This window comes from Neopsephotus bourkii, unplaced genomic scaffold (assembly GCF_033783945.1).
Source record: "Neopsephotus bourkii isolate Nb327-2 ecotype Australia unplaced genomic scaffold, CSIRO-AGI_Nbou_v1 NB_272, whole genome shotgun sequence".
Classification (NCBI taxonomy): Eukaryota; Metazoa; Chordata; class Aves; order Psittaciformes; family Psittacidae; genus Neopsephotus; species Neopsephotus bourkii.
In genome coordinates, this window is record NW_026900781.1 from 1,404,152 (window position 1) to 1,519,389 (window position 115,238).

The following is a 115,238-nucleotide window of genomic DNA, read 5'->3' on the forward strand; positions in this document are numbered from 1 at the left end:
AATTTATTAGTCTTCTTTTGCAAACGTGTTTTAAAGGATTTATCTCTCCAGCTGCTAGCAGTTGAGAATAAACCATGGTTCTAGACTCAGAAATTCAATATCAGAGCAGTACTTCTTACAATACCTTCAGAGCCCAGTCAAAGAGACCTGAGAAAATGTCAGAATGTAAGAGTTCATGTACCAAAAAAAAGAGAATCTTCTGAGCCAGTGTTTCCATTTTCTGTCTCAGTTACTTGCCTGGATCTACGAATTTGCTCTTGCCTTCAATGTTTTTCATTATTTTCATCAGAGTAAAAAAAAGATGCTATGGAAAGATGAGTTGTATTTGAGGGAAGAAAATGAACAGGAAAGGGAAACAAAGCGTACAAAATGAATTTTTATTAAATGAAAGAAAATCTGTTTTGTGGGTCAAATATGAAATAGAATATACAAAAACTTTACAACAGATCTCTTGCCAAAGAAATTAAATCCTACCTAGACTGAAGTAGCACTCGTTCTTTCCAAGACAACACAAATGGGTGAACATGTTTTTTTATGGCAATACAGGATCATACAGTATGCTGTGCTAAATTTCTGGTTACAGAGAAGAAAAGTTAAAAATCTAAATGATGTCCCTAAAGAACCCAACTATTCCACAAAGTAACTTAAAAACATGAGTTTTGATCATTATGTATTCTCCTTGAAGCATGACAGATGGGGTGAAGTGCAGAGTTCACGAAGCTTGCATATCACATTACCTGTTTCTATACAAATATAAATCGTTCTTTTTTTTTATTTATTTTTATTTTAAAAATCCTTTATACTTGATAGCATTTATTTGTGGAAAAGGATGACCAGTTCATCAGGTTCCTGCTGAACTATCCAGACAATTTCAACTCCTTTATCTCCTCCTTCCTTTTTATTTTTGAAGACCATTACCCATAAACTGCAGACTGTAATATCCTTGAAAAGCTGTTGTATGTTTAATCACGAATCTTTGTATCACTGTCCTGTATATGAAGGTTCTGCAGAGCTCCTAACATGTCTTTGGCATAGCACACCAAGTCCCATTCAATACTTTTTTTTGTTTAAAAAAGTATATTTTCCTTTAATAAAACACCTTAAAAACATCTATTTCTGATTTTGTAAAATAATGTGTCACCTCTTGTGCTGCTTTGCAAAATATACATACACATTTTGGAAAAACACTGAGTACTGACGTAAGAGACTCATCTGAAGTCCGATCCATTTATGAGAAGTAAAATAGAATTACAGATTCCATCTTCTGCATGAATATCACATGAAGTCATTCAATTCAGCTTCGAGTGCTGCTGCCATTTCATCTGCTTCAGAACTGCTTCCTTCCTCATCTTCATTGCTGGATTCTTTACTGGATTCACTGGCAGCATCATCTTCTTCCAGTTTGCGCTTGTGACCCCTGGAATGGTAGACAGAGATGACATCCATGAACTGAGGTATCTCGTTGTATGACATGAAAAAAAATATGGTGTTAAAGGACTCAACTTTTTTTCAGGTCAAGATAAAAAGTACAGCACTTGCTTTTAAATGAACAAACAGTAGCTAGTTCACACAAATGTTTTTTTTACATTGCTCTTATTTACTGTCAGCTGTAGGTGCAAAGAACAAAGTACTGTTAATTTTGTTTCTTCCATTCTTCTGAAGAAAGACTGAAAACAAAGTTTGAGGCTGAAAATAATGAGTTGATTTATTTTCCTCTTGCATCCCAAAAGAACAAAGAAATCCATCGTGTGAACAAGAGATTATCAAAATACAATTCTGAAATATTCAAGTTCCTGCTCTTTTACAAAAATAAAACCAAAATGATTAACCAAATCTCACTACACCAGCTTTTATAATTTCATGTTTCCAAACACAGGGGTCTCATTCTTCCCATTTTATGTCTCTTTGGATTAGTACTGCCAGGCTGCACAACACATTTCTTAGCATCTCCAGAGTATTAACCAGTTTCAACAGGAAGCTGATGTGCACCATACCCTGCTGAAAGAATCATGCTCCTGGTTGTGAAAGATCTCCAAGGAAAATCTAACGCTTCAACTGGGACATAGCCATAAGGAAAAGAATCTGGATTTGTGGAATGCTAAAATCTCTTTTCCTTGCCAAAAGGGAATTTTATATCAGACATGTACTTCCGAGACAAAAATAAAGTTGAGACTCTGCATTGCACAGAATCCATAATGAGTTGTAGAAACACCTTCAAAATCTTTCCCTGATCATTTGATCAAGTTTCAAGCAGAAAAACACATGCAAAGGGGGTATCTCTTAAGTAACTGTTCTTTTCATTGGTAGGTGGGGTTTCATTAAGAAGAGGATACATCTATTTGCTACCATGAAAAATTAATGAACTGATCTTTTATCTTGTAGCAAAAAGCAGTAACTTAACAATGGTCCATTTAACTTCTGAGAGTGAAGACAAGTAGCACATAGTAAGAAAGACCTCTGCTATAAATACTGACTTGAACTAAGTATATCCAAAAGAAGTAAGTAAAAAGTCAAACTTGAGAGCTTGTAAGCAACACTGAAATACAAAGCTGTTTTTACTTATACAAACAGTGCCATTTCCCCAGAAATATTAATTGACTGCTTGATTTGTTGGCTGGTTCAGTGACACCTGACCCTCTTCTATCTCAGCTTTTCAGGGAGATGGACAAGGTGGGGTGCAAAGTCAGGACTGGAGTCTGAATCAAAATGGAAAGCAAGCAGTACTGTATTCCATGGTTTTCCTTTCTGCTGCACCAGTGGGACAAAAAGATACACTGCTGCTGCTGCTTAGTGCTTCCTCACAATATGTTAGGTGGGGTTTTGTGTTCGGCATAGGGCGGTAGATGTAATACTCCAGGAGGTAAGGCTGAAGCCCTGGGATTCAGTCTGGGGTCTAAATCCCTAACAAGGAATAAAGGGATGAGATGAAAGCATTTCATGAGTATTTTGCTATTGGAACTCAAATGTGGCCTGCTGAGGGAGTTACAGGGCACTAAATGCAGCCTAATAAACAATCAAAAGCAGTTTCTCAGGCGTAAGGCTGATTCCCAAGCAGCCTACATTAGCATGCAATTCGGGGAAGGAAACACTCAAGACTAAAAATGCCCAGTTGGAAGAAATCTTGGCACACTTCCATTAAAAGCTATACACATGCATGATGTTTCACTTCATTATGATTTCAGCCTTCAGAGATATAGCACTATTTTAGGCATTAACGAGGCTATTAGCTAGAGAAAAGCTAATTGGGAATTAAAGAAAGTTAAAAGAGCCTTACTCAGCAAAAGAAAAGTTGTGCATATTTAACAAGTAGTAGCTAAGTAGTATACATGTACTGCTGAGAAATAAAGACAAGGAGGGCATCTACAGCACAATGCTCACAGCTGAAAACATTTGTATTCCTCAGTTTGTAACATTGCATCTATTGAAACTGATGTATCTACCACCTGAAAAAATAAAATTGACAGTCTGACAGTTATAATTTACACATATGAATCACATACAACTGCAGATAATGATTAAATAACATAGCAGGACAAGCAGGTTTTTAGAACCAGTCCAGGTACCATGACCTTGCTGGGACCTAACTCAACAGCAAAGATCCCATTGAAAAAAGGTCTGTGGAGGAACAGTGCCTCACTGCTAGCTGATAATTTCTTAAATGTAAGGAACAGTTTCATTTACAAGATACCGAATCAAAGACCAGAAAATTACTAATTTAAGCAACAAAGCAGCTTTTAAATCTACTCAACAGCAACTAGATTTCAGTGGGAACAATCAACAAGAAAAATACAGGGACCTGAAATAGTCAGTATAACTAGTTAATTAAAGAACGGAGTTCCAGTCTACAAAAAAACTTTCCAGAAAACTTTAAGGGACAGTCCTGACGTATTTTCATCCTTCATTCAATTGTATTAAACAGTGCCTTTGGAAATGCAAAAGACTGAATGTCACCTATTTTGTCAGTTCTTGTTCTTTCATCAAGGCTAGAATGACAGCTCTATTCAATCTAGCTATGAAAACTTCCTCACTCATGAGGAAGAAAAAACCCATCAAAACCAAAAAGGAAAACACAGCTAACTATTAGTCCTCTGCTAGAAGAAACAAAAAGTCTCTTGGGAATGTGAATATTGTTCTTATTAAGATATAAACACCTTTCACTATTTGTGTACTGTAAGCTGCAACTGCGTAGCTATTCCAAAAACATTTCAACGAGTATTACAAAATCTGATGGAAAGCTAACTCTGACAGAAGTATGGAGAAAAACATTAACATAGTGCTGCACTTTTTCTTTGGAAATTCAGAAAAGAGAGATAACATTTCACTAATAATTTCTATCTTCAGGGAAAAGCAGTATAGACCCATGACAGCCTATCTATTAACAGCCAATTTGAAATGTGTATTTTCCTCATTATTTTGTGCCTGCTCTTTTGTCATTTCCACTTTGAGAGTCATAGTGCATAACACTTTTGAGTGTAAAAGGTAAGCACATACAGGATTCTACCTTAATATTTACAGAAAATGACTCAGCAGTATGTTGCAGGCTTCCATTGGCCTGACTTGCATTTTTTAAAAGGAATTTTGCTTGACTGCTATTAAAACCCGAACACATGGGTAACAACTGAATATCTTTAACCTCACAAATGAACGATTAAACTTGGCAAAAGACTGAATTTAGAACTTCAAGTATCTGACAACTCTGAGAAAAAACTTGTACAATTCAGGTTTGCCTCTGCATTAATATTCTTCCTTTGTAATACCCAACACTGGGAGGCCTACCAGTTCATGTGATGGAGAAATCTTTTAAAAATATAACTGCATTTAAAAAAAACATGTATTTACATGAATTATTAAGATATTTGAGTAAACTACATGTCGAATTCAACATGATAGTAAAAAAAACCCACTTGCAGTTCTACATGTATAAAAGTTAACTTTTAGGAAAATTTAATCTACAGAATGTTAATGTGAAATATACTTAGAGGTATTCCAAATAAAGAGACAGGAAGAGAAGACATTACAAACTTGCAGTAGACCACAGTGTATACATCTGAAAAATAGCACAGGAAAAACTGAGAATAAAATCTGTTTAGCTCTTGATCTGTCACAAAAATATAATTGCAAATATACCTAAAGGTCAAATGAAAACTTCATTTTCATAATTTGAATCCAAATCTAGTTCACTGAAAGAGCCATAGGCAACAAATCAGTTTAAAAGAAGTCCAGTATTAGTTGCTTCTATTATCTTAAGGCCTTGATTTATAGTTAGCTGAAAATAAATGATGTTGGAAACTCCATTTTTTTTCTATTAACTGAAAAGCAGATTGTCTCTGGTCTGTTTTGCATCCCAATGGCACCCTTCTAAGAAATACAGTACTACATTAAAATAGAAACATCTAATAAGCAAAGGGCAACATAACCTTTGTTTTAAATAAAGCAAACCTAAATCTTTTCCAAACTTTGATTTTAACTTGAAAAACAAAACTATAGCAATTTGGTAAATAAATGTTCATGCATACTTTAAACTCCACATACCCACAATCCCCATCCCTATTCCGTTAAGGAGTAACTCCAAAATTATTGCAAACTGACCTGATTTTTTTTCAATAGCTCCTAAAATTGGTACAGTAATGAAGTAGAGTCTGCAGACTAAATGTGTTTAGTCTTTTATAAGAAATCAGCTTACATCATAAATCAGGACTTAAATTTCGTACCAAATACAGTCAAGTTACTCTCTAATGAGAATACTCAAATAGCAGCCGCAAGCACTTTGGAAGGCAATGGTTTGAAAAGGGCATTTTGAAACAGCTTGCTGCCTTCCAACAGCATTACAACCCTATGAGAATCCCTACACAGCCCCAGGCACACCTCTGAAGTCTGACATGGAGGGTCTGTCCCAATTTCCACACACACCTGGCCCACAGCTTTCTGTAAATTCCTTCCATAGTGGAGAAAGGCTGATTTTGAGTTTGGTAATGCAACAAGAATTTGACTCCCTTGCACTGTAATCTGACTGAGAACAATTTATTTAGATGAACTAGTTCTGTGGAAATATGCTTCAGTTATTATGAATTAGGGCCAGTAAACCAGGAAAACTACTCCTCAACCAGTTTTAAAGATGCCAGCCCAGTACTTGGTTAACAAGGTTAAAGGATGTGAGACCTGCGAACACACAGACTTAAATCAGTGTTGTGAGCATTAATACATTACATAGGGCCGACAAAATGATTCAATTTTCAGGGAGATGTTCCAAGTTATGCAGTTTCTTAGCACAGGCTACATGACAACATCTTTCATGTACGTTTGATACAACAGTGAGCAATTGTCCATAGCAAGCTTGTAAATCTCAGGTGTCTACCCTCTGGCAATTTGTCTCAAACATCTGTGCAGTAACATTGAATTTTCTGTCCTCTCTAGCCCTGGCATAGCACACTGCCAAGCACACAGCCTTAAGAGCAATACACTGTAGCCCCATATTGGCGAGCTGGAGTCTGAATTTTTGCTTTACACTCATGCTATGACAAACAGGACAATATTTAGTGTAGCAGGAACAAATGCCAGACACCTCACATACTTCCTCAAGAACTCATCCAAGGTTGTCTGCGGGATTACAGGATGATCCAGAAATCGAACATGCAGAAAAATGCAAAGAGAACGTTCATTGCACAGCCATGGCGTGCAGAAAGAGACCCTGCAGTTGGATGAGCAGCATGCTTTTAATGCTCTTCACAAAAACCTCCCTGCAGAAATCTACCAACTTCAACTGACAGCTCCAAAATGTATTTTAACTAACACAATGCTAAAGTGAGAGCTAATTAAATTCTGTACAGCTTCAGTGCCTTTTGCCTTAAGAGGTAGCAAACCTGCAGAGTATTCTGATGGCGAGAAACTATTCTGGCAACTTGTAAGACTATTTTGACAACAGCTTTGTAGTTCTCTGAAGTAAGCACTCAACGTATACCTAAACTGAAAGAAAGTTTTTAAAGTCAGGAGGAATATAAATTTTAAAATAAATTCAGAAATCACTCTATTGTGTCAAAAGTGGTAGTTTGTAGATTTTGCTAAAATCATCCATTTTGCAAGTCTGTGTTTTCCTGGCATTTAGACCAACAGGGAAGTTTAGCAACAAACAAAACAACCCACCCCAACTCACTGAAAATGGTTATTTCATAACAATTAAACATTAGCTTGGGATATTTAAAAAAGTGTAGCAATAAAGCTTTAAAACAAAAGCCTGCACACTGAACTAATTTTTTTCTGCATTAAACTAATTAGGTACAGAGAACAAATAAACTGGATAATGTAAAACTGAAAAGTTGAATCTACAATTAAGTTCATATAATTAAATCACAGATAAACAAACTATGCCTCTAAACTATTACTTGTTATTTTTTTAAGTTGCTTAAAAATAATCCCTGTAGGTGTTATAAGAAGACATTTACAACATGCAACATTGACTATTTCTTCAAAAGGCAAATGCGACAGTTGCAGTTTTAGATCATGTAACAAATACTCTTGTCATTGACTTGTAGAAGACAGCAGAAAATTAAACATCCTTTTCACTATGTAGAATGCCAGACCGTTACCTGGCACACGCATAATGGAAAACGCACAGAGGCATATCATCTCTTAATCCTATTGTAAACAAACAGAGACACCAGATCTACCTGAACAATCTCACTCCCTTTCTAGATGACTGCATTTGAATAACCTCCCAACATGGGAGCAAGCCAATATTCAGACAAAAAAATACATGTCCATCAACATACCAGTATGTTTAAAGCTATACCAAGCCTTTGTTGTTTGAACTGAGTTCTCTCTCCAGCTTCTTCTAGTTTACAAATATTACCCATTCTGCCAGTAGATGTCAGATGGTATAGATTTATAGTTCTGTAGAGATTCTGGGTAGCTCTGGGAGGCCATAATAAGAGATATCAAGGATCAGCAGTGAGCAAAGGAAGCTTCAAGACTTCCTTCTCCAGTGCCTAATGGCTACAGTAAAGCTATTCTATCTGGATTTGGTTTGAAAAAAGCCTTTTGAAAATGGTATCAGTCACGTTAATTTCTGTTATAGGAAGCACTGCAGGAGATATTCTCAACGATGAAGAATAATGTTCTCACTAGACATCTAAATACAAGCTATTGCTTTAAAAATGAAGAAACGCGACAATAAAATTAATGTGCGAAGCTGGCAAAAAAGTAAGATAGGCAATTTAGAAAACTATAAATTACATCAAAATAAGGAGTTGGAAAAGAAACAGCATCTGATTTCTCTGAGGAAAGTCAAACCACCTTCATTTTTCTCTCAGGTGGCAGTACCCCAGTGCCACTATAGTAGAGTACAGCTATGGTTTAAAGACCCAGTGCTGCAAAGTAATGTTTGGAATTCACCTACTCTGCCACCCTGGTCAGATTCGCCACCATCACTCAAACACTGAGAACATTCAAGATGCGTCATTGGGCATCTGAATGACTAAAGATGCAATTTAGCTCTTAACATGCTGACTGTGCTAAGCAAGGCGGCTGGAAGTAGGAATTTATATTCCCTTACTTATGTGATGACTTTTAAATTAGATAGAGATTATCTTAATATGTATGTTAATAAATATGTCATGGGGTACACTAAATTACTTTGAAAGCTAAGATGATTTTGTTGAAGCTTTTAACTCTGATTTTTACTAACTCTTCTATTAGTCATTGTTTTCAATGAATTTTTGAGATTAAAATTCAAATAGCTAAACCCAACATCCTTCTAGGATATTCATTCACTGAATAATGGCTTTCCTCACAAGAATGTTAACTAAGAACATCTCTGCTTCATCATAAAATATCAGAAATAACACAAAATACATTACCAGCTCTGTATGGATAACACTCTGTCTCCACAGAAGCACGAGACCTAAAATTCCTTTAAAATGTTGCTCTTCAAGCAGGTAAAATATGCATATTCTTTCCATGCAGGTATATTCTTTCATGAAATATACTATCTCACTCCTGCCACAAAAAAAAGTCCGTCATCCTCCTCACATTCCCAGACAAGGCCAGGTTGGATGGGCCTTTGAGCAACCTAGTATACTAGAAAGCGTCCTTGACCACAGCAAGGGGTTGGAACTAGGTTACCTCTAAGGTCCTTTCCAATCCAAACCATTCTAGGAGTCTATGATTTAACTGGATACTCACTTGGTTTATTGGCTCTGCTGCCTGCCTAACCATGTGGTAAACCAGTTAAATCCTCTAGCAAAGCAAGCTGCCCACTGTCTTTCTAGTCCTCTTTTAATGAGTACTACCTTATGCAGGTGTGGGGGCATCATAGCTATTGTGAGGGCGTGGGTGATACTGTGCTACTGTTAGGAACATGTAGTGGTACCAGCCATGGGCTCATATAAAGTATGACTCTCAAGTTACCCAGATATTTGGATTCACACAAGAGATACGTGTGAAAAGGTGTTTCTCAGGGCCCCAGATGACTACTGAGAGTCTTGGTGCTTCAACCATTTAACAAAAATTAAGACTGAAACAAATTGTTCTCTTTCTAGTTGCTGAGAATGAGATAGCCACAGTGGTGCAGGGACAGGAGCAAGGTCTGACATGCGAGGTAGGCGCCTGACTGGAAGAAACACCAGGCACTTCCTCCTGCATGACTTCTGGAATAAAATCACTTTGCAGGCTTTCTCCACAGCTGAACTGTCTGATGCAGGGACTTAGATATATCCCCTGCTCTTTTCTAGCTTGCACAACCAGGTTACCCTTGTTGGAAGGGATAGTGCATGTGTGCAGAAGAAAGCCTGGCCCCACACCATGACTTTGCAGGCAGCCTAGTCCCCTAAGCTCAGGCATGGTTTACCCACCCTTGTTAATACCTTAAACACTGAAAACCTTCTTGTCAGACTTCCAGGTATTACTATTCCAGACACAGCAGTCTGAAGTGAACAGCAACATCAGCTGAGAGATGTGTCTCTTATATTTCTGTTGATTGTGCCTGCAAGCTCTACAGGTCCTCTGCCTAGTAGGAATATATTTTGTACAAGCATTTAACATGATCTGGTTTGTGTGATGGATTATATCACTGTAACTGGCAAAATAAATACTGTAATATATTCAATTTAGTTTTCCAGTAAGTACTTCCAGGGATAGCTAAAGGCACACTTGAGCCACAGTAGTAGTCTGAGAAACAGCATAATGAGGCTCTGAATCAGAGGTGTTCCCTTCAGAGAACAGGGACCCCTTCTGCACACCATGGTGACAAAATGCTTGAGACACAACACAAAGGATACTTTTGCTGCTGCAGCATCTACTGTGGGGTGAGGAAATGAAAACATCCATATTCTGCTTTTCCCATGCTTGGCTGATAACAATACTGGGCCAAATCTCCACAATCAGGTTGATACAACAGACTTCTCAAGGAAGTCCAAGTTTTCTACAAAACCTCATTTTGTTTTTCCCTAGTGGGAAAAACCCACTAGGAGCTCTAACAATTAATAAAATATTCACAAATGGGAAGATCTACCCATTTTAATTCCTGTTACACCTCCCCCCACCATTAAGATGTAGCGCTGCTCCTCTTCTAATAGCATCTTAGCACATGCTTCAAGTAGGCCATTTAGTTGTTGATATACACTGCTGTTTAGCTGCCATTACAGACTTACAAGGGTCAAGATTAATGCACATTAGCTATTATGTGAAATATAAATACTTTCAGAATTCATTAGGAAAACTAGTGTTGTAATATATCGGCTATTTTTCCTTATCAGAACAAAACTGCCTTACAGCATTCCTGTTAACATCCTAGGTCTCAGTAGTGGCACTGAATGAAGGATTAAACCTTCGCTAACAGTTGCTAATGTAGTTCTTGATTTTCTTACTCTCAAGAGATATTTAGATATCCATATATCTTATTAAGGAAAAGCATGAATTGTTTAGTAGTTATAAATTGCACTGAAGCATTCAGCCTGACTAAAGGAAAAAATGCTGCCTAAATTACCTGAGGGCCAACCCTAGGCTATTCAGTCTTTATGGCAGCTTTCCCACTGCTATGTAAACTGAAGCACCATGTTACTAGTTTTCCTCACCCTGAACTTCTACTTTATATCTTCCTTACTTGTCTCTATTCCTTCAAAGACACAGATGGAACCAAATCAACATGGACTACTGCAATGGGGTAGCAGTGGTAATAAGTTCTTAAATATTTGTCCAGTGCTGGGGGAACTGTATCATTTATGTGAGTGGGAGCAGGATACTGGAACCTGAACCCTTTAATCAGTCCTTTGGAGAAACAGGAATAACTCCAAAACAGTCTGATGCTTAGAGTTTCTTATCTCCAGATCTCATCAGAGGAAGGAACTGTCCTCTGTGTGTGGCACAGGTGCTCTGAACTCAGAGTGAAATGCTTTTCCTACTCCTCCTCTTGTGAGTGAACACTAAAACTTAGGTTTTCAAAATCCACTTGGGTTTCTAGGTTGCCCCCTCTCACTCTGGCAATCACAAAAGCCAAGCTGGAGCTGCTGATTCTACAAGGTGGCCCTTAAGGAGATCAAATCAAGAACTTCCAACTTGTTTCCTATCCTAGTTTCCTTCAGTCTTAATTTCTCAAAACTTAAATTGTACTCTTGGCACTTTTTGGATCTAGGTAATACCTAATATAATGTTTCATACCTAAATATAATGTTTCACACAAAAAACACCTCTCTCTGCTGGGCTACAGAGCCAGATAACTGCCCTTTGTAAGCTGTTCTGAAAACACTGCACTCCTATCAGTGAGTTGTTTTGAACAGTCCCACAGCCAACAATCTCAAGGCATTACATATGTTTGGGTTAGGCTGGGATCTTGTTAGCACTGGTTCTCCTCCTTTTTCATCTCAGGTACTTCTGTTTTAGACTCCTAGGACTTGCCCAGGGCTCTTCTGGCTCCCCTGTAGCTCATGCATACTCTCATCCAACTCTGACCTCAGCACTACTTTTACAGTTCACTTAACAGTGATACACTAATTAAAGCAAACAAAACACTTGTTCTTGATTCCAAGACAAACTCATCTTTATTGCAGAAGCACAAGAAACCCAGAGCTAAATAGGAAGACAAACAGGTTCAGCTAATTTCTTCCTCTCACTAGTACAGATCACTCCTTAGGCTTAAAGTTGGGGTCCTTGAAGGGTGCTGAGATCCTCCGTGCTGTACACGGATTCTTTTCCAAACTGAAGTGTTGTTTTTCAAGGCTTTGCACTTTCTTCTTCAGCTGGTCTCACAATTAAACAAGAATTCTCTTCTAGAAAGCACATCTCTTTTCTCTTTTTTTCCCTCTGATTATGTGAGTGCCACTCATTACTTCGTAGCCTTACTCTTTCACAAATTACAATAATACTTGGTTTCTATAGTCTGCTCCTACAAAATCCAGTTGTTGTAGACTGGTGCTTCTGCAGATTTATTATAGCAAATTATTTTCCCTCAGGCTCTACTTACTCCGTTGGCCTGGGGTGGAAGCTATTAGTTAACGGCTCTGAAGTGATAAAAGACAGCGACTGCAGAAAGACTTCAACTTCAAACATATCGACACATTACTGAGAAATCTGTTTCATTACTTCACCCAGAACTCTAACATATACACAGATTCACTAAATCATTACAGAATTAGAAAAGAGGAATGTAAGAATAACAGCAATTCCTGTATATATCTTAGCATTTACTGACACATTTCAGGGGATAAGGAAAACAAGGTAAATAATGACTGTTGTCCTACATTAAAGTTCCAAACTTTTTCTCCTGTATAATCTAGAAAAAAAGTAGCATCCAGTTCATTTTGCAGATACCAGCATGTCCTATGGAAAGTGCAAGTGAAGCCTACTTAGTGTTAAAGTACATAGAGAAAATAAAGATTTTATATACTTAAATAAAAGACTTTCCTAATTCTTGTAACACACAGACATTTAATTGCCTCTCTAACCTTCACCCAAAGTATGAGAACTGTTAGAACTTAAGCATCATGTAGACTTACATGGTTAAGACACATAGTACTGATGCAGAAAAACTCATTAAGAGAACATGGTATTGACAACTTAGTTAATTTTTAATGAATGAGCTTTCAATGAGCTTTCAAATCTGTTACTGAAAACAGTGTAAGAGAAGTTTATGTTATTTTCCCCTTTTTCAAAGACATTTCTCTTCCTGATCTCAACTGCATAATCACTATGTTCATTGATAGGTATAATTTCGATATCATGTGCAATTCCAGTTACATTAACTGCACACACAGACACACCTGGACTGGATAATATTGCATCTAAATAGCTTCTAGGTATTTTCACATCAAGCAGTGAAAGAAGCTGAAGGCAGATGCTCACTCTAATCAGACTGTATTTCAAAGCATTTTCAAACTTCCCATCTGATGTGGTCTAACACAGACACAGGTATTGTAAACTACCACACTGTGAGAAAAGCCGTCTTAGGCAGTTTACATCCCTTATAACAATTTGCAATGATTTGAATCCTCCATACTGTGGAGGGATATGTGAAGATACCACAGAATCATGTTAAAATACCTCACACAAGTTCAAAGTACCACTGTTCAGCTATTTAGTGAATAATGAAAACAGAAAAGTATTTCTAGAACTATAACAACTTGTTATTCTTAATGTAAAATTTATTAGATTTAGCTGATAGTTAAAAGTGCAGATTACCTCACTTATACCACAAAATGCTAAAGAAACTTGGGAAAAAAGCAACATAATTTCCATATGGAGAGTGACTTTGGAAAGAAAAAACCCAAACCGAATAAAACACCCCTCCCCCTCCAAAATAACCCTAATGTTCCATAGATATGAATGTTACTGAGAAACGATTTAGTCAAGTTGTTTAGGAACATGTACAAGAGAGCCACCACCCCAGGAGAAACCAACAAATCCCAGTAAGCTTCCTTGAACTTCAGCTATGGCACCTGCCATGTAAGATTCATAAAAACCCCAAACCCTCACATATTAGTGATAATACTTAGGTTTACAAGGACCTTACAACAACAGTCAGCAGCACACTCGCATGTGCTCCACTTTGCTACTCCATCAAGCAGACCACAAGCAGCCTCTGGAGAGCAAGTAAGCATTCAGCCTGCATGCTACAGAACAGCCAGCTCTCTTAGAAGAAGTGCCATTGATCATTTATGATGTAGGAATAGCTCAGCTACACTAAAGTGTAGCTCCCTTAAGCGACAGCTGCCTTTAAGTTAACCTGGGCTCTGGGGCAGTCTGGAGTATAATGAAGTCAGCTGCTTTCTACATTAATGCTGCACCAAGGTTTGCTTGGTTGGGCCACAGGACACTGAGACTGTACAGCTCACTTCCTAAAAGCCTCTATGAGGATAAGAACCTCTATTTTAGAAGGAAAAAAAAAGAAAAAAAGAAAAGGGAGGGGTGCAAAAAAAGCTGCAATGGAAACTTAGCATCTTGACACTTCCAGCAAACAGGCACAAGCTGTGCACTTATTCCTTGTAGGAAACAGAAACACAAGACCATTTCAGTCTCGTGATGTGAATGTGAACAGGCACCTTGGTTATTTTAGCTCTATTTAATACTCTAAATGTGTGAAAGTTTATGCTCTTGCTGTTCTCTCCTGTGACATTTTTTTCCTTATGCAGTTAATGATCTGAGGCTTTCCAAAATACATGTTCCTCTAATAAACACATATTGTATTAGGCCTTTGCAATAACTCATCAGTTAGCAGCTCAAAGTATTTCAGAATCTATAAGCAACAGCTATGAAGTGAACAGTGTCCTTCTGTGATTTCTTCTGAAGCAGACTTTGCATCTATCGTTTGTGCTACATTTATCAATGACACACATGTACCCAGACTCTTAGAACAAGGACCTTCCTCTTCAACAATGGAGTAAGTGTACGCTTGCTTCCCTACAGGTTTATGTATCTGAACATACAACAGACTTAAGTTAGACCCTTTTTTTCTTTACTAATCTTCCAGTGATTTTGAGAGCTTTGATTTTGCTGTAAATGGGGATGAAACCAGTTGAATATTTCATTATCCCTCTGTGCAGTGAAATCTCATTCTCCTTTGCACATTAGTGATCGACACAGAAAAGATATTTCATCAAGGAGAAAGAAAAATTCAGGATACATCTCTGACAAACAGACTGAAGAAACAGACACCCATAGAATTTCATGCAAAAGTACAGCAAGAAGAGATATAGAGATACAGATACATATAAAAATAAAAAAATGTTCCTCCATTTTGACTACTGTAGTAACTGGAAAATTGGAATTTCAGAGAATTATATTATTTTTGAAAAGTTTTACTAAAGATTTTTCCATGTATTTCTGATACAAAAGTCCAATTTAAATACATCTTTGTTGAACTTGAGGTTTCAAAATCAGAAGTTTGAGTGCCAGGCGTTAAAGATCAGCTCTGGAGTAATCTGTATTTCATGCAATAATTTTCACTGTGAAGCAGTAACTTATCCCAGAAGAATATGATGAAGATTGTTACTTCCCCTAAATTTCTACCTACAACAACCAATTTGTCAGAATCTTTAGTGTCTTGCAAAACTGACTTTGTTACTGCAAAGTGTGGATGGCAACTGCAGCTGCTTTTTATCTACTCAATTATACTGAAGTACTTTCAAAGCTAGCCTAGTACTTTAAATACTGCATGTTTTCCATGCCTTTATTCTGGGATTACTATTTTGCATGTAACATAACAGCAAGGCTAAAAAGAGTATTTATTTATTTTTAAAAACAAAAGAGGAATTGAGAAAATTACCATGCCATTCTAAGGTTTGTATGACTCTTAAGAACTAGTTCACTGTGTGCTTACATCCTTCTCACTGCAGCACAGTGACATGTTAGAGGCTAGTCATGCACACGCATCCTTTACACTATTCCTCAGGTAACACAACTTCTGGGTATACTTAACAGAGTTTCCTGCTTTCCGTAGGATTAAAAGTGCACTTTATGTGAAGGAGAAAATAAATGTACAAATATGAGTAGCATCTAGCTCTGCATGAGTTAGAGCTTTACATCTGTGATGTTGTCTTCCTATTTTCATTTATAAACATTGTATTTCTTCCTTGAAAACTGCGGTTGGAAAACCTGAGATACTTTAAGGAAAAAAAAAAGAGAATCTTTTGAATTGATGTGTAGTTCTCCATATTGGTTCCTCTCTAGTAACCAGTGCTCTTTTTGCTACTTTGCTTTTGAAGATTAGTGAATTCTACACATTTCTCCCATTTGTCAAACACATGCTAAGTACCTCCATCTGAAACATGATTTATAATATTTCATAGGCACAAATTTGCAATAGGAAAAGGTAATCTTCCCTAACTATTTTGTAAGTGTCCTGGGTTTAGTAGCAGTCATAAACCCAAGACAATAAGGAAACCATGAAGAACTTCTTACAGTTTTTTATTTCCCTCACAGAATCTTACTATAAATTTATAATACAAGCTATAAAGAAACCTAAGGTTAATGGCTGTCAACACTGTTATTTAATTTCTTAATTTGCCACATATAAGAAAAATATCACCATCAAGAATCATGCTAGAAGAAAACTAATGTAATGCATGCTTCCCAAATGAAATTGCAATCACAAATCTTGCTTAATCTTGCAACACAACTTTCTTAAATCTATTCATCAATTTCTTCTTAAGCATAGGAAGACTCACGTAGAATATAGATTATCTTAGAGAAAAGCATACAAAAATGTATTAATAAGAACATACAATTCCCTACAAAATTCACTGATGGGGCTTCAGAGCAAAACTTCAGAGCTGCCCATGTTGAGCAGCACAGATCCTTCCATTAGACCCAGGTTTATCCCTCAGAACTCATACCTGGGTTTTGGGAAGAGTTTCCCAATTTTCCACCCCTTTCAAAAATCTTATAAATACTTCTCATGTAATTGAAACAGATGACAATTTTCTGAAGCCTAAGGAAATACAGAAGATGACAAATCATAGAATCACATAATAGTTTGGGTTGGAAGGAACTTTAAAGGTCACCCTGTCCAACCCCCCTGCAATGAGCAGGGACATCTTCAACTACGTCAGGTTGCTCAGAGCTCCAGCCAGCCCGGCCTTAAATGTCTCCAGGGACAATGGATCTACCACCTCCCTGGGCAACCCCTTCCAGTATTTTGCCAGCCTCACTGTAAAAAATTTTTTCCTCACATCCAGCCTGAATCTCCCCTTGTCCTTTCATGGATGACCCTGAAGGGAGAAAATAAGTGATCAAGAACAACTGGGAGTATAAAAGCCTCAGCCAGCCCATGGGATTTTTTTGTTTTTAGGAAGACGCTATGGCATTTTCATCCTAGAACAGTGGCTTCAGATAATAGAAAGTCCGACCCCTTACAAGGCTTTAAAATACTACTAGCAAGACTGACAAAGAATATCTAAGATGGGCACTACTGTATCTGAACTCTCAAGACATTAAGAGAATCATTCAGAAACTTCTCTTCCTCCAGCTTGGGAGTCACTGAAAGGCATATTTAATAGAAGATGCAGTCATCCCATTATCCCCAAAAAGGGCCACATCATTCACAGAATGGGTTCACCACAGCAGGAAGAAACTCCAGTGATGCCTTTGCCATGCAAGGTATGTGGTGCTTTACACCCAAAGTACACGATTTTGATTTACAAGATCGTATTTTCCTCTCTTTTGTTTGCAAGATTCTATTTTGCTGTGTTTTCCTTGATAAGCAGTATGGATGTCATAGGCATTACACTCTACTATTCACCTTAAAAATAATACTTGTGCCTTCAGCTTCTGGAAATAGAGCATCAGCTTAAAGCTCATATATATTATTTTAAGAACAGTGAAGAAGGTGAAATCATATGAGGAGCTTTATGAACACAGGAGTTGGTAAGGATCTGAGGGGTTGTTTTTAGCATTAAAATTCTAGCAATGCAAAAAGTCTGCAGAAGGTGACATCAAATATCAAAATTTAGTTGGTAAAGAAAAAGTTTCAAGGCTTGCAAGTGTTTGTGTCTCTGTTGTTGACCTCTTTTGGAACATGAGCCTTTTTACTGAGGAGAACATGCCATTTCCCCTCCTTTCTTCCATAATTTAATACAGTATGTCAATAGCACCTAGAGAAAAGTATTTTTATTTGGAACAGCTTTTAATTAACTGGCTGCTATTGATCAAATATTTTTACAGAAAACTATCCCTCTAAAGAACATATTTGACTGCGATACTCCTTAGATTTATAGCTAAACAAAGGGACAGTCAGACTCTTGTGTACTGAGGGCCACTTCCCTCCCCTTCCTTTCAACAATATATACAAAGATCAGAATCACAGGATAAGCTGGGCTATCTCTGGCAATAGAAAAGTAATACAGGTATTAAAAGGTGCAGTGGGGGCACAGTACAAGAGATATCAAGCAATATTTAGATCCAGTGACAGAAGCCAGGGCACTGCAAGACCTTAGATTTCTGTACTGCAGCTCCAGAGAATGTTCTCTGATGGGTGAAAACAACAGTGGAATAAAGGGAAAAAATCCAACCTCAAAACCAAACCCTTCACACAGATAGCGCTCTGGAAACACCTTACGTGTACTCCATGGAGCCACCTCAGTTCTTGGGGGTTTACTAGCTATCCAAAAAATGGCTGTCCAGCTGTAAGTTGTGCTGCTTGGAGGAGTTAGACCTGAGTTTATACTGCACTACCTCAGCTTCAGCTGAGGTGTGGTATGGATCTCAATGTGTACAAATTCCTGAAGGTATATAGTAGTGAAGATGGAGCCAGGCTCTTTTCAGTGGTGCCCAGTGACTGGACAAGAGGCAACAAGCACAAGCTGAAACACAGGATGTGCCATCCTAACCTCAGGAAACACTTTCTTGCTGTGATGGTGACTAAGCAGGTTATCCAGAGAGGTAATTGAGGCCTCATCCTTAGAGATGCAGCACTATTGCAGCACTACTACCTTGCCCCTCTACCCCTTTGGAGAACTCCTGTCTTACATATAAGTATTTGACGCTTCTCAGTCATGAAACATCAGAAACTTTATGATCAAGTGAAGGGCCTGATGCTGAATAAATGCTAGGTTAGACCTGCAGAGATACAGAATCATTTCAACTCCCCTGTTATGGGAGATGTTTGCAGTGCTGAGGACCTTGACACCCAGCCAGCAGATTTTGAGGAGACAATACTCGCTTCTGGTATTCCCTTGCCCTTGCCTGTTCTCCCTGTCCTCCACCAAAAGGACAAATGTTTTGGAAATATTCAGAGTCTTTTGCAAAAAAGCATGCTGGCCCTGCCTGCACCACAAGAGCACAAAGATGAGCAGATAGCTAGATGACTTACTATAACAATATCTACTTTCTCCATCATTTTCATCCTGTACTGCCTCAAATCCTCTACCCCTCAAAACCATCCATTACATACTTCGCAGATGTGGATATGCCATTTGTAATCAATCATTGCACAGTCTCTAGCGTTTTACAGGCATGCATCAGTTCTCACAGAAAAAAAGGACCACAGCTGAACAGACCTGGGCTATACATTATAAAGACAAGACATTAACAGATCTTTGCAAACATACTTAAAATCTTATTCCCTTCTCACCTGACAACTCATGATATCAGAAGACCATGAAAAAAAACCCAGAAAACACAAATGGCTTCCAGTGGGTGGAAAAGATTAGAGAGTCTTATCTGTCCTCATTCTGAATTTGGGAGGGGAGGGTCCTTGCAAAGTTCTGCAAAGGAAAAAGTTATCTCAGGAGCTACTCAAGATTCCCAAAACAAAATCCTATAGAATCCAAGAAGCTTGCTTTCCAAGTGAAACATTCTCTTTGTTCATTTGGAGTTCTCCAGCAAATATCTAAGTCTTTTGCCTACATTTCTGTGAATAAAGCACAATTTCAAGTGAGAACACACAACCACTGAAAACACTGAGATTATGGTAATTCATGACTATGACTCTACAAAGTGAATAAATGAATCAGTAGAAATCAAGCTTTCTGTTTTTCTCAATGCAGCAGCAGCTCACGTACCTAGAGCTGAAAATAGTACAAACTGCCTGATAGCTTCTTCCCTGAGTATGTATGACAACATGTTTGCACACATTACAGACAATTAATTATTTTTGTCCAAAATTAAACTCCAAAATAAAAGCGTAACTATAGGAACATGCCATGTTATAGTAGTCTTTTTTTTTTTCATCTCGAGACAAAGTTTGGCTGGTTTCTGATACAAATGATGTCTGGGAACAAGAAGAGTGCATGACACTTATTTGAATGAATGAGCAAAGTACTGATTCTCAATTTCTTTGCCATCTCAGATTCATGTCCATCTTCATGCTTTACCCAAATTTTAGGATCTTCTGCCAGTTCAAAAGTACAGAAAACCACTATACGTCTACTTTTTGTGACAGATACTCCTTATCTAGAGCAATGCTATCATCTGATTAGAAGCCCATCTATGTACAGACAACAGGAATTTGATTTCTATTTCTGCTGAGTACATCAAAATTCTGGTGCTTGCTTTCCTAGGTAAGCATCTTAAGGAAGAACCTGGTTTATGGGAAAGCTATCTTTTAATTATTGCAGCTTTTTACCTTTAAGTCTTTCTGACAGCTGTAAATACAATTCATACACGCAGCCAAGAGAAGGCACTCTAATATAAGTATTTTTTCAGCATAATTGGATGATAGTAGATTCTTCCAGAAAACATTATAGGAGTAAAGCCAACTGTAAAATTGCAGAGAAAACTTCTCAGGGGAATAAAAAAAAAAGTTTAAAAAATTAACACCCCCCCCCCCCAAATGTAAACCGCAACCACTTCTTTCCCAACTTACTGATATTCAGGTTCATTTTCTCAAGTATTTTTCTTACCATTTTCTCGACATCCACATGCACACTGTGTACCAACAAGACTAATCAGCAGCTGGAAACACAATTGTAATTTAACCTGCAACTTAACTGAAGTCATAGTAGGTACATTTTTAGTAACAGCTTGAAAATCTAGGCCATTAAATTCATTTACAAGCTTGAAGATATGAATGTCTCATCTACTTGATTGAGTGCTTTTATAAAAAACTAAGCCATACATTCGTTTGGTTATGTAGCTGATTTTGCCATTCATCGGTGCCACTCCTGTGGTTTAAGCAATTTACCACTTGAAAGTTTAAAATAAAACGGTGTAATGCAATGTCCCAACATTTAAACAATCAAGAAGAAATAATACAAAATCACGGTCACTGTCTAGATACAAGAGACTATCAAAAGTGATAAAAAAAAGGAATGCAACCCTGAAAGTATACAAAAAATTTAACAATTTTCCAGATGACTTATTTACAGTTGCCCTGTTGACACTGTATGTACCGTGAAAATACATTTGGCATTCATGCACATGATCCATACAGTGTATTAAAGACAGAAACAGAGTTTTACTTCAGATGAGCTCTAAGCTTATCCTGTAAATTGAAGGTGTATTAGTGGCTGGAGCACAGGAGGCAAGCTTAGATTGACCTCTAGACCCCTCTGGGATGCACACCAAAGCACTGCTTCGAAGGCACCCTCCTGAAGTTGGCTAAAACCCTAACATGGACACAACCTCTAAGTACTCTCTGCTTGTCTGATGATATCTCGGTACCTACTACATACAGAGACCGCTTCTTATAGAATCACAAAATGACCATGTTGAAAGGGACCTTAAAGCCCATCCAGTTCCAACCCCCTGCCACAGGCAGGGACACCTTCCACCAGACCAGGTTGCTCCAAGCCCCGTCCAACCTGACCTTGACCACTGCCAGGGATGGGGCAGCCACAGCTTCTCTGGGCAGCCTGTGCCAGGGCCTCACCACTCTCACAGGGAAGAACATCCTCAGATCTCATCTCAATCTCCCCTCTGTAAGCTTAAAGCCATTCCCCCTTGTCCTGTCCCTACCTGCCCTTCTCAAAAGCCCCTCTCCAGCTTTCTTGTCAGCCCTTTTAGGCCCTGGAAGCTGCTTTAAGGTCTCCCCAGAGCCTTCTCCACACTGAACAAGCCCAACTCTCTCAGCCTTTCTTCACAGGAGAGGTGCTTCAGCCCTCAGAGCGTCTTTGTGGTCCTTCTCTGGACTCACTTAAACAGGTTTTTCATTTCTCACAACTTCTTTCAAACATTTATGACCTCGTGCTATATTTTCTTCTGTGAATTATTTTTGAAGAAATCTGGAAGAAATAATACATGCGTTTGTTTCATACCTTGTCTAATTTAATTTCCTGAACAGCTATAGTTCCAACTATATTTTTAGACTTGTCCACATGAATTTTTCTACCTGAAATAATAAAGCTTAATTCCTTCAAATTAGGAATAGAATAAAATCTTTTTTACCACAGCAGCAGCAGCAAACTGAACACAAAAGCTAAAAGTGAAGGACACACAAACCAGCTCTGAAGGTTTAAGATATAATAGAAAGATAACTTCTCCTTAAAACCCAAGTAAATTGGTATGGCGTTATCTCAAATATCCCCCTGGGGAACAGCTCCCTCAATCAGATAGCATATAATAGCAAATGAAGAGGAAAAATATTTTTCACTGAGATGATAATTTTGAGGGCTTTTTAGTTGTATTAGATCAGTGCATTAAGTCTTCCTAAAAAGAAATGTTGAGTGCCAACCTTCCTTTCTAATGCTGTTACGCTCTTGTGGCAGATCTCCCAGACACCCTTTCATTAATTATGGAAATTAATTACTTTAGGGTCATTCACCCCCTCCCTTCTTTTTTAAATAGAAATGTAATATTCCTGAAACAATCAATTCAGTCAGGCATGACTGATTATTTTTTTTATACTATCAAATATAGCACGTTGAAAATAGCACCACACAATATTTATGTTCCTTGGACCACATTCTACGTACTAATAACTTCCAGCATCTTTCTGTCCACCTTTGGGTTTACAGTGGTGTACAAACCCACTCATCTGCAACTTCACTTGCTACTGGCACACCAATGACACCGATAAAACTAACACATACCCATTTTTCAACCCCAAAAGAAAAGACAAGTTAACAAGCTAGCTACAAGACATAATTGAAAGGCAGTAAATGAGTAGAATATTTTTGCTAGTTTGCAAATATTATTATTTCAAATATTGTGTACAGAAAAGCTACATGAGTCAGTGTTAAAGTTAAAAAATTCTTCCCTGTGAGGGTGGTGAGGCCCTGGCACAGGTTGCCCCGAGACGCTGCGGCGGCCCCATCCCTGGCAGTGTTCAAGGCCAGCCTGAATGGGGTTTGGAGCAACCTGGTCTGGTGGAAAGTGTCCCTGTCCACGGCAGGGGGTTGGAACTGCCTGAGCTTTAAGGTCCCTTCCAACCCAACCCATTCTGTGACTTCTCTAAATCTTCAGACATTCAGCAAAGTAGCTTTGAAATAGCATGTAGCATCAACACCTTAAACCTTTATCAAAAGGGTATTTTCAAAGTAATTTGTGTATGCATCTATTTTGGCCGAGTTCAGAAAACTTCTGAATATGCTAATGTATATTTTTCAAATAGAAAAATAATGTGAATGTAAAGCCATAAAGTGTGTGCGCGCGTCTATAAACCAGGCATAGAAATACATGTTTAGGTCCCTAAGCCACCTGAAATGTAGACATAAAGAGAGAATCCCTCACTGACTTATCAGATCTGTGTGTTCCTTGTAGTCCTTCAAAAGAAAGCAGTACTTCTGCCCAGGTAAGAAAAAGGCTCCAGAACAAAAGCAGACTTCAAGCAGAAGTGAACAATACTCTAAAAATAGCCAGCAGCTGAATACTGTCTGACAAGGAGGGAGGGCACAGAGACGTAAGAAGTTAGTGGGATCTTTCATACCATTAACCCTTTTCACTGAGTGAGACAAACCTTGTTGAAGTCCAGGAATGAGATTCAATGGAAGAATAACCTACCAGTATATACAGAAGCTTTACAATAGAGATTTCTACAGGGAAGGAATCACTTAAGAGCTTGGACAGTATTTCACTTCAATCAAATTTACTTTTCATGAAACAAAAGCTACTCAAAAGGAAAGAAAACAGGGTGAGATTTACCTTACTATGTGCAGACACTCAAAATCGGTAAAACTAAGTATCTCCCCAAATTATTTTTCTCCGCAGAGAGAGGAGGCACAGAATGACTGGTTCAGATGTATGTAAGTTTGGAGAGGTCAGATTTACCAGGAAATGTGAGACACACACAAAAGATAAAAAGCTGAGAGTCAACTTTAGCAGTATATTTAAAACAAAACTATCAAAAGAAATAAAGTTCTTGCTACTTAAAGAATGTGGTTAAATGTTGATTGGATGCATTCAAGTTGCCTAAAGCAACCCCAATGAACCTTTGAAAAAGGTCACTAAGATCCTAACTGAATCAAAGATTAGACCTGAAGGACTCCTGTGTTTTAGGATATGTCTTTACCTTTAGAATCCTAAGTATTCTGAATTACAGTACTTTTAGCTTTTACAGCAGGAAATACTTGGTATAAAATACTTTATTAATCACATAAAATGCAAATAAGGATAGGCTAACATGTGTGTAACAAACTGCTGGGAGAAACACCCATACCTGGAACTTTGTATATTTGAACAATTTTCAAGAGGGTCTGAAGTTGCACCCTTGAAAATAAAGAACCTGCCACCTGAGATCCAGCACTCCAAAAATTGAGGGCTGCCAAGCCACAAACAGGTTTTCTTTCCAATATTGAAAAGCTAGTGTGTTCCCTCCTTTATCCCCCCACCTTAAATGGCTGAATTTTTTTACTTAGTTTTTCCAAAAGCAATGCAGTGGGAAGCACAGAGCAAGTCTGAGAGTATTTTAGCTCTAGAAATTTGTCTGGCAAAGCTACAAGCCAGTAAAATGGAGTTATGCAAGAGGGAAGTGTCAGGCAAATTAATGCTACCAATCCTACCTATCAAAATGTTTACCTGAAGACCATATGTGCAAAGACAAACGCCTTCTATCATAAATTATCACCTGTCAAAGCCTCTGTTCCACCAAGTTTCATTTTTAGCCCTTTTAAGCTAAGCAAGTCCAGAAGGACTTTGAATTTAAGAGGCTTGTAAGTGCTACAGCAGTGCGATTTCTAGTTGATACAACAGCAGAAAGGTTGGGTTGGATAAATAGTTCAGATATTTGCCCTACCTGAAAAAAGAAATCTTTACCAGGCTGCAGTTTAATAACTATGCAGTAACTCTTTGCTGCTTACCTCTTCTAAAAATATATTCTAGTTGTGTGAAGACAACTGCACTAACATTAGCAGCTAGTTGTATATCCGTAACTATTTCATTACAATCCTAAATAAAGGTAATTAGAAATATTCTGAGAATATACTCTAACACATTAGTCAAACAGTGTAAGTGGGGAGAAGAGGGAAATAGATACAGTATAGATATGTCAGTATCAAGCTTTCTTTATGAGAAAATGTATACGTAAACTCAAAAGTATTTCTGTGCTACGAAAGAACCCCATCATATTAGTGATCAAACATTTCCTGTGTGGGTTTTTTTTATTTTTCTTCTTTCATGTAATCTATAAATAATTGAACCGTTTAAGTAGGAAAGGACCTTAAGATCATCTAGTTCCAACACCCCTGCCATGGGCAGGGATTCCTCACACTAAACCATGTCACCCAAGGCTCTGTCCAGCCCGGCCTTGAACACTGCCAGGGATGGAACATTCACCACTTTCCTGGGCAATCTGTTTCAGGTGCTTCACCACCCTCACAGTAAAGAACTTCTTCCATATATGCAACCTCAATCTCTCCTACTTAAGTTTTAACCCATTAGTCCTTGTGCTATCACCACAGTCCCTGATGAAGAGAAATGTCTTCTGGCACTGGTTGTTTTGTTTCCATTGATTCAACCCCCTGGAACCAGGATTTAAATTTTCTAGCTGTCAAATAGTGAGTTGTTGCTTCAACCGAAGATAGAACATTTGCTACTAGAAACATCTGAAAAATGCAAACAACCAAACTCAAGAAAAGTCATTTTTAGAGGGAAAAATTTATTTCATTAAAATGGCTTCAAAAAGCTGTTATTGCCTCGGTATCATTTTTTTTTTCCACATGTAGAAATTTTGGATAACAAGAGCTTTCAAGTAAAAACATTCCTAAATGGAAACTTCTCCTTAATGTTTACAGTGGACACTCATTCAATAATTGTATTTAACTAGAGAAGCAAATTATGCTTTGCATGCCCAGAGCCCTCTTCCTTCTTAGAGTCTTCATTGAAATCACTTCCAAACAGAAGTAACATTAAAATCCTGCAGAACAGCCGGCTCATATGAAAACAGCAAGATCTGCTGCCAACAGAAGTGCTTGTCTTTGGAAGCTGATCCTGGATTTCAGTCTGGAGTGTTGCACCATTGCTTCTGGAAAAAAACTAAGTGAAGCTGCAGTAGTTTTTTTAATTGCTCATGTGTACTCTAAGAAAAGAGGCTGTTTACTTCCAAACCATTAGAAATGCAAGGGAAGTCAGTCACTTAAATTTACTTCTTACCTTGTTGCAACTATGAGAACATTATATTAGGAAAGAATTGTACCACCAGGAAACAGATTAAAAAATTTCCATTTTGAAAGTTGAATTCGGTCGACAGCACGGGGAAAAGGAAGTTGGTGGAAGTTTCAGTTCTTAATGTCACAAAATACACTCTTGAATAGCCACTTAGAACTCTTCACAAGAGCACTGTACAGACTTGAAACATGCTAGATAGTTCAGGTGTTGACCTACCCATATCAGCTAAGTTTTAAGCCCAAGAAACCTTGTGGTGACCTTGCAAAAATCTGAATCAGAATTCTCTCTTCTACAGAAGAAGGATTAACCACATTCTCTTATTACCTGAAGCATGCTTTCTTCTCCCAGACATTGAATTTATAATGTTGGATTAGACTGAATTTATAAGAAATCAGATTACTCGTAGTAATAATTACAGAGCCAAATGTTAGCTGCTCTATGGAACAAACTTAAACTTTTCCCAACAACTTCCAAAGTGTAACAATCTATAAAATTAGAGCCACTGCATTACCTATAATGAGTTTTCTTTGCTTGCTCCACTATAAGAACAGGAATTTCCAGGGGCTGCATCAAAAGAAGCGTGACCAGCAGGTAAAAGGAAGTGATCCTGCCCCTTTACGCTGCTCTTGTGAGACCCCAGTTGGAGTACTGAGCACAGTTTTGGTGTTCTCAACACAAAATGGACATGGAACTGTTGGAACAAGTCCAGAGAAGGGCCACGAGAATAATCAGGGGACTTGAGCACCTCCCATATGAAGACAGACTGAGAAAGTTGGGGCTGTTCAGCCTGGAGAAGAGAAGGCTGCATGGAGACCTCATAGCAGCCTTCCAGTATCTGAAGGGAGGCTATAAGGATGCTGGGGATGGACTCTTCATTAGGGAGTGTAGTGATAGGACAAGAGGTAGTGGGTTTAAACTTAAACAGAGAAAGATTAAATTTGATGTAAGGACAAGTCTTTTACTGTGAGGGTGGTGAGACGCTGGAATGAGTCACCCAAAGAAACGGTAAATGCTCCATCTCTGTCAGTGTCCAAGACCAGGTTGGACAGAGTCTTGGGTGACAGGACCTACGGTGAGGTATCCCTGCCTATGGCAGTGAGGTCGGAACTACATGATCTTCAGATCCTTTCCAATCCAAACCATATTCAATGCTAAGTAAGCTCTGTAGATGCAGCAAGTGATCCAGCAGGCATGAAAAGATGACTTTAAAACACCAATACTTCTAAGCGTAGATCTTCAGCTTTTCTATATTGTAAAGATCAAAGCAACAGTATACTTGCATCATTTAGAGGGGAATTCTGGAATAAAAAAAATAGAGGAGCACCATTCTTGGACAAAATGCTTGAATTTCTACAATTATTTTGGTAGCCATATTTGAGATATGCTGTTGGCTGTTAAGGGTACCTTCAACAAGACTTTGAACATATACCAGTATCCTGGTTTCAGCTGTGATAGTTAATTTTTTTCCTAGCAGCTGGCTGAGTGCTGTGTCCTGGCTTTAGTCCGAGAACAATGCTAATAATGCTGATAACACACTGATGTTTTAGTGTTGCTCAGTAGCACTTACCCTGACTGATCAAGGACTTTTCAGTCTCTCATGCTCTCCCAGTGAGGCCAGGAGGGACCAGAGACAGGACACCTGACCCAAACTAGCCAAAAGGGTATTCAATACCACAGCACATCATGCCCAGTATATAAACTTGTGGGGGAGTCACCTGGAAGGGACCCGCTGCTTGGGTTGGGCTGGGTATTGGTCAGTGGGTGGTGAGCAATTGTACTGTGCATCACTGTTAGGTGTTCTTCTCTCCACACCTCCCCCTTACTTCACTCTTCATTATTATTATTATAATTAGTATTATTATTATTATATTATTAATCTGTTCTTATCTCAACCCATAGGTTTTACCTTTATTTTCATTCTCCTCCCCATCCCACTATGTGTGTTTGCAGGGAGCCGGGGGAAACACAACTAGTGGGGGTGGTGACAGCGAAGCAAGTGGCTGCATGGTACTTACTTGCCAGCTTCCATTAAACCATGACAGCCAGTTAGTTCCTTAATATGTTTGAATAGGTTGTCACTGAAATTGCTTTTGAAAAAATTCGAGATCAGTATGAATAACAAATGTAAGGCTGACAGCATGGGAATCACTGAGCTGTAAAAACTTAGGTCCCGAGATTCTCAAATCAGAGCACCTCTATACTGGGAACTGGAAGAAGGCTATAGTGACAGTGAATATACTGTTTCAATTAGGATAAAAGGTGTCAGCAACAAAATTTTGCACAGGAGTTTGCAGCAGTCTTTTCTAGCAGTGAGAAAGAAAGCAAAACTATAATTTCTGTCTTCTAGCAGAGTGCCTGTTGAAAGGAAGTGCTATTATATTTGAAAGAAGAGAAAACACTTAAAAGAATTGAAATATCACTGCTCCTTTTAAAAGTCTAGTAAAAATGGCTACAGAAAAGACAATGGAGACATTTCTGAGATTCTGAGCTCAGTTTTCCTTGATATGAACTAGCAAGCCTTTTCTATACATTGCTGAAGTTTTACCTTATACCATGAATCCTGTAATACAGCTGTACTTTAAATTAAACCAATATTCTTATTTTTAAAACAATATAGAATAGCCAGAAAAAAACCTGAAGAACTCAAAGGACAGCTTTACTATGCAGACTCTTTCTGATCAGACAGCCAAAAATGAGTAAATTAACGTGCTTTAGTTCAGAGCTCAAGGATCTATTACTGTACAGTTTCAAAAACTGGAGGCTCTCTGAAAGACTTCAGATCAACACTACTATGCAGTAAAGTAACTTACAGTGCTTCTTTCTTGAATTTAGTAAGATACATATATCAGAAACTCACAGTGGGAATGTGCAAAAGTAGAAGGTATTTCAGACGTTCCGAAATTAATCTGAACTCCAAGCATTAAGATACCTTTTGTAATTTACCCATTTGTTCTTAAAACTGTGATTTCTCCATCAGTGAAAAATACAATCTTCTCAGGACTGATGCAGAAATTATCAGTAAGAAATTTTGCCACACAAAACATTTTACTGATCTATACTTTTGCGAAGGAAACTTGAATCCTGCAAGCAAAAGTTTTTACTAATAGGCATCACTTCTAGTTATTAGATTTCTTCTCACCAGTAATTCAGAGAATACTTCCTTCTTAAACTGAAAGACATGTTTTAACACAAGTACTGAAATTTCCATTCCAAAGGAAAGAAATTCTCAGCAGGGCAACCATTAGGCCTTACATCAGATTTACACAAGTTGAAATTATGAAGACCAGAACTAAACACTAAAAGCACTGGCTTTGGCACTGTGAATTGAGAGCCTTCAGAAATAAACTTACTTAAAAATAGCCCCACAAACAACAAAGTGCACTGGGAACCTGAACAAAACCCATGAAAATCAAATGAAAAATCCATACAGGTCCCCAGTGAATACATGATCAAACCTGTCTGATGTATGTGAAGTCTAACTGCTTAACAATAAATACAGACAGAACTGTCTGTTTTTGAGCATATTTCAAATAACCACCATTCTTTTCAGCGGTAACTTTTTGGGACTAAAAAGTATCCACTTGAAGACTTCATTAAACACTGCATCAACCTGTTTCATGTTTGTCACTTTCCTTCCTAGCATTGCTTACCAGAAACCTAGTCTCTGTAGACCTCATTTTTGCTGAGCCGTAACAACAGAGTACTGGATCATATTTAGACTGCCTTTCTCTTGTTCATATTTGTTTTCTGGAAACTTCAATAACTAAAATATAGACATAAAGGTGATCATAACAAGTTACAAAATAATTTAAACAGGTGGTCCAGGGTGGATTTATGTACTGAATAGCTGGGACTGGCCTTTAGAATACAAAGCCTCTGCTTAATGTGGCAAGAGGTAATGGTATTCATGTTAATTTGTGAGTTCAGGTTATATGACAGAGCAGAAATAACTGAAAACTATTAAATATATCTTCACCTGTGTTATGCTCCTAGCACTTCAAGAATCCAATTTTCAGAACAGATACTTCAGGTCCTGTTGGGATGCATATGCTTGTATGGCACTTAGCTTTTAGAAATGTGACCCACAGAGACTAGTTAGTATTTGTGTTGGAGTGGACTAAATTCCTGGAGATTTTAAGCCTGCTCTTTGGTGACTGTTTTTACATTGAGCTTTGGTACAGTATCTGTTTAGCACATATAACACTGACTGACCAGGAAAACATAAATTTAAAACTTCAAACTTGGAATTAAGGTGACAGGTAGAGGCTCCTTTCTATCAAGAAGAATTTCCTGCCTAGCAGACACTGGGTCAGCACCTTAACCAGGACTTTTTGAGTATTTTTCAGCACCCCGTTCAGCTTCAACCCTGGATGCAACTTAACAGACTGACAGGGAAACTCTTATGAGGCAGAAAGGCCAAAACCAGAAAGTTACTTCAGATGCTGCTCAAAGCCTTTATTCTAGCAGTAACACTATTACTTCTACATGGCTTCTGAGTGCGCAAGTACTCCCAAACTTATTTAGGAACTTTCCTATACAGAACAAAAATTTATTACAAATGTACGTGCTCTTTGTAAACCATACACAAGAAATAGTATGGAGCAATAGCCCTAAGCAACATTCCTTCAACTATTCCTTTTGCCTTTTCTTGTCAGAATTTGGTGCATTTTCTATACACACACAAAAATATCACAGTATTAGAATGAATTATCAGTGACATGCTACCACTATGCCTTGCTACTTCAAACGGTATTCTAAAAATACTCGTTACTGGCTTACTTTTCCTCTTCCAAACTTCATTTAGGAGGGAATTTCTCTTCTAGCTATTTGAGAGAGATTAAAGTCTCATAACTTTTAGATTGGCATTTTTCTGAAGATGCTCAATGATTACAAATACCCATGATAAACTAAAAGGCCCGTGCAAGCTTTCCATGTAGTTCTTTCTCCAATAAACTCCTGACACACAGAAACATTACTACCCCCATCAGAACCTCCTTGTGAATATTTATATATCACATTCTGGGGTGTTTTTTGCATTTTTTCTCATACACTCTTTGGGCACTAAACCAAAGCTCATAAAAATTAAAATAATATAAATGTAAATAAGTCACTTAAGTCCTACTACTTATATTATTCTCCATCGAAAGAAAAATATTGGAGTTTAAATTCTTATGACTAAAACCAGAATCCAGTTATGAGAGCAGAAAGAAACTACAATTCACATTTGAGTCATGTTTGCAATTTTTAGCACTTTGTGGTATAGGATGATATTACAGCAGTTCTAAATTGAAAGTGCTGTAATTTTCATCTTATGTTGTTCTGTAAACATTGTTAGACTTAAACATTAAGCGTCTGCAGATTGAGAACCATTCCTTAACATATTTAAAATAAGTACTTATTTTATCAAGTCCTAGTTTACTAGCAAATTACTTGATAGTCATCATTCAACAGTCAATGCTGGAACACTAAAATAACTTATGCAGAAGAGACCAGCAAATCTAAATTACTTTCTAAGCAGACAGCCATCTCAACAACCTGATTTTGATGAATGTCACGTATAATAGTATCTCATAAAAAACAACCCAAGATGAAAAAAACCACAACTTTCCAAAACCATGCTTTGTTTTGCTTAAAGTAACACTGCAGAGGACATTGTCCTCTACCTAACTCAGGATCAATGCTTCTTTAAAATAAGCACAGATCAGTGATCTACAGTTCTTTCAAAACACACAATATCCCAATTGTCAACACACCCTTACTATGATCATTTCTTTAAAGCAGTCCCAAACCACTACAGAGGTATGTAAGCATGACAATTTCACAGTTACAAACCACCCCAAAATAAACCAGTTACCAACATACAGAGGTTAACAAGGACATAAATATTTCATTGTCAAAAACACGCTGAATAGTGCACACACACAAAGAAACATCGTTAACACTCCCTTTTCCGTTTGAAAAACTCATACCTGGGTACACTGCATGTTAAGCTTCTTTCACTTGATGACGACGATGATGATGACGATGATCTAGGTCTCTGATCCGTTTTCATTCCCAGAGTTTCTGTTGAACTAATCTGAGGTTTTTCACCTTTCTTTTCTGGCTTTTTTTTTTCACTATCACTTTCATCACTGCCTTCTCCTAAGATGTCATCCACCTGCCAAAGAGGAAAGAGTCAGCGTATCCTCTAACAGATTATTCTGCATCAAAACGCTCTGAAATAATCATTAATAATATGTTTTAGTTTCCCTTAACCACCTCTCTGAAAATTCAAATTAAACCCTGTGTCCTCAATGTAGTTTCCATAACATCTCTAACAACATTCTATTTGAATTAAATACATTTAGCCTGTTTAACTTAAGAAAGATATACAGTCTCACATACATGACACAGTCACATCTGAAGGTGTTTGCACTTTATTATATAAGCAGAAACAGCTGTAAGCAAGAAACTGTGTATGATAAAAGTGCTGTCTTATGAAATTAAAGGAATCGTAGTATCACAGAATCAATGAGGTAGGAAAAGACCTTTAAGATCATCAAGTCTAACCATTCCCCAGCATGGAAAATAGCAATAGATTGTTTATACTATTGTAATTCATAACATATACTATACGTATTTTATACTAGTATAACATACAGATTCAGTTGGACAAGGCATCTTAAAATATCTTGCTAGTAGGTATTCTTATATTTAAAGTTTCATCTAGCAAGAAATACCTGTAAAGAAATGTATTCGTAAATAATACACTATGAAAGGAATGGAATGTACAGAACCCTATCAGAACCCTATTATCACCAGATTGTCTGCTTATGCTAACTTTAATATAGGCAAATCTATCAAAATGTTTACACATTTAATTAACTAATTGTTTGACCTTTGCTCCTGAAAAGTTAGCATGGGATTTGATACTCCTCTAATAACATCTTAATTTGCTCTGACAGGTCTGGAACCATCATTAAAAGCAAATCATACTCATGAGTTACCCTGCTGAGTTTCAAAAGGTTATATTCTCTTTGAGTCAGCATTCAACCTTCAGAAAAAGATGAAAACATGAGAACACACAGGTGAAGATCCCACAGTCTCTCTGGTTTTATGAATGGCAGAGGACATAAAAAGAAGCTGTGTGTGAGTATTTCTCTCACACATATGTCTTTTCTTTTCCTAGATGATCTTATTTCAGCATAAGTTAAAAACATGCTTTCCAAATACTCTGTTCTCACTAATGCCACATCTGCTTTATCAAGAAGTAAAACTCTGTATACAAACATGGATCAAAAGATTTTATACTGCTTATCCACCAATTTAAATTGACAATCCCAAAAGCTAGAAGCAAGCTGTAAGAAAATCGTTGATACCTTATTCTTCATAAATGCACTTCTAATTCCTTCGTGTACCTTTATGTGCATTGAAGGAAAGTCAAAGATGACATCTCTTTATCAACTAAATGCATCTATAGAAAAGATCTACATCTCGCTAGGACTCTATTGGAAATATGATAAAATAGCTTTTTCAGAGAAAGGGAACTCAAGAGAGAGTTTGCAAGCAAGGAGGGAGAAGAAATAGAAAATACAGAAGTCTGGTAACAGATAAAGACCTATTTAATTTCTTTTTCTAATGTTCTACCCAGCAGGTAGGAGAAAAGGTGAGAAAAGCAGAGAAAAGATGTATGACTCAAGATGATGAAGGTGCTCCATAGGGCAATGTCACCAAGCACACTGATGACTCCTACCACTCTCCTGTTGACTTCAGAAGGATGAAGTATCTGGCATTTGTCTTCAGTCCTCTGCTAAACAGATGCATTTGGAGTATTTATTACCTTACTATAAGCCTCACTCAGCTATTCCTGTTTGAGGGTAGTAGCAAATAATTTTTCTTCCTTATCTTGTGCTGCTTTGCACTGAGGATTCTGCCAATCTGTATTATTGCAAAAGAGAAATGATGCAGAAGGAATAATAATAGGAAAGGGAAAAAATGTAAGTAGTACTTCAAAACAACCTAAAATAATAGTTTTGAGGAGACTTTTCAGTGTAAGGGAAAGCAAGGACATTTTGTTACAAAGTAGACTTGTGAAAAGCAATTTCTTTAAACATGTAATTGTTTCAGAGTTCCACAACTCAAGCTTTAAAACTGGATTATCCTTGAATGGAATGACTTCTGAACAAAGTGACAAATAACTTGCAGGCTTCTTAGATGTACAATTTAAGTTGTCTTTCCATTGACCCTTGTCTTGATACATTTTTACTACCTCAAATAGTGCTAATATTTCAGCTCTTTCACTAGGAAAGCTGTAAAGAAACCATAACATAAAAGGAACCACATACCAGCTTAGTCCATCTAAACACAGATGATAGTTTCAAGTAGAAACTGCAGGAACTGCTGTCAAGTCAAACCACATTAGTCCAAAAATACTTTTTTCCATGATAAGTTGTCATATGCATGCAAAATAAGAATCACGGCATACAATCCATGGTTGTGGAGGCTGAAAAGACTAGTAAGACTGATAGAAATAAGCCAACAGTGAATCTGGTGAAAGTGCAGAAAGTACACAGGGTAGGGATTTTTTTGGTGTGTACAGAATACACGTAAAGTCTCAAGTGTTTAAGTATGATAGTCTGGGATGGGATGGCAGGAAACCTTAAGCCTATGTAGCTTTATTAGAAGATACTTATTGTAGCCAACATGGCCACCAATTGACAGTCAAACAGCAGCACAAATCTACAATTCTAACAACATCTTTCCAGCAAGCCTTATATTTAAAATTACATCCCTTCATTCCAAAAGCAACACTTTTCCACATAGTCATATGTTTAAAACTATGTTCTCATTACAAAATATGTTAGAGTTTTTAAAGGACAAAGTTAGGTTGATAGGCATTCAGTATTACAGATGCCTCACAAACTTTTAGTGTTTTGAAATCTACTTTGTGTGAACAGTTTTGACAGACTAGCAGCCTAGTTATTGCCATGTCTTTTTCTTTCATTCTGCACAAAGATGGCATTACTCTTTTGAAGTCTGGAATGCCATTTAACGTTAGAATTACTCAATTCGCTGTACATATACATGCCCCAATTCTGTGGAAGGGTATTTAAAGTGTACCTACAAGTCATACAAATATGCAGCAAATTTTAAAAACCATTACATATAAAACCAATTAATGTGGGATGATCCTTACAAATCACTTTAACTAGACAGGCACCAAAATACAGATTTTTACCTAACTTGACTAGAACTATCGCAAATTGTGCTGAAAAATATAAAGATTACCCATTTTCATCTTTCAGATTTCTCAAATGAAATGGAAAACCAAGCACCGTTTTTATTGAGGCATTGAGATTTAAGCCCTGCTCTTGAACAAATAGGAAAAAAAAAGTGCATTAATATTTCAGCAGCAACTACCTATCTAGTCAAATCACTAACTTTAAAGAAATAAAAAAAGTTTAAAGAACAGAGGTAACTTCCAATCTGATTCAAACCAAGGCAGACACTGCTGTACCAACTACAGCTTCTGCTTGTAACATTAGATTTTATATGATTAATACAAATGGAGCACATAAGATTTCAGAAGAAAATGCCAGCTAATACAAAATCTTAGTGATAAGATACAGTGAGGGGATGTTTACTCCTTGAACACTACCATAGCAGCTATCTTTAAAATACCTGAAAGATTTTTATAACACATCAAGAATGATTAACATTGAAAAAGAATGATTCATCCTTTGCAGATGCCAAGTTGTTCCATTTAGCAAGGGAATGAAAAGTCTGACAATTCTTTTAAACACTTGATTATAAAAGCCGGAAAACATCCTCAGCTGACAATGCTATTTTATTTCTTATTTAGAAGGAGCACAGCATACACTCATGCAGACGAAGACCAAACAGCAATGAGATTTTCAGTCTCGTGTTCCTGGCTTATGAGCTATAAAGTACCTAAAGCTTTGTTAAAAAAACTAAAATCTTCTGTAGTATTAACAAATCAAGTCAGTTAGTAAATGTTCTTACTCCAGAAGCTGAGTTTACACATGCAAAATGAATGAAGACTCGGAAGAAAACACCAATAAAGAAACTATCATGAGCAACCTCAAATTGTTAAAAAGATAATTTACAGGAAGTGTTTTGGGGCAGCATTATGGGTGTGACAAAGACCTATCATGATGCTTTATATTTTTCTGGAAAAAGCAGTTACATATATAGTAATGTAAAATAAATATATATCTGTGAATAAGTTTTAATTCTTGTTTTTAAACTAGCAAGTATTTAAAAATTTAAGTTTTAATATAACTGAAAAAGTAACTGCCTTAGACAGCAAAATGACAACAAATGTAACTACGGAAATGATCTCTTCTAGAAGCAATAGAATGCTTTGAATCAATTCTTTACTGGAGTTACAGAAAATTCTACAAAAAGAACAGGTTTGATGGACAGCTGTTCATTTTCTACTCCAGTTTTGCATGGAGGATACACGTTTCCTCCCAGCTAGTCTTTCCCAGAAGACCAATTATACTTTTGTGGCAACTGATTTCATAAATTGAGGGTAAAACAGAAAAAAAACAAGCAGCTCTTCAGGTTTGTTTCTACTGCTACAAAAATGACTGTTCATTGTTAGCAACTGAAACAACTGAACTGATACTGACAGTAAGCACAGGAAAACCAACTGCATTTCAGCATAAAGCTTGTATTTAAGATTATGTTGAATATATTGCACCTCAGGAAGACCCTGAAGATACTAATATAATCTGCCACCTAAATGTAACAAAAGGTTTCAATAAATACCTTGTATTCCACCATGGCATATAAATTCATTAAAAAAAGTCTAAAATTAAAATAAGATTGAGATTAAGTGCGCCCTCAGCAAGTTTGCCAATGACACCAAGCTGTGTGGTTCGGTTGATACGCTGGAGGGAAGGAATGCCATCCAGAGGGACCTTGACACGCTTGTAAGGTGGGCTGATGCCAACCTCATGAAGTTTCACCATGACAAGTGCAAGGTCCTACACCTGGGTCAGGGCAATCCCAGCCACAGCTACAGGTTGGGCAGAGAAGAGATTCAGAGCAGCCCTGTGAGAAGGACTTGGGGGTGCTGGTCAATGAGAAAATGAACACGAGCTGACTTCAGTGTGTGCTTGCAGCCCAGAAAGCCAACCGTATCCTGGGCTGCATCAAAAGCAGTGTGACCATCAGGTCAAAGGAGATGATCCTGCCCCTCTACTCTGCTCTTGTGAGACCTCACCTGGAGTACTGTGTGCAGTTCTGGTGTTCTCAGCATAAAAATGACATGGTCTGTTGGAACAAGTCCAGAGGAGGGCCACAAGGATGATCAGGGGACTGGAGCACCTCCCATATGAAGATAGGCTGAGAAAGGTGGGGCTGTCCAGCCTGGAGAGAGAAGCTTGCATGGAGACCTCATAGCAACCTTCCAGTATCTGAAGGGGGCCTATAGGGATGCTGGGGAGAGACTCTTCATTAGGAACTGTAGTAATAGGACAAGGGGTAATGGGTTAAAACTTAAACAGGGGAAGTTTAGATTGGATATAAGGAAGAAGTTCTCTACTGTAAGGGTGGTGAGGCACTGGACTGGATTGTGAAATTTGTGAATACTTCATCCCTGATGGTGTTCAAGGCCAGGTTGGACAGAGCCTTGAGTGGCATGGTTTAGCGTAAGGTGTCCCTGCCCATGGCAGGGGGGTTGGAACTGGATGATCTTAAGGCCCTTTCCAACCCTAACTATTCTATGATTCTAAGATGTTCAAGTACACCAGTAATTACAGGTATCTCTCTATGAAACACGGTATTATCTCGGCATGCTTTTTACAAATACTTTAAAATGCTGCCATGTTTGGTGCCAGGCACCATGATGCCCTCTAAGCAGTCATTAAACATAAAAGCTAGCACACCACCAACTCCATCTAGTTAGTGAGTAAACTAATTGGATGCTCTGCAAATAAATACCAGACTAAAAAAGGTCAATAAGTATTTCACCTGTCAAATCAAATTTCCCTAGATTTATCTGCACTGTAGTTATTTTAGTGTTCTTCCAGTTAGCTGAGTAAGTCTGACTCCCTGTGCTTCAGGTCAGGATGATATTCCTACACTCTAAACAATCAACGTGGAATTCTTTTAACACTTATATAAAACTGTATGTGCACAACTACTTGAAACGTAATAGGCTGCTCATCTTGAAAAATTAATTATGAAATGCACCCCACACCTTTTTTGAATACACTTAAATATATCTCAAAATCCCAGTGTGCTCAAAACTATTCCTAAGAACCAGAAAAGTTCAGTGTTTGCGGCTGGTTTTGCTTGACATTTTCTCTTTTTACCAAAGCATATTTTGGGACTGATCTCCTACACACTTGCATGACTTACATGAAGATTCATTACTGGTATTGAAAAAGAATTTTTTTAGCTTTTTGCTAGTGTTTTGGTCTTACAGGTTACTTCAAAACTATAGAATGTAAACTGATGAAGGCTGTAAATATACTTACTGCATGTAATTTAAATATTATCAAGTGTATAAAAAGGCAGAAAACGTGAGACAGTCTTCAATTACTTAAGTATCTTAAGCCCTATCTGCATTAGAAAGCTGTCCCTGAAACACAGGCACTTTCCAAATGCTGCTAACATCCTAACTGCTTTGCACTGCATTAGGAATACTGCCGAAAGTTGCTTTGCCATGTAAATCATGGTTTCTCCAGCAGAGCCATTGTCATGCTGTTTGCAGAATATGAGAAGTTTCTGTACAGGACAGAGAGCTTGCTTTTATAATCTCCCATAATTGTCCATTTGATCCTATAATATTTACCCCTGCTTCCACTTCCAACATTCCCTTCTGCTTTTCAGTAGATCAGCAGAGCTTATTTTACATGAAATGTTAATAGAAATCAGCAGGCTATTTCAGGAACTTTAACACATCAGAAAAAACGAGAAGCCAAAGAAAGAGTAGATGGGAAAAGCAACATTGAAAATTACAAATTAAAAAGCGCTTCTGAGTCTGTGAAATTAGCAGTGAAAGATAATATTAGATTGAAAATCTAATCAGTGAGAATGGTGTCTCCATCTTCCTGGAACTGTGCATGGAACTTTCTAAACTTCCGACACAGATGTATGAAAACAAAACTGTTCTGTCAGTAGCAAAGAAAGTGGAAATATTACTGTAAAAAGTTTACTAACTCCACACTATTAAGTAGTTAGCAGCAATTAATGTAGTACGAATAACTGTAAAGAAGGTGCAGTTAGTTATATTCCATTAACACAATAGACCACAGTGCCACAGCCCTGAAGATTTAATGCCAGCTGAAAGTTAATGCAGTTTGGAAGCAATGCTTCTGAACACTCAAGCAAGATACACATTTCACATGGCAATATGGATCACTAAGAATATTTCACTGGCAAAGTACCATACCCAAAGAAAGTAAGAATAAGAACTCTCTTAGGGTGCTCTTCAAGAGATTCAAGCAAGGCTGTCTAGTTGCTGACACTGACATGCCATACAATTGCCTGACAAATTATTATTATTCCTGGATCTCAGGAATTTTTTTTCTAAATATGGAAAATCTACTAATTTTAACTTACCTTTATTTTTTCCTCTCTGCATGAAAATTTTCATTTAGTTTTTTTTTGCCTTAACAAAATGAATAGCTTTTTATGTATATTTTTACCACTTATATGTTTAGGAACAATCATCTGAAGAGCAAGACATTACCACTCATGACTTGCTTTAGGGGTGACATTATGATATAACGCTTGTGAACAATTGAACTTTCCCACAACACACAAAGTCTGTATTAAGAGATCTGGGCTAAATTTAAGTCATTTTGAAACAAAACATTTTCTCCTACAAAGATGCCACTGGAAGGTTAAACTGTCTGAAGTCAACCCTTAGTACATGAAATATGTGTGATATAACTCAGTCCAATTTCTTTCGAGTAACCTCAGAAGAACTTGCCTTTCACATTCTGTTTGATCTATTTTCTTTCCTTGTCATTAGAGCATTTTCTCCTTTCAAATTCCTAACTTGATTTTTAGAGTCACATAATGCATTCAGGCACATGCTTCAACATCCCTTCATCTCAAAGCACTTCAAATGCAGATTTTACTGTTCTCTTTCACAATTACCATTGGCTCTTTGGAGCAGGTGGTGAATCTAAAATCAGAAGTGTAACAAAACCTAGTTTTGTCCACTATTAAAAAAATAAAATATATTTTTTCCTCTGTTTAAATCTCCATACACTGAAAGCTCTTTGTACCATCTTGTTTTGGATAAAGACATGCTTCACATTAGAATATCAAGTCTGGCAGTGCTATTATGTCTACTTTGATAGATTTAAAAAAAAATTGCTGTAAACAGTTGAAGGAATATAACCAAATCTTAGACGCTTTTATGAGATTTATTTCATGTATAATTCATTGGAGATTGACTTTCATGTTTTGGATCACTACATTTAAATTAAAAGGAGTTCTGCTGAAACAATTGGTGAAACCAAAGCTGGTCAGAAAAAAACGCTAAACATTTGTATAGTCAGTCTTAAACCAGGTATTCTTCAACACTGGTTTCCCTCTGAAAAATCACAGGATTTGACTAGTAAACATGCTCAATACTTGCAAGCTTGCAGGAAACAGAAACCATCTGACTGTTCAGCATTTTCATTAAGCAAAATGTTATTCCTGCTTTTTCTACTTCACATACCCCACCTGGTTAAAAAGAAAACAAAACACATCCCACCGCCTGACTGGACGTCTAAGAGTTTCTTAGTCTGTAAATACCTAGAATTACAGAATAATTTAAATTGGGAGGGACTTCTGAAGGTGTCCCGGTCCAGCTCCCTGGTTGTAGCCACTCCAGCTGTACCAAGTTACTCAGACCTTTGTCCAGAAGTTCTCAGTATCTCCAAATAAGGAAATCCATGACCACTCTGGGAAATCTGTTCTGAAATTTAATTAGCCACAAGATGAAAAGATTTTTCCCTACATGCAGCCAAAGTAACACATGTTGCAATTTGTGTCTTGCTTCCTGAGCTGTCCCTGCCCACCTTTAGGAAGGGTCTGCCTCTGTTTAAAGGAAAAACACTAATCTGGATCTTGGGGGAGTTTCTAAGCAGGAGTGTGTTTCAGTACTGCACAACTTTTTTTGATTAGCACAATCGATCATTAAACTTAACAAAACATTCATTTCTGATCTTTGAGAGCTGATACTTTAATGACAATGGAAATAAAAAGATCAAGACTATGAACTAAAAGGAATTAAAAAAAAAGTGTGAAAGCTGGAGTTTGTCTTTATTTTCACAAATTAAGAATTTCTAATTTGCTGCTTCTCAGAAAACCACAATAAGAACACTGAAGTTACAGGACAAAAAACAAGCACCAAAAGGGAAAGGGAATTTAGTTAGATTTAGGCTAAGCTTTTTTCCCTTCACTGCATAACAATACCAAGCATCAAGCAGAAACAGAAGCGACTAAACCTTCAGCGAATAGGTGGTAGGTTTAAATTTAACTACAAGGTTTGATTGATCTAAGTGCAACAAAGGTGTCACTGCTCAATAAGCAACATCTCTGTGACAGCAGCAGCTTAAATGCTTTTAACTAACTTTTAAACCTGGGTTCCCCATCCCACTTCATTTTATGCCTACACAAGCACCCATCCCACAACAGCATATGACAGCATCTCTATGATATGTGCAGCCACAATCTGAGTAGTGGAAGTCTGCAACAGGAAACAGACCAATGACTTAGAAAAGTTACGTTAAAAGTATTGCCAAAAGTATTATCATCTGCTCTTTCATGGACAATACAGAATTTCATAAACTAATGAACTAAACCTACTATTGATGCTTACTGGCACTAACATCAGATTCTCTTATGGATAGCAAAATTTGTGTCACTGGGCTATCTTTCAGGTTTTTTCATGCTTGCAAGTCTTACAAAACAAATCCCCAAACCCTGCAATGGAACAGAAACTCAAGATGCAAGTTTAAGTGCCACATTTTACTAAGTGTCCTGATTTCACCTTAGGCAAACCTTCGTCTTAAATGAATAAGCTAACGAGCGAATCCACAGATAATAGTCTGCTGTACTCAAATTCTGTTATTCTTTTTGTAGAAATAAGCATTATCTAAATATCTGGAGACTGGAAAACCTAGAGTCTGTTGATGTTGTACCAATAGAATACTAATGTACACAAACTCGTAAAGAGAAGGGAAAGGAGTAAGTTTTTATACAAATAGACCTTCTTTAATAAATTGAGCCATAGAAAAACTTGCAGGAGTGCAAAATGAACAAAGACTAACATCAGTCCCTAGCTAACAAAAAGGCGCAGGAAAGACTAGAAGTATCTATACTTGTTAAGCAAAAAAGGTAACACAGGTGGCCACTTCAGTCAGGATTTTAGCCTGCTGCAAACATCTACCAGTACAGGTTCCACCCTGTAAACCTCTATAGCAACAGGTTAAAAAGTTGTAACGGTTACCATAGTGCTGATCACCCTTGTTTTAAAACAGGACTTCATCATGATACTTCTTGTTCTCAAAGCCAAGCTTTTCATTTTAAAGAAAGTATATTTTGCTGATATGCAGCAAGAAGTAGCTTTACTTTACAATTATGCAAGTGTCCTAAGAGCTGTCAGTCTGGCTACTAATTTGCTAAAAACAAACAAACAAACAAAACAACAAAAAAACCCAAAACACCCCACTAAAAAAAAAACCCACTTGCAAAAGGTGTTTAAATACTATCACAAAATACCACTGACATATTAAGTTAGAAATCCCAACATACTATTAAAAATGACACATGGCAATTTGAGAGGGCACAGTGCCTAAGCTCCGAGTGATCTTTTCTGACACATTTCACTGCCATGGGGAGACATCTGTAACAAGATGCTAATTAAGTGCTGAGCGTAGCAGAATATCAGTGCATTAGTATTATGGGATTATGTAATTTCTGAGTTCCTAATCTGGTTTTCTATCATGTTATAAAAACAGAATAGAAATTTGGGTACGAATAACTTCACATAAAATACTTCATATACTTCTATTGCTTCCAATCGTTCCCTCAGAGCACGCTTTCTTTGGACATAGGCTTCATTCTACAACTTCTGATAATCAAAATATGTTTGAATGCCTTCTTGAAAGCATCTCCTCTTGTGAAGTGCCACTTAAAACACAAACCAAAAATGAATAGACATTGAACACATCTATTATGGTATTTACTTTCATGAGCCTTTTGTAGAAGATAAGATACTGGTTGCCTAAACCTAAAAAGCAATCAGATTTCTAGATAACAAAGACTAGAATGAAGTATAATTTACTGCTAGAACTCACTCTAGCTCTTGCCCAGTTGATACCATGTTTCTTGACACACAGCTTTGAACAGGTACAAGCAGGTTTCCCCCACCAATCCAACTTGCTGTCTGTCCAACTGGTTTTAAAATGAGGATGGGATGCTTCTCTCCATATGCTCACTATTTTATCAGTTAACACCTGCTGAACTGCTGGAAGAGATTTAAAATAATCCTTTTCACATATGTATGTGTGTATATATATATTTACGGGTTTTTACAGCAAGCATTTCTAAAAAGAAAACCTCAGCTTTTATGAAAACTGTACCAAGCCACTAACCTACATATTCTCTTTCAAGTCATCCTCAAAGGCAACTACAGGCTTTACTCCAATAGAGAAGAGAACCCAAATAATCCTTAGAAGATACATACAAGCATGGAAGTTCCTTATACTCACAATATGCACACAACAGACCATATTTTTTACCTCTCAATTGTTTCAAAGCTTTATCACAATGAATCCTTGTTTCCAGCTGTTTTAACAACGCTATTAGCACAGCACTAGCTTTTACCATCCCCAGGGTAACTGAAAGCATACCTTTCACTTAGACTAAACAAATATTCACCACTACAGATACCTATTTCAGAGAAAAAAGGTTTTTTTTCTCATTTCAACAGCTAGTTGCTGAACTTCTTGTTCAGCATCATATGAAGCTGTTCGTAAGTCATAGTCTACCAAATGAAACCGAAAATCCTAACGTGAGAACAAGACAGGCAAAAACCTGCTTGCATTTATCTGCAAGTGCAGGTTTTCTGCAGGTATCACAGCTGCAAAGGAACTACCACTGTGTAGAGCAACTGGGATACAGTACGACTTACTAGCTCAAAACCACTCCTATATAAAACATAAATACGCTGTGTCCACTATAGACTTATTCACACATCTGTGAACAAGCTAGTAAACCCACCCTGATCCAGACTAGCCATAAGCAGAGCCAGCTTGTATCTGCCGCAATTTACTAATTTTAACCTTAGTTTAGCTTTAGCATTGCCAGACACCAACTGGCTTCGTGAAGCATTGCTTAGTGGTCCATGAACTTCAGTAAGCCTGATTAGCTTGGTCTCATTATCACAAGGGCCAAGAGACCTTGTGTCAGATCAGTGTGCTCAAGCTAACAAAGCCACTTCACATAATGAATATTTGGAAAAACTTTACTAGAAACTTAAAGATGACAGTGAAAACAGGTCAGTCTTGAACTGAGCAATGGGACTGCAAACAGACTCTGTACAATCAAGCATGCAGGTTTTAAATGAAGTGGTAAAGAAATATGAGCACTGTGTATGTGAAAGTGTCCTGCCCAGCTATCCCCACTTAATAGCCAAAATTAGGCACAGAGTAATCAAGGAAGAAAAAACAAACAAGCAAACCAACAAACCAAACAAAAAAAAAAAACAACAAAGAAAAACAAACAAAAAAAAAACCCCACAAACTACACACCCCCCAAAAAACCACAACAAACAAAAAAAACCAAACAAAAAAACCCGAAGTCCTCGAACTGCAATCCAAAACAGTGAAAAGTAATCCCTGCATCTACAGTGGTGAAACTCAACATTAAGGTTCTGATATGACCTTGGTGTTGTGGTATGCCAGCTATATCCAGTTCTCAATACCTCTTTGGTGAAGCAAGTCTGATGTTGGAGCACTAAAATACGTGAGATAGGCAGCTGTCTGTGTTCATCTCCAAGAAAGCATCATCATCATGTTTGTTATGAGCAAAGAGGAGGTGCAAACTCGTAAACAAAACCTGTAACAGTACAGAGTAACACTGGCGTTCTTTTAAAACCCAAAATTAATAGCACTAGTGTAGACATGAAAAAGTGACAGCAACATGGCCATTTGGTTAATTATTCATTTTCTGACTGCACTGCAGCAGGGAATTTTTTACATCAGTAAGGGGCTCTTGTTCTGCAGCTTTTCATAATCTCTGTTAAAGTTGCCCATGGAATGAAAATATTCTGATAAGGCTGACAGGGGAGCTCAACACTTGCGGCTGCAAGTCTATTGCAGAGAGGCAGAGCTGAGTGGCTGTATGCAGTGCCACTATCTCCGAAGCTGGCACCTCACACGAACGAAGACTACCAAAGCAGAGATATTTTATCTCAAAGACATCTTAGAAGTGACCCACTGAAATTACACATAACTTAAATTTAAAAATAAGTCACCTTACGATAGCTGATCAAGGATAGCTAGAGAGTAATGGCACAAAACGTCATTTAGTGCTGATTTAGAAGTAACCTGGCCTTTATGTCACCAAAATAAGACTTGCGTTTTTATACCACCAGAATTCCAAACACAAATCTTCTAGCAGACTACTGTTATGGGTTAGCAAAGATTCTCCATTGCACTTAATTATGCTATATTGCATAGCTGTACTTATTTTTTGTGTTGAAATACAAGTATCAGGACATCTTGATAAAACAACAACAAAAAAAAAGTTATGAAGAAACAGCTCAGACAGACCAGGACTTGAGCAGATACTTTTAAATATCACTCACAGAGAATATCAGCTGAAATTTAAATGTAAGAACATGCTAGACTTGTGATGAAGCTCAATCAGGCCCTACATGCAGCTGCTCATAATTAGGTCAGGGATCAGCTTGCAAATTTGTTCTAACATGGCTCAGACAACTCATTTTTAACAGTGGCCGACTGGTGTTGACAGCTTTTGATTTAGCATATGGAGGTAGACATATATGTTAAAATAAGGTTATTGAACTCTATTTAAAAAAGTTTTGCCCTATTTTCAGTGAGCAAACAAACAGCTGAAAAAGGCTTACAGCTTCTCTTTTCTAAGGCCAAGCAAAGAAGGCTGCAGATACGTATTATCACTGTTACTAGAAAAACCAAACAATGTATGGAAAAGCCTTCTTTCATATAGAATAACGTATATCTTGTACATACATTCTAGAAGGGGAAGCTTTATACACCTACTTTTCATTTCATATGGAATAACATTAGAATAATGCATTTTCTATATTACAAGGCATAAAAGCCAAAGAATTTTTTATCTGGATAAACAAACAGAGCTTAGATTTAGTCTTATTTGCATAATTTTTACTCATTCTGCTTAGCAGAATGATAGCAACATGTAAAAGGAAGCTTCTTTTCTAAATATCCAAGATCACTTACAGTGAAACAATTTTGAGAACACCGTCAGAAGAACGGCAGAGAAACTGAATCAACTGTTGATCACAACAGAAAAGTAGGAAGAACATGCAAGATGGCAAAAGCATCATTGCTAACAAGTAAATCAAATCAATCTTTGAAGGATTATCAATAGAATAAACAGGGAAATTTGGACAAAAAGTCAGGAAATCTTATTACTGTAAGTTTTGTCAGATTCCTCAAAGAGGCAAGCTCTCAAGTAAGCAAGGCTGCTTGCAGTTGATGTCCATTCAGTCAGCCCATTAATAGTATCTATTGCAGTACAAACATCTGTAGTTATCTGAGGATTAAATTACCCGTTAAAATGCCTGTGCATAATAAAAGTGAGTCAGTCGCTATCATATGTTTCCTTTTCTTCTAATAGCCTGATCAGCCAAGAATCTGACAGATGATATTAATTTTTGCACAAGATTCTATATAGTAATATCACCTTCTAATTAACAACCTGTCTTGAGTGCCATCAAACTAATCCTTACATATATAGGTAGTTTCCATTTTTATCTGCAAGATGTACTATCTGAATGCCAAAAGGTTTCAGTACATTTCCCATGTTTCCTCATGGCATTTAAGTGGATAAAAATAGATCTAAAATAAAAGTAAGATGACCAGGTACACTGGAAATTGCACTTCAATAATGCTTTCTAAAATAACCTGTGTAGAAAACCAGAAATGGTCCAAAAGCTGATTGTTTACTTGAGATAATATCAAACTAGATGAAAAACCTTTTCCTATTTTAGCAATCGGTTGTTTCCTTGCAAAACATGGTATTACATAAACCAAATCCTCTTTCCAAACAGTTAAGATAGCTGCTAGGGCAAGGTTGGGCCATGATGCCCTCTTAACAAAAAATAGCAGGGAAAAAAAAAAAAAAAAGAAAAAAGAAAAGGAGGGGGGAGGGAAGGAAAATATACAGCTTAAACATAACCAATACTGATTTTTTTTAAGTGGAAAATGAATTCTTGAAAGCAAAGCAAAGAAAGGCAGAAACAAACAACTGATACCCAGCTTCATTTAAGTGCTCATCTTTCCTCTCCCCATCCCACTGTACCGACAGGCTAATTCTACACTGCTGATTCTCATTGCCAAACTATTGAAAATAGTACTGAACAACTTTATTCAGTTTTCTTCAATACTCAAATATGGGTGAAATACTTCCTTTAATATTATAGTAGTTTAATGTTTAATTAATTCTGTTATTTAACCATATTAGAGACAGGTGAATGTCAAAATCTTAAGAGCACTAAAGTACTCCCCTTGTTTCACAACTTTAAGCTACGGTTATTACAAAACAAAGTAACATTTTGTTACTTTGCTGCACTGGCCAGGCACCACACCACAGCAAGTGCTCCATGAAGAAACACCCTGATTCCCAGCACCACAGCCATTTCTCTCCAGAAAACCGCTCTCCGAGTAAAAGAAAGCAAGCAAGCAACACCTTTAGGCTTGCTGGATTAAGCCATCTGGTAGTAAGTGCTCCATGATGAAAATGTAAAGCTGACAGGGATTGGGGTTTTTCAAGCTTTAATAATATCTACTATTTTGTGCAGGAGTGAACAGGGCCGTGGGGGGATGTGGAAACCAGTATGTGTAGGAAGCTGACAAGAGGACTGTAGGTAAAGGAACAGAGACAGCACAGTACATTACTTTCACTAATAGGTACCTCAAAAAGTTTTCTTTTCAAAGTTCAGTTTGACTGGAAACAGTCTACTAACTGTAAAGCAAACCTCGTAACTTCAAAGGGTAAAGGTGCCTGGATGACTGTTGCTGACAACAGTAAGTGTACACACAGGCTCATTAACTTCAAAAAAGGCTGCAATTTATAAGAAAAGATTGTTGACCAAATTCAGCATTTGTACAATTTACGGCAGGCTACACGGTAAGTTGTCACACGAGAAATTCTGCACAAGAAACCCAGTTGTGGAAATTCAAAGAACCGTTAATGTGCAATGCAGTGCCCAAGTGTGCCCCAGGGAGCTATCATTTTGTGCTAGAGACCACATCTTATGCATTAAATTAGTATTTTTAAACTAACCAAGAGCCTAACCACTTACTGAGATAATAGCTTTCACTAAATTGAAGGAGAAAACCACTGCCTCTTAATTCACTTCATGGTATAGCCACTAACTTAAAATACAGAACAAAATAAGGCATAGATCTGCTAGATGAAAGCAAAACGCAGAGTGACAAAATGGCCTTATGTAAGAGCAGAGTATGTTGTCCATTTCAGTCTTTATATACTGCATATAAATTCCAAATGTGCAGAATATGTACCAAATGAACAGAACCATTTTGATGCAAAAGTAGTTCATCAGATCATTCCCACTCAAGAAAAAATTTGTATATTTAAAAGCACTGATACACAGAACATACCTTTGCAATGTGGTCACTCTGCAGCTGCTAAATACATATCCAACCAATGGTAGGAATCTTTGCAGCTCCACTAACTGAAGTGAGAGACGAGAAAGCTGAAGGTGTGACTGGTACCAGATTCACTCCCTCTCTTCCCCTCTCATAAGTCCCAAACTGAGAGGAATTTAAACCAGCAAAACATTTTACCTTAGATGGTACAGATGATGACACTTGACAAGATACAGATACTGCACTGACAAGAACATGGTAATAAACACAAAAGCATAACAAACATTTAACTAGTAGATGACGTGTGCACAGCTGTTCCAGAACATTAGTAATCCCAGGCCATCTTGGATGAGAAGGCACTTCAAGATGCAATTAGAAGCCTTTCTGCTTTGCTGAACTTACTCAAGCCTTTCTGAAATCTTACTGCCTTACCGGAAGCTCCTTTTGGAACTTCCCATAAGTGAAGCCCGTACCAGGTACCTGCTTAAGACCAGTCCTTCAAGTGCTGACAGCAACAGATAGAAGTACTTATGGTTGGCTGTCTTCTAATTCCAGTTTACCATGGATATGGCAGCAGTCTAGGTATGAGCAAGAGAACAGGATCTTCAGCTCAGTACAAGCTCACAGTTCACAGGAGGGTCATATGTTTTTCCTATGTCACTCGCATTCAATAAGGGAATACTTGGAATCTTTCTATAGATTTCTGTAATTTACAGACTAGCAAGCTAGACAGCACCTAAAGAATAAAATAAAGGAACTGTACTGCCAGCCACAGCTCTTAAAGGGACAAGAGAATAATTTGTAGCCAAAAAGAATAGAAGAAAAAAAGTCTTGACCTTGCTTACTTACCCAGGCACAAGTTACCATACACAAGGATGTCGACTTAATTATGAAAGGGACACTAATTGCAAAGGGAAAATCTTTAAGACTATATAAAGTTGATTCAGTTAAAAATTTAAAAAAGAAGTTAGCACAATGCATGGGGCTAAAAATTGCCTTCTAGGTCTACAAAAGATCTACAAAGAAAGAGTAAGTTTGACAGAAAAGCAAAGTCAAAGTCTATCAGGAAGCAATTAGTACACAAAAACAAACACAGCTTCCTAATAGCACATAGGACATGACAGTCTAAAGATTAGATAAATCTGACTAGCTAGTAGCACATGATACTAGCCCAGTTGCATAAGCTTCTCTCCAAATATCATTTAGGAATACACATTCAGAAGGAAGCTACCCTTAATAAAAAGGAATTAACAATAACTTCAATAAAGTAGATACATTTCTAAATCAGCAAGGCTAACATAGTTTATTAAATATTGGTCACAGGTCATTTTTGCTGGCCTTCTTTAAACGTGTAATTGTTTCAGCGAAGACAGGAATCAATATGGTACAAGTTTACAGGAACAGTTCTCAATGAACTCTGAAGAAAGATCCTTGCAAGATGATCCATGAGTAACCCCTGGGAAGGAGAGCTACACATCATCCTGTACTGAGATCATCAATTATGAATAGGAAGGCAGGTGTATGCCTACATTGTCCTGGGTTTAGCAGTAGCAGTCATTTTTCTCTTTCTTGGTAGTTGGTGCAGTGCTGTGTTTTGACTTTCGGGCTGGGAACAAAGCTGATAACAATGATGTTTTGGTTTGGCCAAGGACTTTGTGAGCCTCATGCTCTGCCAGGGAGGAGGGGAAGCTGGGAGGAAGCAGAGACAGGACACCTGACCCAAACTGACCAAAGAAGTATTCCATACCACAGCACGTCATGCCCTAGATGTAACTGAGGAGTGACCCAGAAAGGCGAGGACTGCAGGGTTGGAGGAGGTATCAGTCGGTGCTTGGTCGGGCTAGGAGGGCGAGTTATCGGTCGCCTGGTGATGAGGTGTTGCATTCTCTTCCCTTGTTATTTCCTTTATCATTACTATTATTGGTGGTAACAGTAGTGGTTTGTGTTATACCTTAGTTACTAAACTGTTCTTATCTCAACCCGTGGGAGTTGCATTCTTTCTGATTCTCCTCTCCGTCCCTCCAGAAGTAGGGGGAGGGCAAGAAGAGGGGGGGAGTGGGTGGACAAGCTGTCTGGTTGGGGATAAACCACGACACTACATGATTTGTATGACATTACCTTCCTTTGCACAACATGCTTTAGCTAACAAATCTTTTTTCTGGAAATGAATAGTCACCTGAAGCCTGGATTTCACTGTCTGGTTTTCTGTCAGTAAACTACAGCAACCAGTTGTAAAGCATCTGTGTTTAGGTGGCACAAAAAGGGGAAAAAGTTCTCTCAGCTACTGCCCAACCAGAGATCTGTTTCTTACGCACTTACCCCAATTTGACAATTGCCCAATGAACGGCAATCTTATCACATTGAATACTCTTGTTCTTGTATTTTCCCAAAGTTTAAGAGAGTCTCTCATGTCAGAGGGAAGAGTAAATACCATTGAATCTGGTCTCCCAAATCTTTGGCACTGAAAAAATACAAAAGGCTAAGTGACCTTAAACTTCAGTAAACTTGGATGCTATTCATTTCCTTTGACTTACTTGGTATCCCATAGCACAACTATGGCTAAAATAACAAAAGATAAAAATACATGTAATACCAAATTTTAGCAACACACCTATCCATGGCAGTTCTGCCCCATGGAATATTGGAACAGGTACTGCTTTTTTTACTAGAAAAAGCAGCAAAGAGAAGTTTAAATAGGTTAAGGATGGAAAGAGATTTATTTGGGAATAAATAATAAAGTCTCTTTACTAGCTTCCATCTTGATTCTTATAACACGACTCTCCCATGTATAAACTACATTAAAATTCAGTATTGCCTGGGGCTGTGTGGCCTCTTCAGAGATTTTTGAAGAGAAAAAGCAAGATTTCCTTTAGATGTTAAGCGCAAAGGAATTACTGCTCATGTCCACAGAAACAGCATATACAAGTGCTTGCATTTCCTATTTCATTAAATAAAAAAAAAGAAAAAGAAAACCCCACAAAAAATAACCAAACACCCAGTGCCTAAAGCTGTAAGACTTCTTTTGATCTAGCAAAAATCCTTATCTGAATTTGCCAGGGAATTCAGAAAAAAGTACTGATGTTGCAGTTTTAAAGCTAGAAGGCTGCAGTTCTGCCTTCACTGTTCATTCCACCTCTTCCAGTCTTCTGCCTTTTCCCCAACGTTAGCACTCGTGCAGCAGCAATGGCAAGTTATTCCAGGAAGCTGGTAATGATGAAGATTAACGTGGAAACTGATCTTTTCTGACTGAGCCAGCTCCCTGAAGTGGCTTGCTGTATGGTCGCATGATTATCAACAGTGACTCAGTGGCAGGAACACAGCAGTTGAGACTTGGGTTGGCTTACTCTGAAGTAAAGTCACACTGTAACTTGCCTTTACCCTCTAGGGTGAGGTGTCCATGCCCATGGCAGAGGGGTTGGAACTAGATGATCTTAAGGTCCTTTCCAACCCTAATTATTCTATGATTCTGTGACTCTTGGACCATGTTCTCCTGACCCCAACAATCTTGGCACTAGCATTCGTAGTTCTGGAGCAGGACATCACTACATGTTGCCCCCCTATTTTGTAAGTGTACTTTCTACAACACCATCAAATCCCATTTTACTACTTACATTTCTTGTACATGAATACACTACCTTTACCTTTACCAAGGTTATGCTAGCAGTCCCAAACTAGTCAACAAAAACTGTCTTCCTTGGCTGTCTCTATAGTCAATTCCCAGAAGACAACCTACTGGCACTACCATATCCAGTTCAACCTCCACAATACATGTCCTTTGTGCTCCCTCTGTGTCTCAGTGCTAATGTTTGATGCTTGATCAAACCATGCTGGTGTGCTGAAGTACCAGAAACTCCCACCCCACTTCCCCACCAAACAAATCCAAAATATACCTCCCACACCCCCAAAAAAACCCAAGTGAAGAGTTTCTAGTGGTTCAGCTGCCCAAGGACCAGAGAAATGTAAATTCAATAAAGAGAGGTGGGAATAGAGACTGGTGGAAAGGAAACCATTTGGCAGCAAGTATAACCTCAAATCATACTCTTGGAACCAAAGCTAAGTCAACTATGCAAAAAAATATCCACTGGAATTTGGGCTTCGTTTGTTCTGAAGTTCACATAGTCTAGCTTCCAAACATAATATGCACTTTAAGTAAAAGCATAATTTAAAAACAAACCATTGCAATTTAAGATGTTTATATTTGTAAGTTGGGTGTTTTGGATCTTTTTTTGTTGGTCTAACTGTAGCAGCACAGAGAGCAATCAATCAATCACAGAATTAAGAGTGCCAGATTGTTAACAAGGTCCCTAAACACTATCTTTAAAAACAGAACAATGAATACTTTATGCAGTAATTCTGGAAAACGTGCACATATTCTTTTTGCACAGTGCACACACTGCAACAGCAATTCATTAATGTTTTCCTAAAGCATGCCATTAGAAAAATGTTAGTACACAAAAACAACCCATAATGACAAGTTGCTTTAAGTACTGCTGGTAACAGGAGGAACAAACAGATGGATTTAGGGACTGACATCGTGACAAGAACAAACAGTACTTCGTGTGAAAGTCTCAGATCAAGTGAGTAAACTACTTTTTACTTCTTTTGCTTTTTCTTCCAAAGCTGTAGACTCTGACAGTTACCAGGTAAATTTAAAAGCTTGCACTTATATGAAATTCAGAGTAGCTCATCATAATTATTGAAAGTTATTGAATGTTTCCCTAGAATAACAGCTCAAAGTCTTTCCAGGATCTCTGCAGCAAGAGCACATCTCAGAATCACACTATGCTGTATACATACTCTTTCCTTGGTGAAATGTGCAGTTTATTTCTCACACTTTCATTGTATTTTCGGAAGATAACTCTTGAGGCCTGTTAAGGCTAGACCAGCTTACTGCCAGAAGCTGACAAGTTACACACTCCCGTCTCCAACCCAGTGAATGATCTAAGCTCAAAGATGAATTCAAACTCCAGAGTCACTAGATTTCATAATAAAGTCAAACACAATGAAATGAATTCATGAAACATGGTGTACAAAGACAGGTATTTTTTCCTGTGTATCATTTAATATTATGTAATAGTCGCTCATTTGAAAAAAGAGCACACAAGGATAAGTGAATAAATAAGCAGCTGCTAGAGGTTCACAATGAATTTCAAATAATGTTTTGTGTGAAAAAGTAGAGTTTGCTCTTGTAACAGAAAGCTCCTTTCACCTGCAGAACTATGACAGCTGACTTAACAGCACTGCAATTAACATGTCCATGGATAATGAGGCCCATGATCCCCTTTGGCTCTCTGACCTCTAAAGCCTGTGCCTATTAGATCCACAGACCTCTCTTCTCCCATGCCAACACTGATTTTGTCCAGATTTCAAGATTTACTTAGAGAAAAAAAAAGTTTAAAGTGACATTTGACAAAGCAAAGCAAACAGCAAATGTAATAACATGCTTTGCATGACAAAGCTACGCTTCAATGAAGTTCTGCTTTAAAGGCCTCCTTACATACAAGAGTACTCCCATTCCCAATTCAAGTTTGTTTGCAGGACATAACTGCATTTTAGCCTGAACTGTACCTCTTATTCTCCTGTGGCTTTTATTTGAAGCTACTGTAGTAGCATGCAAGGTCAGTTCACATACATGCATAATTTAAATGTAAGTTCAACTGTTATGCATAACTAGCAATCATGTTATAACTAGCAATTATGTTAGAAACCTGTCAGAATTAGTTAAGCTCACCTCTTTATCCATACTCTCTAAATCCTCTTTACATAAGGTGTACAGGGGCATTGTCTCAGACATACTTGGCTGGCGTTTCCGCTTAGATGGACCGGGCTGTTCTTCATTTTCACTTGTTGGTAGGTCTTCTTCAAACATCTGCTGCTGATGTGGTTGAACAACTCTGAAAAATTTCAGGGGTCCCACATGAGAAAGATTCACTTGATTAACAGCTTGTCTAGAAATAAAATCCTACAAAAAACTTATGACTGCTGAATATCCATGTCTTTGCTTAATAGGATTCTGTGTTCACCAACAGAAGATCAAGTCTCCCAAAGATTGCTCTCAGTTTCAGTCTGATGGCTCAGGTATTCTAACCTTTGACAAGATACTATCCTGTCTCCAACTGTTCTTGTAAGTAACCATCAAACCTTTCTTGAAGCAAGAGCTTCAGTAGCTTCAAATGCATTGCCCTTAAAATATTTCAAGGTTTGTACTCAAGTGGAGCTCATCTGTCATTTGACACATATCATTCAGAAAACAATTCTTACATTCTAACATATCTATGTTATGCTTGTGCTCTTGAGCAGCAAAGGATACCTTTCTGCTTCTCAACCTTACAGACAAGTTTGCAATTCAAAAGCTCCTTTCTGCAGCCTCATCTTCAGACGTTTCCTAGATGCTAAGCCTGGATGAGATGCAATGACAATATTTCTTTTTGGCCAGAGTATTCAAATACAGTAGTATTTTATTTTAGTCTGCCTTTTATTACCTTGTTAGTTATTGTATTTAAACACAACACAGATACAAAAAGGAATATCAGAATGTTCGTAACAATTGATAAAATAATTATAATTTCACAGGTACTTCTTTACAATAGTAATAAAAAGGTAGACTACATCTAGAACAACATCAGAAGACTTCTATGTATTTTTTGGGTAAATTTTTTCTGTGAATATTGCTTGACTACAAAAGACTGGGAGAAGCTAAAACTGCTACACAATACAGTTTAACTATGAATATTGGGCTGTCACACTAACCTTCATGAACATATTACAGCAGCTCAACATCACCCAGGATTCAAAGATCTCAGGTTATAAAGCTAACAGGTCACAAATTACTTACACTAGCCATATTATGTGTGTAATGGTTACCACAAGCAAGTATATATATTTGAGTGGTGGCAACTGAGGTAGGGTACAGCACGGTCTCTGCTGACAAGAGTTTCAGCACAGGACAGCTGCTTCTTGTCAAGCCTGAATTTTCAAGAAATAGATTTAGATCAGCATCCCCACCCAAAAAAGCCATTATTAAGTTACATAAATACAATAATAGGTAAGGTTTTACAAAATCGTTTCTCCTCTCATGAACTTGACAGCTTCTTAAAAAAAAGGTTATTTAAATATCAAGAATTTTTTCTACGTCAGTACTTCAATCCCAGAATGGATAAAAACTGAAAGCCACAGAAAGCTGTCAATCAAGTTCATTTTGAGGGCTCATATTTCCAAAATACACATCTCATCTCAGATCCCATGGATAGATGCAGGAGATGTAAATTCATTTTTCTGAATTGGGGGCATAGGGGAAAGAGAACCAAGTCACTGCTGTGCTACCCAGAACTGCATTATCTCCTGCAGAAGACCCCCATCAGCTCAGCCCCACAGCAGACATGTGCCGCTTCACAGTCTCAGTTCTGAACAGCGAAATTTCCTGTTAAGCCAAAACAATGATTTGGATGTTATGTAAATGAACTAACCAAACTGTAGTTTCACTTCACAGCTTAACAGGTCTGCAGGTTTGTTTGGTTGTTTTTCCCTCCCTCCCTTTCCCTCCCCCTGCCCCCCCCCCCCAATGTCTTCTACTGTAGACCACAATGTTTTCTTTTGTTATTAAACTGTTCTCAGACAATAATTTTCATAAGTGAAAGAGAAAAAAGCCCACCATATTTTTCAAAAGGCTCTTTTAAAATGTGATTTCTATACCTTTTTAAAAGGTGCCCTTTAACCAAGAGAAAGGTGGTGATGCTATTCACATTCTTAGTAAAGCACAGAACGACAAAACAAACGGTCTAAGCACCTTACACAACTGCATTAAAAACATGACAAGCTTGACCATGCCAAGAATTATACACAAGTTACACATAGCAGGCAGCCAAGCAGATTTTCTTAGGCTAGAAATAAATCTAGCTTTTTGTTTTTAAGAACACATCATCAAACTGATGACAGTGAGAACTCCTTTTTGCAGAATAAAATCTGAGATCCATTATACACAAGTATTAACTGTAAAATAACTGCATGACTAGTTTCTAAAGGCTTGTGTCAGATTTTTGCAGTATTTTTCCAACTGCTGCAAGATATGACACATGGGGAACTTCTCACCAAATCATTCCAAAAAGCAATATAAAACAAGGACTTCTTGAAGTTTTGCAAGAAACACTTTATTTTATTGGAGACATTTTTCTGGCTTTACATTTTCAGCTGCTTGTTGAGTAAACTTTAAAGACTTAAAGACATACAAACGCAGGAGTTCACATTTATTTCTAACCAGATGAGACTCATAAGTACTTTTTAAAAAAAACCCCACCATATTCATCCCTGCATAGGCTAGTTGGCACTTACTGGTCTTACATGCACAGAGACATGCATGTACAGGGTGGGTTCAACATTTGTGCAAGTAAGAAGCATCTTAACGCTTTCAGTGATACAACATCAGGGCAAAAGCTAAACCAGTATTATCATAATGGAAATGTGAAAAATATTTAAATTTCATCCATTATTTCAATTTGATATTTTGTAGTTTTGTTCTCACAAAGACTGAGAACATTAAATAGGAAAAGATGTAACAATGAACATGTAAATTAAGAAGCAAATTTTATATGTGAGAATAATTCATATGAATCTTAAAGAACTGCTTCAGCCACCAACCTCTGCTTTACACACCTTTTCAAACCAAACATTTAATGCATCTTAGCATTATTTAAAACCAGAGTACCACTTTTAACTTTTTTTTTTTTGACAACACTACGTTACACATCTCACAACTTGTTACAACTTCAGTGCTTACTGTAATGCCTGTAGAATACTGTTTTCATATGAAAATACAAATTGTTGAGATACATACAATGTGTCAGAGCTCTGACACAGAGGTTACATTTAAAGTGGAATCCTTCCTGTTCTCAGACAGGGAAGAGCTCTTGCTGGTTGCTAGCAGCCACAGAGCAGCGCTGCATTCCCTTCCCTTCCAGTACAACCCAAACTCTTTGGTACCCTTACATGCAGGCTGCAGCAGCCATGCATGGAACAAAGAACAAGTGCTGAAGTCTCACAGAGCTGAGCACAATGGCAAGATCTGTGCCTGTCACACAGAACGCCGACGAAATTAACTGAACCATCTGTAATTAACTAGTGACAAATTGCATGTAGATATTTAAACTAATCATATCCTATTTTAAATTATGTTTCAAGTTGAACTCCAGAAAGGAGCTTAAAATGTTGAACCTAAAATGAAGTGAAAACTGAAGTAGTTCTTAGGAAATGGTACTCAGACAACTTGAAGCCTTTTTCAATAACCAGTCTTGAAAGAGGTTATCTTCTAAGCACAACAAACTGTTCTTACTGTACAAGACCAAGTATCATTGCTATGCCACATGTGGCTACCATCTCCCCAAGGGTTTCCTCCTGCAGCAGTGCAATATTTTTGCCTGCTGTCTGTAATTCAGCAGCAGATGAAGCTTTTAGAATCTATCAAAGGAGATTACTGGAGGCTTTGATTACATCCACCCACAACGGGAGCAGCTGTGTGTGTTAACAGCTTTTTCTAGCTTTGCTTAAATTCAATACTTAGTCACAGATACTCTCATCTTTTGTAAGAGGGTGAACATATAAGCACATGAAGTCTGTCAGGACACAAAATGTATTGTGTCTATCCTCTATCAAGAAACTGCTGCACTAAGGTAATTTTCTCTAAAGTCAAGTATCACATCAGTTTTTAAACTGGATGTGAAGCTTTTTCTTTTCTAAAAGTTTGTTGTGTGTTTTTTTTATTAATATAATTGATCTACACATTAAGACAAAGCAAGGTTTTGTCTTCTGCCTCAGTTCTTGCTCAAAGCACAGCAAAGCTGCTCCTATTCAGCTTTGTTACTTATTTACAGCCCTCGTGCTCTGCCTGCGCTATACTTCCTATCCACTAAAACTACTGAAAGTGGGATTTGATCACTGTGCTTCTTTTCTCCTAGACTTTGACAAGACACTCCTCATCAACTTAACTGGAGACAGAAGAACTACTTTGATGAATATAGACATGCTCCAATTCAGAAGTCAGTGTTTACAGGTCACTAATGTTACCACTGGAACCAAATCAACACAAAATGATGATAAAAATACTATTTCCCAGCATATATCTTATATTAATATTATTACAGCTGCTCGGTTATGGGGTGAAGTTGCAGCACTAAGTAATTGGATTCACTTAGATTAAGGCATTTCAACCCTGAGCATTTACAGTAAAGAAAAGCAGCTTAAGTGATAAAAAAAAAAAGAAAAAGAAAGGCTTTAGTGTGGATAAAACTCTACATAAGTTGTTAACAAAGGCGAAACACATATCAAAACCTATTCTTTTTAAAGCATTGAATGACACATTAATATCAACATAAACCATTGTATTGAAGCATCATAATAGTGTCATATATACACATACAATCTTCCCAGCTCTAGTTCTAGACAAATGCCCTTCCACCATCACTAAGAAAACCAAAAGGTGTTCAGCTCCTCTCTGGATACATGCTGCATGTGGATTATTTAAGGTCTTCCTGTCTATTTAATGTGTCGTAAAGTAAAGTACAGACTTTAAGAGACACAGTTACAAAGGAACTGAAAACAAGATGTCTTCATAAACAAGAAAGACAAAAACAAAATCTGTGTTGACAGAAACAAGGAAGCTGAAATGCCAAAAAAACCCCAAGCCTATAAAAAGATGTCAACTTAAAAAATCATAGCTTGAAATAATTTAGCAACAGTATGACTGGAAACATAAGCTACACTAATATACAAAGCCTTTACAAGTGATACACTACAAAAGTGGTGGGAGAGGGAGAAGAAAGGTAGAAAACAGTACATTTGTAATTGTGCTGTGTATTTTTGTAGTTGTTATGTACTGATTTGTAACAACTGCTACACTTTGATCACACTGTACAAAGGAATTTTGATCACATTTAGATATATAAAAGCTTTGCCTTCAGCTAGATACTTCTTTACCACTGGAGTCAACAAGACGTGATAAACTTGTTTGCATTCCAGAAAGTTATATCTTTTATGTGGATACCTAGGGATGAATTTAAGATATTTTATGCAGCCTTAAGAGACAAGTGTTGTGCAAGAGACAAGCACTATTGTGCTTAACCAAATCCACAAATTTTGACAATGTCCAGATGCTCTGTACTACTTCAGAAAGGAGGCCACCTCCTCCTCCTCCTGCTTTTGTGTCTTGATTTAGTTGATCTTAGATCAAGTTTGATCTAGTGCAGTCTTATGGCCTTACTTAATAACACTCAGCTACACCGCTCTCTCACCACTTCTGATAATTCTCAAAACAAAACACAAAGCTGATGCCCTACCTGAAGGAATTAGGTAAAGAGGAAGATTTTATAAACAAAAGCCAAATGCTATCAGATATATTTTATAGACACAAAAAAAGAATCCCAATCCAGTATTCTAAGACTCATTAAAAAACATTAGGCTGCCTTGCCTCAGAAATGAGTTATTTTAACATTCTTTAGACTGCACAAATTACATGCTGCATTTATTTGTTTTGAGGTTTCTAGACGCTCTTAGGTGAGGCACAAAAGTCATCTGGAATTCTAGTATCCTGATTTCACTTCAGCTGACCCTTCACTTTCACTCATTTCCTTGGCTTTTGAGAAAACAAACTAACTAAAGGAAAGTTGACAATTCAATTGAAGGCAAAGATAACACAAGTTAAATTTACTACACATCTGAAAATATAGTTGAAGTGACTTTTAGCTATGCTTTAGGTACCTGAAGGATGAGCATTCACCATGGACTGGTAAGGTGATGGGAGGAGCTGGAGACTGGATGTACATTGGCTGGCCACAGGTCTGAGCTCCTTTCCTGATTAACTTTCCAGTGTTAGGATCATAAAGCCGCACTTCAGGACCAGGTTGAGACTTTGGATGGATGGGTGTTGGGTGAAACAAAGCAGTCTGAAATGTGCTGTGTGTATCGGGAAACGTAGCAGGGCTATTCTCTCTGTTGCAAGAAGTTCAGAAAAAATTTGTTTTAGAAATTTAAATGAGCTATCTAAAAAGAATGTGACAAAATAAGCATTTCTTTTTCCCTAAAGGAGAAAGCGAGGGGGGAGGGGGAGGAAAGGAAAGGTTTGGGAGATTTCTGAAGAAACATTTCTTCTCCTCCACCCCATTAAAGTCTCACTGAATTTACAAAGAGAAAAATACAAAGACAGATAATGTTATATTCACATGATTAAAAAATTATTAATTGTGCCTTAAAAGTTGTCTTAACATATAAAGTCACTGACACTGCTTCCCGATAGTGACAACTGCACAACTAGAGTATCATAATCTGCACACAGAGAAAAAACATGCTATTGTATCAGATCTTTGTATTTGCTCTCCAAATTTGCTCCAAGAAAAAACAAACACACAGTATGAATCTGCAAGTCACTCAAACTCATTTGTTAAAATACTAAGCTGCCTATAATCACCCTGCTGCATTTTAAAACATAATTTTAGAAGTGTCAGCAAGAATATTTAGAGATCAGTCTGCAGGAATCACAATGGGGGCATACCATCCAATTACAATGATGAAGTGCCGCAAACCAAAAATTATGTCAATTAAAAAATTAAAATAATAAAAATATCAAATAAACCAGCATATTATGCACCATGAAACTGATTCTATATAAAAAAAATTTACATTTTCACAAATATTGGAAGTGCTACAGAATTGGAGATTTTACCATATGCTTTCTCAGACATTTCTGAAGTTGTCTTATAGAGTCAATACTTAAGGTCAACCAATTCCAAGTTTACTTATTTTTTTTAATATTCTTAGGCTTATTTTATATGCAAATATTTTCCTAGAGTTCATCTCTCCCCTAGTTCATAAGTGCTTTGGACCCAGAATTACTATTTTAAGCAGCCCCACTAGGGAAAAAAATAATCTTTTCCAGATAAGTTGCACAATGTTGGGTTATTAAAGCCACTACCTAGATTTGTGTTAAGAACTTTGCATCCCCCGGCCTCTGAAACAAACATACCACACAAATATTTCAAAGTTTGATTTAAAAAAAGATCCGATAACATTTTTAAAAAACAAAATAACCTTGTCAAGCCACAAGTATCCTGGCTCTCCATCTAGTGTCCTATTTCATAAGTGACCTCATGTTAAGATGTTTTTACTTTTGGTGTCTTCAGTATGTATGAGGACTTACATACACATTCTGCCTCAAATGACTAGTGTCTTCAAAGCAGAACACAAATTTCTAGCCTTCTCAGTTAACCACACCAGTATTGGTTTGATACAGAAAGTCCAATATGCTATTCCCTTCCTGCCTGAACATAGAAGGAAAGGTCCTCTGTTAGGCTTGCAAGACACTATTAATATTAATGTGAGTCTATCTAACCAGGTAATGAGTCAAGAAGCAGAAGTTGGCTCTACAGTATCTTGTCATGAGTTACTGTAGCCATAGCACTTTCCTGAAGGGGACTGTTCTTACTAGCCTTCTGACTTTCATAGTGTTAATACACAAGTTCTTGGCTGTCCCTGCTATTTGCCATCATCCTAATGCACTGATTATTTTTAACCTTTTCTCTTTCAAGAATTTTTATCATCCCAAGACCTCCTCTCATTTTCTTTCTTCTATTTTCTGCTTCTATCTTCATGTCTTCCAGCCCCTCTTGGATTTTTCTGTTGTATTTTTCTGTTCCTGCCTTCCACCTCACTGCTCAGAAAAAAAATTGCTGTACTTTACAAAATTACCGTGCTGTGAGAATGTGTACATTTCCCCTGTGTTAGTTTGTGGATGAACTGACAAGGTTAACTGTTCCAGCCAAAAACAGCTAACAATGGCAACTGGCATCACAGGTTTCTCCTGATTCCTCTAGCTGCTGAACTGCCTTCTGATCCCTTAATGGTCTTCCATTTTAGCAGCACAGAAGTGAATAAAAATGGAGGGTTCTTTCATTAAATGCCTAAAGCACGGCACACCACTGTGATTTGATCAGAAACCAATTTTAAAGCTACATTAACAAATAAGTATCATTGTATAAATAAACTATTTTCAGGGCACCTACTCCCCCAGGTTCCCACTTACCTGTGTGTTTTCATGTAGTCATCCTTCAAGGGAAAGAGCTGTTCCTCAACCTTGTCCCAGCGCTCCAAGCAGCTCCACAGCCAATCGGGGTTTACAACGTGCAGATCCTTGCAGTCCTGAGCTTGCCGTACTTTTTCTGTGCCTATTATGAAACATAACATTACAGTGTTCCCAGAAACACAGAAAATAGTTTTAAGTACCCGCTGGTTTAAGAACATTTTGTGATCAAACAAATGCTCCTCCTCAGTCCAACAAAACAATCACAAGTGATAAAAGTGAGACTCTAAATAAGATGCAAGAACTTCAGTCTCAAGCTGGATGAAGCTATTTGCAACTTCCCAAAGCACTGGCACCATAGTACACTAGAATTAACAGCCAACCCCTTTGCCAGTATTGGGCACAAAGCACAACAGAAGCGAAGTTAAACGTGGCAGCTAGCACAAAATCCCCATGAAACTATCAACAATGCAGTGTGCAAGTAACAAGTGTTCTCAAATTCCCTCTGGAGAAGCCAGAACAAGAGAGAAACTCTTCAGTTACTGTTTTTGATGCTTCATGGCAAAGATTTATAGCAAGTAGAAAGAAGCAAATAAAGGTAGAAATTAACTTTGAAGTGTAGTCAGTTCCCAGAAACAGCTGACTGTCCAAATGTTTCAAGAATGTATTTATTTGATTGGAAAAAGTAATTTCATCAATTGTGGTACTTGTTTCAGCATTTATCAAAGAGATCTATGGAGGGACTGGACACTTTTGAGACTACAAAGAATTGTATAATCTGCCAATAAATCACTAAATATATATGTAATAGAGAAAAACTCCAAGGATTCTGACCTGATATATCTAGGCTTGACACACACATCAGATTTTTACACACATACTGGCAAGGCTAGAAGTGATAAATGAACTCTCATCCATCTGTCTCATAGCTGAAAGTCATTACTCTTCCTTTTTGTTACATCTCTATAGCATTTCATCTTATTTACTATTATTCAAAATGTTTAAACTCAATTACTTGTTCATATCCTGTCTTGGTGCAAAGACATTTAAATACATTTTAAATGTACTACATTTTTTGTTTAAAAATGTGAAAAGGCAGAAGTTCAATTAAAACTTAGCCCTCTCCCCTAGATTAAGAACAGAACTGAAGGTGAAGCAAGTATACGTAATTTCAAACACTATTCACTCCTACCGGAGTCCATAAATTCGGCACAAAGTGCTGAAAGCTTCTGTTTTCCTGCTTTTTCTTTCCCCAAATCTAACAAAATAGAGAAAAGGTAGTCCTACTCCTGTATCTTTAGATACAAATACATGTTTCTTACATTTAGATTCATCAAAATAAAATAAAATAGTGTTCTGTGCACAAATATATTTCTTCTATTTTCAGCATCTAATGCAAGCAATTCCACAGTTCAGGATATAAGAGCTGTACAGTAAATGCAAAGCATTTCTCCACACTAGCAAAAAAGGCATTTATTTCAGAATCCAGGATAAACACAGAGTGTTTAAAGATAAAGCCTTTTTCCAGACCACAAATTGTTTAGAAATGCCATATTTCAAAATCTGCCATGAAGAAAGAACAAAACCGCTGTCCAACAAAGACTCAATGAAAACAGTTTTACAGCCCCATTTGTGTTAATCCTAGCACACCTTTGCAGTACAAGAGGTTTTAACAGGCTAAAAAGCAAAACACTAAGGAAGGTCAGTGCACCTAGGTCATTCACCCCCTGATTAAGAAATGTGTTTTACAATTAATCTGTTACAAACATAATCAGCAACCCAGAGTACTTTCACACAAACAGCTGCTGGAAATGAGCCAGTTTACAGTGCCAGAGGGAGCTTCCACAGGAGGCATTATTAGTACTTATATCACTTCAGTAGGAAATGTGGAAATACCTGCAGTTAGAAACAGTATAAAACTGTTTAATTTATAAATAGGATATGTTGCAGAGGGAAGAAACCAGAGGTTCTGAAAGAGGATCAGATTCAGAGATCTTGGGGGGGGGAAGGATTAAAAAAAAAGTGAAAGACTTAACTTGCAAAATGGTTTCTTTTGAAAATAAATGAGAAAAGCAAAGATGACATAATAAGAACAAAGAGGCAGGAAGAAAGCTGTCATAAAAAAGGATGCTGAAGTCAGGTTCATAAGCATAGGAGTTTCTGGGGGGGGTGGTGTCGGTGGTGAAGACAACAAGAGCAAGAACTCCAGTAGAAGTTTAGGTACCTGTACCCTGTGTTAGATAGTGAATCAAATATCAGATATGACTAGCAATACTGTCCTGCACATAACTCTTGAGTTGACTGAATACAACATATAACAGGATGCAATTTCACTAGTAAGCATACAGAACACTTAACCAGAGATAGTGGTGCTACTGGACTGACTGACTGTGCTTATAGTACCCTGAAGAAAAGCTTATCTGACACTGCAGTACATCCATTCACGCAACTAAAGAGATTGTTGCTCCTTCTGGACATTATCGGGGAACCTGAACAAAACCATAAAACTGCACCTTCACCTCATATTAAATTTGGGAAGTTATGTGAGAAGATGGCTTCCTTCAACTATTTTTTAAAAATTTTGTTTCTGCATTGATGATTTATCAGGTGCTTCACCTTGCTGTCCATTCCACGCATATACACATTCTGCATTCACGCACATCTGTTTCATACCAGATATACACTAGAATGGTTAGAGCTGAAAGGGACCTTAAAGATAATCCATGCAAAGCTTCTCAGCAATCAATAACTCCAAGTCCTTTTCCTCAGGCTTGCTCTCCATCCACTCATTGCTCAGGCTGTATCTGTGCTTGGGATTGCCCTGACCCAGCTGCAGGAGCTTCCACTTGTCCTTGGGAAGTGCAACCTTGATGAGGTTTGCACTGGCCCACCTCTAGAGACTGTCAAGATTCCTCTGAGTGGCATCCCTTCCCTCCAGCCATTAAGCCATTGACTGGAACTCTCAGTTGCAGCCAATTCCTTATCCACTGAGCCGTCCACATGTTAAATCCATGCCTCTCCATTTTAAGAGACAAGGATGTCATGTGGGACAGTGTCACATGCTTTGTCCACATAGATGATGTCTGTCACACTTCCCCTATGCAGCAACTCCATAGCCCCCTCAGAAGAGCACCACACATCAAGATTTCACAAATCAAGATTTCACACATATGATGTTAGATTGGTGAAACACCAAGTTTAACTGGGTAGGAGAAGCAGTACTGCAATACTTAATATCCTTACCTACTAGTCCCCCCCCTTTCCTCAGTCTAGTGTTTTGGAAGAATGCTTATGAAGAAGAAACAGCAGAAAGGATTTTAATCCATCCACGTGATAAATACTTTGGTACAGTTAGGAACATCTGAATTGTCCAATTAGGCTGAAAATCGCTTTGAAACAAACTATTTTTCTGGACTGCTTCTCCCCCCTCCCATTACTCCTCTCTAATTACCTTTCCCCTACATCAGATTTTAGTCTAAAATTGTTATAAAAAGCTAAAAAGGCGCACAAGCCTTTTTACATGAAGCAGCTAGAGTCCAAATTAATCACCTCTACCCTCTGATGGATACAGCCTGAAATACGTAATATTGGGAAAGGTTATTTTTAAACCTGGAGAAGGCACTCATCTGTTCTGCTTTTGAACTTGCAAAGAAAAGGTTGAAAACAACAAAAAAGCTTCCTATTAATCTTGGCAATTTGCTACTACAAAAAGTGACTGAAATCAACTGCATAGCAATAAACACCAGCAGCTGTTCCCCAAGACACTTAGTTTCATTTACAGCAGTTAATTTTGTGTTATCCAAAGCTTGGAGCACACTAGGTATTTCAGCAACATAGATAAGCGAGACAAACTGTATATTTACAAAGGCTAAAAAGAAATGTTATATGCATATTTGGATATGTTCATTATATCTAGTAGTGCAGCCCAATGTGGAGATCTGCAGAGCAAAAGGCTGCTGGAGGAGAATACCCACCCCATATGCATTTCAGGGAGTTTTTCTCTGGATTAGCTTTGTCCGGACCTATGGCCCAAATGCCTGTGAGGGCTCAGCTGACTCTGCCTTCTAATTTAGTATCACCCATGAGGAGCCCAGAGTGTGTACTCCAGGCTGCATCAGGATGAACTAAAGTAGACAGTGTGAGTGACCACCAGAATCACTCTCAAAACTGTCTCCTGATTCCAACAGACTAAAGGCAACATATCCTTAAAGCAGTTTGTAATCAGGTTGCCAAACACTGCTTGGAAATATCTGTTCATTAAAAAGTTTCTATACAGACCATCTTTACATATAAAATCTTGATTCATGATGATATCCTGAAGCTCTTCTCCAGCATTAGCCTAAGATAAGTTATACAGACTTCGGTATTTTGTCCTACAAGAATTAAGTGATAACAAGACTGTGCTAGATGTGCTGTATGGAGGCTATGTCTAGAGCTCAGCTTTAACACCGCATTGTGCATTACCAGCAAAAGCAACAGGCTTATCTTGTCAGTGCCCAAGTTCTAAAAAACCCCACAAGCATAAAAAAAAAGCAGTTATGCACTACTCCAAAGACATGTCCCTTGAAAATACTCTTCAGAGCAAAACTGTGGACACATCATAGCTCTGTGACGTGAAGAGGGCACACCCAGTCATAGGACAGGCTAACAAGACTTCAGCTGGTGGCATTCTGTTCTCTCAGTGCCTCAGAGACTAAAGAGTAAGCATTTTTAAGCAGGTAGATGAGGATGAATAAAAGAAGCCATAGTTCATAGTACAACTGGTATTTTAAGCAACCTGATATTTAAAGATATTAAGCCTATGTCAAGTTTTGCTAAGGTGACAAAAGTAAGCAAGTTATTTCCATATAGTTTTCAAAATATAGGAAAAGACAGAATTAAATATATTTTGAAAAAGAAAAGAAAAACTTAAACTATCAAATTTCCATTCCTACTAGAATAATTTTTATGTGACCTGGTCACATTTAGCTGCCCTACTAGCAAAAATTCAATACAAAAATCAACTACAGTATCTTTCGTCTGTTCAGGAAGGTACATAACAAGGTTTATGAAATACTGTACTAAGTAGTTGAGTGTGTACACAGCTATAGTAAGTCATCCAGTGCAGTTTACTGTTGCTTAAAGCAAACCACAGATGTTTCAAAAACTGAAGAGTTACGCAGTCCATAGGTAAGTTGAAAGGACAATAGAGCAGCCTTTTCTCAGTCACTCAGATTTATGAAAATCTAATTAGACAAAACAAAGATCCACGTATTTTACAGTAATTCAGGTAGATAGTATTTTCTTCCCTAAATAATGCAAAAGAATCCTAATAATCCAAGAGGAAGGATTTATTTATTTTCAGAATTCAGAGTACCTGTGTCTGCAAAGAAACAAACTGCCTACCTGCAGAGAAACAGACAAGAATAAAAGAAATCTATTTACTGCAATAGGCTAGCGAGAATGCTGCAAATACAACCTAAAATGGTCTTTGTTAGCTATTCATTCCATACATCAAGCCACTACATGGTCACTTTGCAGAGGGAAAACCCATCCCTCCAAGACCTATGGGGTACTCCATTTCACAATGACTTCTTCCCTTATTTCTTTACAAATCCTTCCTGTCTTCAAAATTCAAAAGCTAACAGTATCTATTGTTGCAGATTAAGTATATGTCACTTACTACTGCCCAGCTAATGCAAAGTAAACATGTAAGTTGCTTGCTGTCTGAGTGAAGAATCTGCAATTAGTGGGATCACCCACAAACACTGAACTGACAGGTACATCTAAAAATCATATTTTCAAAAACACATTAAAAGGAGAAAAAAAAAAAATCTGAGCAACTTTGGTTTAAGGTCATTGACTTTGGATAAAAATCAAAGTGGGAAACAAAAGTGTGACTCTTCCTTACCAGCAATTAGTCATCAAGCAGTGCTTCAGATGTTTGACACAGAGCGACAGAGGCAGTATTTATACAGCTTACCAGCAGTAACACAGACTTACAGAATTTGCTGCCTACCCACATCCTAATCAGTATAAAAAATAAATAAATCACATTGACAGCTAAATTATCATGAAACCGGTTGTGACCAGACACAATTTATAACCTTAAAAATCTCTGACTAAGCTTTAGTTTCCCTCATGAAATTAGGATGATGTAGCATAACTACCTCCATTTAACCAGACATGAGAAAAATAGTCTTCGGCTGAAAAAGACAAAAACCATCACAAATCCACAAGCAATCCACAAGAATCTTAAAAAAAAAAAAAAAAAAAAAAAAGAAAGGATTATTGGAGAATGTTTTTTTTCCCCCCACTCTAATTTCCCTTATTTCACTGCCAATGTTACAGAAATAATTATTAAGTGATGGTGAAAAGATGACAGCAGTCTTGCTCCGTTGGCAGAAAAGACTGCCAAGTTCCTCTTTCCAAATCAGTGCAATTCTTTTCTTACTAAAAGTAGGGGTCAGCTTCTGCATACTGACAACAAGAGTTTTTCACCCCAGCAATTCGGGAATAGTACTCTTCTTGTGATTTCTTGTCTTAGTTAGCAGGCAATATTTCAATGTATTTTAAGTATGACGTGCAGCACCAACCTTACATTACTATTTTGAAGAAGAGTCTAGATTGACAAAAAGTCTGGAAAATATGACCCACACAGACATTAATATATTTTTCTAAAGAACACAAAGTTAACTTAAAATATATTAATAAACTCAATTCAAATACCTTAAAGGCACATTAATATAATGTAATCTAAATCTGAAGTTAGAATACTTTTCCATATTAAGATTTACATTAGTGGATGATTCACTAAGAATGTGCAGATAGTGAAGAATTTGCTTATAAAAGTAGAACACAAGAATGTGTGTATGTATGTAAGTATATACCCTCCCCCCAAACTGTATATTCTAAGCAAAAAATAAAAAAATAAAAAAAAGAAGCCTGAACTGCTTCTTACTATCACATACCACGTACCTTAGCATAACATTATTCAACATTTTTCATCCAGAGAAATGTGTATGTTTGGAAGGGTCTCATTTACATTTATCCTATCAATTTTACAACATCACATAACAACTGCATTCAGAAACCACCTAGTGCAAGTTAGACAAAGGAACTTTGAAGTTAAGTGTTTTAAGATTTGAAACTGGAAAAACATTAAAATTATATTGTCTCTCCATGACAAAGACGTACAGGCTACATGTGGAGTAGTGACAAGCTATCACCAGATTCTAGTCTCAAGACAATCTGAATTTCTTACAGAGTGAAACTAAACCATGAGAGCCGAAATCTGAGAAACCAAGAAAGCAAGTATTGCTGTAACTTAATAGCAAGACCACAATAAACTTTTCTCTGAAATGAATGTTAAAGTTTATATTCAACTTCTTTAACAGTCAAAAGATTCAGTACCACTCTTAACTGAGAAATGAGACATGACATGTCACATCAGAGGTTATTTAGCAGGTCCTCTTTTTAACAATTGAAAGCCACACTTGATCAAAAGGCAGCAAAGAAACCTTTTTAAAAAAGGCTTCTAACTTTTTTTCAGAAGAGCCTTTAATTTAAATTCTAATTGCAGTTATATTAAAGCCTGTTACATAAAAACAACTCGAGGCATGAATGAGCTGAAACAGGAAAAAAAGCTGATGGAAAACTTGTCTCGTGCTTACCTGTCCTTGCTGCAATGAGATGTGTTGCTTTGTCAGGGTCATCAGCACTCAGTACTAGATTCTTCACAATTTTAGCTCCAAGTGCTGTGGCATGATAGTGTTCCCGTGTCTTCTCAATGGGAAAGTTTGTTGGGTAGAGTCCGCTAAATATTATGGTTACATCTGCCAACACTTTACTTTTCAGTTCTGGTACTATTTTTCTGATATCTGGAATTTCCTCAATCTCTTTTTTCAGGTATTTATCATACTTTGTGTAATAATCAGTGTGAACACGCACAAGGATCTCTTCGAGGTATATTAAATGGTCATCATCATCTGTATCATCCTCCTCGTCTTCTTCCTCCATACTCTGATCTAAGGACTCACCCATTGTAATTCCAGATTGTTCACTATTCTGAGACTCTGTTTCAGCTTCTTTCTTGTCTGCACACCCATTTCCTAAATCACAAAGACTTTCCTGTTCACTTTCTTCTTGTGCTTCAAGATCAGTTTTGTCATGAATATTTTCACTCGGTAGAGATTGTGCATCCCCAGAATGGTTCACCAGACCATCTTTTTTCTCACTCTCATCAATGCAACTCCCTTTCTGCAAATTTTCATCCTGCAGAGGTTGTTTGGATTTCTTCCAGCTTCTCTTTTCCTCATTCTCACTATCTGATACAGAAGTGGATGACTTTTTGGTATCCAATCCACCATCACTTTCACTGTCACTAGACAGTTCGAAGTCCAAGTCATTTGTTGTCTTGTCCTGGGTTTGCTGCTTCTCTGTCACTGTCCTGTCACCTTGTTCTGAAGTATTCTGAGATTCTATTGTATTTGTTAAATCATCAGTGACCTCACTGTCCCCTTTCTGATCAGTGCTATCATTTAAGGTATCTTGTGCAATGACTTTATCACGAGAGTTCATATCCCAGTCTGATGATTCACTGCTTACAGAAGTACCTCCATTTGCAGTACAAGCATCCTTTGTAGATTTCTTGAGACCATTGCTTTGCTCTTCTACACATATAACACTCTTTGTTTCTTCAGCATCTTTTGCTGATGTTACTGCTGAATCCAACGCCTCTGGTTTTGTAGAGTAGTTTACTAAAACATAAGAAAGAAAGAAATAAAATCTGTGTATATATATATATTTAGTTTAATCAAAAGTGAATTTTCTTTCTTCTTAAACACACAATTTATGTATGCAGTTAGGCATCACTATGTTCAGAAGTGACAGGCTTTTCAGAAGTTAAGATACTTTAGGTGTCAATGATTACTAGAAAGAACAAGAACTGGCAAACCTAACAAACTTTACTTTTGTAAAGATGCTGTGTAAGCAGCTCTTTTTTCTTCTTTAAAAATCACACAGGCCATCAGTGATTATTTGTTAACTATGCAAACATGAAAGGATTTATTTTTTAGCATGAGTTTTACGATTATACCTCAGGGCAATAAAACTACTGCAGCATGATTTAGGCAGGGAGGTTAAGTAGGAACGAAATATTCATTCTCAGCAGTATGTCGAGACTCGAGTTTATTAACTACTGCTCCAAAGTGAGGAAGGGAAGGGGACCAAGGGGAAGAAATCTACAGAGAGGAGTAAAGACTTATTTTCCTCTGTGCCTTATTTTACAGAGGAGAGAAATTGCCTTTCTCTCCATTTTTTTTTTGGATGATTTGTTGTATTACCAAATCAGCACTCCAGCCATAACAGCCAAAACATTATTTACCAGTACTACACTTTTGCAGTGGTTACCCATCAAAAGGAAAGCTATGAACAAGAACAGTCCAGTTTTACTAAGCTACTTGCACTTGTGCTGCAGGAGCACTCTTGTCAAAGACAATAATACAGGGTTGTAAAAGAGATGCTATCAAACACATTTGAAAATTGGAAAAACTTGTGAAACTAGTTTAAAAATTATATATATTACCTTTCTTCTTCATTTGAATTTCTCTTGGTCCAGGAGGCGCATTAATATCTCCTATACCCTGAAAGTATACGTATTTCTTCACAGTTATCAAATTGGGTGCAAACTTCCAAACATCCTCTCTATCATCAATGATGCAAACCATTGAGTCGCCGCATGGGAAGAGGTCTCTAAGAGACAAAACAGTTGATAAAATTAATTCAGTTTTAGAAATTAATACTATCAATGAAAACAGTTTCTGTTGATGTTCTGGTTTGCTAGAAACACATTTGCAGGACATGATATATGTATCAACCGCTAATTAAAGTCAACAAAAAAAAAACAGCTGTTTTTATACCTCTATTCCAGAAGTTAGAAGGAGGAATCAACAAACCTCTGCATTACAATGTTTCAGCCAGTTTTACAGTTTAGATCAACAAAGAGCCCCAAAGCCAATGACATACATGGTCAATATATTATATATAAAAATAGGAAAGACACAAGAACAGTTTTTCAAAGAGCAGACTCACTCAATCCAGAACAATGGAAGCAAAAAGTACTAATAGTTACATCACTGAGGAGGAAGAGGTACAGCACTTGATACACACATGCATATGAAAACAGCAGAAGAGGGGGGGGACACCCAACTCAACCCCCAAAACAAAAACCCCACAACCAAAAACCCCCAAACTTCTCATTTGCTATGGTCAGGTGGGAATAATTTTTGATCTAGGTTTACAAAATACTAAATATATTTGCCTTACATAAAAAAAAACAACCCTTGGTTTTATACTCTGAAAAACATCAGAACCTAAATTTAAACTACAATATTAATTTAAGGCTCTAGGTGGCCTAATTTCAAGAAACACTGGATCACAGAAGCTGCTAGATATACAGCACATTTGAAAGCCAGAATACTAAATATTGAAATATGTATTAATCTCAAACTGAGAATTTTGGTTTAACTGAAAAAAAAAACCCAACCAAAAAAAACCAAAACAAAACAAAACAAAAAAAAAACACCCACAAAAACAAAAGACAAAACCCCAACCCCTCCCACCCCCCCCCAAAATCCAAACAAAACAGACCAACCAAAAAACCCCATGCAACATACAAGTCATCATACAAGACCACAAGCCTGAAGCCTGGAACAGTAAAATGGAAACGAGGTTAAGTTATTACAAGAAAAGCGTAAGTGAAAACATGATGCCATTGCTTCACATTCTTTCTGTTATACTACCACAAAACACAATAACTAGATTAAATGCTGAAATACTTAACATCTCGGTTTTATGGAGATCCTGTTGATATTTAAGAAGCAGATAAAGGAGGACTATAAACATGTTAAGTGCAGAGGGAGTCTTATTATATTTAGCATATTCTGTCTTTGTTGTCCTGTTTTGTTTAATGTGTAAAACCCATATACATACCTAAGATTCCCAGTTTTTGAAAATGGATCAATACATTCATCCCTTGATAATATTCGATGGGAAAACAGCTTCTTTTCAGGGTCCAAAAATCCTTTTGAAAGAAGAAATTAAAAAGTTAATGTTCAAGATGTTTGTTCCTTGCTTACATTCTATATAATTCAGTTATTTTTAATCTATGCACCAGCAGTTTAACTAACAGACAATTTTAAGGTATGAGGTATTATATGGGGAAAGGGTAAGCACAGTGGATCAAGTATTTGTAACTAACGCAGTGGCATTAATTTTAGAAATCCCATCTCATTTTCCTTCAACACAGCACCAAAATTGAAATTAAAAGATCTAAATTTGTGACAGCCACATAAATTAGGCTGGAAGAGATACATCAGATGATAGATACGCATGAGTTTTGCAACTTACATTTACCTCTCTACAGGTGATTCATTAAAGCTAAATGCTCGCCTTAGCTCATTATGCCTAGGGACTGCAGAGAAGTCTCACAAGAGTCGGCAATGTGCTGTAATACTTAAGCACAATGGGCAAGTTAAGGAACAGTTTCAGCCGGAGCTCTTGCATTTGTAGGTTTTAAGTCGTGCCTCTAAAAACTAATGTATTTACACATAATAAATATATCCTGGGATTCCCAGAAATATTTAGACCTAGTTGCAGTCACTGTTCTAACTACACTCAGGAAAAAAGACAAATAAAAAACAAGCCAAAAGAAGCTGTGCTATCTGATCCTAAAATCAAAACAAAATGCCATTATTTAGGAAAATGGTGACTTGGATGTACAAACACACATGCACATGCTTCTGAACCTAGCGTCCAATAATGAAGTTCAACCTCATGAGCAGATCACAGCCATGTAATCGCTCAGAAAGAAACTGACATCTTACATGCTAACCTGATTTTCTCATTTTATTGAATTTGTGTTAAATTTAGCATTTACTTCTCATTTTTTGAGTAATACAGGGCAGGCAATACTTATCTGGAGCAACTTTTTAAAGGTTTTTTACCTTAAATGGTGGCCATCTTAACAGCCAGAACCAAAGTTCAAAATGACTATAGATTTTAAGGACCAACTTTAATTTTCTTAAAAGGAGGAGCTTTGAGATTTGCACAGAACACATGTCCAGCTCCTTTTAGAAGTCCAGCTCCCATGAGTATGTTTAAGCTGGGTCTTCAAAAAGAGGGTATAAAAAAGTAAAAAAGAATAAAAATCAGCAACTGAAAAGTTGATCCTCTATGTAGTTAATATTAATGTGTAATTGGAGTAACTTAAAACCCATAAAAGCAAGAAAATTCCGAGTTAAGGACAGAGGTTCAACCTTAACTCACCCGGCTATGCTTAAGAATTGCTGCAAACTCGTAGAATCATCCCCTGTAGTGAGACCCTTGCAGTACCTAGGCATAATGAATTGAGAGAATTAGCTACAAAGTTTTATTGCCATACACACAGATATTTTGACAAACTTCATAAGCTGTCATATAACTTGCTGTTCTCCCCAACCAAATTCTCTTCTTCTATATTCTGAAGAATATATATCTGAATACACAGGGACACTGTACATCAAATTGGACAGATGTGCACTGATTAAATGGTGAAACCAAAATGAGGCATTCATTTGCAGTCTTGTCTACCTAAAACTGCAAGAAAGTGAAGCTGAACTAAGAAAGCCCAAGCACAGAAACCCTGACTGCCAAGTATTACAGATGAGGTAATGTTCTGGAACTTTTCAGTAATGCTCTGGTAAAGACCTAATTTAAACACTTTTTTCTTCCTCAATAATCCACTAAAATTGCACTTATGATACAGCTCATTACAGATGTACCCACACATATAAAAGCTTATCTTAAGAGAGAAGGGTCTTTCAAAGCTAAGCTACTTGAATAAAAATATGGAAAACAGCACTGGTCATTTAAAGACCATGTCTTAAACTCTTTGATTTCTCTTGGATGTTGCCTGGACAACTGAATCAATACAAGATGTATTCACATTGCAGGGTAATGGCAGATAACATTTCATTTAGCATACATAATTTGTGTTCTTCAGTAGTATGTTAGTATCATCTTTAAATTCTGAAAATGCTACACTGGCTATTCACTAACCTATTTAGTGATTTAGTGACATAACTGGAATATCATTGGAATCAGAGGACCCGATCTAGTTGAAGATGTCCCTGCTCATTGCAGGGGGATTGGCCTAGATGGCCTCTGAAGGTCCCTTACAGCCCAAACTATTCTATGATTTTGCTCTATACAAGTATGGCTACATAACATACTGTTACTTAAAACATTAAGTTTTAAATGGTTTATGACTGCAAACTTTACATTAAAAATAAGTAGATGCAGATACACTTGTACTTGTTAAGACTTGGGGGGTTGGTCAATGAGAAAATGAACATGAGCCAGCTTCAGAGTGCGCTTGCAGCCCAGAAAGCCAACCGTATCCTGGGCTGCATCAAAAGCAGTGTGACCAGCAGGTCGAACGAGGTGATCCTGCCCCTCTACTCTGCTCTCGTGAGACCTCACTTGGAGTACTGTGTGCAGTTCTGGTGTCCTCAACATAAAAAGGACATGGAACTGTTGGAACAAGTCCAGAGGAGGGCCACGAGGATGGTCAGGGGACTGGAGCACCCCCCATATGAAGACAGGCTGAGAAAGTTGGGGCTGTTCAGCCTGGAGAAGAGAAGGCTGCGTGGAGACCTCATAAGAGCCTTCCAGTAGCTGAAGGGGTCATATAGGGATGCTGGGGAGGGACTCTTCATTAGGGACTGTAGTGATAGGACAAGGGGTAATGGGTTAAAATTTAAACAGGGGAAGTTTAGATTGGATATAAGGAGGAAATTCTTTCCTGTTAGGGTGGTGAGGCACTGGAATGGGTTACCCAGTGAGGTTGTGAATGCTCCATCCCTGGCAATGTTCAAGGCTAGGTTGGACGAAGCCTTGGGTGAGATGGTTTAGTGCGAGGTGCCCCTGCCCATGGCAGGGGGGTTGGAACTGGATGATCTTGAGGTCCTTTCCAACCCTAACTGTTCTATGATTCTTACCCTTAAAGATAAAACTAAGTAAAGCCTAAGATTAAACTTATTAAAAATTTAAAATCATTATGATGCTTTCAGTAACAAGAACTGGGAAACACTCATAATGAAGAAATCTACTACCATCAAAATAAAAATATTTTCATAACCTACATATTAAAACACTTAGAATTTACAATAGCACACTGTTTGAATATTAACCTTTAATAATGATGCCACAGGTTTCAAACTGATGATACCTTCCAAAGCACTGGTGGCTTTTTCTTTAATAAAAGTCCATACAGATACACCAAAAAAGGCACCTGTTTTGATGATGCTTTTTTTTTGTGGTGGCATTTTGTTGTCATTTTCTATGACTTTGGAGGGATAAGAACCTCTGTGTTTTTTAATATGCTCATCAAGTATACAGCAACAGTGAAAGTGTACTCAACATGTACTCTTCGTTTCATTTATTTCTTTCTACCTGTTTCCACCACCATGCTTTGAATTCTGATCAGTCACTTTTCACTGTTTGTTGATTGAGTGTTAATAATAAATTTTCTTAACAGATTATTTTTTTTAATGGAGAAGTATCAGTTTGCAGGTAACATTCCAGCAAAAGGATAAATGTTGATTAATTTCTCATTTTGCAAGCATGTTTAAAAAAAAAGCCTTTATAAGAAGTCAAAACGAATGAAGACAGACTTGTTTCAAATCAAAACTGAGTCTCCATTTAGTCCCATGAATTAGACAATGTGCTATGTACACCTCTACGCAGTTTCTTGAACAAACTGAAGTCACTATCATTATCCTTTGACTATCATATTATGATGGACTATTCAGTTGACTCACCTACCAGACCCCCAGTTTCTTTCTCAGACTGGGCCTTTGCATATACAGGTGTATCTAGTTGTGTTACCTGGTATTATGTAGACTGTTACAAAAGCAAACTTATAAGTAAGACTTCTAAGGTTAAGTAAAAAAAGACCAACAACATCACAAGATGCAATGTTCAAATGTAAATAAATTATAGTGGGGAAGTCTCAGACCTTACAGACAGAGTTAAACAGCAGTTCCCAGTGGAGTGATGTAACAGTAGGATCAAACATGAACTTGAAGAAGTCCTTTTAAAAATAAATTTAAAACTGAAAGTCGTCTTCAATTCTACTTCAAGTCCTACTTTAGAACCTGGAAAGAGCTGCTGACTCAATCTTTCAGTAGCATTAGAGACCTTCGGAAACTGGTGATTACACATACTCTTGTCAATTATTTCTTGATACACTTGCTGTAATAAACCATATGTATGAATGTCCTCAAATCAGTCCTACTTCCTAAACTCCACTAGGAATCTTAAGAGTGGTTTCATACTGCATTATTGCTGCCTAGTGGCCTTTGAACTCAAAATTCACAGTTGCATTGACTTTTACAACATCATTTAAGCCAAATTCAGTATTAAATACACTGAACTTCTCTGATGCAGAATATGAAAAAAAAGTATCAATTGGTCAAAGTAATTATTTATAAGGTAAATACTACAGGAGGCTCTAGATAAAAATGCAAAATTCATCTTCATAACCATTCTACAAGATACCACTTTGTAAATGTGTCAAATTAAGAAAGGGTTTAGGATAAACTGCTTCAAGCAGATATAAATGGTGTTTACAAATACCAGCTAATGCCAATCCACAGCTGAGTTAAGTGCTAAACTGCTACTGCTAAACCCAGGGCACTGAGTCTGCTGGAATGAGAGAAAAGGACCTCTGTCATCTATTCGCAAATGAGGAAAAAGCCTTCCAGAACATGCAAGTAGCAGCTCAGTGTCTAGATTTCACTAAGAAATGGAGAACTACAGAATCCCATAGGTCCTATATGGAGAAATCTAGGATGCATATGGAGGACCTAACAACAAAACCCTTTTTCCTTATGAGAAAAGATTCATTACAAGTCCTTCCTTTACATAACAGAGGGATAACAGTAAAATACCAGACTGACAACTGTGAGAGATAATTTAACCAATACTGCCATCAAGTGTTCTCTGTATGTATTAGCTATACACTTCTGTTCCTGCATCTAGGTTACATGGACCAAAGGCTGTACCCACCATTTCTCCATAGCAACATATTTCAGCTGAAACTATCCACTTGCAGTTAGAACACTTTCAATGAAGTCAGTCAGTTTCAGGCAAAAATCCAGAACTCTGGGGATGTCAGGAAGCAGTAATACCCTAGTTTGCTCATTTGGTGGCTATTTCCTCTGTGGAAAAGATGGAGCAGCTCAAGTATGATGCCGACAAATAGGCTTATCCATTGTAAGTACCAGCCTGTGCCAACATGGGGACTACAGGGTAATCAAAATTTTAGCTCAGGGATTAACGTAAGCAAACACATGACCAAATCGTACATTGAGAGATGACCAATCAGTGGGGAAGCACATACATATCATGAGTTAACTACGTCTGTGAGTCACTCTTCTCCCTGGCTTTGAAGATTATTTGCTGTATGTCTTCTTACATCACTGGATATACACCTTCTAACCTGAAACCACATGCACATTTTTGGCACATACATTCAAGTAAGGAATCTTGCCCACCTACTTTCCTTTACCAGTTACTTAGACCTAGCGTATAAGAAAACCATACCCCTTTTGCTACACAAGAAATAAACACACCAAGGAGGAACAGCAAGGTACAAAAGTGTTAACACATTAGCAGTACACAACATATAATCCAACAGTGAGACTGACAAAGCTTTAAGAAGATTCTTCTTCTCGGTCAATAAATAGTAAGTAATGTAGAAATGTTCACTTGGATGGGCAGGACAAGATATGCCTTCCTGAACTTTCAAGGAAAATCAGCTGGAGACCACAAGCAGGTATCACTTCCTGATTTGAGAATTCTGTAATTATAAGCATCTTCTGTGGCTTGTTTAATAAGCAAGAAGAGTTCTCTACTTAAACAATTCTTTTCTAAATTGTTCTAGTGCTAACTAGGATAGTTAGCTGTCTAACTATTTTGGAATCTTCCTTTCTTGCCAAGAAGTGGGATCACTGGGATAGCATTGCTCAACACACTTGTAGCAACATGACACAAAAAAATAGCAGGTATGAAAGACAAAAAAAGCTAGGAGACACAGAACAGCAGCCAGGACAGTCTGACATACAAAGTCATAAGCTAATACATTGTGAGTTATACTGTCTTAGTCTGACAGACTTCATACAGGAAAGTCTACACTGAAAATGCTATTCTGTCAAGGCACTGAAAGCCAATTTTACAGTTTAAACCCAGGGTAACACTCCTAACATGAATTTGACTCATATGTCTTCACAACAGGGTATGTTTCTTTTACAGTTCCTGGAAGCAGGAAAGCATTTCAGCCAGTGACCCACACCACAGACTACTACTGCTATAATTCAAATGTAAGTTTTCAGTTACTAGGAGAAAACAATTATACTTTCTTGAGGAAAAATATGTGAAAACACTGCTAGATCTGTGCTTTTCCTCAAATAAGCAAATCTCAGCTCCAGAACACAAACAGAATTTCTGTAAATTGATTTTTAGCAGCCAAACTTCCTTTGGGGAACGGGAACAGCAGGGTGTATGTGGGTGAATGTGTGTGTGGGTATGCTCTCCACAGGAAGAGAGAATTTCATGTTGTTGATTTTTACAGAATTACTTTAGATTTTAAGACAAGCGATTTGCAGATCATTTTTAGAGTCCATCACCTTAATTTCTTAATTAAATAGGAAGGCACTAGCTGTCATACCACAGTCTAATTCTCTAACCATCAGGGAAGTAAAAAAAGCATGTCTGAAAGGAAGAAAAGGATTATTTCTGATATGACAGGCCGTAAAGGCACTGCCTTGTAAGTGAACCCAGAAACCTGTTCACTGAAAAATCTAGGAAGTGGTTTTTTGCACAAAATGAAGAACAAATACCTGAAAACAACCACAGAAAGAAAAATAGTTATATAAATATAAAGCCTGATAGTGTAAATATTGTTACATGCTACTCACCTGCAATTGTATGCGCATACAGTCTGCTGCCAAAAGTAAAAACATGTAATTCATACAGCTTGGCAATTTTTTCCAGGAATTCCTTGCAATGAGGACGCAGACGAGTATGCAACATAGGCTCACCTCGACCTAGCTGGAAATGAAATATTCCCTAGAAGAAAAAGCATGTTTAATATTATCAAGATAACAAACAAAAATGTCGGCATTCCAGAAGTGCTATTCCCTCTTCCATCACTTTCACTACTTTTACTTGGTCTGACTAGGCTAAATCAAGTTTTAGCCACAAAGACTATGTGGATGAATAAAATCCAAAGCATATTTTTGCTCTGTGCCAGGTGGTCCAACACAAAAGTTTTCAGTGTACCTTCCTGCATTTGAAAAAGTTTATGATTGAGACAGCTTCCATTCAAATCTTATGGCAAATCAAGCTGAATAAAGCAACCTGAGAAATTTCTCAGAAAGTTCAGGATCCCAATCCCATCAATACTATTCAGTGAACTTCACTCAGATTAGTTTTAGTATATATTGGGCTCAGAGAAAGACTCTGTTGGATGAAAAAACATTATGTCTATGGAAATATACCATCAGATAGCAAACCAGGAAGGAACTTTGCAGATAAAGATCCCAGATAAAAACCTCACAATCTTTTAAAAATGTTTTTGTTTAAACCATTTATTTATATAGATGAAGGCATAGCCTTCCAAATAGACAAGGTTTTTTGATCTTAAGCTGAACATTCACTGTTCCTTTTCCTCTCAGTTATGAAGTACATTTACAGCTTGCTTTTTCCTAGCAGGAGTTAATGTATGTTGAACCTACTGGACATGCGCAAATGACCAGAGTTAAAAAAGAGCAACTATGCAGCTGTAGTTTGCGTGACAAGTTTGAATTTGCATCCTCCTTTACAAGACACTGTAGATAAATTCTAACATGCTTTTTAAAATTATTTTTAGTTTTTTTAAGTTTCCAAGCTGGAAATATTACAAGCCAATAGTCCCTATCCGTGCAATGACCAATGTTTCAGGAAGAATTAAATAGCAACGCCCAAACTCCCCTCTCCCCCCAGAAAAACAAAGTTAAAGAAAAAAATCTCTAGACATATTCAAGGAATGACAGATGTAGCAACAAACAGGATTACCCAAAGAGGGACTTCAAACAGTAATTCACTATATCCACCTCAGACATGGGAGGGGAAAAAAAAAGTCTCGTTACTGAATACTCAGCTTGTGAACTGTAGAGGAAGGAAAGCAGACATTAAAAATAGCTACCTGAAACTTCTCTCTTAAAGTTATTAGAATGTAAAGGTGCAGGAAAGCATAAATGGAAGAAAACTTATCAATTTAAATGCACAGAAAAAAGGAATATATTTCAGAGGACTTATTTCTCATTTTCTCTTAGTCTTCAACTACAATTTTACTTAAACATGGAACCATCATTTAAATACTGTTAGAAATATTCCTGTTGTTACTTTGGTTTGAAAGTTAACACCAAATACTTACCTTATTAGACATTTGTTGGCAGTGCTGTTCTGTAGTATGGATCAATGTCTGATCCAAATCTACCATGAGCACCAGTTTTCGATTTCGATGTAGTCGCTGTTGATCTTCTCTTCCTAGCTGCTCAGCTTGCTGTAACAAAACATTCATAACTAAGCTTAGAAGAAATAAAATTAGGTTTATTGCCTTTTGTGCACTGTAAACTTAAGAAGTTCTCACACAAACTAACTGCATTAGAAATGATGCTTTAATGTAACTGTAGTGATGGCAGCCTTGCCAGCATTTTCTCCACAGAAAAAAAAATCCCATAGTCTACTCTCAGATCTTTGTGACACTGGTAACTCTTAAAATTGATAAAGTCAAGGACTTTCAAGGTTAATAAGTAACCACTGAATTACTTCAAGGCCAGGAGTCTTGGGAGGAAACAGGAGTAGCTTTGAGGTACACAAAGGACAAGTTCATCAGCAGATCTGAAAACTTGCAATTTTGTATCAACCAGGTACACTACAGGTGACAACACTAGGCTATATAAAAAACTGAAACTGCTAATGACAAAAATGAATATAATTGACAATTTAAGATTAAAGAATAAATGCCTTCAGACATAAGTAATTAGATTACATAGTTATGTGTGGGCACTGCTGTCAAAGACTTTATACTCTGTTAAATCTGAGTTGAAGTTTACTCCTCCTGCGCATGTTTCCAAACCTTAGAAGTACCACATTAAGCTCTGTGTTTGCCTTAACCACTTCTGATAGTAAGCTGCAGTGCTGCTTTTAAGTTCAGCTGTCTGTGGATAAAGTGGAGCATTGTGAAGAAGCAGGGGACAAGTGCAAACTGCCCTTTGAAACCTCCTCTAGGATGGGGACTCTTCTAATGCTTCTACCTTTGCATTTCCTCTTACTGGTGTTCTTCAAAGAGTTAAAAAATAATCAAGCTGGTAAAGAAGATAAGTAGAATGTTTATCTTCAAAATAAACATGTTTTTGCCTCTAAAGAAACTGAGGGCTGAACAAGCATATTTTGATGACTCAGGTGAATTGAACAGTTGAAAAAGATGTTTAACATGCAGGTAAGTTGGTAACAAACTAGCTTTTCTGCATCTAGTGGGACCAATTTCAAGGTGAAGGGTAAAGCTAAGTTTCAAAGACACTACAAGCTCCAAACACCTTTCAGCTAGTGGAAACTGAACTTGCCACAAACTGCTCATTCTTAGAGACAAAAACACTGAAGTAGTCACGCTGCTGTCACAAGTGGCATCTTTTTCAGTGCAAAGCTCTAAAAGAACACTATAAACCTGATAATAACTGATCTGCATTACAGTAAACACACAAAAACCCTGAGCTACTGATGCTTAACACCAAACTCCTCTTCAGAGAGAAGCAAAACTTTCTGTATGAAGTATACACAACATTGAAGACACTTCTATAATGAAGCTTCTCAACTGCAGAGCTATAGTGAAAGGTATGAATCAAGAAAGCATGATGATACTTACCTCAGAGCTAACTTTCAGCTCTGGAACACTGTGAACCATAGACACAGTTGCTGTCGACAGTGGCACATTCTGCTTTCCATTCTTGCTTCGTATCCTAATCATACAGGGAAAAGAAGCATCAAAAGAGAGAGTAATAGCTTACTGAAAAGTGAACACTAAAATCTGGAATACAGAATCATAGATTAGTTAGGGTTGGAAAGGACCTTAAGATCATAAAGTTCCAACACCCCTGCCATGGGCAGGGACACCTCGCACTAAACAATATCACCCAAGGTCTCGTCCAACCTGGCCTTGAACACTGCCAGGGATGGAGCATTCACAACCTCCCTGGACAACCTACTCCTGTGCCTCACCACCCAACAGGAAAGAATTTCCTCATTATATCCAATCTAAACTTCCCCTGTTTAAGTTTTAACCCATTACCCCTTGTCCTATCACTACAGTTCCTAATGAAGAGTCCATCCCCAGCACCCCTGTAGGCCCCCTTCAGCTACTGGAAGGCTGCTATGAGGTCTCCACGCAGCCTTCTCTTCTCCAGGCTGAACAGCCCCAACTTTCTTAGCCTATCTTCATATGGGAGGTGCTCCAGTCCCCTGATCATTCTCGTGGCCCTCCTCTGGACTTGTTCCTACAGATCATGTCCTTTTTATGTTGAGGACACCAGAACTGCTCACAATACTCCAGGTGAGGTCTCATGAGAGCAGAATAAAGGGGCAGGATCACCTGCTTCGACCTGCTGGTCACACTCCTTTTGATACAGCCCAGGATAAAGTTGGCTTTCTAAGCTGCAAGCACACACTGCCAGCTCATGTTCATTTTCTCATTGACCAGCACCCCCAAGTCCTTCTCTGCAGGGCTGCTCTGAATCTCTTCTCTGCCCAGCCTGTAGCTGTGCCTGGGATTGCTCCGACCCAGGTGTAGGACCTTGCACTTGGCATGGTTAAACTTCATGAGGTTGGCATCAGCCCACCTCACAAACGTGTCAAGGTCCCTCTGGATGGCATTCCTTCCCTCCAGCGTAACAACCGAACCACACAGCTTGGTGTCATCGGCAAACTTGCTGAGGGCGCACTCAATCCCACTGTCCATGTCAGCGACAAAGATGTTAAACAAGACCGGTCCCAACACTGATCCCTGAGGGACACCACTCGTTACAGGTCTCCAGCCGGACATTGAGCCATTGACCACAACTCTTTGTGTGCAGCCATCCAGCCAGTTCTTTATCCACCGAGTGGTCCATTCATCAAATTGATGTCTCTCCAATTTAGAGACAAGGATGTCGTGTGGGACAGTGTCGAACACTTTACACAAGTCCAGGTAGATGACATCAGCTGCTTTACCGCTGTCCATCAGTTCTGTAGCCCCATCATAAAAGGCCACCAAATTGGTCAGGCAGGATTTCCCCTTAGTGAAGCCATGCTGGCTGTCACCAAGCACCTTGTTGTTTTTCATGTGCCTTAGCATGCCTTCCAGGAGAATCTGCTCCAAGATTTTGCCAGGCACAGAGGTGAGACTGACTGGTCTGTAATTCCCCGGGTCATCCATTTTCCCCTTCTTGAAAATGGGGGTTATATTTCCCTTTTTCCAGTCGTCGGGAACTTCACCTGACTGCCATGATTTTTCAAATATGATGGCCAGCGGCTTAGCAACTTCATTTGCCAGCTCCTTCAGGACCCGCGGATGGATTTCATCAGGACCCATGGACTTGTGCACATTCAGATTTTTAAGATGGTCTCGAACCAGTTCCTCTCCTACAGTGGGCCCAAGGTCTTCATTCTCACAGTCCCTGCATCTGCCTTCCAAGACTTGGGTGGTGCGGTCAGAGCCTTTGCTAGAGAAGACCGAGGCAAAGAAGTCATTCAGAACCTCAGCCTTCTCCAAATCCTGTGTAGCCAGTTCACCCGAGAGCTTCCTGAGGGGGCCTACATTCTCCCTAGTCTGTTTTTTATTTGCTATGCACCTGTCTCCACCAAAAAAATATTTTGACTAAGACACTCTTCTTTCAAATTCTTGCTAATGTAAGTTACTGAACCAAATGGATAAATGGATAGAGATCAAAGCAGCTCACCATGAAAACCTTTCAAAAGTCACCATAATTACTTATGCTTCCATATAATTATTTCATTAAAAATGACACTAGGATGAAACAGACATCTATGTATTGATTAGCATTAGAAAGCAGTTACAAAGTATAACCACCAAACCACTCAAATTTAAATGTTTTCTTCTTTTTCTGCAATCTCTCAGCATGCAATTATCTACTTTTCTCCAAGCCAGACTATAAAACAAATGTAAGCAAATGATAGGCAAAATTACTCTTTATGCTACTTACATGTGAATGCTGCCTCAAGAAAAGCATCCAAGAAATACCCATACATGCTTTTTCCTTCAGCACAGTGAAGTACTACATGTGTGTGCCCATATTTTATATGAATTTTATACAGTCTTAGTATTCATATAATCACATATAGATGCATGTATAGACAGATAAATATAAATATCACTAATATTTAATTGAAAGTTAATTTCTAATTTTAATGATAAATATCATTACATACAGTATACATATCATCCTCATTTTTGTGTGTATATATATACATGAAAACTGTGTGTGTACACACAGGAGTATGAAATTCCTTGAAAACTGACCAAGTAGCACCACTGCTATCATCAGTATCATTAGTTTATAGCTTACAAAGATCAATTTATTAGGAACTGTGGTACCTAATTTTAAAGACATTTATGGTTCACCAACATTAAAAATACTATCATAGAAGTTTTGTCCTATGTGTCACATACACATCTCTAAATTCTCACAGGTACCTGTCCTACAAACGGCAAAATTTGATATCAGATCTACAACCAGAATTAAACTTCACCGTTTTCACTTCATGACAAGCAAGCACCTGAGGAAAAAAAAATATTACTTAGCTGTGTTGAAGCAGACAGAATCACAGTCAGATATGCTTCTGCTGTACCTTAGGGCTTGGAAGCACAAGAAACAAAAGACAGGTACTTCCTTTGGTCCTAAGTTTACATGCACATTCTACCATGTTACATCCTTCAGAGTTCAGAACATCTCTCATATGCAACAGTGAATGGTATTTTAAATGAGCATTTAAAACAGATGAACTGTTTCCAGACCATTTGTTGAATAAGCGTAAGAATTAGTTAACAGAAAGGATGTACCACTGAACAACACCCAATAAGCTGGCAGTGAACTGGCTTTATTCACTTTAGGCAAGGAAAGCAATTAACACATATGCTTTTGAACTGCCATCTGACATAGCCTCAGCAGACCTAACACGTTCTTCCATATGTATAAGCTATTTTGTATAAAATGAAGATAGCTGAAGTAGACAAGTATTAATTGAGAAAACAGAATTCACTGCATACCCTGAATTTATCTAGATCTTTAATGAAAGAGCAGCATTTACATGTGATAGTATTAAAACCGCAAAACAAGTATTCAGAGTAGGCAAAAACCTATTTGTTATTATCCTAACTTTCAGTTAGGTTTCTTATTTTACCAAATACTACTTGTTAACAAAGTATTAACAGCCAACTTTTTATGAAAAGTCATATCCTAACCACTAACAGGGTTACATATTGCACAACATCTAGTCCACTTGTGCTGGTTTATGGGATAATGTTCACAAAATAGTTCTTAATAATGAGTATGAATTAAAATGAAACCAAAGTATTTCCTTCCAAATAAGCATACAACATTCATTTCTAAAATCCAGTCTATTATACAGCCCACTCTGGGAAACAGCTGTTGAATTAGTAATTTGATATATGTAAGAAGCATTCTCTTTACCAATTGTATTAGCAATAAGACAGAGTAAAAGAGAAATACAATCATCTTTTGAATTTGCTTTCTTTTTGGCCTAAGGCTTAAATTCCTTTAGTTTCATGTGAAAATATTTGAAAATAAAATAATAAAAAAAAAATATCTAAGCCAGCTTTGAAGGCTTACATTGAAAGCACTGGAGACCAGTTGGCTGTCATTACAACACAGTGCAAATGAAGTAAGATCACATGGATGAAACTACTATTACTTCACAACTATTTATACCTCTACAGGCAGAATACCCAGGTTTAAGTCACTCTTGACACACCTTACAACTCTTAACCTCAGTTATGAGTACATAAAAAGCAAAGTAGAATACACTGTGACAGGAATGTGTCTGTATGCATGCTCTTTGCATTTGCTACTTAAGTTAGCAAGTTATGCTACAATTATCTCTATAGAAAGAGAGTGTGCAGTTATTAAGTCATAAATTTGTAACTCAAGTATCCACATGGAATCTTACTCACCCATATTTCTAGTTATGAAACCCTGTAATGACTAAAAAGTATAGTTCTAAATAATGCCTCTGTGACTACAGCAACATATAAGGGAAAAAAAAGGGTACACATTTGTAACATTGGCATAGAACTTGCTTGTTTTGTCTTCATGTCTTGGTTTTATCCAAAACGAACACAGATTCTTGCCTACAAGCAGCAATTTTTCAGTAAAGATATATACCTTATTAAACGATCACACTATTAATAATGTGATCAAGAATTAATATATTCAGACCACCCAATTTTAAGCAACAATTTTATAAGCCAATCTCAATAGATTTTTTTAAGCAAATGTGAGAAGTGCTTTGTGCTGAAATTTAACTTTTAGAGGAAACTCCCTCTCAACTTTGCTTATAAGAGCACTCTGTATGTTAAGCACCTACTTATATTAGGCAGTATGAGTACCCTTCTTCCTCCCTACTAGCATCTACATTTTCAGCTACCCTTACGATCCACAACTACTAAGACTCAGAATACAGAAGCAAAGGCCACAGCAGCCTTGTAGCAACTTTCCAGTAACTAAAGGGGGCCTACAAGAAATCTGGAGAGGGACCTTTCTACAAAGGCAGGGAGGGAAAGGACAAGAGGGAATGGCTTTAAACCAAAAGAGGGGATATTTAGGTTAGATCTGAGGAAGAAGCTCTTCCCTCTGAGGGTGGTGAGGCCCTGGCACAGGTTTCCCAGAGAAGCTGTGATGTCCCATCCCTGGCAGTGTTTAAGGCCAAGATGGATGGGGCTCTGAGCAACCTGCTCTAGTGGAAGGTGTTCCTGCCCATGGGAGGGGAGTGAAACTAGAGGGGCTTTAAGGTCCCTTCTAACTCAAACATTCTACAATTCTATGAAATTAGAGAAGAAAGAGCTTGGATTTCTAATCACAACGCAGGAGAAGATGAAAAAAGGAGCTGAAAATACTTACTGAGTCAAGTCCTGGCCACATTCTGCACACAAGCCTTTCATAACAACAGGATGGCTGCATCCTTCCAGTCTCACCAAGACACCTCTGAAAAAGATGTAGGCATTACACTTATTGCAGGTTAATTTCAGACACTCAGATTAATGATTACGTATTGAAAGAGTTCAAATAATAATTTCTGGTTATTATTTGAGTGCCAGTCCCATCAGATACATGCTTTTGCCCCAGTTTTAGGGAAAAGACAATAAGTATTCAAATTATTTAATTTCCCACCTTTAGAAGTCACTGAAACATGTATCAGTCAGTTTCTAACCTTAGTTTAGCAAAGAAATTAAATATATTAACAAAACAAGCACTACCTTTCAAGAAACAGCTTACATTCAGTCAGATAAAACTCTCCATTAATATGCTACTGAGCTACACAGTAATGTAAATCAAATATGGAAGCTTTAGATTCATAGAACCATTTAGGTTGGAAAAGGCCTCAAGATCACCAAGTCAAACTGCAAACTTAACACTACCAAGCTCACCACTAAACAGTGTCCCTAAGCACCACATCTACATCTTCTACCAGAGAAGCGAAGGCTGCGTGGAGACCTCATAGGGGTCTATAGGGATGCTGGGGAAGGACTCTTCATTAGGGACTGTAGTGACTGGACAAGGGGTAATGGGTTAAAACTTAAACAGGGGAAGTTTAGATTGCATATAAAGAGGAAATTCTTTCCTGTTAGGGTGGTGAAGCACTGGAATAGGTTGTCCAGGGAGGTTGTGAATGCTCCATCCCTGGCAGTGTTCAAGGCCAGGTTGGACGAGGCGTTGGGTAATATGGTTTAGAGCGAGGTGCCCCTGCTCATGGCAGGGGGGTTGGAACTTGATGATCTTGAGGTCCTTTCCAACCCTAACTATTCTATGATTCTATGTATTTTAAATACCTCTCGGGATGGTGACTCCACCACTTTCCTGAGCAATCTGTTCCAGTGCTTGATAACCCTTTCAATGAAGAAATTTTTCCTAATATCTAATCTAAGCTTCCCCCACAGCAGCTTGAGGCCACTACCTCTTGTCCTATTGCTTGTTCATTGGGAGAAGAGACTGACCCAGGTCACTATAACCTCCTTTCAGTAGCTGTAGACAGCAGTAAGGTCCCCCTGAGCCTTCTCTTCTCCAGACTTAACAACCCCAGTTCCCTCATAAGACTTATTCTCTGGATTCTACATTAGCTTTGTGGCCCTTTGGACACACTCCAGCACCTCAGTGTTTTTCTTGCAAAGAGGGACCCACACAGTATCCAAGGTGTGGCCTCACCAGTGCCAAGCGCAGGGGGACAAGATCGATACTGGTTTCATCTTTATTACTTTTTTGTGTCACAGTAGGAAAATATATTGATTCAGTCATTTCACAAAAGTAGCTTAATTTCTGATCCTTAAGGCTTGGATTGTCAGTTTTAAAATAAAGACATGGAAAAGGATACTTTAATTCTTTCTTACACACAATGGCTAAAACAAAACAGAAATTAGACCTTGAAATGCAGGTAAGTGTGACATTTACTTCTGAAAACTGCTTAGGAAACAAAGTTTGCTTTTCAGTTGAACAATCTAACTGAAGTATTCCATTGTTCAACTTCCATTCTGGAAATTCCAGGTCTTGAAAATATTTTTTCCTCTAAATTACTAAATTTATTTCCTCTAAATTACTCGAACAGTCATTATGAGAGACTTCTCCCATTTTCTTCAGTTTTCTAATTTTCTTCTTGAAGGACTCAATCATTCCAATTAAGCCTTTTCTTTAAACTCCTAATAAATAGCTATAGCTTGGCTATAATTTCCAACGTTTCCACATATATTCCTAAATTCTGAAATAATGCAGAATTTCTCAAACTCCGTGACTATGAGCTGTAGCAGCTCTCTAATATTTTAGAAAAATAAAAAGCCAAGCAGCTAAATAAAAACAAATAAAATAATCCAAGCTCTTCATAACATGGTTGCAATGTTTTCTTTTTGGCTTCAAATCTGTATTGCAGTAAGCAGACAGCACCAGGGGGGTAAATTGCTTTGCATGCTCAAATCTCCCATTTGTATATTTGGCTAGTAAGCATTTGGGAATTCCAAAAGAAAATCTACTTTCCAAATGGCACTGCATCTGCTTACTTCCAGTGTGTCTCCCATTTCTCAATGACCAGAAGACTGATAACTCTACTAAAAAAACTGCAGTTAGATAGATACCCATGCTGAGGATTTTTCCCTTTTTGGAAATAAAAACTAGATTCAGGTCTGGTTTATTTAAAGAAAAGTCTTCACAAGCCATCATACTACCAGTATTGCAACTTGCAAAAGCACAGATCTATTCCCTTCTTACTATCAGTCATCATCTGCTTGGAAATTATCTCTCTTCTTTCTGTGTAAGCATTTTGGATCTCCTTCTTTTAAGCACAGTATGTATTTCACAGAAAATAAATAATAAGTCCCCAGTCTTGGTTTTGTACAGAAACTGCACAAGAGACAAGCTAGTTCTGTGGCCCGTCGCTATTGGCACTTCATTGTTTGATTATTTAGCTCTCCTCTCACCCCCCATGTTTGCATTATTTCACTTGACTTTTCTTCTCTCCCCTCCCTTTGACAATATGTCTGCCTTGCTGTCTTTTGCCTTGATTCATCACTAAGCTCCTTTTTAGGCTACCAACTCATGTTAAGGACCATGTCAGAACTGCTCATGTTCAACCTGTGTTCAGCATATGAAACTAAAATTACAGATACCTAAAAGGCCAAAAAAAACCAAACTCACATTATTAGTTACAGAAATGCGTGCAAGAGTTTACAGTGACCAATTTTTTTCCTGAGCTATCAAAAACTAATTAAATTGGCATAAAAAGTCTTTTGATGCCAGCTTAGAAGCCAAAATATCTTCAGGCATTCTCTACTTTGCATTCGAGGTTAACCTAACATTCCAGGAATGCAATAGGAGGAGCTGGTATACTCCTGGGCTGAGGTATGATTCAAATTAGGACATGCAAGAGTTTCCATTCATGCGCAGGTACACATCATCTCATCCTTCTGATTTCAATGGAGAAGAGATTCCTACAAGAGAACTAGAGTTCTTAAGTTGTTTCTGAACAGCACCTCTGTACCTTATCACATGCCAAACAGCACTGCTAAATATCAGTTCTGTCCCTGCACGTTTAAATATGAGCATAACACCCATTTTATGATGCTTGCTGGTGGTAAAAAATACAACATATCAAGTGCTCTGTCATACCATTCTCTATACTGGTGTTTAGATGCTCTTAACTCAAAGGGCAGAGGAAGATCTCTAGAGTATTGTCAAACTTCTGATCACTGTACAACCCAGCTGGTCACGTTCCAAATCCAACTCTCAGGATCTTAAGCAGACTTCTCAGAAGGAAAAGCCCAAACAACCCACATACTAAATGCTTCAGAAAGAAGGCCTGAACTCTACTAAGGCTTAAGCATGCTTTAATGTTTTACTCACTTAAGTTGTGGCATATATGCTTCAATTACTAAAAAGAAATATACCTTGGAAGAACAGGCATGGAAATGAAGTAAAACTACTTTCGTGAATTTCAGACCTGGAAACACTCCTTTTGCTGTTGAAGTAAGGGATATTCAAAATATACTGGCCAAGATCCAAGACAATTACCAGACAAGAGGAAGCCGAATCAAAGTGTGCATGTCTATCTTTAAATGGCTGCATATACAAATAAGGGTTCAGGCTTCTGCTTGTTCTCTGGGTCATGTGTGAAGCCCGCTTAAAGAACAGCGCCACTCCCTACTTCCATTTCTGGAGAGAAGAAACAGATACCCCCAAATCTGAAGAATTGTAATACATTCTACTGATGGCAGCATTAACAGTACTACTCTTTCTCCCCGGACTTCTCCAGCACCCACAAGAGATGCAAATTCTTTTCCCAGTTTTACAAACTGTCACAACAGGGCAAGTAAGCCGGGCACTGGGGAAGAGCCACACAGCTGTGAAAGGCACATTTGGGGAGGGGGGGGGGGGGGTATCTGTAAAAAGAGTTGACCATACCAGTATCCACCCTCATAGCCAAAGGACTGCAAGAGGACAGCAAACTGCTCACACAGTTTCTTTTAAGTTAAGAAAATATCTTGGGGTTTAAATGAAACTTGAACACATAAATAAAGAAACCCACTCTAGGATCTTATACACATTCTTTCCAGATGTGCTTGTAAATAAGAAACAGAGACGCTAAGTCCAACGATTTTGTTGCAATGATCATGGATAGGGACAGACATTTAATAATGGCCTCAGGATGCAGACGACCATAAACCCTTTGCTGTTCTCCCAGCACTTCCACAGTTTTGACTGTTTCTAAAACAAGTCTTTTTAACAGTATCTGCTTTCAATCAGCAGCATGGGAAAGAAAATAAAATGGGAAAACTTTCATGAAATTCAATACAGACATTTTGCTTTCATTAACTGAGGAAGTCAATGCCTGTGCTAATTCAAGGCCTGGTCATTAGTGCTGACTCCAAATGCAAAAACTCTGTATCAAGCACAGCCACGGTGTGGTTCTTGGTAGGTTAATTGCAGTGGGAAAGCCAGAACAAAGCTCTCATATCTATGCTACAATTTGCTACTCTTCAGTTGTAGCAACCAGTTAATTGAATTACTGAAGTGACTGCTACAAACAAAAGCAATCCCCTACAGGTTTCATGTTGCTTTGGTTGGTTGGGTTTTGGTCCCCTGTTGTCTCCCCTCTCCTCCCCTCAGCATGATCCAACACTTCCTGCAACAAAGAATGACAGCAACAAGTGCAGGAGTTACGGAAACAGTGACTTCTTAAAAACTAGCTTATCATGTTTGGGGCAAGGAGGGCTGAGGGATTGGCCAGATGAAGCACACAAGTACAATGGCCATGAGAGCTTTATTGAAGAAAACTATGGAAGACCTGTACCTTAAAGGTACCCAGCATAACATGTTAACACGTTATCTCTGTTATTCAGAACTAGTCTAACTTCAGTTAGCCACAGCCTTTAGCTTGGTTCCACTTCCAGAGGTAACTGCTCCAATGGCTTGCACCCAAAGAAAGGCAATGGACTGCTCGCCAGCACCTCCAGAGTTTCCTCTGAAAGCCCAACCTGCTCCTTTTGCATTTGCAAAAAGGACTATTTCAGTACCTTGGGAGGTAGAAGAACTGACCAGCCCTATCCAGGTTTGCTGCCAGGTTTAGAATCTAAGCAAAGGTGACTGATGGGAAAAGATCAATGGTGTAAATGTTTTTACATACAGGGCTAAAACTAGCTTCCCTATCTGTTCAAGGCTAGCTTGAACATCTCCCTGCCATGAAGACCTAAGTTTTATTTATTACCTTAAAGTCTTTTTCAAGGAACCATCCACTGGCATAGAAAATACAGTGCAATTTTCCAAATGTGTGAATGAGAAAACAGACAAAAGTTACAAGACAAAGCTACTGCCCTGCACTCACATCTCATCGGTATCTGTCAAAAGCCAAGAGGTTGCTGGGTTTCCTCAAATCAGTTAGGGGTAAAGACAGGTGACACATACCCCAAGTTGTTACTGTGATCACTTAAAGCCACTGTCCTCAGTCTGATGCTATCTGACCTTGCAATTAGCATTAGAAGATATGAAAACTGTTTTAATGCAGCAAAATGAGATTCTGGCGTACAGGTAAACAAACAGTCTCCTTGGTCCTGCAGCATGCTGAAGGGAATGTTATTGGCAAATTATCAAAGGGTGAAATTACCAAATGAACACATCTCAAATCAATGGTTATTAACATCAACTATTATTGAATCAACCAACTGATTGAGAACAAAGTACATTTTAGCTGTCATGAGACTACAATGGCAGACAGATGAAGTTTGATTCAACTTAAAGCCTGCTTCTACAATTTCATTTACTCAAATTTGTGAAACACCAACATTTTTGCTAGCTTATACTAGAACAACATTTTGTGGTATGTGGCTGCAGCATTTACAACCACTAGAAAGAGCATTCAAGCCCAATCTATATCAAGCCACAGCCTCTGTTACCTATGACACCAGTCTGTAACAAGAATTTTTCAAAGCCTTAATCACCTTGAAATCACCATGAAGTAATTCCTTAGATATTTAACTGTTGTATTTATTTAACCCTCATCACTATCTTTGAAGAAGCAGATAGAGTTCTTGAATAACGGATTAAAAATACCAAGTATGACAAGTACACATGGCTCTTGCTCCTACTGGCAACACACGGCCCATAGCCTCTTCCAGATGCTGCAAGAAACTTGTCTCATCAGTTCTTTACAGAAGTCACTTGATTTACACTCAAGGACAAGCAAGCAGAAGGCTGTATTTCAAATATGTGGGAGCCTCAGGGGCCTTACACAACCAAGTATGCCATTCTGAAAACCACCCCGAAATCAAACAAAAAAAACCCAAACCCTAATGCCCTATCCTAGCATGATGCAGACATCAGGGTAAAGATACGTTTGCAATTACAACAACCGTATAATAACAACTGCTGCAAGTAGTACCTTGTAGAAAGCACAGTTCACACTTCAAGGCCTCTCTCCAAGGCTAATGAGAAAATCATGGGCCTTGAGATTGCTATTTTTTTCCTCCTCCCTGTTAAGAGCAAACGGTTCATAATTATGAGTTAAAAAGTGAACTTCAGAACACTTTAGAATAGAAAAGCTGAAGTCATTTTTCTCCTCTACTTTCCAGGCAAGATATCCATTCAGGTTTAGACATAGGTCATGAGTGCCAAGAAAAACTTAGGCCTAGAGTTTCTGGATTTTATTTATAATCCAAAAGATATCTTAAGCATGAAGTAAGTCTAATTCCACTACTTGCAAGTCTTAAGAAGCATTTCCTTTTTTTCTGGAAGAGTTTGGCGTTACAAGGAAGGAGGTAACCCTTTCTGACCCTCCATGCACACATCTATAGATAACTGTAAAATAAAAAGGTACAAAAAAAAACCACACAACAACCAACCAACAACAAACAAACCCCCCAAAAAACAACCAACCAAAACCGACAAACCCCAAGAGGCTTCACAGTCTTCTTCACATAAAATCCAGTAAGTCTTTCAAGTATTATTTGGAATAGCTTATTTTAGTTAGATCATTTTTTAGCTAAAATCTATTCAGGAGAACTCCAAAGTACCTTAAAAGAAAAACAAACAACAACAACAACAAAAAAAGCACTTCTCCATACCTTTGCATAAAATACCCTCAAAACAAAGTTCACACAGAACACAGAAGTACAGAGTTAAGAGCTCATATCTTTCTAACTTGTTTCTTTACTATTAAGTGCAACTTCTAACAGTAACAGAATAGGCTGTCACATCTCAGTAATTCACTGAAGCAGCAGCTCTGCAGACAGATCCCCCTCCATCATTACTGTAAACTATTAACACTATTATTTCATATAATTGAGTTTCTACTGCCAGCTCTCTCACACTGCAACATTAGCACTCACACAGCACTTCCCGAATACTGGCATCACAACTCTGAGACCTAAAAAAACAGCTTAATGCTAGAAAGACTGGAAAATACCTTGTGTTCATACACGGATTACATATTCTTAACTGAAGAGATGTCCCTCACTTGAAGCAGTAACAGTAAAATCAAAGTGAATGCATGTCCCTTGACTACACTTAACATCAGAACCTTACACCAAGTACAGAAACATGATGGGAAAAGTCCCATGGACTGTCAAACTGCTGACAGCATCTCTAAGGCCTATTTGCAAATTCTACACACAAGCATCAAAGCAACAAAGATGACCGAGTGTAGATTAATGCCAGTTACAGCTAGAAACATAACACATCATCACCAGCTTCCTTCTGCCACATATCTTAGAAAAGAATTATGCAGGGTATAAAAGATGTTCTGGAACAGATAAAACATAGTAGCTTTAAAATCATAGAATAATTAGGGTTGGAAAGGACCTTAAGATCATCAAGTTCCAACCTCCTTGCCATGGGCAGGGACACCTCACTCTAAACCATACCACCCAAGGCCTAGTCCAATTGAACTTGAACACTGCCAGGGATGGAGCATTCACAACCTCCCTGGACAACCTATTCCAGTGCCTCACCACCCTGACAGGAAAGAATTTCCTCCTTATATCCAACCTAAACTTCCCCTGTTTAAGTTTTAACCCATTACCCCTTGTCCTATCACTACAGTTCCTAATGAAGAGTCTCTCCCCAGCGTCCCTATAGGCCCCCTTCAGCTACTGGAAGGCTGCTATGAGGTCTCCACGCAGCCTTCTCTTCTCCAGGCTGAACAGCCCCAACTTTCTCAGCCTATCTTCATATGGGAGGTGCTCCAGTCCCCTGATTATTCTTGTGGCCCTCCTCTGGACTTGTCCCAACAGGTCCATGTCCTTTTGTGTTGAGAACACCAGAACTGCACACAATACTCCAAGTGAGGTCTCATGAGAGCAGAGCAGAAGGGCAGGATCACCTCCTTCGACCTGCTGGTCACATTCCTTTTGATGCAGCCCAAGATACAGTTTGCTTTCTGGGCTGCAAGTGCACACTGAAGCCAGCTCATGTTCATTTTCTCATCAACCAGCACCCCCAGGTCCTTCTCCGCAGGGCTGCTCTACTGCTCTGAATCTCTTCTCTGCCCAGCCTGTAGCTGTGCCTGGGATTGCTCCAACCCAGGTGTAGGACCCTGCACTTGTCACAGTTAAAACTTCATGAGGTTGGCATCAGCTCACCTTTAAGAACATGTCCAAATTTAAAAACCATACCTGTGGTTTTAATATAAATACCCAGGATTTCCATTGTTACACTAAAGAAGGTGTTTCATATTTTTATGATTTCCCTCTCTTAGCATCTCATGAATCCACTGCCATCAGCACCTGCTTGGATAAGAATCACAGGGTAAAAGCAATAAATAATACGGGTTTAAGAAAAGGAGACCATTCAAAACAAAAGCTGGCAAGGGAAGAATGAGGCATGGTACAGCTCCTAAGAAAAAAATCTACTTGCTGCTTTCAAATGAAATATTTTTTACAAAGCTTATGTTATCCCAGGATCCATTTTCTAAACCACTAAGTACAGCTTTTCAGCATACGTACTTCAAGATGAGTTCATTAGTTCAGCAAGTCATCTTGACAGCAGGATCAAAAATCCAAGTCATCCAAATCTATCCATGGAATAAATATACATATGTATGATGAACACTGCCAACCTAACTGGCATTTATGCTAAAGATGAAGTGGCAGAGAGGTGACTGTACATCCTTCAATTTGACAGAAGGCCAATTAACATAAAACCACAATTTTCTAAAACTACACTTCAACTTTCACATCACCTACTGAAGAGCAGTAGTCACAGCGGAAGTGCTACAAAGCCAGACGACAACAGTCTTGAAGTAATCCTATTTCTGACTTCTTTTTGTTCTTTTCAGGTGTATATTTTCTCAAATCCCTCACTTCTCCTCTAGGTAAAGGCACATAATTTCCCCTTATCTCAGACCAATTTACCACTGCATTCCTCCTACCCCCAGGCAAGACTACCTGAATAGATTTGATCTGCCTTCTGCATCTGCAGGCCTACAGCTAGAGAAACATCTACAGATGAACCCCAAACTAGAACACCAAAGGAAAGATGACTGAGAAAGAGACAGTCTGACATACACACACAGAGCTAGCAGCAAAGCTGTATAGGTGGTGTTTGCTTCTTACTGTGCATATGAAATCTGGGAGGATCTTGTGACCTTTCCTCCTCTGCCTTAGAAAGACCCATCTATTAACAGAGAACATTACACCTCCTCCAAACATTTCATTACATTCTCCATTAGAACAAGACGCTTAAGCAATCATGGTCCCTTTGTTACTTCTGAGAATCAAGTCTCACAGCTTCTTCCTCTCCTTTTCCTTTTGGATATTGTGGTAAACTTATCTTGACACTTCCTTACGTATACGTTTTCGGCTGGAGTTGCTGCTAAGCCAGCGAATACACTTATGAAAGAAAATGTAGTAACTCTTAACACCCTTAAAAGGGCTTAGGAACATGACTGTCATACCTTATGCAGCAGCATTCAAACCAGGAAACAGCAGCTTCACATTTGTCAACAGCCACATGACAATACACACTCTCAGGACACCAAACAGCAGCACGTGAACCCAGAAACACATTCCAAAACCAAAGCACAACAGATTAGAATGCTTTATATGCTCAGCATATAAAGAGGAAGTATTATAAATAGCTGTAAAGTTACCTGGGAAGTTAATTAAGTTCCCTTCTTGTTTACTGATGCCTGCCTTGGCTAGAAATGTTCACCCATCTCTTCTGTGAATGGGGGTTTATGCAGTTCACATGTAATTTTTAAACTACAAATCACAACACAAACATATGGGCACTATTCATTTTAAATATCAAAATCACTGCCTTATTCTACAGTTTTTCTAAAAATTATAAAAAAATAGTAGAAAGGCAATTTATTATTAGTGTATCCCATGCTTCCCTTAAAAAAAGACATACTGTAAAAAAAAATTGATGTATTCATAAAATGTAATCAATGTGGTTTACTGCGATCTTTTCCACAGTAACAAACAAAGTAAAAGGGTCCTGGATTGAGGTGGTTCTGATTAATGCTATCTCATATAAATTATCCAGCATCAGCCCAGTTACCCTAAACCAAAATAATTTCACTCCCATCAGATGACTAAAGAAAAATTTCCTTCCCATTGCACTGGAATGAACACAAAACCTTTGTCTTTTGTTTTGAAAATGGGTATTGATACAGGCTCCTCTTCCCATTCCCCACCCCCCCTTTTTAACAGGACCAGTATTTTGGAAAATGTCAGAAAAGTGTGCTCTGACAAATGGCATATGTATTTCACTCTGGCTAATTCCTTTTCAACAGGCTCATCTGAGGGCAACAAGTAGTTTCTACTGACTGGAAACAACAGTTCATTCTTTCAGATAAGCAGCACTTCATTAGGAGCCAGGATATAGATTCTGAAGGAAAACACACATTTGTTGAGCACTGGTGACATGATCTAGTGTGATGTGTCCCTGCCCATGGCAAGGGGGTTGGAACTAGATGATCTTAAAGTCCTTCTCAATCCAAACCATTCCATGATTCTATAAAACACAATGAGAAATTCTCACCCAAGTTTCACAATATACATTATTTGTGGAAGCACTTTCCTGTCCACACAAAAAAAAAGGGGAGAACTTTTTCTTTCTTCCAAAGTCTTTCAAAGACAGACAAGCCCCTCCTGTTAGTGACAGGATCTATCCTGCCTCTACAGTCTAAGGGTAAGATTTCCGATTCCATAGGTCTAGGTTCAGCAAAACAAAACCTAGACAAAATGTTTAATCAAGATCCTTGAACCGTAACCTGTAAAACAATACTACCTCTCTTTCCAGGAAGCCACATATACTCCCTATATATTTAAAAAGGAAGCTGCTACAAATTCAACTACCCACATGTGCTAGAAGACCTTAGATTAACCTTTAATTACAGAAAACAGATATTCATAAGAATATTGTAAAGTGACAACTTACAATGCATTATCTATTAACATTCCCAAAAACAGATCCCAAAATGAAAGGCTGGTAACTTTACTAAGCCTTCAGGCTAGAAAGTCCCAACTGAAAATACTGTAATATACTTCTAGTAATATTTAAGAATTTGCAATACCATCACCCTATGTTCACTTTTATTTAGTGAGTTCAAATGTTGGGTTACCAAATTACCTAAGGGGGTCTTCCACTGGGTAAGACTGACTACTTAAGACTATCTGAATGGCTGGGATCCCTGCTAGCGTCAGCCCTTGAATTAACACTAAACACGCAGTCATCAAATCAGAAAGGTCTAAGCAGGCATAGAATCATAGAACAGTTAGGGCTGGAAAGGACCTTGAGATCATCTAGTTCCAATCCCCCTGCCATGGGCAGGGACACCTCACACTAAGCCATGTTACCCAAGACTCTATCCAACCTGGCCTTCAATGCTGCCAGGAATGGAGCATTTACAACTTCCTTGGGCAACCCATTCCAGTGCCTCACCAGCCTTATAGTACAGAACTTCTTCGTTATATCTAAACTAAACTTCCCCTGTTTAGGTTTGAACACATTACTCCTTGTTCTATCACTACAGCCCCAGGCCCCCTTCAGATACTGGAAGGCTGCTACAAGGTCTCCACACAAGCTTCTCTTTTCCAGGCTGAACAGCCCCAACTTTCTCAGCCTGTCTCCATATGGGAGGCACTCCAGCCCCCTGATCATCCTCGTGGCCCTCCTCTGGATTTGCTCCAACATGCAAGTTGTACTAGCAAGACTTCTCAAATGAAAAAAAAATTAAACGCTTAAGATAAAATTTCTAAGACAATTCAAAAGTCTTTTCTCTCTTCATCCCTCAAACTTTTCCAGGGGAAGAAGGAAGAAGACAGAGACCAAGGCATCTTTAGCTACATGATTTCAAACACCCACCTTAATGTAAACTAGAGGCACACAGAAGCTTGAGCATCTCTTCCAGCAAACTCTCATATTAGCCTGAAGCAATCAAAAAGCCATGGCCTAAGGAAGCAACACCAAAAACAACTACAGACACAAGCTGCTACAACCACACAACTGTCAGCTTCCAAGAATGATGCCTGTTTCCAATCAAACCTAACAGGGCTAATTGATTCTCTTAGGTAAGGGAGTTCCTACAAGTTCTGTAAAAACAGATGGTCATGTAAAGAAAAGAGACCTTGTATTCTGCCATTCAGTGCTATTAGCTAGTGTGAGCTCCCAACTTGTTAGGTGCCAGGGAAATAAAGGAGAAAAAGAAGGCAATGAATGAGAGAAAACACTCTCTTATAACTTGGCTCTTTTTCAATATCAAATTTGACTGAACACAAGACAGACCCATTAAAATCATGCTTCTGTAGTATCACAGGGGAGGGTACACAGGAAAAGGGTTGGGAAGATGCATACCAAACTTACAGTAAGATAAAAAAAAAAAAAAAACTGAATGGATCTAAAGGTTAAAAGGAGAGATGTATTAAGCTGTGATTGTTATTTGTTACTCAACAACCCTGTTTGGCAGTGAGGGTTTGGGTTTTTTTTTAGACTCTAGTAAAGCTCATTAAATATTTGCCAGGATATTATGAAAACATTTGTGTATAAATGAAACAGCAAGTTGATTTTCCTGTAGTTTATTACAAATGTCATCACTTCAAAATAAACAGTAATTAATCAGCATTTTATTTCTCTTGAAGACTGGAAGATGAAAAGTATTGAAGTCCAGGGTTAAGTGTCTTCATCTTGGGTGGTAAACTAGGCCCTGAGACTCTGTGACATTATAGATCTTAAAATATGTATCTTCCTTTGGTTATCCAATCAAGTTCATGATTAAAAAAAAAAAGACAAAAAAAAAGTAATAACACAATAGTCTAGTTTTAGAAAACACATTCCCACTCTTTTCCTGCTATCTTCCACAAAATACAAGGAATAAATACAAGCTTTGCTTCATTAGAAACCAGATAGGTTTAAACAAGATTTTTATTATAAGTTTCATATACTTTATGTTCTGTTGAAGAATGCAAGTTTTAACTACTGAAGCTACATAATAAGATACAAAGTTACGTGGTTTAAATGTACAGGTAATACATATTTTGGAAGACTTTACTAATGTGAACAACAACAACAAAAAGATTTTCAGTAGCATATTCCATCAAAGGATGATTGTTTCATATTAGAAATGCTTATGTAAATATTCACCTAAAATAAAACATTAACCCAACCCAGAATCCTGACATACCTGTAGCAGCTTCAGAATGATTAACCTTGATGGTTAACAGGCATTAAGAATACACAGAGCAGTGCAGCAGTTTTTGATGCTTGTTGCTTCTGCCACCCATAGAAATTATGCTTAATTAACATCAAAGACCTTTAATTAACTGCTTACTGTCATCTGTGCTGTTTACAGTGTTAAACACCTTCCTCTTCAATCCTAGTTTGACACTTGATGCAAACCTACCTCTGCTAATCTAAGCAAAAGCCACCTCCTGCCTGCCTTGGGCTGTCAACCCCACCCCACCATCCTCTCCCCTGTGAACCGTTTACACTATTGTCACTGCCAAAAACTGGGTAATCAAACGACAAGAAAATTAAGTGCTATATATGTGGAAAATTACTTCCAAGTTATGTAGGTTTCATTTCATGCCTGATATAAAAGAGAAATATCCAAAAGCTCAAAATTCTTAAAAGGGGAAGACTTGTGCTAAAAGATATCATTGTTTTCAGAAACAACAACTAAATTGACATAGGAAAACACCTCAGCCAGTCACATTATGTATTCTCAAATAAAAAGGTTTAATCAACTTACGTCCTCAAGTTCTAATGGAAATACATTTGGAATGGAAACAGTATTTCTACAGTGTTTAAGTGCCTGATAAATATTTGCATTTATCTTTGGTTTACAGAGAATTCGGGGCTAAACTGACCAAACCCACTTTTTTTTTGAAGGAAGCATGGATAGTTTGAATTAAAAAAAAAATAAAATCTCAATTTTATTCAGCATCTCCAGATATGTTACCTATCTTATCACACCTGTATTTTAATACTGCACAACCTTAACATATATTTAGATATTGCTGATCAGTTATGGAATGCTATTATTTCTATTCTACAAAATGGGAAGCCACAGGGAAGAGATTACATGCTCACACACACAAAACAAACCCTTAAGTGACTAGCTCTGCTACCCTTAGATCATGCTTCTACCTCTTTGCTTGAACTTCTACATTCACCCAGTAAATACCATTACAGGATGCAACAGAAAATACACACTGGAAAGTCTGAATTACAGAAACGTAATATCCAGCAGTAGTCAATAACTTAAGAACTAACTTTAAGTGGTCTAAGATACAAATGGGTTAGAAGCCAAGAACAACAGCAAAAAACCCCACCAGTATTTATTTCCTAATTGTCTCAAAGCCAGGATGTGCTAATTATAATCAAGTGAATTAAGACTAGTCAAATCCAATAAAAGCATTGTATAAAAATTGTACATTCAAGTCCTAAGTTTACACTGAGCAAAGCTAAGCCTAAAACACTGCTGTATCATACCCAGCATATTTTAAATTGTTTACCGTTTAAGATCTTGTTCTGATTTTCCTCCCAAGTGCTTAGCTGACATAATGAGATGACAACACCAGAACTTTATCTCCTCTTCTGCTCAGCACTATCAAGGTTAATTTCACCATGCACATAGTATTCTAAAATTTTAGTGTGACCTAGCATTTCTTGTGCCTTTGTTCTAAATCTGATATTAAAAGATTGGCCATGTTGTACCAGATGCAACAACAGTATGCTGATGTAGCACAAAAGGAAAGCCACAGTCTTATCTCAGAAAGAATAGTGCTCTCGGTAGCAAAACACAGCTTTTATCTATTCTGTAGCACCTTATATTACTAATTTTCTCCTAAACCTTTGAGAGCACACCCATACACAGATGTTTCGTATATACTGATGATTTTCAATCAAGAAAGTTTAGGTCTGGCAGCACCCACCCCAAAAATCAAGAGAACTGCAATAAAAGAAAATAACTTGCTGTCATAAAACAGAGGAAGTCGAGAGTTTCAATGGTTTCCTGTTGAGAAACAATCTGCTTGAAGTACAGGGTAGCAAGCTTACTCCAATTTAACCTAGAAATCTGAGAGGCCCTATCTATTAGCCATGTAAGAATTTAAAAACCGGCAAACATCCAGTCTTACCAAGTCAAAACCACTATTAAACTATGGATACTCTCACCCATTTAATCCCTTGCTCTCCTGAAAGTTCCAATTACACCTTCTCGTTTACATTTGTGAAGCCTTACGCATTAGAACATCTACAGTATTAAAAGCATTTAGGCTCCCAATAGTATATGTACGCTTTCTAGTAATTTTAAAAACGCTTTCTCGCTGTCTCTAATTTCCATTAAAATTCCTCCTATGGGACAAGAAATGATCCCTTTGCTACCTGAGTTTTGTACCAACCTAACAGCGAAGTGCCGAACTTAAAAAAGCATTTCCCCTTAGTTCTGCCCCGTAAGAGCAGTGCCCCGAAGCACGTGGAGGGCCTGCTCAGCTCTCATCGCGAATGACTCGGCTCTGAAACAAGGGACTACAGCACGATCTCCTGCACCTCTCCGGCATCCTCCTCCTCGTAAGCCTGCTTCCCGCGCGTTACTCTATGCAGACCTTCCTAGGAAGAGCCTTTCCCTTCCAGCAGTTATATGGCCGAGACACAGAGCAGCGCGGGCAGGGGTTTAAGAACCACACTAGCGCCGTGAAGTGGAAGCGGACCTAAAGGACCGGTCCATCCCCTACAGCAGCAGCGCGAAACCCGCGTCCTGGGCCAGGCTCCCCGTGCTGCTTGCCGCCACCATAGCCAGGCCCAGCCACCTTTCCCCTCTGCCGCCGTCGCCCCGCACTCACCCAGGCGCGATGACCTGTCCGGGCCGGACGCACAGCTCCCTCACCACGCCGGGCCTCTCCGCCTTCAGCTTGCGCTCGGGGCCGGCCCGCTGCGGCCGGGTGCTGGCGCCGCTGGCGGCAGGCGGCGGGGCGGCGGTGGCGGGACGCGGAGCGGGCGGCAGCGGGGCGCACAGCGCCAGCACCGACCCGATCTGCACTGCCGCCCCCACCGACACCTTCCACTCCAGCAGCCGCAGCGGCCGCGGGCCCGGCGCCCGGATCTCCGCGATCATCCCGGCCGAGCCCTCCACAGAGGGCCCATCGCCCCTGTCCGCCGTCACCTCCATCGTCCCGGGCGAAGGGAGGGGGAGGTGTCGCTATGGCGACGCCCGCTGCCCGGCTGCGGGACCGGAGTCTGGCGCTGCCGCCGGGGGGAGTGGGGAGGGGGGGGAACAGGGGCGCCCCAATAGTCACCAGCAGCGCCGACAGGCGGCGAGGTCACGGCCTCTCTGCGCAGGCGCCGGGCACCGGGTGTCCGGCCGGTCTTAAAGGCACAGCGCAGCCAGCTAGCCCGCCGGGGATGGGCAGAAGTGCTCCTCCCACACCGGAAACACGTTTCCGGATCCGCTCGCTGGAACTACGACTCCAGGCGGGCACCGCGGCGCATGGGAGAGGCCGACAGGAAGGGCGGGCCGCGCGGGGTGCGCTGGGAGCTGTAGTTCTCCCTCGTAACCCTGGGAGCGGGACACGTGGCGGCGCGGAACAGCATGGGCGGGGCAGCTGGGGCCGGCGGCTGCGCTTTGAGGTTCGGCCCCTGCGGAGCCTTATGGTAGCTGTGTGTTGCTGTTCGCTGCTCTCCGTTCTAACCTCCGCTCTAACTTCCGCTCTTCCCCCGGATAGGAGAGGGGGAGGTGGAGAATGGGAGCGCCCTTGTGTGGCTTAGGGGCAGCCCCCCCAACCCGGGGCCGCGGGCCCAGGCCTGAGGCTGGCTGCTGCTCCACGGTGCGTTGGGCGGGCAGGGAGGAGGAGCAGAGTGTAAACGGCAGACCTGAGCTCAGAGGCGGGCAAATCCTACGCGTGCAAAACCTAACCGGGTTGTCCTTGCTTATCTCCATATACGAAGATGGGCTAACAGAATTTGGGCTGTTCAACCTGGAGAAGAGAAGGCTGCAGAAACCTCATAGCAGCCTTCCAGTATCTGAAGGGGGCCTACGAGCATGCTGGGGAGGGTCTCTTCATTAGGGACTGTAGTAATAGGACAAGGGGTAATGGGTTCAAACTTAAACAGAGGAAGTTCAGGTTAGATGCAAGGAAGAAGTTCTTTACTGTGAGGGTGGTGAGGCACTGGAATGGGTTGCCCAAGGAAGTTGTGAATGCTCCATCCCTGGCAGTGTTCAAGGCCAGGTTGTACAGAGCCTTGGGCAACATGGCCTAGGGCAAAGGTGTCCCCCCCCCCATGGCAGGGGGGTGGAACTGAATGATCTTAAGGTCCTTTCCAGCCCTAACTATTCTGTGACTCTGTGATCTCCACAGGGCTGACCAGAGCTGAGGTCTGAGGTGTTCATAAGGGTGCGCACACACCTCCATCAGAAGAGGCCATGGGCATGCCTCCTACCAGCAGCAGCCACATTACAGAGTACAGTTATCTCCTAAGCCCCTTGCCAAGGAGGGAGGCCTCATGCAGTGCACCAAGCCTTGTGCAGCTTTCCAAGGAGGGATGAGATGCTATAAGCACCCCTGGGAATGGACAGCTACTTCAGCGTCTCTAGTACTTGTGTAGCAAGTACACCAAATCTTTGTTCCTCATTGACAGGCCTGGAGTTAACTTGTCTGTACCGAGGAGCTGAAAACAGCAGGCACAAGAAGCTTCACAGGAGGTCCTTTCCAGAGAGTGTTTGGCTGACTTGCTATCAGTCAAGATTTTGACAGAGAAGCCTGGCAGCTCATAGTCTTTTGGCAGTCTCTACCCAGCAGGTTCTCTTGAGGATTTCCTTCTAACATGTCACTGGAGATACCTTAAAACAAAACCAGTATGGTCTGGTTGAGAATTTGGTTTCATTGCTGTGAACTTCATGACAATATTTGACTGTGAGGCAGCCACTGTTACTAATAAACTCTTGAATGAAAGCTGCCATGCGTCTTTTATTATCTCCATGTACACAGGCATAGAGACACATTGCATGATCATGTATGTTTTCTAGATCCTTTTCTTGTACAATGAACTGAAGCGACCTAGTTTCTGAGAAGCCTCATGGTTATATAATAAAGGAGGCTGTTGACTATTTAGTCCTCCACTCATTTGCTACAGAAGTTAGAAGTTATGAATGAGACTAGGAAACTATGAGGGGGGTACTTCAGTTTCATAGTGAAGGCATTTAGGTACATAGGAGAATGGAGAATTTACTCATTCTCTTTCTGCTCCTGAGTCCTTGTCCAAGACAAGTATTGTAATGGGATGTTGTGGCCTTCTTTGCTACAGGGGTTACATCTGCTGGTTGCTGGTGAGCTTGGTGTCCATCAGGGTCTCCAGCGCCTTTACTGCAGAGCTCCTTTCCAGACACTTGCCTCCCCAGCCTGACCTGGTGCCTGGGGTAGTTCCTCCCCAGGGCAGGACTTAGCATTTCATGTTCTTGAACTTCATGAGGTTCCTCTCTGCCCATTTCTCCAGGCTGATCCCTGGGCAAATGACTAGTGAGTGGGTAACTAGTGACAGGACATTCCAACCCTAACATGAAGCACGTATTTGTGCAATATCTGGGTGTTTTTTTTCCTCCCATTTCTGCCATAGGGACTAACCTCTTTAAGGGAACCGGAAAAGACTACAAATTTTCTTCAGATTCCCTGAGTGTAGTATTGCCGTGTGATTGAAGATCAGCTCAGTTAGGCAAACTGTATTTGTTGGTACTGCGTGTCCCCTTTATTGTATATGGAGATGATAGTCTTGGCAGCAGAGCAGAACCATGTCATGAGAATGATGTGGCTTTGCCCTACAAATATCTTGGGCTGATGGTTACTTTGCTTTCCTTTTGCCTGCTAATCCCCTCACCTAAAGATGTACATTTTAGGTTGTGCAGCTTTCTGAACACCTGCCATTTTCTTGAAAGCTGCCTAACACACAGCTTTTATGTATTTCAGCATCGTATCTGTCCTACCAGACTCCTTGGATGGATAAGGATATACAATACTTGATCCCTCGCTGTCAGGTTTGATGCATGTAAGAATTGAGTGACTAAAGTATGGACACCGTGTGGCCACATGGGGCTAGAATTGGTGATGTTACAAGTAGAGGATGAAGTAATAAGAGATCACACCTCCTTACCAACCCTGATTAAGTTAACTTTTACCTCTGGAACAAACCAAGGGTGTGCTACAGCTTCTACAGTACTGCTGATCTCAGCTTCTGCAGCCCCTTCTTCCACAGAAACTATTTTGTGATTTTGTCTGCACCTGTAATTGTGCAGATGAAAAGCTCAGCCAGGATAAGAACAACAGAAATCTACATAATGATTATTATTGTTTCTGCTTACTTTGATTGCACTGAGACAAAGCTTTACAAGGTAATTGCACTGATCAATCCTAGGTGGGTACAAGAGAAAATCCCTGGGATGGTGTGTGATGAGAATATTAGGGGAAGGATCTGTAATTCTCTTAAGTAAGTGTAATTCTAAGGAACACACTGTGTTAAAATGCTTGACTTCATGTCTGGTTATGCCAGATGGCTTCCATCAAGAGGCAGATGTTTTCCCCAGTCTTCCCCTGAAAAAGGACATCAGAATTTAACCACGCCTCTGTATTTGAATACATAGCATGAACAAAAGCATATGCTGTAGATATCAGCTTCATCTAACTGTCGAGTGAAAGCATTGGGGTGGTAGATATAGCCTTGTGGGGAAGTGTGTCTTGAAAGTGATAGATTTTCCAAAAATACATGCATTCAGTTGGGATGACTTCCAAGAAGATAAAGGAGATAATCTGCGTTTTATTTACTTAAGGTTGAAACATGCTTAGCTAAACTTCTTCAAAAAACATTATATATATTGTATTGTATAAATCATCTAATGTCTCTGAAAGGTGCCTTGGCTATTTTCCTATTCAAGACTGATGACTTTGATGCTGTAAGCCTGTCACAGCATACTTAATCCATGCTAAAACCAGTTCCACAGCAATTTTCAGGAGGCTGTAGAGCACGAGGTGGCCAGCCTCCCAAAATCTACAAGCAGCTCACAGAAATCTGCAAATGAGCAAGAGCCACAGAGCACGTGCTGTATACCTCACCACTCCCAGGAGAGCTGTGGGGTGGTTTGCAGACAGGACGTGACAGCAGCTCACCAGCAATCCACAGACCCTGCTCCTGCCTGAAGCCTGAGCGTGCAGCTGCGATGCAGGGTGGCTGGGTAGAGTCACTCTCTGCTTTCCCCTGTGGCTAGGGATTTGAATGAACCAGCCATCCTGGTGCTAGACAGTCCTGTTGCCAATTACATGATGTAATGTTATTATGAGAGCTGTATCTGAACTCCTCAGAAGTGATGCAAAAGTTGTTCAGGAGTCACAGATTGGCCAGTCCCTATGACAGAGAGTTTATAGCTGTTTATATGTAATTCCTCAGTGCAAGAACTCCTCAAGGTGGTATCACATTTAAATATTAAAACAAAATATGGAGACATTCAAAAGCTCTCACAGCTCTTCCATGGCCAGACACCTCCACTGTGATAACCAGGGACAGATTTCACTTGGGAAGGGAAATAACCTCATCCTGGTTTTTGAGCATTTTCAGTAGGAAGGGAAGCTTTACCCTCCTCAAAAGCTGGCAGGACTTACCATCAAAACCAAGAACAGCTTTTGCTGTATGTGAGTGCCCCATGTGAAAGAGGTTTGGGTAGTTTCCATTGTGGCAATCCTTTAATGTTTCTAGACTGTTGACTCCTCAGCCAAGGACCTTCTGCCAGCATTTCTGCTGGCTTTTACAGAAGCAACTCAGGGAATGACTTTAACACACGGAATACAATAAAATGTGCATCTGGAGTTTGATCCCGCTCGCACTGGGCTATTCGAAATGTTCTCAGTTGCCTTCAAAAGGAGACGATGCAAATTCTTAACATCGCAGCAATCAATTATTAGTCTGCCTAAATTGCACTGTCACCAACTTTTATATCACCTGGCTCTTCATGTTTGAAAGAATCAGGTTTTCATGCTCTGTTAGCAGAGGATTTGTTTTTTTTCCCCCAGCAAATATCTTTGGCAAAGCTCTGTGCTCCTCAATGGAAATACAGCAGAGGCTAATTTAAGCTTCTCATTTTTTGTTTTTCTTGGGCAACCCAAAAGAAAAGGATATAAACCAGCTCATTTGTGAAAGCTAGTTACATTTTCCCCACAGCTCCTTCTCTATGACTGGAGTTAGTTTTGCAGTGACTGATCTGCACAGGTGTATTTTCAACAGTGCACATACTTTTGCATCAACATTTTTCTGTATAGCAGTACGCAGACTGTCTCATGGCAGATCAGCTGCACGAGAGGTTACCACGCACACACGTTTATGTGTGTAGCTGGCTACCCATACATAGCCCAGCATAGACACATCCTTTTGGTCCTGCCCTTGAAAACCCTATAGGTAGTTGTCTTTACTCATAAAGTAAACCATTATTTACTTTGTTGGGGCTACTCCCATGGTGCTTTCACACTCACGCTTCACATCTTGAAATGCATGACTCGGAAGCATGAATCAACACTTCTCCCTTTCCTTAGCAGGGATGCGTACAACTTAACATCTTACCTCCTCTGCACAAGGAGAAGATGTCTAAACATTTTCATTTCAGAAGGGAAGCTGATGACAGAGATTCCTGTGCCATCGCAACAGAAGTTCATTCAAGCTTTGCTGTCTAGCAGTCTGCAGATAGGAAACATTCTCCCCTCACCTTCAGTGGAAAATGTATAGAGATGAAACCAACAAACAGCCAAAAGACCCTGCCATAATGAAACACACACTCATCTTACAAGACCTGTGTGAAAAATTTATTTGGACCAAAACATTTTACCCTGCCTTTCTCTTGATGATAGACCAAAACTTTTTTTTTTAAAAAAGAAGTTTTTACAGACCAAAACTTTTTTGCCTTTCCGTTCCCTTTCACCCTTTCCCTTCCCACTGTGATGAGTCTGCAGAGCAAGGAAAAAAATGGGGGTGCTCGACCCCACTTTGGTGATAGGCCGAGCAGAGCTGTGGGCTGTCCTGCTGTGTGGCAGAGCTGGTCCATTCCCCAGCTGGGGAGGACTTGTGTTTCTCTACAGTCTCCTTCAAGTGCAGTGCCACAGAATGGTCCATAAGGAGAAATTATGTTGAAAATACCGAGTATGACAACTCTTCTTTAAGTGGGAAAGAAATATCTTATTTAGAGCAATGGGGAAAACCCCATGCAGCAGGGATATGAAAAGTGTGTTGTTTCATCTGCACAGGAACAGGTAAAATGTAGTAAGTAAGATTCAAAGTTCAGAAGAGAATTTAAGGTAATGATTCCCTGTTTGTAGTAGATCAGGAAAAGTCCAGAAAACCAAGGAGGAATGTGGTGAGGAGAGGAAGAACCTGTCAGCAGTGATTTTTAATCAAAGAGAAAAATCGTTGCACTGCGGAGAAGATAACTAGAATCAAAAGTGATCAAGAACACAGCTGTCGATAGAAGTGACAACAAAAAAGTCATTTGGTGTAGTGCCTTGCTCAGGAAAGGTGTGCCTGGAGACAGAAGTCATTAGCAGTAAGAAGAAGGTGAGGCAAGCACCATTTTTTTTTCAAAGCAGGGATGAAAACAAGTACATCTGAAGCAGAAGGGAGAAGATGGTACAAGCACATAAATGATCAAAGAAGACATGCCATATACTGTGTTAGCATAAGAGACAAGCATGGTAGCTTCACAAGCTGATCTTACAAACCATAAATTATGGCAGTGGCGTTAGTCGTGAGCGTCTGAACTGGTGAAAGTGGAGTTCCATACGCATTACTAAGAAACCCATAATCATATGTTGAGACATGTAGAAACAGTGTGGGTGTCTGCACGAACTGGGAGCTAAATCCTTTTTACCCTTTTACTTTATCTGAAAACTTCCTGTATGGATGGTGCTGAGATTTTTCTTTTTCATTATTTCAGGATTATTTTGGGGGAGAGACATTTTAATATTCTGTTCTCATAAGGGCAAAATTTGGACTCTCCCTGATACTGCTGTTGGGCAGTTTTAGAGCAAAGGAGGGAAGCTTTTAATAATGATCTGTGAAGAAGCCTCAAGCAGCATCCTTTCTGCACTAGGTTCCACCTTCTCTCAATTAGCGTAGTCCTGTCATATAGAATCAGGTACAAGAATAGGCCCCCGAAGGAGACACAGTGAGAGCTAAGAACCCACAGTATGCTGGGGTACTCCATCACTGCTTTTTGGACAAATGTACGTATTGTATGCATCTCAGTCTGACAAACTTGCTTCTGTCTTAGAAATGCAAGTGCATAGGATGTATATCCAGGGATCAATTTTCAGTGTTGTAAATGCACATTTTTATAGCAACAAAATCATAGTCCAGTAGAAAAACAAGCTTCAGGTGTAATAGCACAAATCAGAACCATCCTCTCATAGAATTCAATGACAATCAAGACTTTCTGGTAAACATACTACTTTTCAACTGCATATTTTGCATGCTGTTTGCATGACATCTCGTTTTCTCTCTTTCCCTTGTTGGCTGACTTTGTGCCCTTTTGGCTTGTCCTTTTTTTTCTTTTTTTTTTTTTTTTTTTCTTTTTAATCCTAGTGGTGATTCACTGGAAAAAAATCCATTTAGCCAGTGAGCAGGAATTTATGACCTATTTACGAGTGAACTTCTCTATACTTTTCATAGGCCAAAGTCAACCCCCACAGTACCCCGCAGACTGCATTTTAGAACACGTGTCACGTTCCTGTCTGTGTGTGCCTCACCTGGCCTGCCTGTGCTGTAGATACTATTCACTATTTGCTCATCCAGAATATTTTCTCTTAAAAGAACTTACATTCTTGGAATGGACTGTGTGTCTTTCAGAAAGGACTCCAGAAGATACTGCATTGCAGGAGGAATAATGAGATATAATGGCATTTGAGGTTCTACTCTCTGCTTCCTGGGGTAACATCTGGCGTAACTCTTGGTCCTTGAGCCGTTGCTAACTGCTGCAAAGCCTCCACATATCTGAAAGGGTAACCCTGTACCTATGAGCTGGACAACCTAATGTTTTCCTAACATTGACCACAGGATGGCAGTACAAGATTTTCGTTTTCACCCTCTGTTTCAATTGTATGTGTACGTGCCTTGTGCGTGTGACAGTGTAGTTAGACAGAAAATTAAAACCAGTAGTGCTTTTTTCCATTTTAGAAACAAAGATATACGAGTTTCCTTTCAAATAGGGCTGGATTATGAAAACACAGAACCAATAAGAAAACAATGCCGTTGCTGCATGTGAAGTGTTGCCATAAATACCATATTTCAGATGTGCACCTCAGCTTTGTTCCTATGCTGACTGTGCATTTAATTAATTTAGACTTCTTTTTTCTCCCCCAGTATACAACTTATATTGCAAAGATTATTTAAACAATGTATTATAATGGGTTTTGAATATAGGGAGCTGGTGTCCTAAAACATCTTTGACCACTCCCTTCAGGTGTGGTCCCGTTCTGCCGACAGAGCTGGGAGCAGTTGCCAGGAGGTTAGTTCAGCCTTCCTCCTCTGTCTCCAGCTTCATGATCCCATTTTCTTTTCACAAGGCAAATCAGGGAATTTGTTTTTCTGAAAATGCACCTCACAAAACCAAACAGCTTTTAATCTGATTAGTTCCCCTTCAGGCTTGCAGCTTGGGCACCAGCACCAGCAAGAGGAGGCAGCAGGCAGCCTGGGATCATCCTTCCAGCTGCACCTCATTCCCAAGCTGGTTAATGTGATGGCAGAGCTGAGGAAAGCTTTCAGGCCTGGGCTCCACTGGTTGTTTATTCAACTGGCTTGCCATCGCAGGTGCTATTTTCTGGTTTGGCATTCACAGTGAAACGCTGATGGCATGGCTTGCTCCGTGACATTTTTGTCAGGATGCAATATACTAAAGTATCATCAGGGCTATATTAGTGCCAAGGGCAATTCAGGATTTAAACAACGCGTCCTGCTTTGAACTGCTGCTGAAACACACCCATACACTCAACTTTTTACTGATACGTGTCCATGCTA

The 115,238-nt window shown here is 38.6% G+C and overlaps 1 protein-coding gene across 2 annotated transcripts; it reads right to left on the minus strand.

The window, feature by feature from the left end:
* Positions 1-363: 363 nt before the first annotated feature.
* CTDP1 (CTD phosphatase subunit 1) lies at positions 364-106,418 on the minus strand. Of its 2 annotated transcripts, none has more exons than XM_061346337.1 (13): positions 106,049-106,418; positions 89,631-89,714; positions 84,365-84,458; positions 82,874-83,002; positions 81,375-81,525; positions 74,347-74,437; positions 72,941-73,107; positions 71,028-72,113; positions 63,379-63,520; positions 61,062-61,292; positions 55,048-55,210; positions 32,430-32,617; positions 364-1,417 (listed from the first exon to the last, which is right to left on the minus strand). In XM_061346337.1, exons 1-13 carry the CDS (start codon positions 106,372-106,374, stop codon positions 1,276-1,278), a joined length of 2,994 nt encoding a protein of 997 aa, XP_061202321.1. In that variant the 5' UTR covers positions 106,375-106,418; the 3' UTR covers positions 364-1,275. The 2 variants fall into 2 exon arrangements, with proteins under 2 accessions (XP_061202321.1, XP_061202322.1); XM_061346338.1 differs by lacking the exon at positions 106,049-106,418 and adding an exon at positions 92,271-92,396.
* Positions 106,419-115,238: the final 8,820 nt, after the last annotated feature.

What these genes read in the sequence shown, in the direction of transcription:
- CTDP1 (XM_061346337.1), bottom strand. Translation starts at nt 106,374, where the DNA reads ATGGAGGTGACGGCGGACAGGGGCGATGGGCCCTCTGTGGAGGGCTCG. An exon ending in GGTGAATGCTCATCCTTCAG is followed by an intron (nt 55,211 to 61,061) that starts GTACCTAAAGCA and finishes GAAATTTTTCAG; the next exon opens with AGTTGTTCAACCACATCAGC. An exon ending in TTAACATGCAGTGTACCCAG is followed by an intron (nt 1,418 to 32,429) that starts GTATGAGTTTTT and finishes CTACCATTCCAG; the next exon opens with GGGTCACAAGCGCAAACTGG.